The sequence below is a fragment of the Clytia hemisphaerica genome, unplaced genomic scaffold (genome assembly GCF_902728285.1).
Source record: "Clytia hemisphaerica strain Z4C2 unplaced genomic scaffold, Clytia hemisphaerica genome assembly, whole genome shotgun sequence".
Lineage (NCBI taxonomy): Eukaryota > Metazoa > Cnidaria > Hydrozoa > Leptothecata > Clytiidae > Clytia > Clytia hemisphaerica.
Genome location: NW_027103694.1, coordinates 182,597 through 326,775, shown reverse-complemented (window position 1 = coordinate 326,775; position 144,179 = coordinate 182,597). Strand labels below are relative to the sequence as shown.

General features: G+C 35.1%; 7 protein-coding genes and 1 long non-coding RNA gene across 12 annotated transcripts in view; 2 read left to right on the top strand and 6 right to left on the bottom strand.

Annotated features, from left to right (window-relative positions):
* The window catches only part of LOC136803868 (uncharacterized), an 11,734-nt gene extending 4,553 nt beyond the window's left edge, over positions 1 to 7,181 (bottom strand). The window contains exons 1-12 of one of the 2 annotated variants that reach the window (XM_067060590.1): positions 7,066 to 7,181; positions 6,556 to 6,821; positions 6,024 to 6,098; positions 4,795 to 4,833; positions 4,490 to 4,627; positions 3,508 to 3,576; positions 3,280 to 3,327; positions 2,973 to 3,017; positions 2,682 to 2,750; positions 2,427 to 2,528; positions 1,068 to 1,151; positions 450 to 512 (exon numbers count right to left, since the gene is read on the bottom strand). In XM_067060590.1, the coding sequence (XP_066916691.1) occupies positions 450 to 512; positions 1,068 to 1,151; positions 2,427 to 2,528; positions 2,682 to 2,750; positions 2,973 to 3,017; positions 3,280 to 3,327; positions 3,508 to 3,576; positions 4,490 to 4,627; positions 4,795 to 4,833; positions 6,024 to 6,098; positions 6,556 to 6,821; positions 7,066 to 7,127 (1,060 nt within the window). In that variant the 5' untranslated portion in view covers positions 7,128 to 7,181. The remainder of the gene's footprint in view (positions 1 to 449; positions 513 to 1,067; positions 1,152 to 2,426; positions 2,529 to 2,681; positions 2,751 to 2,972; positions 3,018 to 3,279; positions 3,328 to 3,507; positions 3,577 to 4,489; positions 4,628 to 4,794; positions 4,834 to 6,023; positions 6,099 to 6,555; positions 6,822 to 7,065) is intronic. The other variant, XM_067060591.1, reaches the window with a different exon arrangement.
* A 27,816-nt stretch (positions 7,182 to 34,997) lies between these two features.
* LOC136803874 (WD repeat-containing protein 62-like) lies at positions 34,998 to 82,952 on the bottom strand. The gene is made up of 42 exons (XM_067060596.1): positions 82,873 to 82,952; positions 82,138 to 82,261; positions 81,084 to 81,175; positions 80,498 to 80,560; positions 74,173 to 74,230; positions 72,244 to 72,339; positions 70,883 to 70,960; positions 70,222 to 70,260; positions 69,262 to 69,360; positions 68,329 to 68,514; positions 67,708 to 67,778; positions 67,412 to 67,501; positions 66,848 to 66,920; positions 66,284 to 66,397; positions 64,054 to 64,156; positions 63,600 to 63,643; positions 63,044 to 63,207; positions 61,809 to 61,900; positions 61,363 to 61,488; positions 60,594 to 60,664; positions 54,537 to 54,619; positions 51,738 to 51,776; positions 50,720 to 50,795; positions 49,363 to 49,474; positions 48,817 to 48,880; positions 48,056 to 48,095; positions 46,434 to 46,495; positions 45,900 to 45,973; positions 45,019 to 45,092; positions 44,772 to 44,840; positions 43,623 to 43,700; positions 43,418 to 43,447; positions 43,082 to 43,137; positions 42,366 to 42,423; positions 42,065 to 42,095; positions 41,414 to 41,696; positions 39,410 to 39,464; positions 38,749 to 38,934; positions 37,193 to 38,182; positions 36,742 to 36,859; positions 36,230 to 36,306; positions 34,998 to 35,722 (listed from the first exon to the last, which is right to left on the bottom strand). The coding sequence occupies exons 1-42, from the start codon at positions 82,896 to 82,898 to the stop codon at positions 35,402 to 35,404; spliced, it is 4,785 nt and encodes a 1,594-aa protein (XP_066916697.1). The 5' UTR covers positions 82,899 to 82,952; the 3' UTR covers positions 34,998 to 35,401.
* Positions 56,371 to 57,718, bottom strand: LOC136803903 (melanopsin-B-like). The gene has a single exon (XM_067060628.1). It carries the CDS (start codon positions 57,516 to 57,518, stop codon positions 56,568 to 56,570), a length of 951 nt encoding a protein of 316 aa, XP_066916729.1. The 5' UTR covers positions 57,519 to 57,718; the 3' UTR covers positions 56,371 to 56,567.
* Positions 82,953 to 94,889: 11,937 nt separating the features above from the next.
* On the bottom strand, positions 94,890 to 135,685 carry LOC136803878 (transcriptional adapter 2-beta-like). 3 transcript variants are annotated; one of them, XM_067060601.1, is made up of 20 exons: positions 135,615 to 135,672; positions 121,878 to 121,985; positions 117,504 to 117,595; positions 116,845 to 116,904; positions 109,980 to 110,074; positions 109,369 to 109,409; positions 108,847 to 108,897; positions 108,308 to 108,358; positions 107,389 to 107,492; positions 101,970 to 102,042; positions 101,461 to 101,524; positions 99,407 to 99,453; positions 99,042 to 99,072; positions 98,773 to 98,852; positions 98,009 to 98,080; positions 97,336 to 97,400; positions 96,794 to 96,840; positions 96,415 to 96,455; positions 95,860 to 95,942; positions 94,890 to 95,220 (listed from the first exon to the last, which is right to left on the bottom strand). In XM_067060601.1, exons 2-20 carry the CDS (start codon positions 121,921 to 121,923, stop codon positions 95,038 to 95,040), a joined length of 1,326 nt encoding a protein of 441 aa, XP_066916702.1. In that variant the 5' UTR covers positions 121,924 to 121,985; positions 135,615 to 135,672; the 3' UTR covers positions 94,890 to 95,037. The 3 variants fall into 3 exon arrangements, with proteins under 3 accessions (XP_066916702.1, XP_066916703.1, XP_066916701.1); XM_067060602.1 differs by having other exon boundaries at positions 121,890 to 121,985; XM_067060600.1 differs by lacking the exon at positions 121,878 to 121,985 and having other exon boundaries at positions 135,615 to 135,685.
* On the top strand, positions 103,069 to 107,050 carry LOC136803881 (uncharacterized). Its single transcript, XM_067060605.1, has 5 exons — positions 103,069 to 103,147; positions 104,410 to 104,607; positions 105,233 to 105,331; positions 105,707 to 105,869; positions 106,865 to 107,050. Exons 1-5 carry the CDS (start codon positions 103,145 to 103,147, stop codon positions 106,978 to 106,980), a joined length of 579 nt encoding a protein of 192 aa, XP_066916706.1. The 5' UTR covers positions 103,069 to 103,144; the 3' UTR covers positions 106,981 to 107,050.
* Positions 112,432 to 113,965, bottom strand: LOC136803879 (homeobox protein SIX1-like). Its single transcript, XM_067060603.1, has 2 exons — positions 113,211 to 113,965; positions 112,432 to 113,038 (listed from the first exon to the last, which is right to left on the bottom strand). The coding sequence occupies exons 1-2, from the start codon at positions 113,954 to 113,956 to the stop codon at positions 112,507 to 112,509; spliced, it is 1,278 nt and encodes a 425-aa protein (XP_066916704.1). The 5' UTR covers positions 113,957 to 113,965; the 3' UTR covers positions 112,432 to 112,506.
* On the top strand, positions 128,763 to 131,935 carry LOC136803867 (uncharacterized). Of its 2 annotated transcripts, XR_010846216.1 has the most exons (4): positions 128,763 to 128,865; positions 130,380 to 130,444; positions 131,225 to 131,274; positions 131,780 to 131,935. It is a non-coding gene; the product is annotated as an uncharacterized lncRNA (long non-coding RNA). The 2 variants fall into 2 exon arrangements; XR_010846215.1 differs by lacking the exon at positions 128,763 to 128,865 and having other exon boundaries at positions 129,570 to 130,444.
* Positions 135,686 to 136,754: 1,069 nt separating the features above from the next.
* On the bottom strand, positions 136,755 to 143,706 carry LOC136803866 (uncharacterized). The gene is made up of 4 exons (XM_067060589.1): positions 143,457 to 143,706; positions 140,347 to 140,586; positions 139,812 to 139,938; positions 136,755 to 139,093 (listed from the first exon to the last, which is right to left on the bottom strand). Exons 1-4 carry the CDS (start codon positions 143,652 to 143,654, stop codon positions 137,319 to 137,321), a joined length of 2,340 nt encoding a protein of 779 aa, XP_066916690.1. The 5' UTR covers positions 143,655 to 143,706; the 3' UTR covers positions 136,755 to 137,318.
* Positions 143,707 to 144,179: the final 473 nt, after the last annotated feature.

Sequence of the window (144,179 nt, the reverse complement as noted above, 5' to 3'; positions counted from 1 at the left end):
GAAATTTCTGAAAATGGGTTCTCACACGGTTCTTATGTTGAAATTCTATTAATTTCTTACTAAAAGTTACAATTTAAATATCTCGACTAAATTGGAAAATATTTAGGTAAAAATATTTAGGTTTTGCTCAGGACGATATGACGATTACACATGCCAAATATCTCAAACCATCTGATTATCCCTTTAAAAGAGTAAGAGCAGCAAATTGATGAAACAAAAAATGAAGCGCTTGCTTATGTTGAAATTTTCTTCATTTTTACATGAATTCATAAACATGTAGCTCAACAAAAACTCATCATTCGTATCAGTCACAACACTGATGACGTTTTTATAAGAACGAAAAGCTTTTGCTGGATATTAAATTTAAAATTTGAAATGATTTTATTTTGATATTAACACCAACACAAATAATGAGCAGTGAAAAAATGGAAAACCAAAGTAAAGGTTACCTGTCGATGTGGATGCGTCTGAGCCCTCACGAAGCCTGAACTGGTAATTCGGATGACAGTTTTCTAAAGAAATAAAAATCAGAAAGTTAACTACTACTTCACTTGTTTTTTACAAATGTATTCATGATATGCACCACTGCAATGACTCCACGAAGAAGTCAGTGGCGCATATCATGAACAGTAATCAGCCATACGTCAATAATAATCTTATCAGTGCGTGTTAAAATGATAAAACAACATGCTTTCTTAACTTGTGTTTCAAAGTTTCACAAACGAACAAAAGAAGATAACATCCCACACCAGTATATGAATCTATATTTCTTCCTTCGGCACTTCAATGAATACTTAGTAAGGTCAATAAATTACTTATGTATAGAATGAAATTGATGGAGAACTCCAAATATGCACTTTAAATTTATTTCAAATACACTTTTTTTATAAGAACAAACTATGTAAGAACATAAGGCTTCGATGGCAAAAATGTTAAGAACAAGTTAAGAACATGTTAAGAACATGTTAGGCTTAAAAGTCAAAAAGTTAAAAACATCAAAAGGTTCCAAAAATTATGGATGTTCTTATAAAAAAACGTGTAATGTGAAATGTATATAATCATTATACCATCGTTAACTTCACATCCTTGATGACGTTGTTGGTGTTCTTGTTGATTCCTCAACTTCTCAGCCAGTATATCCTCATAAAAGTCTAAGAGAAGAAATATGACAATAGAATAAGAGGAAAGAATGTTTACTGGTAATTCATCATATGCACCATTGCAATAGCGAGATTATGTATCTGGAATTCTCTACGGCTACGGTTAAAGTGGCGAGGGAATTAGCGAGTAAGGCAAGTAATGGCGGGTGAAAGCAAGTTCGATATTTGACGTACGGTATCATGTCGACTTTGCTTAGATGGTGTTTTGGTGTTTTTCCCGTACAGAGCAAAGTAGACAACAACATGTCGCCTTTGATAACGACCCGTATGGGCAGCCCCGCAACCGTAGCCGTAGAATATCTCCGAAACATAATCTCGCTAATGTCTTCCACGGACCCAACAGCTGATTGGTTAAAAGTGACGTATCGACTGATTTTACGTCACTTTAAACAAATCAGCTGTTTGGTCTGTGGAAGACATTAAAATAGTGCATATCAGGAATACACCTAATCATGAGGATACTTAGACTAGTAAACTAGTCGTTGAAAACAGACCCATCTACAAAAAAAATCAAGCTCCAAATAAAAAGAATCGAAGAAGTCAGGTTGCGTGTCTTTTTTAAATTTCAACGACTAGAAGCTTCTTCCCTCAAAAAACGTTGTTTAATTTTACAACCTTTTTTAGGTTTTTGAGAATCCATCCAACTTTTTTGACTAAATAATATTTCATAGTAACATTAAATATGGGAACATATAAATAAATGAGCATTTCCAAAAATACAATAAACAGAAAGAAAAATAAATGCAATCCCGCACGGGTCAGACATACAGAAATCTGTATGTCTCTCCTTACGAATTTAGGTGAAGAAAAAAAGGCGTTGGAAGAAGCTTCTAGTCGGTTATTTTCCTTTTATCTCATGCGCGCTGAATATTTAATTAGTGTTTACATTATTTGATTGACAGTTTTATTATAAGTAATAACCGACTAGTTTACTAGTCTAGAGGATACTGGATCAGAGTTTACCAGGTAAGATTGACGTCAAATTTCTATGCCCAGGAGAAAATCAAAGCAGCGACTTCAAACATTAGACGTCATTCCTTTTAGATGCACTCTGACATGGCTCTCCTCATGCTCATTTCGTTTCGGAGTGAAACGCAACCATAGCATGTAAATGTGGTCTTAAAAGTAATTCAGAGAAACATGGCAAATTTGATTGGACTTTTGGATTTTACTTCTTCGTTAAAGCACTGTATAGTTTAGATATCAAAAGGAAATTATTAAAGCCTAATTTTTGAAATGGCTAAAAGACATGATGTGTTATCTTACCGTCGTTTGTAGTTGGTCTGTTTTGTGACGATGGTGGTGGTGGCAGGATCGACGGTGGCGGAATGGGCGCGAAATCTCTTGGAAAGTCACGTAAAAATTCACCTGTTGTTAAAAATTCAAAATTCAAAGAAATCATAGAGTACATCATAGGTTTTGTCTACTGAGAAAGCCGACATGACATTTTCCTCTACTTTATAATACGAACAAAAGGCACTATGAACTTATCAGTTCAAACTTGACGTAAGTAAGGATTACCAGTAGTCATGTTTTGCATATTTGGTGGTGGTGAATGTGGACGATAGTGGTGCTGGTGTTGATAGTCATCTATATAAACAAATACATAGTAAGCATCTAATAACATGGTTCAAATTCAAATAACTATCTTGATTAACACAAGTCTTTAACATTTGCGAATCGGACAATTCGAACTTACTCAAACAGAGTTCAAATAAATTTTTCAAATTTTCAAAGAGGTTTTAAAACACAACATTCGAAATTTACCTGTAATACATGTAGTAATAAAGACGTGTTGGACAAATGACTTACTTGTCATTGAATGATGACCTGAATAACGATTGTTGTATTCTAAATCTGTAAATGGAAAAGGATCATTATAATCTGAAACTCTCATTTTTACCAAATTTAAGTCTGACCTTCCAAATGGCTCTTTCTTTGAAAGTTTAGTTAGCCCAAAGTTTATAGTCACTCCTCCTTAGATACTGCATTTGAAATGTTGACACTTTTTGAACTTTTTCGTTTCGACAATTTATTTTACCCATAGTGGAATAATGAACTCATCATATTCTTTTAAGTTTCAAGTAATTCAAGAAAAAATAACAGCATAAAGTCTTACGATCGTTGGTGCTTGCACGGCTCCTTGGATTACTTGTGCCGTCTAGATCTATGAGGAAAATGGTAAACAACACTCATATCTTTGTACAGCATGGAATTCCAAGTGTAGGTTGCAAAAAATATTTCTCTACTCGTACTTACACCTAGCCTATCATTCCTTCAAATCAAGCAGAGAGCTTAAATTTGACGACAAACTTGAAGAAAAAAATTGAAAAAAAACACAACTTACATCCATCCAGTGATGAGCTTGTACGATTGGATATTGAGCCTGACACAATAGACATGTTTGTCTCCTCATCTAAAAATGATTAGAGGAAGATGATAAACTCAATTTTACAAAAGTCTTTCTTACAAAAAGTTCACCTTCAAAAGTTCAAAAGTCACTTAAATTGTACATCTCATTGAGTTTAAAGCCCGAAGGGCTAGAGTAGAATCTCTAACGTTTCTCAAGCAAGGAAAAGTGAAGCCTTAAAAAATGCGCCGTATTTTTGAAGACAGATTAAATCTAGCAATTCCTTTGTTTACGATTGATATCTTTTTCAAAATTTGGTGGTAAATTTTAGTTTCAATCTGTCATTTGTGTAAAAACCAGGTGAGCCTCTCAAGACCGCGCAACTTTGGTAGGATTTGTTGGCTTCAAATCCTACCAAGGAGATTCGATTCTAGCCCTTCGAGCTTATACTTCATTGGTACATCTGTTGAATCAATTTTTAAAAATATTGTGTAGTTCAAAAACATGAAAGAAAATTCAAGTATTCAGTTCAGAGCAGTCTAACTTTTTGTATATTTATTAATTTCTGATCTACAGTGTATAATTTTCAAAATCTGAAGATATGCAATGCAATCATTGAAGAGTTAAACCAGGTTAAACAACAAAATTTGTAAAATACATTATTTAAGGGATAATCTGATATTGATACTTAAAATATATGACCCAGAGAAAAACGTTTAAATTTGTTGATACAGATAATTTCCTAAGTTGAGATATTTGATTTTGAAATTTCTGTAAACGAGCCTTACTTAATAAAAAGTCTTTTTGCTGAATTTCTATCACTTTCAAAAAAATTTCTGAATTTCAAAATCAAATATCTGGATTGGCTCTAAGGGTTGGGTCTTTCAGGCTGGGAGGCGAAGGAGCAGCTGGACGAGTGCGCTTGGCAGTCACCTCTCTCTCTTTCTTAGCTTTTGAAAGTAATCGGATTTCCACACACCTGTATCAGGGTCTTCAGCTAGCAATGTTGAAGTTGTTGAAGGGTTTGAAGCGGTGTATGATGGGTATGAAGATGATGGGTACGAAGACGGTGGGTACGAAGAGGGAGGGTAGGATGATGGTGGCGGATGGTAATGTGCTAAAATTCAAGAATAATTTGGGATGGTTTCGAGTGTATTACAATAGAATTCTCGTAGGAATTCCTCGGGGGAATTCTATTGTAATACACTCGAAACAATCCCACAATGCATCACTTTTTTAGAAAAATAAGGTCTATTTATCCTGAATAAGTGAGAAAACACTTACAGTTATGGTAAGAGTGCTCCAAAATTCTACTGTTGGTATCTAAAATAAAAAGAAAATTGGTGAATATTTTGTACCACTTGATAATATAAGACATGATATTGGGTTGTTCCATAAAAAACCAATACAGGGGGCGGACAAATCCTTTCAAGTCAAATCATTTTTTTTAATGTGTGGATACCCCTGGAATAACGTAAAATTTGGAAGAAAAAAAACCCACTTGGAAAAATTCCTTTTATGCCTTAAAGTGAGGGTGGATTAAAAATTGGTCTCATACCCCTGGAAAGTTTAAGTAACTTTTATCCCCCCCCAAAAAAGAAATGAAAAAACTAATTTAGACTCCCTGGAAATTCTTTGTGGGTTATCCCCCGGAAATGTTCGTCCATCCCCCTGTACATATATAAAATGGAATGGCCCATTATTAAATGTACATGATAATAACTTTTCAATTAGTTTTTATTAGTTTGCTTAACTAAAATCCTATGTCCATCCTGTCCATCTCACAATTAAAATTGAATATTATGTTGAAAAAGATGGGTGGCATGATTGACAAGAGATTCTCCAAGCAAAGATAGGCAGGCATACTTTCCCAAAAAAAAAGGAATTTCAGTATTATTAAGGAATCACACCCACCCCCCTTAGATATAGATATAGAAAGTTCTTATGATAGGAAATTTTTTATGTATTTACAAGAGCTTGGCTCATACTTTTGCCTTGTATCTGTAATGCCAATATGTCTCTTGAATGTTGTTGTTTTGCTTTATGCTTTTTTGTTTCTGTTCTTTTCTGGAAGATTTCTTTTGAGTTTTGTTTTTGAAAAGCAATCGAATGTCATTAATTAAACAAGGTCGTTAATTACAACATTAAAAAACAAAGCAAATGAAAAGATAAAAAAGGAAAACCTGGTTACAATTTGTGAATTGGAAAATGTAGATTTCATTTCAATTGCTTTTATTTTAAAATAAGTCAGTAATTATAGACCATGTTCAACAATCAAAATAAATAGATGGAAGGACTATACTTGTGTAGTGAGAGCTAGGAAAGCAAAAGTAATTGATGAAACACAGATATTACTAATAAAATTTACATGCTTTTGTAAAAAAATAACAACTCTTTTTTATATACTAAATTATATAACTCTTTTTATATATTAAATTATTAAATATAAGTACACCAATTAAGTTACACCTGTGACAGAATGACAGATAAGATATAGTGTCATAACGACATACCACTAAAGCTGTCGTTCTCTATTGGTTCCTTGGTTAGTGAACCAGCAGAAGATATGGAAGTTGGTCTTTCAATTACTGAAAAGAAAAAATAAATTTCAAGTTTTCATCTCACCTTCAGTTTTGGGTGGATATAATATCTGAGTTGCCTCTTATAAAAGAAATTCATTTCAAATTGTTCATTCAAGAAATATTAAAACCATATAGTAAAGTAAGTATATTCATCTGGTGGCTGTCAGCGGAGCCGGGAGTGAGGGAGTCTATCCCCTTTTCTATTTGCGCTAGACCTGGGAGATCGAATACTGAGGTGGAGCGCCACATCTAATCTCAGCTCCCAGTAACTTACCGCCTAAATCAGATTACCCAATCTAAGCTACTCATCCGCTGAGTTGGCGGTGACCGCGGATCGAACCCACAACCTTTAGATTGTAAGGCGAATGCTCTACCGACTGAGCTACCCGGTCACTTAAACCATATGCTTGCTATAAATATAAGGGAAAATGTGTAGCATAATAACACAAAAACTAAATTTTACCTGTGAATTCATGCTCCTGCAGAATCCTTATTGCGTCATGGCGCTCAATTTCTTTAAGTTTGCCCATCAGATCAGTCACTGTCTTGGATCCTGGACCAGTTACCCAGAGGTTGATCAGTTCCTCTGTTGGATTTTGTTTTGAGTCAATGTTTTTTACTTGCCGATGTGTCATCCCCATTTTCCCAGCAAGTGAACGATAATCCTTCCTTAACAGTCTGGGATTCAGACAGCAGCTAATCTCTTCAATAATATCATGTGGCAGGTCACTGAAACAGAACATTGAAATTGAAAATTGACGATTTAGTATCATTATAACAAAGATTACACATTTGAATAAACAGGCGTGAAAGCAGCAAGTTAGTTTTAAAATTAATCCTATGATATGGGCACTTCTTCTAGGAATGGGTCCAGTAAAATTCAAATTTTGAACAAATATCTTTCATTTTTATAGTAATTTTTCTCAGCTGATTGAAAATTATAAAATATTGTATTATGAGCCAGACATCTTACCTCACATGGGTTGGCTTGAACCGTGGCTTTGAGTCACCATCAGCAAATTCAACGAAAGCCATTTTTATTTATTGTTAGATTCTATGTAATACTTATCTCATTATTTAAATACGTTTGATCTAGAAAATAAGGGAATTTCCATAAACATTTGGGCATGTGCAAAAATTGTTAAAACCTCACTTTGTACATTATATATTAGTTTTAAAGTAGAAGGGATGGAAGTTGAGCCACCACCTAAATTCAATTTATCAAAAGTGTTAGATTAGGAAGGATTAGTGCCGAGACTGCCACAAAAAAAAAGTATTAATTGTCTATAACATGTCACAATCAGACTAGAACACTGACCTATCTTAAACTATAGACAAACTATGATTGACTTTTTTCTAATTGAAATTGATTTGTGAGTGACCCTTTAAAGGAAAGGTGTTCTGGCAAAATTCTGTAACCTGAAGTGATAATTATCCCCACCCTCAGATGGCCGTCTTTTTCACCCACACAGAGGCCTTCAAACTTTCTTATCAAGGGTCGTCTCAATATTGTTGTTGGATTAAATTTGCCCAAGTTTGGTTAAGTTTGATGAATAAAACAAACCAATCGAACTAAGGTCTCTTAAAAAAAAGATTAAGTTCAACTTTTTTAGCCCAGCCTCTCCCGTACTTGATACAATCCATAACTTTTCCAATCAATGACTAATCTGGACTAATCGATAACCAATCGACTGATAAGATATCAATTGATTTGATAATAGATTAGACCATAAGAAGATCTTGAGTATTGATTGCTCATCAATTGGTTTTTTTCATTAAATTACTCCAGTCATTCGAGCCTAAAATTATCTCCCCTGTGCTGTATTACAGCAATAAAACCCTAATACTTTATAGTGCATTGTGCAGCTATTGCTTGTTAATTCTTGAAATATTATCATGCCAATTCAAATAAAACTTATATAGTTAATATCTAATTTCCCACTGGTTTTACTTGCATCCTCTGAAGTATGGAGGTATCATAATTTAAAAGCTGGTAGCAATAGACTGTCGCATTAACATAAAGGAGTATTGTGATCAATCAATTATCTTAGGGTCAATTCACCTTTTCACTTTTCTATCTACCATCTTGGATAATATGCAAAAAAACAGAAATGTAAAAGCTGTGTTTGGTTTTAGTTGGAAAATATGCAAAACATATGCATGTTTACACAAAGATTATAAAGCCAAAGAAGTATCTTAAGAAACTTTAAAGTACCTTAAGAAACTTTTAAAGATATATAGCCTTTTCTGTTTTGTTTTAACATCATTTAAAAAAATTCCACGAAGACGCTAATTGAAAGTAGTAATTATGATGTCACATATTCTTTCCCTTGCAAGAAAATATTAAAACCCCTGTTTTGATATACAAGGTCAAGCACAACACGTTGCCGCTGTAAATCAGGGGGTTCAGATCAATGTTTTGATTTGATCACTTTGCAGTGCTATTCCCAGGAGAAATATTTACTGTCAGCCGAATAAGGATTATTCTTGTACCTTTGCTGGTGATTTTCAGCTTGAATCCTTGTCTAATATTATGGTTTTTTGAAGTACTTGTTCCAAGAGATTAGCTAATATAATTATTTCTAGTTTTTAAGAGAAACAAATTTAAACTTTCTTCTACAAGATTTACAATCTAGTTTTTATATTCATAAAAAGTAGATTGCTGACGTGTGGAAAGGAATTTCGACATGACTGATTCTTTTGTTTCGATAATATTAACATCAAAGCAGGAATTAATTTTCTTCTTGTTTCTTTCTTTCCTTTTTCTTTCTTATGACTATATGAGTTCACGCTTTCTCTCGCTAATTTCAAAGCGTGGTTAGCTCAATCGGTTAGATCGTTGTCTCATAAGCATGGGTCTCTGAGTTCAATTCCTATGGGTGTCCAATTTTTCAATTCTTCAATTTTCTTTTTTTAATTCTCTTTCTTTTATAATGAAGGTCAATCAAACAAGTAACTAGCATATGTTACCTCCGCTCTCTGTCTAAGGTTTAGATAAGCTATGATAGCATCACTTAATAAGAACTTTTAAAAGTTTTTTTTTCTTCAATCTTTTTTTTGCCACAAGCGATTATTCAAGGCTGAGATATAGAAGAACGGGTATAGGCGTTTGCGCCTGTGTCTGCTGACTGACAGTTTCAGTTTCAGTTTTGCTTTCACTTTCAGCCAGTGAGTGAGCGAGCAATTCTTTGTAAGAGAATTGTCAAGTAACTTCTTTCAGAATCATTGAACTTCTCGTTTTATACTTTAAAGGCAGAATAATAATTGATTTCCGGGTCAAAATGTTTGGCAATTGATCCAATCGTTTGCTTATCTTTCTTGTGTGGTTGTTATTTGAATTTTAGTATTCAATGCTTATAAAATACGGTTGTTATAAGAGTATTAAACTCCTCACTATCTAGGAGGGAACAGATCATAGATTCGAATTGAACGCGTAATTACTAATAGAAATTAACATTACATAACGCGTCGATATCTCTTCACTCTAATGAAAATGTGATACAAAATTAAAGTGATGAGAAAATCACAAAAAAATTCAAGAATTGAAAAAATTGGACATCCATTGGAATCGAAATCGGAGCCCCACACATATGAGACAGACGATCTAACCGCTTGAGCTAACCACGCTTTGAAATTAGTGAGAGAAAGCGTGAACTCATAGTCATAAGAAAGAAAAAGGAAAGAAAGAAACGAGAAGAAAATTGGATTCCCGCTTTGATGTTATTATCGAAACAAAAGGATCAGTCATGCCGAAATTCCTTTCCACACGTCAGCAATCTACTTTTTATAAATATAAAAACTAGATTGTAAGGAAGATTCTAAAAAATAATAGCTGTTTTCTTAGAAGACTACGTTAGATCCATGGCTCCGACTGGGGTTCTAGGTCCCCCCGCCAAATTTAGGCCCCCCCCTGAGAACAAGCCCCAGCCTGATAAAATTTTAGGTCCCACTAATATAGGGGAAAAATTTTATGGCATTCACAAAGCTCTATTTACATGTGTGTGCACTTTTAGAAAATGCAATAGAATGTCTTCATTTTTGCATTTTAAGGATCAGATCACACTTTGCATGAAAACATAAAGGTTTAGAGAAATTAAAAACCAACAGTAAAGAAAAATATTTAGGAAGTGTTATTTAGCCCCCAGAGTTACATAAACTAATACAGGTCCCCCCAAGATAGAGCTCCCCCCGCCTGTCAGGAAAAACAAGCAGCTCCCACCTCTTATATAGCAAATTTTAGGTGTAGCTCCCCCCGTTCAGGCGGGGGTGCGAGCCATGCAGATCCAATCCATTGATTGATTATCAATTGTATTGAGTGGGAGAGTGTGGTTTAGCTAGCTAAAATCGAACTCATACAATTTTACTCCTCTATATTTTGAAGAATTTGTGAAAGTAGGTAGCTATTTGATTAAAGTTCAACAAAACCAAACTTTAACCTAAAATTAAACATTAATCAGGCAAAAAAGTTGAATTAAGTTTGATTGATGTTGATGAAATTTGATTAAAAACAGTTTAACGTGTTGGATTAATTACATCTAAAACTGGTAAATGGCCAGTCAATCGAATGAATCGATAACACTGAATCAATTGAACACAATCAAACGCAATCGAATAATTACAATTCGATTGTTGAACGCAATCGGATCGTAATAGAATATTACCCAGAATTTGCCTTTGATTATGTTCGATTGTATTTCGATTATCTACGATTATGTTCGATTGATTCAATTGCATTCACTCGCTTTAATCGCTCTTGTGCTGTATTTATATATGCTCACTGTTATCTGATTTTCAGATGGCGTATGGGGGTGGTCGTGCACAATTTCAAAGCTCTAAAGGAGAAGGCCAATTCAATTTAATCGCAAAGTTGTCACATTATGTCTTGATAGCCTCATACTTACGGAACTTATCCTTAGTGGCAATCAAGTAAGAACAATAGAAAAAATCTTTATTTTGCTCTGTAGAAAAATCACAAAATAGAGACTCACTTAAATTCACAATCTGATTCTTTACACCCAAACGAAACTTCTGTTTTGTAAATCTTTCTTCCACTTCCCCATACGTAAAATGTAGAGTATATACATTCATTTTCCCCCCAACGAGGGAAAATGTTGTTAGTTAAGACCATGTGTTGTCCTCTCAAATTTTCCTAGCGTAATATATCTGCGTGATGTCATAATATTATTGTTCTCTTCTCAGATTATTACTGACGGGACTTCAATGCCTTATGTGATTGGACAATGGTTGACAATAGATTGTGACGAATACAACAATTGGATATGACCCGACAAATGAAAGCATTATATTATTATATTGGGTGGCTTGATAACATATTTGTAATTTCTTTATTTTTCTAATATATATATTGTTCTTTCATTTTAGAAGAAGAATTTAGTAGAAAATTTATAGGTTTTATACACAATTATTTTTAAATTTGATATTTCAATTCTACTTTAGCAAAAAAATCGTGAGTGGGTGGAAAGAATTAAAATGCCTTTGTTTTGAGCGCCTGCCTGCCAAAATCCCGGGAATTAGGGACTTCTTAAAACAGTCTAGACTTAGACTATTATAAACTATATCTAAACTATTTATCAAAGTGTTTTGTCAACTTGTCGGCAAAGGCGAAGATGGGTAAGACTAGCCTAGTTTCTAATTCTGATATAGGAGTTTAAGTCTAGACTGTTAAAGACAGGGGTTAGACATGAAAACAAAGAACTAAGTAGAATCGACTTGTTTAATTTTTATAATGAAAAATTATATTTAACAAATATATTGATAAGTTATAATTCTTTATAAGCAAAAATAACTTGTGCGAAAAAGAAGGTCTTCATTCATTGACCCCGTATTTTTTATCACATAATTTCCACGGGAAATCGAAAGTAATTTCATTTCGACTTGTGAGCTTGGTTGTTGGGAAGCTGCAAGGTAAACAAATCATAGTATTTTTTGTGAAAGAAAACTAACTTTTTGCTAGCCTGCTGTCCGTCGTAATCGAACATAATCTAAGCTCAATGATCAAACGTAATTGACAATCAATCGAACCGATCGAATGCTATTTGAAAGCAGTCATAATCAAAAATAACCCAGGAATCGGTAGTTTGATTGCATTTGACAATCAAATCGCAATAATTTGATCCCGTTCATTTATATTCTATGGATAGATTGTGACTTTCGTTCGAACTTGTCTTCAGCCAGATTTCTAGCTCCCCCCAACAAAGTATGGTCCCCCCAACAATTTAGCTCCCCCAAAAAAATTGCCTTGTGCTAGGTCCCCTAATACTTAGTCAGCAAGATAAGCTAAAAGAAAAACATTGTTTTCCCACCCCCGTAGAGAGAAGGCAACAAAAAATATATGCGGGTACAGTACTGAAAAATAATGTAAACTAAATGTTACTTGTATTATTATTTACGTTTACAAATCTTTTGCTTTTTACATTTGATTTAATAGTAAGATTAGCTAGATCTTTTGAAACTAGCTGAACAGCCCCCAAGTCTCAGTCAGATCATCAAGCCGCTCCCCCCCCAACCAGGCTAGCTCTAAAGCTCTAAAACAGCATCTAATAACATGAAAACCAGAATATGATTCTTCAATAGGAATCAAAACTATAGTGCACTTACAAACAGCAATTTGACAGATCTAACAAAATTAATAACCGCACTGTCATCATTGACAATAAAACAAACGATTTTCTGTCAAGAGCCTTGTAAACAATCCAACAACTTCCATCGAAATGATCTATCACAGCTCAGTCTACCATTTTTAGCGTGGTCCGAGGATTGAGCAGAGAACGCTTCGCGAGCTCCTGCACGGGTGAAAAACTTCAATCTGTCAATCATTTTCTCAAGCGAAGAGTACGGGAAGCGATTCTAGCTTTACGATAGTGCCGTGGATCATCAATGGATAGTATTCAATTATCATCATCCCTTTATTTTCATTCCTAGAACTTTTGCAAAAAAAAAGGAAAAATAGAAAAGTCGTATTTTTTATATACTGCTCTATTCACATACTGAATTTGAAAGATCTTCTATGTGGCATTTTTTGCAAACTTCAAAAAACTGATTATTGTCCCGCCTTTACAGGACTTTGGCTTAAGTGCTTGAGTGCATAGGGTACAAAGTCCAGACATGTGTTTCCCTTAATTTTTGTACGAAGAGTTAGGTCTATACTGCCAACAATCTAGCTCCCTCCAACTATTTTGGTAATTTTAGCCCCCAGGCTCTTTAAAGGCCAAACGCAAAATATTTCTTAGCCCCCCATAAAAAAAACAAAAAGTAAGGGGGGGGGCTGAAGCGATGTGAAGGTAGCTATTGTGACATGTTATGACAGAAAGTATGATTGATAAACTTAGTAGAATTATCAAAACAAATCTGATGTCAAAGAGATTTAAAACAGTAAGTGAAAATACCTTGCGCGAGTAAATCCGCACCTGTCAATCTTTTTTTAGACCTGCCAATCATTTTTTAGCAGTTAGTTTTCGTCTTTTTTCACTTGTGGTTCTGAAAAAAGTGTTTGTAAGATAATAGAAAAAGAAGAAAGTCGATTTTTATACCCCCCATTATTTTGAAAAGTATTTTTTTTTTACTTTGAAAAAACTTATATATACTGTTTAGAGGGGTGAAATAAGGGCAAAAAGTCGAAAAATTTCTTCGTCGCCCAACCATGGTGTAGTCCAGTAGAATTTAGGGTCAACCTAGAAAAAATTATTATAAAAGGTTTCTATATACCGTTGGAAAGATAATTTTATCAGCTTTCAAATGAGGGGTAGAGTCAATTTTTTTGTCATGGGGAAAAAAAGTTATGGACCAAAGAGTGAGAGGGGGTTTTCTAAGCAAAAAGCAGTGACCCATTAAAAAATGTCAATTTTAAAAGTTTTTAAACAGCTAATTTTGATGGTTCCATCTGATAGAGCTTGAAGAATAGATGTCCAAAATGGGGTCATTTGTAAAATTTGGTCAACCAGACCATGAGAAAATAGCCATAATGGCTGAAAAATCGTCATTTTTAATGCTGACGTCAACACTTAAGAAATTAATTTCAGCACTCAAAACCACTTTCAACGGATGCGTCTCGAAGAGTACTATCGAATACAGGTATAGTTTGTTGAGGTACCATTGCTAGATCTTGAGATATTTGCATTTCAAATTTTGCTGATTCAGCATATTTGAGCGATTTTGATGGTTTTTTGCCTAGTCATCAAAATTTGAAATGCAAATATCTCAAGATCTAGCCATGGTACCTAAACAAACTATACCTGTATTCGATAGTACTCTTCGAGACGCATCCGTTGAAAGTGGTTTTGAGTGCTGAAATTAATTTTTAAAGTGTTGACGTCAGCATTAAAAATGACGATTTTTCAGCCATTATGGCTATTTTCTCATGGTCTGGTTGACCAAATTTTACAAATGACCCCATTTTGGACATCTATTCTTCAAGCTCTATCAGATGGAACCATCAAAATTAGCTGTTTAAAAACTTTTAAAATTGATATTTTTTAATGGGTCACTGCTTTTTGCTTAGAAAACCCCCTCTCACTCTTTGGTCCATAACTTTTTTTCCCCATGACAAAAAAATTGACTCTACCCCTCATTTGAAAGCTGATAAAATTATCTTTCCAACGGTATATAGAAACCTTTTATAATAATTTTTTCTAGGTTGACCCTATTATGGACGAATTTCTACTGGACTAGTGGGCGACATATTTTTTTGGCCCCCTCAATTCGATGCGCACGCTGGGGACCATGTTATGCATTTATTTTAGTTTAAAGTTTTGGAATACTGGATTTTCAAGAGAAGAGAAAGTCACGACTTGTCGTGGCTTCTTCATAAAGACAAAAGACAGATCTGGACTTATTTTGTACTTTCCAGTCTCTTGTTCGTAGTTTTTCTGACTTTCTGGTTCTTTGTGAGTTGTTTTCTATTTTTTCTAACTTACTGAATGACTTACCGACAGATAGCCATTGGTGGGATTCGAACACACTAAATGCAAAGTTCCGATGTTTAGAAACCCAATGCTTTACCCACTGCGCCATGGATTCATGCCAGGAAAGCGTTTCTGATGGCTATTATATTGTACAAACTACAGACCAGACTGTATTAAGAGAAAATCACAAAAGAGAGACACCCAAACCACACCCATACCCAACCCTACCAGGTCGCCGGATACGAAAAATAGATACATGTCTTTCGTCTTTATGAAGAAGCCTTCACCTTCATGACTCTTGACTATTACCCGCTAACCAGCCTGATCCATTTTGAAATACTGTACTTGAGTCAAACTGCATTGAGATGACACTACTTAGAAAATTTTTGTTTCTTAAAATTATAACGGGAATTTTCAAAAATATCAATAAGAGCTCATAAAACCAGAAAAAATTTGGCAAATGCTGACAAACTAACACAAACTTCAACGCAACTTCTCAAAAACGACATTCTCATTCTAGCTAGCGCACCGCCTTATCCACTCGGCCACTCAAGTTATGGGCAGAGTTATACAATGATAAATAAAACAATAATTTTATTTGCTATGATCTGTATAATTTTATTTACCCTGTCAAGGTATTAACTTCTTAAACAAATGATTTTAGATTATTTCCAACATGCAGGAGCCGATCACTCCATCGAGATTTTCAGGGGATTTTCAGGACTCTTTAGTGGGACTGCAACAAACGGGCTGTAAACCCTGCTAGTGACTGTAAAATTAGAATCTGGGGGGTTTGTACACTCCCAATCTTCTTAAAGTCTCAAAAGACTGAAGAGAGGAGCTTTTTCGTGCATATAGTACCCATATACCCAGACCGTGTCAATCGAACGAATCGAACGCCGAATCAATCGAACGCAATTGAACGCAATCGAATAATTGCAATTCGATTGTCGAACGCAATCGAATTGCAATCGAATATTACCCAGGATTTACTTTTCGATTGCTTCGATTACGTTCGTTTGTATTCGATTACGTTCGATTGTATTCGATTACGTTCGATTGATTTAATTGTATTAGATTTTATTCGCTTTAGTACCGTAGGTCGGGGAAACTTCGGAATGAAGGAAACTTCGGACTAAAATCTTTAACAAGTGATTACTTCGCGAGGATTTAACATTTTATCGTACTTTTTTCTTTCACAGTTCAGAAATGAAGTACACTCGGCGATACATATCAAGCGACGGAACGCCGAAAGAAAAACGAAGAAGAAATTGAAGAAAACCACGATATTTTACCATCTTCCATTGTAAAGAGATTTGTTGGATATCTAAAGCGGCGACCTCATAATTTTATTTACGTGATGAAAAGAGGAGACATTGAATGTCACGTTAAAAGTTATTTGGGCTAAAAATATGCATTCCTCAATCTTCAATAGCTCTTCAAAGTTGCTCCATAAATTCGCCGAGAAAGTCACTGCGAGAATAGCTTTACCGTCAGCCGAGAAAGATCTTCTCTAAACGAATCCCAAGAGAAACATAATGTGATTTCGAAGCAATTATAAGAACTTTGCTCTGACGTCACCAGACATTGATGATAAACGTGCAGATAATTTGGTGCTTTATTAGTATAAAGTAAGGTAAAGGGAAAACCCTTTTTTATTAGAAGTCGATGATGGTGGATTTTCTTCATTAGAACATTAGAATATGTCAAACAATTCATGGAAAATGCTTGCTTGTAAGTCACCATCTGATCCACATAATATGTTGGATGCAAATTCTAATGATTTAAATCTAAGATTATGTAACTAATTAAAGAGCCTCCGGTACACTTGAAGACGCGTTTGTCATGCTCTTTCCATGTTGGTGTGACAGTAGTGTATGTATTTTAGGCGTACAAACTTTCGCGAGCAGAAACTTTCGCGAATCGTTGGATATAAATGAGAACTTTTGAATGAAAATTGCCTTAAAATGGAAAAATATACCTTAAATCCGATAAAGACTGTTGCTCTTCGACTATAACAGGTATTAAACTATAAAATGATGTCGAAAATTTGATATTTATTACGATTTTGAGGTTCTATAGATTTCCAATTCTTTTGAGAAATTTTCACGAGCATAAACTGTTGAGATTAGTTTATATTCTTCTTTCTTTTCATTTAGATCTAATGTATTACAAACAATATATTTAGATGTGGCCTTAGCCATCATTGAAACTAATTCGTTTCCTTCAATCACTTTCTACATGGCGCTGTCACAGTCAGATCAAGACTGGGAAAAATACCTGCGGGATGCTGGAATCCCAGAAGAAGCTGCACACCAGTATGCAAAGAGCTTCACAGAGAATCGAATGACATTCGAGATATTGCCCTCCATGGACAGGTCATTTCTTAGAGACCTGGGCATTACAGTTATTGGGGATATAATGAAGATTCTCCAACACGTCAGTAGTAGCAGTACCCCAGACTCGACTACGTATGCTACAACTAATCCGACTCCTTCGGTCAAACCAACCGCCTCACATAAATCCGCAAAACTACCTTCCATTACGTCTGACATGACCCATCCGCAGTTTCGCAAATTCAAAATCGATTGGGCTGTTTACAAACAAATCGTAGGGATCCCGACAAACCAGATTGCATCAATGATTTACAACGCATGTGACGATGCTACCCAAACAAACATCATCAACAACCATCCAAACTTTCTAACATTCAATGAGAACGATTTCCTGAATGCCATTGAAACCATTGTTACGAAAAAGTCGAATCCAACCGTCCACAGAATGCAATTTTCATCACTATTGCAGCATGAAAATGAACAACTAAGGGACTATTTAGTTCGTTTAAAGTCATCAGCACAAGACTGCGAATTTTCATGTCCGCAATGTCATCATGATCTGTCACCTTCGTACATCAGAGACCAATTGATCCGGGGCTTACATAACGAGGTTCTACAAGTCGACATCCTTGCTAAGGCCACCACCCTCAACAGTATGGACGATGTTGTCAAGCATGCAGAAGCCTTCGAAACGGCCCTCCAAGATCATGCCAGCTTACAAGATGCATCCGATGCAATGGCAGTTCGAACATCGCAATATCAACGCCAAAAGCTTCCAACCAGACAAGCTCCGTGTTCCGGTTGTGGCAGCCTCACCCACGGATCAAAAGATCGGTCATCCAAGTGTCCAGCATGGGGGAAGACATGCCACAATTGCAAATTATCAAATCATTTTTCAAAAGTGTGTCGGAAACCAAAATCAGAAACAGCTGAAGCACTATTGGCCCATGTCACCTATGACGAAAAAAGCAAAGCGTTCCGTCCAACCGCAGAGATCACTGAAATAAATGCGAAACTTACGCCAACCTCCAATACGACCAAACCGACACCAATGTCAATGAAAATCTTTCCTGATAGTGGAGCTAGCATCTGTTTAGCTGGACCCCAACATTTGAATAAACTCAAACTAAACAAACAATTGTTGACCCCATGCAACAAACTAGTTCGAGCCGTTGGCGGATCCACATTACGTTGTTCTGGCTGGCTACCTATGACTTTCACAATAGACAATCACACTACTACTCAACCGCTATACATTTGTGAAAAAGTTGACAGAATTTATGTCAGTCGTAAAGGGTGTACAGAATTGAACATTCTACCAGAGACATTTCCATATCCTATGTCAGCAACCGTTTCCTCCGTTGACACCCTGCCAAGTAATCTACCTAAACGTCCAGAAAAATTACCTTTTGAACCCACAGTGGGAAATGTTCCAAAACTCAAACATTACCTATTAGAACAATTTTCCAAATCTACGTTCAACAGAGACGGACCATTTCCATCCATGGATACAAAACCTGCCCACATCCATATTCAACCTAATGCGAAGCCGCATGTTCGTCATAACCCCATCCCAGTGCCTTTCCACCTTAAGGAAGCAGTCAAGAAGAGTCTGGACGACGACGTCAAGAGAGGCATCATAGCACCTGTACCGATCGGAACACCAGTCGAGTGGTGCACCACCATGGTCACAGCCAGAAAGAAAAACGGCAATATTAGACGAACAGTTGACCTCCAACAACTCAACATACAGTGTAAACGCGAAACTCACCATTGTCCCTCCCCGTTCCAACTCGCATGTCAAGTACCTCCCAATACCAAGAAGACTGTCTTGGATGCAGTTGACGGATATCATTCTGTACCAATTGATGAAGAGAGCCAACATCTCACGACTTTTATAACTGAATGGGGACGATACAGATATCTTCGTATGCCCCAAGGTTTTATAGCATCTGGTGATGCCTACACCAGTCGTTATGATGACATTATTAAAGATGTACAACAAAAGGTGAAATGTGTGGATGATACTCTGTTATACGACTCGTCAATCACGGAATCCTTCTACCATGCATGGGATTACCTTCAACTTTGTGGGGAGAAAGGAATCGTCCTCAATGCTGAAAAGTTTCAATTTTGTCAAGACACAGTTGATTTTGCCGGACTTAAAATTACACCAAATGGAATTGCACCCTCTGAGTCAATACTGAACGCTATAAAAAACTTTCCCACACCTAAAAACATTACTGACGCTCGCTCATGGTTTGGGTTAGTCAACCAAGTCGCTTGGGCCTACTCTATTGGTCCAGTAATGCTTCCATTCAGGGAACTTGTGAAACACAAATCGAAATTTTATTGGGATGAGACTTTGAACAAACTTTTTATTGAATCAAAGCAATTGTTAATCGCAAGTGTTAGTGAAGGTATTCGTTCGTTTGACTATAAGCGTACAACTTGTTTACAAACTGATTGGAGCAAGGGCGGTTATGGGTATTTACTACTACAACAGCATTGTAAATGTGATACAAAGAATGCACCTGTATGCTGTCCAGACGGATGGAAGCTCATCTATGCAGGCTCAACATTCACATCTGACTCCGAGAGCCGATACAGTCCACCAGAAGGAGAAGCACTTGCCGTTGCCTGGTCACTCGATCACGCCAAGATGTTCGTCCTCGGCTGCAACAACCTGATCATCACAACAGACCATAAACCATTGCTGGGTATTTTCAACGATCGGGACCTCAGCTCAGTAAAGAATCCTCGCATTCAAAAGCTAAAGAGCCATTCCCTCAGATTCAGATTCACCATCCAGTATTGTCCTGGAAAATGGATGCGTGGACCCGATGCCATGTCCAGGAACCCTGTCAGCATAGCTTCCATCGACTCATACAAGGAGACCATGAGAGTATTGCGTCAAACGACAACTAGTGCTACCATGACAGAAGATGATCGAAATCCAGACATCGATTCAGAAGTCAATGCCATTTCCGCCATCAATATGTGCCAAACAACTGACCATGTTCAACTTCTTACTCTCGATCAGATACGTCAACATGGATCAACTGATACTGACTACTCATCACTGCTACAAACCATCCAGGACGGCTTCCCAACAGCCCGTGAAAGCCTACCTGCCAATCTACGACCATTCTGGGAAGTTAGAAATCGTCTATCGCATTGGAATGGTCTCATAATGTTAGACAAACCCCTCGTGATACCCAGGAACCTCCGTCATCAGATCCTTCAAGCGCTTCATTCCGCCCATCAAGGATGCACAGGTATGCAGGCTTGAGTCAACGATTGTATCTATTGGCCGGGAATCAACAAAGATATCCACCGAATCCGTGATTGCTGTAAAACTTGTATCAGTCACTCACCCAGTCAGCCCAAGGAACCGATCATCCAAAGCCCTCCACCGCAATATCCATTCCAAATGATCACCGGTGATTATTTCATTGTCGCAAGTCACCACTATCTGACGATCATTGATAAATATAGCGGCTGGAACTGCCTATATCATTTTGGACCCAATGAAGCCACCAGTGCCACCCTGATATCCACTTGTCGCACCCTCTTCACTAACTACGGCGTTCCAGAAGAATTCAGTTCAGATGGAGGACCTCAGTTAACCGCAAACAAGTTCAAACAATTCTTATCAGATTGGGGAGTCAAACACCGTCTATCATCGGCAGAGTACCCCCAGTCTAATGGCAGAGCAGAACTAGGGGTGAAAGCTGCAAAAAGAATTCTACTCGATAACTTATCACCAAATGGCACAATCGACAACAACAAGGTTTCTCGAGCAATCTTACAATACAGAAATACTCCTCTACCAGATCTCAAACTCAGTCCTGCCCAAATCCTATTTCACCGCCAGCTGCGTGACCACATACCTACACACCCATCCCACTATCAGCTTCACTCATCATGGGTGATAGACGCAAGACAACGGGAAGAAGCATTCTCCAAACGAAACCATGTCATCAGTGAGAAGTACAACAGACACGCCAAAACATTACCGTCCCTATCGGTTGGAACTGCTGTCGTCATCCAAAACCGTAGTAAGAAGCATCAACGCCGATGGATCCGCTCTGGGATGATTGTAGAAACACTCCCTAACAGACAATACAGAGTCAGAACCAATGGCTCAGGGAGGGTGACACTGCAAAATCGTCGCTTCCTTCGACCAGCAACATTTGTATCACCAACAGCACTACCCACACCCACCAATCTGCCTCCAGCCTCACCATTAGAGACCACTCCTCCAACTATTCCTCATCCAACAGTTCCTATGCCCGCTCAGCCTCAGCCAGCACAACCAACACAAGCAACGGTTACCAGATCGTCATCAAATATCCTACGACGATTAGCATCTCATAACGCGCCTGGCCTCTTGGAACAACAACCACTTGCTCCCCGCCGATAGGGGAAAGAGCCATTGAACTGTATATAAAGAAACGTTGAACTGTATATATAAAAAGAAACCGAACACTATCTACAGTGACCATGACCTCTCTGGGAAGGGGAGATGTTGAGATTAGTTTATATTCTTCTTTCTTTTCATTTAGATCTAATGTATTACAAACAATATATTTAGATGTGGCCTTAGCCATCATTGAAACTAATTCGTTTCCTTCAATCACTTTCTACATAAACTTGGCCTGTTCAGAATTTTCAAAGACATTTACTTTCACCAAAAAGGCCAAAATTTGCAAAAGTCGCGAAAAATTCTGCTGGCGAAAGTTTGTGCAGAAAAGAAATTTCTCTTTCAGGCCATTCGCGAAAGTTTATGTAGACGAAAAGTTTTTGACGAAATAGAAAATCTATCCTATTAATAAGCCATTATTTGTTTAAAAATTTTGAAATTATCGATTCGTGAAAGTTTGTCGTAAACTTTGCGCTATTTCGGCCTCGCGAAACTTTGTGCTCGTTTGTACGCCTAAAGTGATCAGTGATTTCGCCAGATCCAGGTGCCGAATTTCTCCAATATGAATATAATCAATTTATTGTGGCTTTGATGTGAAAACCACCCCTAAGTTATTATCATTCAGCCCATTAACAATAGCTGAAATAGGTTAAACATTTTTATCATCTCGGTAGTCAAGACAGGGGTGTTTCCACTTAAACATTTTGTATTGAATGGTTGTGATAGAACCTGTTTACCTGTTCCTTTTTTTACTAATGTTAATGAATGTGTCCCCGGTGAAAAAAATACTGCAAATTGACAATCGAAATATCATTAGCAAAAAGGCCGCTTTGATGATATGACAGCCGATGGTTCTTACAGCTGGCTTACAAATCATTTTGACTCAAGAAACCTCTGTATCACTATGTTACTGGAGGGTTATAGGCGGTTTTAGACCATGTCGAACTTATCAGAGGAAGATATTTGTAATTGTAAATTCATTGTCTTTTAACGAGCGTTGCACTCCTTCGTATGCTTCCGACATACTTGCTTTATCGTCTTAAATCCGTATGTGGGTGTATATAGTCGATACATTCATGATACATTTTCGGCTGTATTAACAAACTAAATTTCGTTATCGTAACATTTAAAGACGATAAGTTCAAAAATTTCAAACCCGTCAAATGGTATGTGCTTATTACACCCCTGTGTCACAGATCATCCAGCCCCACTGGAAAATTTGGCAAAAATATCAATGGGAATTTTTATCCCCTCTGTTGGAAAAAATTCCACCAGGGCCACTGTGAGATAGGGGTGTCTTATTTAAAGTAAGGTAAGACATATACAGCGGCAATGAAGCAGAATTAGATACAGTATTATGTTTCTAGTCTACCATTGAAGTTCTTACTTAGTCTTTGCTTAGTCGGTAGGTATTTTGTATTTATTTCTTTTCATCTCTTTTTAATATAATCTATAAAACCTGCATCGACGAACTTGTGAACCGCCCGTAGTCCCACTGGTAACAAAACATTAAATTAGTATTTAATTCGTGATTTAGAGTATGGCGTTTCGTTCCGATTTCTTTCACCACTAAAACATAGGCAAGCATTGTGTAGTATATTGGGTTACTTTTAACCACGATCTTGATCGCGCTAACTTCCTCGCACGTCCACCTGGTCCATCGTCGAATAATTATCTAAATCAAAATTGTAGTCTACTGTTGAATAGAAAGTCAATTTTTTATCTCTTGATAAATTGGAAACCTCATCAAAGACCGGGTTTTATTTATTCCGCTGGCTGTGTAGAAAAAAGCTGTGGCCTCCTAGTATAGTCAAGTTGAATATGAAAGTCAACAGTAACTTAAGTTATTTAAAGCGCTATTTTAGCAAACATTAAATTTTACTTGACTTGTATAAAACACCCATTTGTCCACAGCCGATGGCTTTTTGCTCATTTGATCCCGATTTCATTGAAACTACTAAAGTGCATGTATACGTAATACGGGAATGTATAATGTAATACGGGAATCAAAACTAAATTCTCATATTGCGAAAAATAAAACTTGAAATAGTTTTTTCACCATGAACATTTAGCTCTCTTGCTTATATTTCTATAACACCCATGTTTCACAAAGCCCCGGTGGAACTTCACTCAAAACAACACATAAAAAATAGGGTTGAAATTTTTATCAAAATATCTGTTGGGGTCGTTTTGAAGTGCTTCAATTTCCTAATGAGGTTGAAATTGAAAAGATGTTTCCCCACCGGATACGAAATCTCGGCCCAATTTTTCAAGTCGAGCGGGACTCGACACAGGGGTGTTTTAAAAAGACCGTTGTTACTTTATTTGAAAGTCGGAAAAGTTTATGGGCTTCCGAAAAAAATAATACTTAGAACTTAGCATCCGAAAGTCCTGCGAAAAATAAGAAAAATATCTAATGAAATATAACGATATGATAGTAACCATAAGGAAACGAGACAGTCTAATCAAAAAAGTTCTTATAAAACGTGTTTGTTTCACCAATTCACTCTCTCTGAGGAAGTCCCTCTAGCGTCCACAAAAAATTACGTGCAAAAACTAATGATTGGTTGATGAGTTTTATTATTCACACTTCCATCGCACGCCCAGAAAATTAATTGACCAATTAAGCGCAATCCGTATCTTTATGTCGTTAATTTCTCGGCTCACACAAATTTGTCTCTTGGTATTTTTTAGCACTTCAAATTAAATGTTTTTGTTTTGAAATGGCGCAGCATCCAGTCATGATGGTAGATCGTTGGAGTGACGGCAAATCATTCCGAAGTTTAACATTTTACGAAGTTGACCTTTCTGAAATTAAGATGGTGTTTCTTTCATAATGACCTGGCTGATTTACTTGTAACGTTTGTTTTCTGAAAGACAATAACACAAATGTTATGTACAGTAAGTTTGGTTGATCTTTTTTTCATATTCCAGGAGAAATAAAGAAAAAACTTGAAAATCTGTCCGAAGTTTCCCGACCTACGGTATGGTACTTAAGCGCTCGGCCGTCCACGCTAAAAAGCTCTAACAGAGTGATCCAATTTAATTTAATCGCAATCAAACTCATTGAACATAATCGTAATCGAACGAAATCGAAGATTATATAATCCAATGTAATTAACAATCAATCGAACCAATCGAACATAGTCAACTATCAAATCGAACCAATCTAACCTTACTCGAACGCAATCGAACACAATCGAATATTACCCAGGAATCGGCCGTTCGAGATTCGATTACGTTCGACAATCGAATCACAATTATTCGATCACGTTCGATTATGTTCGATTGGTTCGATTGCGATTTTTGTTCGAAGTTGTTCGATTGACACCGTCTGGATATACAGCAGACAGAATTCACAGAGTGTACACGCACAGGCGATGAAACACGATCACGCGAAATGGGGGTCAAGCGGTTCCCGTGAGCAATTTCGTTATTTATCAAAAAGTATTTTTGTAGATACCCTCCGGGTGTAGATGCCAAATCTGGTCGCAGAATTCTACTGGCTGTTAAACAATTGTTGAAATCACGTGATATTATTGTTTTGATTGGAAAAGTGCGCAAATCTGATTGGCTAAGGCGGCAATCACAAATATATTCGTTTCGCGTCGCCCGACCGACTCTCGAAAATTGAGTAGAATTGAGTCGGTGAGTCGGTAAATTTGTTGGACTTTTTCTGTCTATGATGTTTCCTTCGTTTAAAACTTTTATTATTGCCAGTTTTTTGCGAGCGATTTCTAGCTAGCGCATTCGCGGCATTTTGACTTTGTTTATAATTATATACAGTGTTCAAGGGTCATAATTTGAAACCACCCATAACACGCGATTGTTTTAGCTGCTGGCTGGCAGTCTCCTTCAAGAATACACTCCAAAAATGGATGATGGAGGTCCAACGAGAAGAAGAAAACCCGAAAATTTCTACGACCGACCGACCGACCGACTCACTTTTTAGACCCAACGTCAACGAGGACGCGAAATGAAGATATTTGTGATTGCCGCCTAACCTTATAAACAGCTTTATTGGCACGGAATTTTAAACCAATGTAAACAAATTAAAACTGGGTCAAAAATACTCTCAATGCGTAGCTTCTGATGGGGTTTTTGCTTATGTGGTGTAAGTTTAAATATAGAGTATGGATCTCCAGACTAAGAAGGAGCTACAAAAGAATTCCCCCAGTCAGAAAAACTCCCTAGAACTGCTACACTGAAAATATATTTGTGAACAATTAATCTAAAGCTTTACACGTCAAAATAAAAAAGAACAAAAACTTATGTTGAGAGTTGTGTCAATTTAGTGCAGTTTTATGGGTTCTTCATAGCCACCATGTCAGATGACAGTGTTCTTCTGGTTCTTCTTCTTTACTTTCTTCTTTCTCAAGTAAAAACTTCACGAAACATGCGTAGGAAAAATCAAAGGTCGATAATTCATAATGGACGAATGCCCCACTGACGTCAAAATCAAAACAAAGTTTTTTTTTTGTTCTTTCAAAATTTACATATATATTCTTCAAATTTGATTGAAATATGAATGATTTCTGGTTTTAATGTATGTAAAAGTCTAATTTTTTTGAATAAATCATTGGAAACTTTGAAGTAAAATCAATGATTAAAATTTTCTATAAAAACAACATAGTACACTGCTTGTTACGATTTAACTGACTTTGTGTTTTGGGCGGCAATCCAGGGCGCATTTTTCTATAGCTTAGCGAAACGCCAAACAAAGTTTTAACAAAATCAATCCGCCGATATGGTCGCATCTCGAATAAATTTTTGAAAAATACTCTCTTTTTTATTTATAACTTATAAGCATAATGTTTATAAGCACTTAAGCTCAATTCGAATTAAAAATTTGAAATTTTATGACCCAAAAAATATCAACAAATCAAAGTCTAAGCACGTAAATAAGCCTATTTTTCCGACCCTTAAGAGGGACTGAAATTTGATTTTCTGATTTTTCCGACCGTCCTTAGCGGGACTTTGGAATTCCAAAAAAGGTACCCTTAAGGGCGGCACATACCGTACCCTCTATTTGCCTAAGTACCCCCCCCCGGATACCCGCTAACCATAGACCTAGAGCCTCGACCCGAAAAAGAGTGTATCATGCCACAAGCAGCGTATAATTAGGGCGGCGTTTCGGAGGAAAATTTCATTTGGACGACTAACGCGAAAAAAAAGTGCTTGCAGTCGGGTCAGTTTATCACGCATTTTTTAGAATAGATTGCAATAATGTCAACAAAATATAATATAAAATCACGAACAAAAGAGCCAGCAATAACTTTATTCCGATAGTAGACTAGAGAACTTGCCTGGTCTTGCCCTACCATTTTAATTACTAAATTACCGTTTGGGAATTGAATTATTTAGTCTTTTTGTTTCAAAAAAATTAAATATTATTCAACTTAATTATCTTAGACATCTGCCTTTCTTCATTCATGAATGATCGCTGATGCTTTTCATCCATTGGAATAAGTGTTGGAATTAGAATTTTTACTTTTAAAGGGACATAACAGTAGTAAAATGTAAACATTGCACGAACCACGTGTCATTAAAGAGAACAATTAAAATCACGTGTCCAAAAAAAACTTGTAAAACAATTGAAACAATCAAAATTAGGCATATTTGGTTTGACTTTTTATTTTGATATGTGACATTTGTTTTGATTTTGTATCCCGCTGCATACGGTGCAATTTACAAATTTTGTCAGTACTGTTATGTCCCTTTAAGCATTTATGCTATAAAGGTTCGAAAAAATGCTTTTACATCTGGACCCAACCACACAAGATTTTGTAACAGGTGGCCTCGGTAACCGGTGAAGTTTATAAACAACCCGAATACCAAATGTCTGTACCTCAAAGAACGCAACCATCTTTATTGTAGATTTTTTTTCGGCGGATTGAGTGTGAGTTAAGTGAAAATATGCTCAAAACCACCGACCTTAGAATTATTTATACTATTATATTCTCTTATCCCACTAAGTTAATATTCTCTAATTCCCACTAAGAGTTATATCCCACTAACGTTATCCGCATATCTATAGCGATTGTACAGCACTTATAGCTAATCCGCTATTTCTTCATTTGCAAGAAACACCTGATCACGAAAACAAAACGTGGAAAAAATTAAAATCAGTCAAACCCCAACCTAATATCAATAATCTGAAAATAACCAACACCTTCAGAATCAAAGTGTGCAGACACTTCGCTCTGTTTTTTTTTTACGAACAGATATTTCATTTCTAGAGAAGTAAGTACACAGAAAATTAATAAATAAATCAAGATAATGAACATAAGTTTCTGACATTGTCAAAATACCTCAAAAACCTACGATATTTCAACAGTTTGAATTTTTCAAAACAAAGCACGGTGGTGCAACAACTAACAAATGATAAAAAAAAGCTTGACAAATTACATTAAAACGTACTACGATGATATGTTAACCGTAAACAAAATTTGAAAGATTGTCATAATACTCTAATAGTTATTACTAGTTATTACTGTATAACGCTCATATTATGCTCAAAAAATATGTCAACCTCAATTTAATGTTCTTCAATCCAACAAAAAGAGCTGTGTCATCAAGCTTTTGAACAATTAGCTATTAACCAAAAGATCTCTCTATATAGAATTGTATAACGGGACTATGAGCTTATCAAAACAAACCAAAAACCACTCAATATTTTAAATATAACTGCAAGTGTAAACATAGCTTTTACGATCTTATGAGGATGATGTCATCCTTTTTACGTGGGTTTGATAGCGTTTGATATGTCTTTTTCGCGGTTTGACCCACCCCTCCACTATTTTGATGGGAGCTAATTAACTTGTAATTTTTGTCTGGCTGGGGCATCTGAATATAGACAGTCTGTAAGTAATATTAAAGCCACTTATAGACTTAAACACGGTAGTCATGCAAAAGCCTGAATTGCCGAAATAAATTAGGGAATAGACACTGCGCGTCCTGCTTTTCTTGTTTTCAAATCAAAGAGTTTTGAAATTTATAACTTGAAATACTACATTGGTACTTGGCATGGCTTATGATATTTTACTATTACTAGTATTAGGCGAATCGTCAGCTTTTCACATTTTTACGAGGACTTACCAGATTCATCTGGTGGTTTCCTTCTTTTCGAATCACGTATGACAAATTTGTCAAAAAACCACGTGAACCTCAGAAATAATCAACTTGATTTCCAACATATGAGATTCGCTTTTAGCGGTATTATTGACATTTTACTTCGATGCAGAAGCCAACAACATTTACAAATACAATGTGTCCATCAAGCATTCCATGCGAAAGCAGCTGTCCTTTCACTCCCACGCTTTCTCCAAAACCACTCACTAGCTTCTGTAAACTGAAACGAACCATAAACAATGAAAAGTTGAGATAGAGAGAGAGCTCTCAATTCACCAACCTGTTTTTATAAGAGATTATAGAGAAAACATTACACTCACTTGGCCTATATAGCTCTTTACACTTGAGCAGGTTCAAACGTACAAGGGGTGAGATGAGAGTTAGCCACTGAAATTATATCTGCCATTGTTTTCGATACATTTTTTGGCAAGAAATTTAATCCAGCCTTAGATATCACATGGCAAAAAATTGGCACAAGACACCTTGTGTGTTTAACATACCATACTAGACTTAAACTCTTTTTTTGTAAGAACCGCAGTAAATCTTTGATGTACCTTGGCTGTTCTTATTTTTTTGGCACTTTGATCCTCAAATTGTTATGTTCTTATCCTGTTCTTATTTTATAGGTTGAAATTGATCTATTTTAGGACTTATACCAAATCTTTACTACTTTAACCCCTAAATTGCTTGAAATTGAGTAATTCCAGGCTGAGCTAATTTGTTCTTATTCTTGGGGGATTTTGACCCTCACTGTTGCAATTTGTTCTTATATAATAAAAAGAGCGTATTTAAGCGACCGTAGATATTTGGAACTCCAGTTTGCCATGTTTAAAGGTTTTGTTTTTAAATAAGAGTGATATAGTTTGCTTACTCATCAATTTTAATTTACAAGCTTTTTTGTTTTTTTTTGTTTATATCAGCATAATATAATAATAGGCAGACACTGTCCTGATATGAAATATGTGTCTGATATGAAACAGGAACACTTATGTAAAAATAAAACTTTTAAGAACACTTCTCTATCAGCGATTTTTATGTAACCTAATGGAAATTTGTCAATAAGTTTCTTACGTGCACCGTAGTAAACCTTTAAAGGCGCATAAAAATTTACTATCTGCAGAAGATAGCCAATTCTATAACTGGAATTCTTTTTTCTCGCCGGATAGTCAAAATTCTTTTGTCAAGATTTTTTTTCTGGTACCAAGCTGTTGAAAAAGGGACATCCTTGCAATTTTCTTGTTTTTCAGCGATGCGCAGTCCTTACGAAATCGACATTATTCTTCAGATCGTTTGTTTTCAGTCTGGTGGGCACAAAACAACCACGATCTGATTTCAGGTTATTACTTTTATATGAATGGATAACACTTAAAGTGCATACAGACTCCAGAATTAAAACAAAGATTAGTGCACACTTAAGGCGAGTGGACTAAAGCTAAAGCATTGTAAGAAAAACTTACTTGGAAGTTCAAGAATTAATAGTCCTTTTAACAGGCATGATTAGCAAGATTAGTTACCAAAAGATAAAAGATTTCCGTTTTCTCTGACACTGATTTCGAGATTAGATATTTTACTTCAATGGTTCAATAGCAGCGATATACGATACAATATCCAACCCCGTTCAGTGGTTTGCATAAAAAATTTCTCAGACATTCCAGATTGGACATTTTGGCTAGTTGGCAGCGAAAAGTTATCATGAGTTTCACCAGTGCGAGGGATTGCGTTTACCATCTCATTTTCTTTAACTACACACTTAAGTTTCTGGTTTTAAAATTTCCGAACATAAACTTTTATTTGATTTAAGTTCATTTTTAAATCGTCATTTCCGAGATATAAGTCCAAATATAACACCACAAAGGAAATTTGAAATTTGAGTGCGCATGTTTGTAAGATAAGATCACGTAATGAGGTGATAAAAGATGGCGGCTTGATAACGGTTTTGCACAAATTGTTGACGTGATGATGATCGATGCTTGATAGGCCACATTTGGACAAAGACAGATAAAAAAGGGTTTTAAAGATTGCTGTGCTTTTCCTTAAACGGCATTCTGTGGGTTTTCAACATCGATATGAACAATGAATGTGTCAATCATAAAATGATTTCTGCAACCGATGACCTTATACCATTAAGAGTGTCTAAATAACGTTCATTTAACGTCCATAACAGACGTCCATACATGGTTCAATGAAAGTTTTTAAAACGTTGTGCCTACCATACGGAAGTAACGATTGTTTAGCATTTGCAGCTCTATCCATTGTAATACAGTTCACGCTCTCTAATTCGATGTTCTACTATTCGATACGCTCCATTATTCGATAATATTGAAAGCTACTGTCAACAAGAAACTCTCATAAACGACGCTCTTTTATTCGATACCCTCCTTTATTCGATGGAAATCTGATTCCCCTTGAAATTCGAATTAGAACTGTACTAGCCTCCTAAAATTCATGTTGCACTTTTTTGGCCCACCCGGTAAAATTGGGAAGCACCGGTCTTCTTCTTTATTATGATCGAAATAACACAATATTTGTAAGCACACAGCCCGCTTATTAAAGCCGGACGCTTGGTACCAATTCTAAGCTTACTTCTTGTACATGAAAGTCAAAGCTTTCTAAGGGTTAGGAATAAATTCGAGCGTATATCCATCTACGTATTGAAACCCGTCATAGCAGATTCTTCTGTCAACGGAAATTCGTATAGTTACATACATGAGTGCCAAGTCATGACGTGATGGGAGCTCCTGCTAAGAAGCTTAATGAAAGTTTGCAAAATAAGAGTGGAGATACACATGAAAATGATGATTTACACGTTTTTTTTTAAGAAACACGCTTTTAAGAAACAAGAGACTCAGAATGACTAAAAACTAAGAAACATCTAAGAAACATGCTGAGGCTGAGAATGAGAAAATAACATTTTTTAATTCGTTTTTTAAGAACCTTCCAATCAAAACAAATTGCATGAAAATAGGCTGATTATGTCAAAAAGTTTAAAAACATGTAAGAAACATTTAAGGCTCAGCAAAAGGCCAATTTCTTCAGAAACATCGAGGCTGCTTGGTAAAACTAGTTTCTTAAAAACAAAGTTTAAATATGGAAAACAGACAAATTGGATTAGCTAAAAGTGGTGAAAGATTAACGAGGAGTTTGGCGTAGTTAAATTATCGGGGGAGACGAATCACATTTCAATGGAGATTATTTCGTCATTTTTTCAAAGTGGTGATAACAGATGACTGTTGATAACGGTTTTCATCCAAATCTTTAAATTATGCTTAATAAAATCGTGCAATGGTAGATTAGTCATGATGTCCACGCATGGATAGGTTACTCCAATATAATTTCCACAAGATAAATACAAAAATCTTAAAAACAAAGAGAAATATTCCCTAACTGTCTCCTTTACGCAAATCCCAACGCTAATGCAAAAATTTGGATGAAAGGCGGGAGGCCTAGCAGTTTGCGTGAATAGGCTTTTTCACTTGCGTGAACGAATGGAGATCCTTAGAGATTATAGTTATTTTAAGTTTGGGAACTGAAATACAACTTATCTCAGGTGATAAACGTTAGCAAGTGTCAAAACTGCCTCTCTAATAAATTAAAAGACTTCAAACGTTGAAAAATGTTTTACCTCAATGATCTTAAAGTCTGGATCGCTACACTTAACGTATTCTAAGGCAACATTTTTTTCAGCAAGTGGTTTATATCAATGTCAAGGACTCTTAAAAAAGCATCTGTTTAATGAAATATCAAATTTGAAGCTTTGGAAATTCATGTTTTTAGAGGCAGTTCTTACGGTGAATGTTGATGCCAAAATCACTTAGCCAACTTCACAACTCTTTTGATATATAGCGACAAATAGGTAACTTATGTACGTCAAATAGATGATATTTAGTGAAAAAAGGCGGAGAAAATAAGCAATCAGTATAATAATGTGAAAAGTTTTGATCATGTTAAAGGAATGTTCACTTTCTTAAAACTTTATGTTTTCATTATAAACTATCTAAGAGTTGACTTACGTCACAACACTAGTGACTTGAAGTTTTGAAATATTTCTCTCGGGCGCTCTCGTGGTAACAAAATATTTTGTCAAGATGGGTGGCTAACAAATCAAGCAAACGCATGAATCGTGAAAATTATCGTGAAATTCTAAATGAAAAGTAATCAAAATGCTTACCTTACATCTTTACAATTGATACTGCATTACAACCTCATATTCATGAAAGGTCCAAGATCCAAGATTATTTCCACGAAAATTTTCTACTGTCCTTTTTATTAATCTAAAAAGCAAGGGAAGTAGAATATCAAATGTCATCAAATGTCAGGCTCGTGTATGCTTAAGTTCTTTAAGCATCCAGGCATAGCTTATGCTTATTATGAATATATGCTTATGAATCATGCTTATGATTCACTCGAGCCAAGTTTTTAGTGAAATTTCAGAAATTTTGTAAAAATTTATTCAGATTTTGGGAGCAGTGGAATGTAGCTAGCTGTGGAATGTAGCTAGCTGTGGAATGTAGCTAGCTGTGGAATGTCTTTTTTTACTTGACCTCTACCAAACCTTTTTAAACAGATAAAAAATGACAATTGAAAAATATTTCAGGCTGACATATATGCTTATGTTATGCGTAGGAGTTCTGCAAATCTGAGCCTTCATATGCTTATAAGCGTTATTACTTACGATCGTAGTTAGAAAATAGTATTATGCTATTATAAACCAGATTAATTTCATGTGCAAGCTGTCAGTAACCTTAAGCACCATAATGTTGAGATTGAAAAATTCCCTGATCTAAACATAGTAAATATACCATAGCTTTACGAAGAATTATTTTTTTCGAATAATTTTCACATGATAACAATCCACTCATTATTATCTTTTCAACGAGCATAAAATCACATTATTGACGAAATTATGGCTAATTTGAAGGGACTTTAACACAGACCCGGTGGAATTTCATCAGGCAGTGAGGGTAAAAACAACGGACCAAAACTTGATGGGGATTGATATTCCTATGTTTTTTATGACCGGGGATTTGAATTCCATTGTTTTCTAGCCAGAAAATTCAACGAGGTGGAAAAAATAGCACAAAATTTTGCAGTGAGGATTTATTTATCTGATTATTTTCAGCGGGGACAAAAATTAGAATATAATTTTCCACTGGGGACGATAATTTGGCCAATTTTTCCAGTGGGAAGGGTTCCCAGCGGGTCTGTGAGAAGGGGGTGTTTTAACAGCAAAGTTTGGGAATAGAAACATAACAACGAATTCTCGTACTTCAAAATAAATATAATTCTATAAAACCCGATTTTCTTTTCTTAATTTTCGGTACAATTTTTTTTTCGATGGACAAAAATACTATTCCTACAAAAATTATAACGTTCAAAAAAATATTTTCTGTTTTCATAATATTTTTCTCAATTTTATATATGTTTGTATATGTAAAATCTCTAAACGCGAAATAAACTAAAGTTTTTAATTTTCTCATTATAGCCACAGATGATGAATCAGCCTTCCTTTAGGATGCCAATTACAAGCAAACAAACCTCAGTTGTTAACAATGGAATTTTTAAATCCCTCTCGTTTATAGTAGGGGGGAATTTGTTCGTTTTTTTGAGGTCGCTCGATTTTTTTAGTCAAAGCACTTGTTATACTTAGTGATATATTGCGAGTATAGGTGATTTCTTTACCTAACTCGAGATATTAATCCTTAAAAACAGTGTTTTTCAGTGTTTTTCAACCAGAAACAGATGTTTTGTCCAGTTTTTGCGCTTTCGGAAGCTCAATACCTCGAGTTAGGTACTGAAATCACCTATACTCACAATATATCATTAATCTTAATTTTTTGAGAGCTTTCCAAAAATATACAACAGGTCTCCGTTTTCTCAAACCAAAATTTTCATTAATTTTTCACCCTATGGTTTTTGCCTGAGACCGTCGTATTTGTCCGAAAATCACACCAAAGTGTCCGAAAAAAAATTGGCACCCAAGTTATTTTGATTCCCCTATCCCTTAGCTTTCCAAAAATGTATAACAAGTGCTTTGACTAAAAAAATTCGAGCGATTTTACAAATTTCCCCCTACTATTACTTTTGGGAATATTTTCTGACACATCAAGTAAATATTGATCTATAAAACTCGAAAATGATGTGAATGTGACAAAATCTGAAAATGACTAGAAAAACTTTTCACAAAAGATGATTGAAATCAACACAAACAAAAAGAAGACAAAAAATTAAACAACAAAAAATTGATTAAAAATCTCTACAATCAACTTCATGCATATTCAAGTAACGGTACAATGCATAACAATGATCATTTCGTGGATTTTTTAACGTACAACTACTAAATTCGGTGGCTAACCAGCATCAAATAATTTTTGTTTAAACACTAGATCCCAGATCCCAAGTATGATAAAGTCGTCACCAGATTCTCGAAAATTAGAGCTAATTTGAATGCCATAATCATAGGCATGAATAAACTATTCACATGTATAAAATTTTTCATCACTCGGTCAGCGAATCTTTGGTCCTGATTTTAGAGCTTATCATGTCAACAAGAACATTCGAATACTTATCTAACATATTTATGACGTCAACACTAGTAGCTTGTTCCGAGACCTCTGGCGTCGTCTGCGTTTTTGCAATAGAATCCTGGAACTGTTTAAAAGTATCCGAATTAAGCACGTGTAAATTGTTTTTCGTGATGTCATCATATTGTTGAAGCCTTGAGGTGCGTTCAGTGAGTGTTTCTTGGAGGCTTTGGTACGTCTTGTTGATCACAGTAAGCAATTCTCTTTGTTGATCTGAAGTTGGCTGCTTCAGTAACTGAAATATAAGGAGAAGATGGTTAAATTAGGTCAAATCCTAAAAATTTCACAACTTAAGGGGGAAACATTTTGGCGAGAAGAAATTTTAACGATTTTGGCGAATTGCCTTAAAAATTCGCCAAAAGTAATTCCATCTGAATTTAGATTTTTTCAGTCACTTGCCAAATTTGAAAATTTTTCTTGATTAAGCAAAATAAATTTCGCCACATTGCACTAAAATTGGCGAATTAGCCCATACTCGCCAAAATTACCTTCTCTAAGTAATTGCGATGGTTTCTCAAATTTATTGGATCTAGTTTTTGCTCGACTAAGTCTAAAACATGATCAGCATTTCTTCTCGTAAGGTCATATTTTATAGACCATCATATAATGGCACTCGTCAGTACGTATTGGCTTGATTCCTGTGGTTGGAGAAGAGCTTGAGTTGAAACGTCAACAATTGATATAGCATGTGGGAAACCCCCGAGCAAATAATATCTTAAATGGTTAAAAAATCTTTACTTACTCTTTTCTCAATTTCAGAAGCATTTCTAAACGATTCAACCAACCGGTCCATACTTTGTTTACATTCTTCCAAAGTCACTGAAAGAAAACACAGAACGTAAATTCGTCTTAATGGAGGTCTTTAAAAGTTAAGCGTAATTCTGGAATCGGATTTTCCAGAAAAGATTAGAATATGAAAATTACCCCTGGACATTGTGACTTTTGACCCCCCAACCCGGACAGCAGACCCAAACCCCGGACAGGCATCAGTTGACCCCCTGGACATTCAAAATTACCCTAAAACAGAGCAAAATTACCCCCAAACAAAGAAAGTTTACACCCAGGACAAAGCAAGTTTTGTAGATTTTTTTTCACTACCCCCAGGACACTATATCCTCCACCCCCTATAGGAACGTGTTCTGGAAAGAGCCCATTTTATGGCCTCCATCTGTAATCTTTTCTATACTATTCTTTAGTTGGACTATGCCTCGCATGAAAATAATGTTGTTTGAAACTGAAATTGATATAACGTACCATTGCCGACATTATCACATGTTGCTTGTTCATGATCACTTTGCAAATGATCTTCATCTTGATGGTTTTCAGTTTCTTTGTGCGTGTCTTCATCTTTTTCTTCAATCTTTGAAGAATTCTAAAAGAAACAGTGGGAAATTTAAATTCTGATTTCTGATCGGTCACATTGTATGAAATTAAGTTATGGCGAGTTATTCAGGTGGCTAGCATGAGGATATCAATCTCCACGAGCAAACATAGCGAGTACCTCACTAACAACCAAATGACGGGAAATGTCATGTTGTTTCTTGAAAATTACGTGCATAAAAAATACGGGTGACGTAAACACAAAATTTCATGTCAAACTCCTTTACTATGTTTCCAGGAGGAAATGAAAAGTCCCCTGTTTTGGGGTTAAAAGAGAAAAACGAAATGCAAAAGGGTTACTTGTTACTCAATGGGAGTTACTTACCTGTTGTTCGCTAGTAGAGCTTGGTACGTCACGCTCTGGAGGCGAACAGCTGATCAATTTTCCGTGTGTTCCTATCAAACCCGTCTCATAAAGTCGTATCAATTCTTTAGTATCTCGTAACTCGTCTTCCTCAATATTCTCACGACTGCCGTTCAAACTGTTCTGTTGTTGCAAGTGTCGTACATTGTCGTTGATCTGTTGTGCGATACGTCGGACGCGTTCCGCTTCGCTTTCGCTCAGTAATTGTTCATCGATGTCAATTTCACGCTTACCGTCTTTGGTGGGCGTTGAAATAAGAGCGGCGACGGTCGTTTCAGAAATATGGGCGGTAACGGGCATTTCAGGAATTTGTGTTGGGCGTGTTGGTGATGTAACGACTGATTGTGTTTTAGTGATTGAATTAAAAACTGAATTCTCAATTGTACTTTCCTCTATTTCTGTATCGGAATGCGATTGGGAAGGCGTGCGTAATGAGTCCGCGCGGCTGATGCGAATCTCACTGCGCTTGTCTCGCACTGTGGTTGGTTCAATTACCATTGAGCGCGGACGCGAGCGATTTCTTCGTGCTCCTGATCGGCGGACAACATTTTCTGTACTCACACTAACGGGTGAGGATTCAGGAAAAGTCTTTCGTTCATTGGATAAAGGTGAAAGGGGAGCCGGGTTACGAAACAAATCAGTCACCGATTGCGATTGATGATTAGCGAGCGGTGAGCCGATTGGGGATTGTGGTTTCTGAGATGACCATGCATTAGTCGTCCGCCTGTTGTTCCACTTGCGATTATGATTGTTCATAGGTGTGCTACTACGTCGTGGATCAGATGTCAATAAATCGTTGATTGAACTTGTCGACGGGGTACTCGGAATCGTGTTTTTGAATTTCTCTTTAGAGTTTCTTAAGTCGTCGAGCTCTTGCGTGAAAGATAAGTTGACGCAACTTTTACTAATGTTCTTTGTTTTCTTTAGGTTATTGGTGATGACGTTGCGAGCCTTGAAAAACGTGAAAAAAAAGGTTTTGATATTACAGTGGAGTCTGTATAACTGGAACCTCTATAACTCGAATGTCTCCTAAATTCAAGAAAGTTTTATAATCCCTTCGGTTAAAAATGTCTTATAAACCTTACTCCAAAATTCAAATTTCCTTAACTCGAACAAATTTGTGTTCCTCGCGCGGGTTCGAGTTATAGAGACTCCACTAAAGTTAACCGAGTTATTGAAAAAAATACCCTATATCTATTATACTATTATGTGTTAGTCAATATTAAGTTACTTATTAACAAATAAAGTTTAAGGGTTTTATTTTTACATAAGTGTTCCCGTTTCATATCAGACACATATATTTCATATCGGGACACAAAAAATGTTTTTCTTTTCCTCCTTCTGACCAATCTTGCCCCACATCCGTGTCAATCCAATGTGAAAAAGCTTGTAAATTAAAAGTGACGAGTTAGCAAACAATATTACAAAACCTTTAACCAAAGAAAATTAGAGAAAAGGGAATTCGCGGATGTTACCATATTTGAAATATGGCTTGGTGCTTATTGTGTATACAATACCTTATTCTTTAGAGACATACACGCTGCAGCATCCATTGACGCTTTTCGATTGGCGGCTCGTTGGGCGGTTGAAAGGTTAGGTGCAGAGGCTTGAGTGGGCGGTGGGCGTTCATGAATTATGTTGTTGGTATTAGTAGATGTTGTTTGTGATGCTGATGAAGGGTGGTTACCGAGCTTAGCTTTAAGCTGCATATGGTGAGGTAGTGGAAATTAAGGTTTAGACTTAAGGGTGCAAATACACTTAGTGTTGATAAGAGCAAGGAAGATCTGTTACTAACATGTAATTAAGCAATGATTAGCTTAGTGTATAATTATGCAAGAAAAGTCTCGCCTGGAGTTAGTGCAAACCATGCATGAATATTTATTTCTTCATGCAAATATTGTACGCCACAGATTAACAGATTTTATCAAAATTTGTTGTACACCAAAGTATGAATAAGACGATTTAAATTCATGCTAGAAGGGGTCTCAATTCTTACAGCGATATTGAAGTGCAAGAGCTTAGGTAAACAAAATTATACAGTTGATGCTCTCTAATTCGATCTTCAAGGGGAATTGGATTTTCATCGAATAAGGGAGCCTATCTGTCAACTGTGATCTTACGTTAAATGGGCAAATGCAATAAATAAGTTTTATGACTGTTCAAAATTGAGTGACTTACATTTTCAAGTCGTTTTCTTTGCTCGTCTGCTGTTCCTGTTGAATTTGTACTCGACCTAAAAACGATAGAATTTTTGGTATAAAAAATTATGTGCCTTTTAACCGTTGAAAAAGCAAAAACTTTGATTAGAAAAACTTTAGGGTCAAAGTACCTCGTATTTAAAATCCTGGTATTTAACCTTTTAATAGACGAACGTTTACAGTAAAAATCATTTCAAATAATATGTGAATAGCCGGAGTAAGTAGAAGACAAACTTGAAACAAACTTCTATTTACCTACTATATAATAGTAAAACACGTTGATTTTACTTTTTTGTTCGTTACTACAATAAACTATATACAATCTAGTCAGGGTGCAGGATAAATAATAGTAATAATGATAATAATAAAGAATGTTTCAAGTGGCTGGCTCCGAAAAATCCTTGAGCTTTTAGACAGCTCAAGAATTGTTTCCATGAAGGGCCACTATGATCAGAACAAGAACAGTAACAAAAAGGAACGGGAAAATTGGATAAATAATTGAAGAAAAAATGTTTTCTGGCGCGACTCTTGGTCCAAACTAGGATAAAATGTATATGATACTCTGCCATCTCTCCCGATAGAAGATAGACAGAAATTCTTTGAATTTCTTACTCTAAAACTTTAAACCCAACTGATGCTTCACGAAGATGTTTTTATTAGTATTCAAAGCACTATTTATTCTCATACAAATCTCTCACAAAAATCATAACAACAAAAGAAAAAGGAAAGTAAGATAAGATTGTCGTGAAAATCACAGCAGATTATTTTTCAAACACTACTCCCCTTTTTTCTGTTGTTATTTTTGATCTGTATCTTTAGAAATTTTCTATTGCAAACTTTTTGATTCCTACACTGATGAAGGGATGCCTCAGATGGGCATAATGTCCCACGTCTACGTGGAATTCTCTGACCTTTGTGAATTGAAAAGCGTTGTTAGTTAATCCACTTTTTTTGGAGTTGCAAGAAAGGTTGAGCTGAAAATTCTTTAAGGGGTGAGAAAAATGAAAGAGAATGAAAAAGACTCTTTAAATTTGGGAAAATAATAAAATTCGTGTACTATAATTAATCAAAAGGCAAATTTTTTTCATTTTAGGATTTCTTCAATCTAACAAGGGTTGTAATTGTCAAAAAGAATCTGTTCAATAATAGCACATTCTTTTACAATTTTATCCAAATCATATTTCTTTTAGAACGGAAATGTTATTTCATATCTAAGTAAAGTATCTTAGTCACCGATCGTGAGAACGCTCAACTATTGATCATTGATCTTCACACGAACACGACGACACGCGTGTCGGGAATCACGGACAGTCATGGTCGTGAAATTACTTTCAAACAACCGTACGGTGTTGTGGTTGATGGTACGGATAAAGTTTACGTTTCGGATATTGAGCGCAATGCATTATTTGTACTGTAATATTTGGATGAAGATGACATGTACTGTTAGCAGTTGATTCTCTCTAATTCAATCTTCAAGGGAACAAACATTTTACAGTAAACTCTCGCTTATTCGAACTTCTATTATTCGAATCTTTCTATAACTTGTTTCCATTCCCTGTCAAGAAGAAACTCTTTCTATAAAGGTACTTTCTCTAGATCGAATTTGTATGTAGCTTGAACAAATATATTCCCCGCTCGAGTTCAAATCGGCGAGTGTTAATTGTATGTACGCGTATGAACGTATGAATCGATATCACCGTGTTTATTTTCGTTAGAAATTCTCTAATAACAAATGAGGCTGGACTTAAAAAGTTCTTGGTTTGCCGTCACCCGACGCTAGATTTTGGAGGTGGGTCGATCGGTCCGAAATTTTTTTTATTTTGGTCATTCATGGAATTTTCGTCTACATTTTGTAAATTTTGAAAAAAAATTTCTCTTCGTCGAAATAACAATAAAAGTCGACAAGTTTAGAGAAGAGTCGGTCGGCTTCTGTGGTTCTTACTTAGCACACTGGTTTGCGTTCGGAAAATAGCTGCATACATACCTTGTTGAAGAAGATTTTTGTGATCTTGATAGAAATTTGGCTGAAATACTCGCACGGTGTCCCGGTACAAATTTCTGTTGCAATGCATTCTGTGGCTCAACTGGTTCCGTACTAGAACTACTGCGAGATCTTGACGCGGATAAAATCTTGGCAGGTGTAGCCAACTCCTCGAAGTGTTCCATGAGAGGTGAGAAAGCTTCATCGTTATCACTTTCAACATCGGAACTTGATTGTCGGTCCATATCGCTCTCTTTTTCCGGGTCCGTTTCTGTGTCAACGTCTTCTATATGAGAAAAAAAAGGATAACTACGAGATTAAGGAAAGTCTAACTAATTTATGAAGCAGTACACCTTGTGTAACCACTGAAAAGGGCAATCTGATAGCTAACTTTTTGGTAGATACCAATTCATAAAATGGGCAAGTCATCAATTTTTGAGGTGCTGTACAGCTTATTTTTGCCAATTCGATCTTCAAGGGACCAAGAAATTTCTTCGAATTAGGGAAGATTCATATTGCAGAAAGAATTTAACACTACCTTCCAACTGAGGGGACCAATGTTTTAGTTCGAATTATAGAAACATTCGAGTTATGGAGGTTCGAAATAGAGAGAATTGACTATGTATTTACAAATGTTAACATTCAGCCAATTACCTGTTCCATTTAAATCAATCGTTTCACCATTCTAAAACAAATGAATAAAAAAGAGCTGATAAAAAGATGAAATGATCTACTGGGCCTTTGCTTTTCCGTGTCTCCTTTACAACTTTACCTCAAAATTAGACAAATTTTAGTGCGAAATCTAATAAAAGCTTGAAACTCTCAGATATTTGACAAAGGTTTGAAATTAACACACTAGAATTCGAAATGTTAAAACATTGCAGTTCGAAAACTTTAAGCCTCGTAAAAGAAACTTGGACAACCCACCGCCCGAATCTAATAAATCGTGACTTACTTGATTGAACGTCTTATTGGCTGATTGTGAACCACGTGATTCAGTGACGTAAAAAGTCCTGAAAATGGATTGAAATAACTATGATTATAAGGCATTGTTAGAACTTGAGACGTCGAGTCATAGAGATTTAAAGTTAAAAAGACACTACTAAATGATCAGTGTTTCAAACTGGCAATATTACAATCATGGTCGAAATCTATTGAGAATTAAGCTTATTTCCTCGGTTTTCGAAATTTGGAGTACGGGCGAGAAAGTCGATTTTGGGCCATCTCTCAAATTTAATCGGATATTTCAATTTGGCTCGGGTTTATAGACCTCTAGGCTATATTATGAGCCTTATTGGACCATTTTTGAACTTTTGGATCCTCTTAAGTCTCGAGTCTCATGTTAAAACTCTACCCTTCCAAACTACTTTAGAGCACTTACAAATCGATCGTGGTTTCAAAACTTCCCGATGGATTTCGCTTTTTTCTCAAATATTACGACCATGATTGTAGCTCGAGTTGAAACTCTCTTAATTTCCCTTTCAGTTCATAGACAGTCAAGTAGTAAAAAATCCATTGCCAAAAAAATCTATCCAAGCTATGCTTCTTGCGATGAAAGGATATCTAAGAGCTTAGTTTGTTTTCTCTTACATCAATCAATAAATCTGAAGGTCGATATATGCGCATAAAAGAATAAAAGGCCAAGACAAAACAGAACAAAGACGATGTTACTTTTCAGGATCCATCATTGCAGTGTCTTCTTCGATAGGAGGATAAATGACTTCTTCCTTTAAAAAAAAACCCATTTTGTTTCGATTTGCGATCAAGATAGAGTGACATTTTAAACTGATATCGAAAGTTATGGCCATTTTTCTATTCGTTGCAGATTATATTGAGACAGACTTTAGGCTCGGGAAAATATTAAAACTGTAATAGTTGGGAGGAATATCGAGCTGGCACACAACGTTTTTCGACGTTTATCTAACGTTCACAACGTCCATATAACGTTAGATGAACGTTGAAACAACGTTGTGTGCTAACTGGGTATCGATATAATTGTGGACATACCGGTTCGCCATCAATAGGGTTTTCACTGTGCTGAAAATGATGAAAAAAGAGATGAACTTTATCATTGTAAAAAAGTTTGATGGATGATAAAAAGCCTAGTTAATCGTGATGACATTACAAAAAACCAACAGCTTTGGGCTACAGCAAGAAGAAAAAAATCGAGGTCTTCTGGATTACCGATTTAAAAAAAGAGTAAGGTACATACCGCGGATGCGATAGAATCTTCAGAAAACTTTCGATGCGGGATTTCCAGAGCTTGCTCAGTGACAGGTCCAAGTCCACCCTTTTAAGAAGAAGTTTGTTATCGATTATAATTAGAGTTAGAATTTGTAGCAGAGCGAGTCTTCTTTATAAAACAAGGCCAAAAACAACAGTTGTTTCCAGACAGGTTTTAAGGTCCAGACTCATAAGAGCAGCAAAGTAAATGAGTGAAGAAATATTTTCTAGAGCTTCTTTTGAACGCTAAGATACAGGTTGTAGATGACTCTCTTTTGGTAAATTTACCAGTTTTTTCGGGGATTTACAATATTCACAATCACAATATTCCCATAACAGATTTCTAAATGTTTTTTTAGTTTTTTTTCTAGCCTTTTTTATGTAACGTAAAATATAACATCGTGAGAGCGATCATGTGTTTTAATACTTAAAAACACCTTCGAAAAACAAACAAGACGACTTTAAGTCGAAAATTTCGCCTCATATTCAGAACTGCATGGGAAAAACAAGTACCTTATCACACGAATATTACTAGTCATTTTATTAACACGAATGGAAAAATTTCCCGTTAATAAAAACCCCCTTAATTAAAACCAGCCTTGAAAATCCTTGAAAAAGGAAATAAAATTCGTGTTAATTTTATGCGTGTTGATTTCAAGGTTGTTGAATACTTGCCTAGTAAAATATTCGTGTAATAAGGTAGTTGAGGTGAAAGCTAATTCAAGATCTGCTACTACAAGGAAAAGTTTGAGAGTTTTTGGTCATAAATTTTAAAAACACCCCCTTCTCACAGACCGACTGGAAACCCTTCCCACTGAAAAAATCGGCAAAATTATCGTCCCCGGTGGCATGGGAAATTACCCTCCAATTTTGTCCCTGAAAATAATCAAATAAACTAATCCTCACTGCAAAATATTGTGCTATTTTCTCATTCCAGTGAATTTTCTGACAAAAGAAGGTAATTAATCCCCAGCAATAAAAAATATGGGAATATCAGTCCCGATCGAGTTTAAGTCGTGTTAATTCAAAAGCAACCTAAATTCTTCCTTCTCCGTATATCTTCTTCATTCTAAGATTGATATATATTGGGTCTGTGTTTAACAGAACAAAATATGTTCATCACATCATAATGCCTTACCTGTCCCCATCTGCCCATCGGTTGAGATTGACCTTTTGACTGTCCATTTCCATCTTGACCGTTGCCCATCTACAACGTTCAATAGAATCAAATTCAGAAATTTAAAGGTTTTGTTTGAGCAACCCAATCAGAAAACGGTTCAAAAAAGGCATTATTTTATTAGCCCTGATTCCTAAATTTAATGTACTCCGATAATTTTTGATACCTAATAATTCAACGTTGAAACGAAACGAAAGCAAAATCTTACCTGTTTTTGAGCCCATAATGGAAGTTGACCAACACTGAAGCGATAACCTGCCGGTGTTTTTCCATTAGATATGGCTATTGGAAAAGAAGTAATAATAATCTCTTTAAACGTAAAGATCTTTCCGACGAGTTCTCCAGGTAAATTGTATCAATTCATGATATGCACCACTGCAATGACTTCACGAAATTATACAACTTTTCTGTTTTTGTTCCACCCAATACGTCACTTTTTAATCTTAATTCATAGAAGTGTATTTCTCAGGTCTATTGACCTCTATGAAACAATCTTACATCTTTACAATTTATGGATCTTATCATTCCATTAGTTTGTCAATTCTATTATAGAGTTTTACAGTTACTGGGCCTCTGACCCACTCTTCTTACAATCATGATGTTATTTCCGTCGTAAATTTCTTTAAAAAGAGTTTAGTCCTAGGACTACCTCTCACTTTCCATATATGACTCTTCTCATTTTCTTTCGATGTTTTTTCTTTTGCTTTATGATGCCATTGCTTTATTATCTCGCGTTCTTTCCTTTTTTTCTATTGTTTAAGTGACGTATTGGGTGGAAAATTTATCGGAAGACTCCCCAGTGGTGCATATCATGAATTTAAAATTCACTTTGTGAAGCAAGGAAAGTGAATCGAATCACCATAATGCAAACCTATCTATTTCCATATTCTTCTATTCATGATATGCACCATTGCAATGTCTTCTAACATTACACCATGGACCCAACAGCTGATTGGTTGCAGGTGACGTATTGACTGATTTTACGTCACTTTCAACCAATTAGCTGTTGGTTTAATGGCGTGATGTTGAAGACATTGGAGTGGTGCATATCATGGATTCTCTTTTTCTATTAAAAAAAAAATTACGTACACTCTTCCAGATGAGAAGGATCGGTAGGGATGGAATCTGACCCGGAAACAACGAACGTCTTCCTTCTTGCATCTCTGTAAGGTAGATAACAGAAAAACATGTTTATTTACAAGATTTAGGGCTCAATATAAATTAGTACCGATTTTATCAGAGGACAGATTGAGTCGTTTATAATCCGTGTGATATAGGTTAGATGGCAATAAGATAATTGTTACGGAATAATAACGGTCTGAATTAGTCGTCTAGCATCCGGGGGGGGGGTACTCAAGCAAGTAGGCAAAATTTTAATATTTTTTCTCCTTTTTAGTTCCGCTAAGGGTCCGAGGGTCTAAAGTCGGGCGGTACATACCCGTCAGCTCGCAACCCTAGTACCCCCCCGGGTTTAGCATGCTGGACTAGTTAAAAGAATGCTGAATAATCAATGGAAAAAAAGCAATTTGGGAAACTCGGTGGTTAGCAAAAATTGTCTAATAACAAGATCTTAATTTTAAAATTTCCATTCATTGGTCAAATTAAAAAATCTGGAGTCCTTACTCTTCGTAATCATTTTCTTGTGGTAATGGTGCATTCAAATCTAGTATTCGATTGCGTATGTTCTGAAACAAAGGAAAATGATGGTTTTATTTTAAGACCAGATTCAGACGTTACGGTTTTGTATCGCTCCGGTATGGTATTTGTTATGGATAAGAAGTGTTTACTGATCGGTGTAACGAAACGGAACAGTTCCGTAACATGATGTGACTCGGTCAACTGCGAGTAAGGTGTAATGTTCAAAGTGGCCTACCTCATTAACGCATATAAAACAAGTGATACTTTTATGGACCTACCTGGTTATGCATTTAACACATATAATTGATATCTACGTGAGCGTGACCATTAAACAATCATTCAGAACACAAATAGTGACGATCTATCAAAATTAGTCGCATGTTTCTTATAAAAAAACGTTTAGAAACCAAAATTTCATGACTTCGTGAGCAAAAAAAACATTTATCTCATCAAAAAATTGAGTAATTTGGCTAAGAACATTGACATACGCTTATTAATAGTGATTCTTATAGATAAAGATGCGTTTTTTTAGCTGAAAAATTCGTTTTTTACAAAAAATCTGCTTGAGCCATCTTTTGCCTATTTTCATGCAAAAAATTATTTTAAGTTTGCCTTAGAATACTAGTTATCCAGTCACAACTTAACATCAGATTTAAAAAAAATTAATGATCCAATTTTTCACAAAGTCTAAAAAAACCGTTTTTTAGCCGTTTTTTGGCCCAAATTTGCCCAAAAACATTTTTTTTCGAAAATCGGGCTCCATCACATTCGAGGGTTTATAGTTATGCATCTTTGTGCAAAAAATCATAAAGAATGAAAGAGCCAATCTCGAGAAAAGCTAATACCTAAGTAATTGATAATGTGCTTATAAAAAATATCGAATTTGCCCAGTTTTTCTATAAAAATACGCAAAGCAGGCAAAATTTCATGTCTATGTCTAACACAAATATTCTTCAAAAGTAAGCCCTCATGAGCAAAAAAAAATATCTATCTCATAAAAAAATTGAGTAATTTGACTAAGAACATTGATCTATGCTTATTAATAGTGATTCTTATAGATAAACATGCGTTTTTTGAGCCAAAAAGATTTTTTTTGCAAAAATCTGCTTGAGCCATCTTTTACCTATGATGGTACCCTACTTTCATACAAAAAATTAGAAAAAACTAATGATCCAATTTTTCACAAAGTCCAAAAAACCCCTTTTTTAGCCGTTTTTTGGCCCAAATTTGCCCCAAAATTTTTTGTTTGAAAATCAGGCTCCGTCACATTTTGGCCACCACCATTTTGCACCTTTGTACCAAAAATCAAAAGATTGCTATTATTCAATCCTGAGAAAAGTTGGTAACAGACGAACGGACGAACGAACGGACGAACACAGGTTAATTTATAGGACCTCCACCCCACCGGGGTAGGTCCAAAAATAGCAAGTCAAGGGTCTAATAACCTCTTTGAAGTATTGTTCTGGTAGCACCATGAGAATTAAACGCTTTTAATTATTCCGTGAAAATTTATATTTTTGTGGTACAGTTCGACCAAATTGCCATCCCCCCTAAGGAGAAATATAGTAAGTTTTACTATTCAGTTCAGAACAATTCAAAAGTATTACCTCAGTTAATGCCGGCGGAAGATTCCATACGAAGATACACCTGCAAAAAGTACTTATATCATTATTTTCAATTCAGTAGTTTTTCTCATCATGTGCTCTACCACTTGCCAAGAAATCTAAGCTAGTTTGATTCAGTCACTAGGATAAATCTGATGTTAAGTTGTGACTGGATAACTAGTATTCTAAGGCAAACTTAAAATCCGTAAATATAAAAAATCTTTAAAGCGCCGAAAATGCTATATTGCCATTAGCCGTGTGTCCTAGCCTTGTGAATACGGGCTTAGTTGACTAGGCTACTCTACCACGTGCAATATTATCAAACTTCAAGCAATCTTTTTTTAGCGAAGAAGAGTTCCGCACTGGGTAGATATCTAGCAAACTATAGCTTGAACCAGGTAAAAAAGTAACATGTTTGGTTTGCTCCGAAAAAAGGTTAGTGAGTAAAGTGCGTAATAATAGGAGCAGCCCAAGAACAGTTAATATTCACATACCCGTTAGCCTATACTAGACGTCACCCGCGTTTTTTTTTACGCAATTAACGTCTATTCCACTTTGCGACTTTTTCGAATGTTTTGAGCCCGGGTTTTCAAGCTCTAATTTTTTGACGTCACTTTCAATTTTCGAGGCTCCTGCAGTAGCAAAGCAATCGAAATTGCGTCAAAACACTTGAAAGGCTTCTATTTTTCGAAAATCGTCAAAGTGGAACTCACTAAGAAACGAGATGAAAAATCCCGGTTTTTAGTGAGGTGCTCGCTACATACCCGTCTCCGGACACAGAAATTAAGTGTTTGCCGTCCGCCGTGAACTTCAAACCAGTTGCGATTTCTAACGTGGAAGAAAATATTTTAAATTAAATATTTTGTGTGAGGATATGTGGCCCTGTGGTGATTATTTAAAAGGTTATCAAATATTGTATGAAAAAAATCAAAACGAAAAAAAGGAAACTGCAAGAACCACAAAAAGGTGTGAGAATTTTTTGAAACCGATCTTTTTTTGCTTCGAATGAGGTACCCCTAATAATTACACTTTAATAAGAACAAATTTATAACAATGAGGCTCAAAATCACCAAAAAATAAGAGCAATTTAAGAACAATGCTGAGCCTGAAATTACTCAAATTTAACCAATTTAGGGGTTAAGTAACAGAAATTGGGTATAACGCCTAAAATTCCTCAATTACACCTTTTAAATAAGAACAGGATAAGAACAATTTGAGGCTCAAAGTGCCAAAAATAAGAACAACCGAGCCTCAGAAAAATTCTATTGGTTCTTATATATAAAAAATGTAAACAACACTAGTAGTTTTACCTGAATGTCCATGCATGCTAGCTTCACATTCACCATTGACAAAGTCGAAAATACCAATGGTTTTATCGGAGCAACTGATGGCTGCGTAAACACCACCACCGTCCAATTGAAACTGGAAAAAGCAGAAGATGAGAACAGGTAAATTTTCTAGAAAGCCTTCTATTAGTCAGACTGGAATCGTTCAATCTTTCGGATTATGGTAGTTTAGCATGCTATAAGACTGATTCAGACATAAGACAAGACAAGAATAATAAGGACGGGATAAATTCTATTCACACTGATATTATCTCATTACGATTATTGTATTATCATATAACACCAATATTACTAGAAGACACGGATTATAGATGACTGCAGTCTAGGATAATGATAGAATCACAGACCTTTACAAAACCTCAGGTAGTATGAGACCACGAAGCAGCCTAGGATAACGGAAACGTGTAATAGCGAGATCAATTTACATCCTTCCGTTTTCCTCATCATACACTACTTTTCTAAATTTTAGTCGTCTAGAATAACTGGAAAACTTCTTTTTCCAAACGGATTTTTTCCAAGTTATGTAATGGTAATGGAAAATTGACTGCTTTTAATAATAGAAATTTCAAGGGACCAGTAGTATGTCAGAAAGGCCGGAAAAATACGTCTAGCAACCAACAATAACAACAAATACTCTTTCATATCAAGACTTCATGAGCAAAAAATACATCTATCTCATCAAAAATTTGATTAATTTCGTTAGGAACATTGATCTAAGCTTATAAATAGTGATTCTTATGGATAAAGATTCAATTTTTGAGGGGAAAATTTTTTTTGTGAAAATCTGCTTCAGCCATCTTTTACCAAATGATGGTACCCTACTTTCGTGCAAAAAATGAGAAAAATGAGAAAAATTAGCCGTTTTTCGGCAAACCACAATATTACATAACTATAACTAACAATACCGAAATAACCCTAAAAACCTTACTTTCAGGTTGAAATCGTGAGAATTGATAGATGGGATATCAAAACTTGAAAAGATACTCAACCATTAATTTGAAACCTTAAAAAAGTAGTTTCCTGTTATTGAGTATTTCAGAATGAAGAAAAGAGCCTGTAGTGAAAGGAAAAGTTGAAAGCCTTGTCATGGCATCCCTAAAAGTGCCATTTTTCTGACTTGAAATTTGAAGAACACCAACTTCTATAGCTGTTAGTACTCAAAAGAAAAGACACTAACTGCAGAATACAAAAATCAAATATGACCCACTACGGAACTAAACGTTATGATATGTTTGGTACCAACCAACTGCTTGACGCCCCTTCCCTATAATATGTAAAACACGGATTAGATTTAGGTGAAGTAAAGTTGAGTTGAGGTTACCTTGATCAAGTTGCCTTCATCACTTAATGATCCTTTAAAACAAGTGGTTTGTTTTGCCTCTTGAACATTATACACCCTGTAAGAAGAAAGAGAAGGTATTTACGTATAAAAAGCACAACAGTCTTTCGAGGAGTTTTGCAACGCCAGAGAAAAGTCCAACTAATGTACCTAAACTTGGTATATCTCAATACCAAAACGGGGTAGTTTTACATGAAAACAGTGTCCATCGTGCGTGGTGTATAATCCCCCTTTAACGGTTTTATTTTTACAAAAGTATTCCTGTTTCATATCAGACACATGTCTCATATCAGGACGGTGTCTTTCTATTGTTGCATTGTGCTGAATAAACAAAAAATTGTCGTTCCCGCATTGAGTGCGAGTAGGCCTCCACTCTACGCAGGAGTATATGGTTCTCCTCCATAACGTATTTTATATTTCTCAATGTTCCGTGCGCGTGTATTGTCTTGTCCCTTATGAATTTGTATTGTGACGTCACTCAATTGGATTTTGTAGGCGTTTTAAAATGTTATTTCTCTGAATGTCGTTTTACTGAACTGTTGCATGTTGTTGTGAGTGCTGTGAGGGTGAAGTGAAAGAACTTTAGTATTTTAGTAAGTATTTTCTATGTTTGTGTACATGCTTAAGTTCTTTGTTGGGCTTGCGTCTTCTGTGTGTTTTCCAGTGCTTCGTTTTCAGTGTGCTTCGTTTAGGTTTTTGTTTGGGGGTTTGCGTCTTTTCTGTTTGCCAGCCTTTCGTTTCTTTTGGGTCTAACTTGGGATATTTTCAGTTTCTTATAACTAGTTTTTTTAGTTGGGCAAGTTTTCTAACTTCTAATTTTGTGCATTTGTTTTAGCGTCCCTGAAATATATGGTCAGAATATACTCATCGGGGTCAGTGATATATTCCTCACCGCTACTGGCGTTAGCAGTAACAATTGTTTAGTCATGTCTATCACCATCTATCACAAACTATTATGAGCTAACAAGTTTATTAGAAGACAGTTTAATGAAAAGTTTACCTCATATTTCTATCTTGACCAACTGTGGCTGCATATTTTCTACAATAAAAATCAATCAATCAATCAATCAACCAGAATAAATAAGAATGTACACTTTATAAGAATGTCCATGATGAAACATGTCCATGGTCAAAAAATTAAGAATAATGCTAAGAATATCACCATTATGGAATTTGTGATTTTTTTAAATGAAAAATAAAAGAAGAAAAAAGGATAAAAGAAAATTTCAAATTCACACCAGTATTCTAGAGGCTCAAGGAACTTAAACCAAGGTCAAGACAAATAAATTATGATGTCTTAATCCAAAGTTATGATTTCTTAACTCAAGAGAGTTGTCTATGTAACTTTAAAAAAAAAGTTATTTTTAATGGTCACTCAAGAGTTTTCGTGTTAGTATTTTTCCAGTAAGCGCCCTCTCCAAAAAGGACCACACCTTAATTTCGGAGTTTTCGAAATAACCGCCGTCCTCTTAGAAAGCGCCGCACTATTTCCAAACACCTTTCAGATCCGCGCTTATAGGAAGACAAAGGAAGAGAAATAAGTACCACACTTAAAATCACGAAAATAAAAAATACGGCAAAGTATTAAAAACATGCAACATGCAGTGATTTGATTAGACTATGCCTAAGACAAATTACTATCTAAGAAATAAGCCTAAAGCCAAAGAAAATTCGCAAACGGTTTTTTTTGCCGACAAGAGTTTGCCAGCCTTCGAAACTCTCCCGCCGATTTTCTTTTCCGTATACCACCATAACGCCATACCGCCGTATTTTCCCGCCTTTACTATCACTGTAACGGACGATAACATCGTCTATGATTTGATTCGAAACTTCGCTTTTGAAGACAAAAATATATGGGACCTTATAAACAAAACTTGATTGCTGTTAAAGTTGTTGCAAAAATTTTCCTTGTTGTGGAAATACCGGGTGGAAAATTTAGTTTCACTTTCCGTGAAAAGACAACTTTAGAGGAAAATACCATTTTCAGGACTCATTAGGGTAAAATCGGGATTTAAAAAAGGAAAGTTTTTTTGTTACGAAACTCAGGTTTCGCTTTCTTTTTTCTACGTAAAATTCTCATAAAGTTATCTAAATTGTTCCAAAATGATGCACTTTTTTAAAATATTTTTACCGCTGAAATGCTGTTTTGTTTAAATAAACAGCCGAACTTATTATATAATTTTAACGATCTGTTCAGAGAACAAAAAAGTTGAATATACACAACTTAAGCTTTGACTTAATCAATCGGATTGTCAAGTTTTAGCGTCGCTCTTTTCTCGAACAGAAACGGAAGGGAACGGCACTCAGTTTCAGTTTTGTGTTTTAAGAGATCCTATTTGAATTTCAACCAGCTTTAGTTACTTTAAGGGCAGAAATTTCCGCGGGCAGAAAGTTTAACGAAGTCAAAAAGTCGTGAAATTTAACGAATTTAAGTTTCGCGAATTATGGTTTTAGCTGAAATTTCACAAATAGAACTTTCGCGAATTCATATAAAATTTACCTTTTTTGGTAACAAAAACTCATAAAACACGCAAAATTTAGCAAACAGTGCAAAACTGAGTAGGAAAGTTTATTTTTCGCGTGGCAGAAACTTTCGCGAAAAAGGATCAAAAACGCGAAAAACGCGAAAGTTTCTGCTCTTAAAGTAGTCTGGAATAACTTTAGGTTATAATGCTACAAGAATATCTTCTTTTTCAATTTCAAGGCTCGTTATTGAGTAGCCCGGGGTCCATTTTTTGATAGACTGGGTGGCATGATTAAGTGACCCGGTGTTTTGGAAGGTAAAAATAGGATGAAGCAATGTTTTTTATTTGAGATTAAGGGATCAAAAATCTGTTATTCGTGTTGGTATCTAAATCTCGAATTTTGCTGTTTTCAGTTTAAAGAGGCCCTCCAAGCAGTTTGCGTGATGTCTTGATAGGTACTTTTTTCAAGCGTAATAACGTGATTTGGATTTTTTTTCTTCGTGATTGCGTGATCAGAGGTCAAAACGTGATCGTGATTTAAAATTTTTTTAGCCGTGATGCGTAATTTGGAATTTTTTAAAGGGATGCGTGATTATCCAAGTTTTTTTGCTGTTTTACGTGATCGTGATTGATGACAAAAAATTGCGCAATATCGTGATCAGAGTTACCGCTGGGGAGCCTCTTTAAAGGCGCGACCTCTCCAAATGCTCTTTTATATACTTCACTGGACTAGTTAAAAATCCTCAAAAAAAAGTTCAGTCAGAAGTAATTTCTAGTCTAGGTGATGGAATTCCTTGAAAAACTTCAAGTACGCGGATTCCTGTCTATAAAAGGAAATGGACGATATTTCAATAACAGCCGTTTTTCCTGCTTTACAAAAGTTACATAAAATAATGACAACCCGCAAATAAGAGAGAAAACGTTCGAATTCGTGGAAGCATCTCCTCATGCGAATCGAACGTTTGCTTCCATGTATTGGCGTAAGTTACGTAACCTAGTCAAACTGAAAACCTCTTTATCAGAATAGAAGACGGGGCTTCAGGTCGCGTCCACTGATCTTTATATATCCCTGGACCAAGTTACTCAATGCCGGCCAAGCAAAATATCATGATTAGAGTTTTTTGAAATTGGTACCCGCGAAGAGAGCGCTAGATCTTATTTCGCTTGTACACTAGTTATGCAGCGCCGTTTGTCGGTAGGCAAAATTTCAAACACTACAATGGCTTTTTTACGGGTACCAACTTTCAAAAAATTTCGATCAAAGATGGCGGATATAACTTGGTCAAGTGATATATAAAGGTCAGTGGTCGCGTCCCCCTTTAACGGCAACGTACCTGGTCGGCTCAATCCCCATATCGTAAAGAGTGGCTTTTCCTGGCACGATCGTATTCCTCACAAAGCAAACACCATTCTCATTCTGTAAAAAAAGAATACTATGATTATTCAGGATATCTATTCTTATAAGAGTTTGTGAAATTAAAGTTACCTTTCAAAACAATTTCTACTGGGATAAAAAATTGTCGAAAAAATAAGAATATGCTAAGAATATCACCATCATGCAGTATGGCAACAGAACCAACCTAAGAATGTCATTTTTAGAGAATTTTTAACTGTAAATTGCCAACTATCCCCCCATTTCACAAAAAATGCCATTTTATGCTTCAGGTGTGTATTACATGTAAAATTAGGTTGAATTTCGTTCCTATCCTAAGAATACCGTAAGAATATTTTTGAATGAATTCCCCCAAAAAGTTAAGAATATCTATAATAAAATGAAACCCACTAATTTTATAAAAAGAAGGGAAATCTTGAGGGAGAGGTCGGGGGCTCAAACATACCGACGTCAGTACGATCAAGACAAGATTTGACGTCAAATCACAGTAGGGCTGACAGTTAGTTGATCTTAAAGCAGCTGTATTTCTTTGTGTGTTTTAGTCAGAGAGTTGTTGTAGTACAATTTTTTGCTCAGAATTTCATGCTCTATCAGATGGTACCAATCATTTTTGTTTATTTTGACTTTTAGAAATAAACTATTTCTCTACCCCTTATTTTCCCTTGCTGTTTTGCCTATGGCGTCACTATTTTGGTGACAAAAAATTTTCCCGGGCCTTAAAAATTTGACTCTTCTCAAAAAATTCTAATTATATACTAAACTTTGAAATGGAACAGGTTTCGTTTAGTCCTATAAAAGTTGCCACGGGACCTGCGACTTGGCCCCTTACTATAAACGAAATGAAATTTTGTAATTTTAACAGTGATAATGAACAGCTTATTCCCGGTACCAAATGCAAATGATAAAATTTTAAAAGCAAAATCTTTCTTATTTATATTTCAAAGCCTATCGGATTCTAATACTTTACTCGCGTTGGGCAGATCTAGGATGTTCGCCTAATTAGGTCAGAATTTATATCCTAGTTAGGATATTTTAATGGCTTAATTTGGATAAATAAAACATCCAAACCTACATTTCTCTTCAACTTCTTCTGTTTCTCCATCTTGAAATAATTAAGATTTAGCTTTTCTGTGAAACTATGCATGCGCAGTACTAAAAAATATTTTCTCAACCCGCTCAGATTTTACAAAAAAAAACAGGTGGAACTTATTTGAATTGAATAAATAAGAATTTGACATTTCAAGCTAAATTTTTACGCGGATTTTGAAATCCAAGTCAAAATTGGAATTTTGTTGCTTCCATTTTTTCGTTTCTTTTTTTTTGGTTCTACCCCAATGGCGGTAAAATCTAAGGTTTTTAGCGGGAGGCTAGGAACCTTTAGTGTTTGTATATTTGTTCCGTTTAAAGCCTATCATTTATAAAAAAAGAAAAGAAAAAGATCTAGGGAGTGTAATACTAGACAATTCATTTATCTTACGTTTATATAAACGAGCGTTTTTTATCGATAAAATAAAAACTTTACTTGATAATTAAAAATGTATTTGATAAACTAAAGTCTGCTCCAAAAAATTGACAGTCCACATGTTATTCAAAACAAAAAAGATAATCTCGTTGATGATTTCAAGCCTCAAGGCTTAACTTTTTTTTCAAAAAATGAAGAAAAAAAAACTGCCAAAGTTTCGCAAAAGTATAAATTCACTTTCTTTGGTCCCATAGAAAAAATCGTTACTTCAAAAATAATCTACTTCAGATTATCTTTCCAATGGGGTATCTCTTCTAATTATATTCTTCTCCTTCGAGAGCAATGTACTTAAACTTACGGTCGCCTCTTTTTTAGGAACAGACTTAAGATGCATTAGGGTTAAACAATTCCACAAAGCATTTAAAAATGAGATGATCATGTAATTCATTACGTTTGACTGTGGATCCTGCTGATAAAGCGTTTTCCAAAGTTAAATATAAAATGAAGATTTCAAACCCACGTGTTCACTGGAGGTTCAAAGGGACGTCTGGAGTCTGTCTTTTGAGTATCCATTCGCCTTTGAGTTTTAAAGGAATCAAGCATGAAAAAGTCTTTGATTCCGATGTGAAAATAATAGTAGGCGTAGACGAGTGGATTAATCAAGACACATGATTTCGCCATCACAGGAGCCACTAAAACCAATAGTTCGTGTGGTGTCTTTTTGACGATCAAATAATAAAAAGCGATGCAAGCGAACGGAATCCAAGCGAAGAAAAAGACGGCCGACATTCCAAGAGTCATTTGGTCGAAACGCCGTATTTGACGGCGTCGTGGTGCCACTAAATGTGGTTGTGGGTATTCACTTTTCTTTGTAATCGAGTTCAAGTTCCTGGATAAAACAGATTGCGTGTATAGGAAAAGTCCACCGATCGAAAGAACAGCAACCCCGAACACCAATATAATGATCCCGTACAAATGGAGTTCTTGTGAGAGCGATAAGAAGGGGACACGTACGGGACAGTTCGGTACCAGGATGATTTTGCTTTGATAACTACCCCACCCAAAGATAGGAGCGGCTGTCCAAAACAAGGAATAAGCCCATATAACAGCAAGTATGTGATACTTCTTGTCATCCAGTTTCGAGATCAGAGGACCTGAACCAGTTATACGTATGGTTCTTTCGATGAAAAGTACCAGGAAATGATTGATAGATGCCACACCACATAAACCAAAACAGAAGGCAGCGGTGATACATAAATTGTCATTCTGTACAATTTCGTTGATAACCATTTGTAAGATATATCCAATCAAACATTGTAAGAGGTCTGTGACAGCCATGCTCAATAAAATTGCACTTTTCAGTGTCTTGAGCTGGCGCGCGCAATGGTAAACCATCAACCCGTTTGAGATAGACCCCAACGAAATCAAGATGATTAGAAATATAGTGTACGTTTGAATCATTTCGAGATTCCAGTCCTTTTATTCTAAAAGCTTATTCTTTGCAGATGTTTCGTGAGGCGAAAAATCCAAAAGTATGTTTAAAGTCTTATTCAACCGAAAGCTACTCCTTTTTAAACTGCATTTAAACCAATGAAACCTTTTTATAGGCCCGGTAGCATCCAATCGCCATCAAAATGCGAGAGAAATGATTTTCTCTTTTTGTTCTTCTTAAATGAGACTTTTATCACTGCAAAAGTTGAACGAAAAATATAACATATAATAGATGCAAGCATGAGAGAGAAAGAGAGAGAGAGAGAGAGGGAGGACCAGGGTAGTTACTAATATAGCAACAAGAAAGACAATGGAATGAAATGATGAAAGGATAGAAATGAACACGCAAATGTAAAGACGAAGAAAAACGATGAAAATAAGGATCATAAAACTTTACAACAATAACATGAGATTACATAACTTATACCTGGTTTTAAAGGAGTGCTTATGGATGAAGATAGATTGAATAAGAACTCGATTCAAAAACGACCAAACGTGTGGTCCAAAATTAGGCCTTCCAAATCGGACCCCTACAGTACAGATAAAAGCAAATTTGAGCCAAAAATCGACTGTTACGGTGCATTTAACTGAAAATCATTTTCAGACAAAATATGGTCAGATTTTCGAAATCTTACATCCTTAGAGTGCAATTTTTTCATCTTTGCTGATTTCAACCCTTACAGTGCACTTTGGGAAGCTTGGAAAATATACCCTTAAGGGCCACACGTGTGGTGGGTCATTTACCTTGAGTGCCCCCGGGCTTAAATTTAGGCAATTTGCTTATTTAACATTATGTAGAAAATTAAAATGTTTGTTTTTTTCCAGTGATGAACGCATTTTTTTAAATCATTTTATTTTTTATTTTTTTATTTCTTCCACATTTTGGCATTGACCAGAGTGGTTGATGACTGAATACACGTTTGTTTTATAAGAACGACCAAAATTTTTTTGAAGCTTTCGGATCTTCTTAACTTTTTAATTTTAAACCTAAAAATATTCTGAACATGTTCTTATTTTTTGACCACTTTTTGAGCATTTTTGTCCATTTTCCCAAGAAATTGGGTGTTTTAGAGTCTTCAAAGCCTTAAAATGTTCTTAACTTGTTCTTAACATTTTGGCTATCGAAGCCTTATGTTCTTATATAGTTTGTTCTTATATAAAAACGTGTACCTCTTTTGAAGATTGAAAAAAAGAAACGCGTTTTATTCATATTAAAATGATTTCGAGCTTTATCATTTTATTCAGATTTTCGGCTTGAGCAATACTTCTCTTGTAGTAGATTCAAAAACGAAAATAGCTTCAAAGATAGATAGATAGATAGATAGATAGATTCAAAAACGAAAATAGCCTTATTAACTAGATTACCTTATTAACAAAAATGCCCCAAAAAACAACAACAACAAGTCGATGATGTTGTTGTTGTTCGTTGTTGAAGGGAAAAGCAAGTTTATGTATTCGAGATAAATCGAGGGAAACGGTATAAAGCAAAATTGACAATGTCGCCAAAATCGCCGTCCACTTTGCTCTACGACAGTAAAAACATCAAAATACCGTCATCTGTTAAGGTGAGCAAAGGCGATGATATAGAGCCGTACATCAACTATCAACTATTGTTTTGCATCGATTTCACTTTACTGTCGCCCTCGATATCCTTCCTGCGATACATAAATCCGGTAAGAAATGCAGGAAATGCAGGAAATATAATGTAAGCGCAGGGTTTTGGCACTAGGGGAGGGTAAGTTGCCGGGTAGTTTGAAGAAACGAACGATAATTAAAGCCTTCTGACTGTAAATTCACATTGAAAGCAAATCTTGTCCACGAATTTACCTTCGGCTGTCTATAGTACAACGTGCTCAACTACACGAACCGTGTCTCGTGTTTACGGGTTGCTAAATAGTATATAAAAAATATTGATAGATAATGGATAGATAATCTAAACTTATGTTAATCTTGGTAAGGCTAATGCTTTACATGAAGCTTTTGTAATACATTACAAATAAAGAGCGTTTCGTATTAAGGGTTAAACTACAGTATAAAGAAGTACATCAACCAATCCCACGGCGAGAAAAGATTTTACCACCCTAAAGTCATCCTACTCATTGCTCATTGATATCTAACTTTCAGGTAAAAGCGACTTCATTCGCACTTCCTACACACTCAAATCCTTTTTAACAACCCAGAGAAAATCTCAGAAATGAAACCACTTTTCAAAATAAATGAAATTTTGAAGGATTTTTTAAAGAACAATTCTTTCTTTTAGGTCTTCTTAGGATATCGACAAGTCGGCTAATGCATCTCAATGAAGAAAGAAAATGAACCAGTTAACCGGTCCGAACACTTTACCGGGCGAGTCTGTGTTTTACTACGACAGAGACGGTAGGGTTCGAATTTGTCTACAACCCGACTGACTGACTGAGGACGACGGCAAATCAACACTTTTACCGTCCACGACTTCGCGAGTTAAAACTGCGGACTTTTCCAAACCTTAATCGCTTCAGTCACTCCGCCGTCCTCAAAAGTAAAAAATTTATTAGACAATGCAACTAATGTGAAATGTCCACAGCTTGTATTTAGAGAAACCAGCCTTGATCAAGTAAAAAATTATTTCGGACGACAAAAAGCCAGCGGTTTGTATACACCTTCCTTCCTTAACGCAATGCGGGCGCTGGGTTCGAGTGTAAATCATTCTACCCTGGCTAAACTTCTTCACAAGGATTGATAGATGTAACCACTGACCTTTATATATCCCTGGACCAAGTTACTTAATCCCGGCCAACCAAAAATACTTGATAGGAGTTTTTTTGAAATTGGTACCAACATTGCAATGGCTTCTTCTCGGGTAAATATCCCAAAAAAAACTCCGATCAAAGATATAAAAGTCAGTGGACGTAACACACAATACCATTATTATCGGACCTTTTCAAGCCCGGCCATCTTCAGCGTTATTTTTTCGGCAGTGGCGGATCAAGGGCCAGCGTTAACTTTATAGGGCCGGTATTAAAAAGAGTAACGTACAAACGCGTGGTGTTAAATAAAATATCTTACCGTTTGGGCGGTATGGAACATGACTACTTTATCCGCACCACAACTTAATAATTGTAAAATATTTTCATCATCTGCGTAAAAAAAGAGAAATATAGTGAATGGATAATCTCATAGAAATTGTATAGACATGTTTGCCAAATGGAAGCCACTTTTTAAAACACCTATTTGTATTTTTCACTAATTTTTGGATACACCTGGGGTTTCTGACTAATATTTGGATGAACCTGGAATTTTAACTATAGCAAGACCACAATACAAGACATACCTTTTTAATAGCTTAGCATATCCTGAATTTTATCTCCTAAACCCTAAGACCCCCTTATCGACCAATAATCTCTTTGGTACTACCTGACACTATGAATTTTTCCCTTTGAATGAGGTGACTATCACCCCTTGGTTTTCAACTCGCAATCGCAGTTGAAGCGAGCAGTATTGATATGGGACCCCAGCGGTTTGCGTGAATGCGCGAAAGTAAAATAAAATTGCGTAAATTGGAAAGCTTTGCGTGAACAAAAATTGCATGAATTGCGAAAAAACATTGCGTAAATGCGTGAATTTGGGGAAAAAAAATGATTGTGATTGAGCGTGATTGCTCCTGATACTATTTCGATACCTCGATCTTAAAATTAGGAATTTTTCCCCTTTGAATGAGGTTACTATTCCCCCTTGGGTTTCCACTCACAGAACAGCATTTATAGTATCTCTATCTAAGACCTATGGACTTTTACTCTTTGAATGAGGTTACTATCCCCTGTGTTTTTATACTTACAGTTGAACCGAACAGCTGTTATAGAGGAGGAATGATCATCGATCGTTTGTAAAAGCGTGTACTTCTTCATAACGTCAAAGATATGAATTAAACGATCTCGACTGGATGATGCCAATAATTTGTAACCTTATAAAAACAAGAAAAGACTTCTTTTATTCAAAGGTTGGAAGTTGGAAGGTTTCTAGTTGGCTCAAAAGTAAAACATTCGAACCCCAAAAGCTGGATGAGTAAGTTCAAAGCGGTCTGTCAACCTAACTCTAACGGAGTCATGGTCTTTAGAGTGCAAATGCACTTTGGTTCAAGTATGAATAATCAGAATCTGCTCGGATATTAGGCTTTTCCATAAATGGACATTAACACTCTCCATTATAATTTTTTAGCAATTTTCCCCTCCCTATCCGTTATCGAAGACAATACCGAGGTCAAGATATAGTTGAAAACCTTACCCGATTCTTCCGGAGAAAATTCTACACATAGAATTTCCGATTCGTGAGCTTCTATGCGAAACGTTTCATCAAAGAAATCCAAAGAGTAAATCCTATGAGATAAATGAAATGTAAGTAAGTCTGCGACCACAGTTGGAGGCAACCCGAAGGCTCTTCTTTTGGTAGCTATCTACCCGAAGGAAGAAGAGGGCACCACTGTTTCTCTACATTGCTCCACCTACCCTTGATCCTGAACATCAATTAAAGAATTTTATACAAAGTCTTTGGTATGTTCCGACCGGAATTTGAACCAAAGACTTTGTACACCGTAGCCGAATGTTTTTCTTTTGCCTTATGGTCGCATTATATTGTACAAACACATAAACTAAACCTGAAATTTTTGAGGTCCAGCAACCTGACTAATATGTATTCGCCATTTCTCTATAACTAATGCAAGTTTACAGCAAACCTAATTTGTAAATTATCGTCAAATAGTAGAGTCTCTTTAACAAGCTTGAAGGTCTTTGTTTCTAGAACCTTTTTCCTGGTCCCTTTAGGGAATCTTTTGACTTGATCATTACGACTCTATAGCTTGAACTCCCATAAATCAAACGATTATTGTCACCCGACGTTCGTGTTGTGGAGACTTGTGAAGAATTGCAGATTATCCTTACAAATTCTCGATTCAGTTTTCATTTTTCAGAGGAGTATTTATTGTGATAGCTCTCTGACATTCGAGACCAAAGTTTACTGATAAATGACATGGGGCAACAAGAAAAGGGGAGTTACTGCGAGGTGCGTAAATTATAATAACACTTCTAAATTGCATCAATTATTATCTAAAGATTTTGATCATAGGACTTTATACGGCATTCGCAAGTCTACTTTTTATTTTGGCAAAAGAAGAAAAAAAAAGACAAATCCTTTTACCACAAATTTTCTGTTCTTGTCTTTAGTAAAAAGACTTTCTGTGAAAATTGAAGTTTTTTGACTCAAAACACATCGTAATGGACTTGTTATTTCCTACAGTGTATGCGTATTTTCCTACTCACGAAAACAACATAATTTTCAGGAAAAGTTTCAATGAATGAAAAAAGTCTCTGGTCCTTCTTGTTTTTAAAGCAAACATCGGGGTAGTAAAATTTCTCGGAGAGTTTTTGCCTGCGGTTAAAAGCTTATCCCGCCAAATTTTAAGATTGCGGGGAATTGTTTTCTCGAATGACACTATTTGTTCCCATTAAAGAGTCCAAACCTACCTCAAATTTCCAGAGCGGTCACCAGTTGCCAGTATTTGACCATCAGGGCTGATTTGCATACAACGTACACCATTTTTCCCGTCAGTGTCTTTACCAAAAGGTGCCATGGATGTATCTTGGATGTTCGAAAGATCTTCATCAATGTAAACAATCTTCAATAGTTCCTTTTATAAAGAAAGATATCAGTTTTTAGAAAAACTACATCTTTCAACCCTAAAAAGCTGCAAAGGGAATGGGTTCAAATTTACCAAGATTGAGATGGTGCTGGATGTCGGTGTCTGTTACTTGAAGTGTTTGACCTTAATCGACTACCCTGGTTAAATCATGTGATTTCCACTTGATAATTAAAATTTTTCATATAGATTTCACACCGCAGGTACAAAGCTCAAATCGAAAAAAAAAAATACGATACAAACGGTTCAAGAACGATTTGAAAATAATATATTTATGACGAATAATTCAAAATATTACGTTCTTCTTAGCAGTAGAACGAGCACTTAATCTTTCAACGAATTGTATTCCCTTCAAAATGTATTCAAGCTCTTAATTGATTTACCTTACTGTACAAATTACGGGGGTACATCTTGACTTGTGTGTTCCCTAGTAAAAAAAACAATAGGATAGGATTTTTGACATTGTGACGTTTGAAAGACAGTAAGAGACTTAATTTGAGTCTGGAATATTTTGAGTCACCGTTTCAACATTGTGACATTTGAAAGACAGTAGAGTAAAAAACTTAATTTGAGCGCGGAATATTCTGATTCGAGTTCGTGTCATTAATAAAATTATTGCCTGGATCACTAATTTAAACAATAGTTTTCTTTTAGTAGAACTTTTTCCAGGAAATCGATCTATCGCTTATTAACATATTAATCTTGGACTTGAAGTCAACCGTTGAGCGTGGAGAGGGGAGCCAAAACAAAAATACTGCCTTAGACTTTAATCAAATTCAGAGACAAATAATTCATTGATAATAAAGCTCTTTTGAGATAATAATAAGGGGATTCAACCTGTCTCGATGTTCCAAATACGTATAGTATCATCGGATGAGCAAGTTAAGAAGGATCCATATGGTAAACAAGCAGAAGGGCTATCGTCGAAATAAGGATAAGTCTGAAAATATAAAAGTTTACACAGGTAAATGAAGAGTTATTTTTAACTACGATTTCTAATTCCAAGTTTCTTAGAACTCTGCTAAATAATATGTCAAGACGGAAGAAAAATGAACTTACTTCAAGTTGAAAGCAAGAAAAAACCTTATCGAAAGACAAAAATTTACTAGAAGGTAAAATTATGGCGAGTTTTCATTACCTTCTAGTAAAAAACATTATCTTGTTACCAAGGATTTATTATACACTGGATATACAAGTACCTGATTTTTGCTGATTTCTCATGTTCTAGCTATGTCCGCAGTAATGATATTATTGTTCACTCTCCTTCCCTCATTAAATGATTTTTCGACACATTTTAATTGCGTTTTATATCAAAAATCACTCATCCAATTCCCAAAAGAGACTTAAAACTTTCCTATGAGATTCAGATTCTTCCACTTAATTGCTAATCATAAGTCGTTATGACGTTTCAAGCTGTGAGAAAGATGCAAAAGACGTGTTGTGTATAAGAAATTGAATGTTGACACCAGAAATTTTCAAACTTTAACCTCAAAAAAACCACCTTGCCACCACGTGCCTCCAAAGGATTTTCATACCACAGTGGAACCAAGACACTCAAGTCTTATGTATGTTAATTTCAGCTGTTCTGGGGACAGTCTTGGATGATATTTCCAATTGAAAATTTTGTGTCATTATAAGCATTTTGTCTGAATTTCTTGTCTAATGATGTTTTTCTCACATTAGATTTCACAAATGTATCCAGCTCGAAATGCTAGCCTTACTTTCAAACTTTTTTTTCTGTAAATGTACAAAAAGAAAGAGCTAGAGAACTTTTAAAAAATAAGACTGATAAACATTTTCAAAAATCAGACATCTTCGAGCCGCCATGACAGTTGTCCTTTGCGGACAAAGCTAGAACATCCATTGTTTTCTGAAACAATGAAAATACAATGATCGCTCTCCATCGTTTTTTGAGTCGTTTATCCAGTGTATAATAAATCTTTGTTGTTACCAAGCTCATGATTACAAGGTGAATTTTCGTCACTTAACTCTTTTTCATTTGAGTGTCTTAATTCTTGCTGAGCCTGGATGTGTTTGAGTCTACCTAAAATGTTTTTATTGGGGTTCTTGCAATAAATTAATTTGACCTTTGGTAATAAAAAATTGGCCCTAAAGTGTATCTTATCTGCTCTAATTTAAATTTGGGTAGTAAAAGAATTATTGTAGTTATGAAATTCTCCTATGAATTCAGATCATTCTTATAGCAGATTTGGTAAATTTTTTCATTATCAGCTTGGCCAGGTTCTTGCGATGTTCTTTTTTTTTCTTCAAAATTTCAGCTTAAATTTTCTCGAAATTTATAACTATTCCTTACTTTAGATATTGTAATTCCATCTTATTTAAAGACGATGTTTTAACATACTGTGACCTCAATCAATTTCGACGAAACAAATTATCTAACGCCCTTCAAAATTTCATTGATTTTGACACGTATAACCTCGATACAAAGGACTATTTATGGGAAAAACGTATTTCAACTATTAACACGTAAGCTGAAATGCAAAATATTGTTGCCATTCAAGTTCGAGTTATGAAACTTTTTCTTGATGAAGTGAGCTTCATACTTCACAAGTGAAATTAACACGTACTGTAATTTTTTTTCTTCTAATTCGACGCCTTTTTAAAAAGATACCCTTCTTATATTTTTACCATATATTTTCGTACTTCAGTTTCAATTTATTTATCTTAAACTTATTTTTAATTTCGACCTTTTTTAAACCATGAGTTGAATTTTGGTATAGCCCGATCTATTATGAAAACACTAAAATTGGGACAACTATGGAGTTTAATTGACATTAAAACTAAATCAGTTTTTTAGTGGAAACAAACTATATAAAAACATAAGGCTTCGATGACCAAATTGAGAACAAGTTAAGAACATTCTAAGGCTTTGGGTCTCTAGAACACCGAATTTCATAGGAAAATGCACAAAATTACTCGAAAAATGGCGAAAATAAGAACACGTTAAGAACATTTTTAGGCTCGAAATTGTCGAAAAAAAAGCACATCCAGGCTCAGCCAGTTAAGGATGCTCTAATAAAAAAAACAACGTGTTTGAAATACAAACCTCCACGCCCCAAATACAAGCACTGTGGTAAAGAAATGACGCCACTTTGCCAACTTTTTTGATATTCTTCAAATCCCATACATACAAACTATGATCATTGTATATACTGGTCATCTAGAAAACATAATAAAGAATTATAATAGCACTGGTAGAGTGATAGATGTTTTTCCCAAGGGATATGCATTTTTATAAGAACCTGAGAATGATTTAATAAAAAGACTAAAAACAGTTTTCAGAAATTTCGAGCCTAATTCGAAAATCATGAGATTCAAGAGAATAAGAACAGACTTTGAGTATGTTGAGTTTTCAATTACGAACGGTTCTCATAATGAAATTGAAGGATTTGTTTTTAAATAAGAGTGATATCGTTTGCTTACTCATCATCTTTTAATTAACAAGCTTTTTCATATTGAATTGACACGGACGTGGAGCAAGATTGGTCAAAAAGAGGAAAGAGAAACAATTTTTTGTTTATTCAGCACAATACCAGACACGGTCCTGATATGAAACGGGAACACTTATGTAAAAGTGAACCTTTAAAACGGTGCAAGAAATAAGAAATACCTTGAAATGTTCTGAATCTAAAGTGATCGCCACAAGATCAGGACAACTCTTGTTCGAAACATGAACCAAATCGCTGAAGAAAAAAAACATATAAACAGCGAATAAGTTCCACTTATCCCTTATGTGGACGTAAGACATTTTAACGGGTTACCATTACGGTTCCGATCTGTTATGATACGAAATGAGGCCACCACTCTATTGGTTATAATTTAGGTGAGTTTTCAAATTAGCCAATAGAACTGAAGAACAGAACCGATTGTCTTTCTTTTCCTGGTGAGAAAAGAAGCTTTCGCCTGGATTACGTAGTATGAAATATAGCTCTAATCAATAGAGTATTTGTCGACAGTAGTGTTTCATCCCAACTGGTGCAAAAGACTTGAAAACAACGTCAAATGTTATACTGAGAGAATACAGTAGAGGCCAGACAGTTTGAGGCAAAAGGCTAAGAACTACATGCTTATATAACTTTGTGACTGCTCAGAGTAAAAAATGAAAGGTATGGATATTTCGAAAGTTAAAACTGTCTTTGACATAACGGGAAAACACTTTAGAAAATCGCCTTACGTGGGTTGAAGTCCTTCTGAAACGTTCACTCCGAGGTTATGTGGCCTTGGAAAGCTTGCCACGAATCTCAATGATGTAGGATCAAATACTCTATAAAAGTAATGAGAATAACAATTTCTTTTCTCCTTCCCGGCAAAAACTGATTCCAAAACTGCACTTAAACTCATACAATCGTTTCATAAAGAATAAAATCTTCAATGTTTTTCAGAAAACGAAAACGGTTCAGAAAATTGGGATGCCAATCTTTAACGAACGACGAATCGACTCATTTTAATCGATTTTTGAGTAAAACATACCTTATAAGACCGTTGGAACAACCACAAAAGATATAATTTTCTGTCACTTCTAAGCAATTTGCACTACCAGCCTGTAAGGAAATTTGGAAAAACAATATACAGCAGAGTCTTCATAACTCGAACATCTATAACTCGAATGTCTCCTTAATTAGAACAAGTTCACTGGTACCTCCTTGGACTGTCGGCTTACCCTTTATCCTTCCCTTAATTACTGAGCATCAAGCAGAGAGATATCAAGTGCCATTTTTGTACTAAGAAGGAAGCTTTTAGTATGATCCGGCCAGGAACTGAACTCAAGACCTTGTGCAACTTAGCACTCTAATGTTTTTTATAAGCATTGCACTTATAACCACATCTAGACTCAGATATGGCAAAAATCAAGCACACGCTAAGCATTATCTTGAGCCTAAATTTCCCGATTTTGGCTGTTTTTGGCTTAAATTTTACGGATTTTCGAAATTTTCCTAACATTTTCCTCAGGATATAAGCATTTTTCAGCGTTGTCAATCCCTCAATCTAAGCATCTCCGAGCCAGATTTTTGTACGTTTATAACAAGAACATGTACCTTTACGGTCACTAAGAACGAAAGTAGGACTTTATCGAACAATAAAAAAAATTACCTTCAGTTCGACCCATTTATCCATGATACGACGTTCATTGAACATACAGAGTAGACTGGACTTTGTGACGCAATACGTGAAGGCGGAATTCTTGCCACGCCCACATTTAACGTCTGTAAAGCAATTGTTTCGTTGGTCACCTAGGATACCAGCGCGTCCTGTGATGGGTGTGATCGGTGCATTGCCCTTATAGGTCGAGAAGAAAAACGCGGTTTATAAGAACGATTTTACAAGAACATGGAGCTGAAATTTGCAGAGAAACTTACGGATAAATAAACTCAAGAACAATTTGGACTTGAATTTCATATACTGATTCCTATAAGTAAAAGGCTATATCAAAAGGGAAATCTCATTTTCACGAAACTGAATAAGGAAGAAGATCGACTTGACCTTGCTATGAAAATAGCTTTTAAGCGGTTCAGTTATTCATCTAAAAGTTTTTTATGATTCCTAAATCGAAAATAAAAGATCTGTGCATTTTTATTCTAGAGGTGGATTATCGTTATTCTTGACATTTGCGATGAGAAAAACCTTTTTAAAGTTAAAAACTTCACGAGAGGAAACGATATTTCAAAAACCGACTCAATTTTAATTGTAAGTTTAAAATGATCAATTTTGGAATTGAAAATCAAATCAGTGCAATATAGTCCAAAAAAACACTCAAGGAGATTTAAAATCACGATTTTCAGTTTGTTAATTTATTAAAGTGCATTATGATCTTTTGAGTAAAGACACGATGATTTAAAACACAGAAAGCGTAACGTTCACTCAGCTTGCTCCATAAAATATACCCCTGAAAAAAGACGAGGGTAGCTCTCGGATGGGATTTTCATACTACGCATCCCACAAACATATCAGAGGTGACGCGTGCAGCCTAGTAACGCCTACCATTTTTTTCGCTTTTTCTTGTAAACAAAAGACTTTAAGACTTACTTTTGATGTAGCTTCCTGGTCTAGATACCAAAACTTGACATGACGGTTGCCAACGGTTACTAAGTAGTTCCCAGACTCTGAAAATGACACTGAACGCACCTTAGATGACAAATGAATGAAGAAATTAGATTGTTGTGGTAAATGAATATATTCCTTGATTTTCTATCAGTTCTTCCATTTTCCTTTTGCTTAAGAGTAAAACGAGCTAAATACAGTACAGGATACTTAAGTTTCCTTCAAAACGGTCAAATTCAATCTGCTATATCAACATACCAACCCTTACCGTATTTGGGGAGACTGGTAACAAAAATACAAGGAAAATTCTTCTCGACGACGGTATCGAAAACACGTGAGTAGGAGGGCTCTTGTGAAGAATGTAAGATACCCTTGCATTGAAGCGATAACTTAACGTCAATATAGTTAAAGGTTTTATTTTTTACTACATGAGTGTTTCCGTTTCATATCAGACACTTATTTCATATCAGGACAGTGTCTGTCTATTGATATATTATGCTGATATAAGCAAAAAATGTTTTTCTTTGTCTTTTTTTTTACCAATCTTGTTCCACATCTGTGTCAATCCAATGTGAAAAAGCTTGTGAATTAAAATTGATGAGTAGGTAAACGATATCACTCTTATTTAAAATCAAAACTTTTAAGTTTATTCAAATGTTAAAAATAGTTTGTACTCTACCACAGAGACTCGGGAAAATCCCTCTAGAGTTTTTGGCGAAAATTTGCCTGGTTTAGTTTAGTTGTAGCCTAAAAATGCCGTGCGCTGAGAAGAAATGTTCTTTGTAAAGTCATTACCAGTCCCCTACAAAAGCCGACCGAGCCGCCAAGGGTCGATACTGTTTCAAATTCCTCCCTGAATAAACAGTAACCAAATAGATACTGGTGTATCACTGGATAGAAGTATAGAATGAGCGAAAAAAGTATGAAGAGTCAAGTAATTCTTACCCGACATCCAGATTTATTGCAAGCAACAGTATGACCAAGCTAAGGAGAAAAAATGAAGCAAAAAAAGTCATTGAAAGTCTCCAGTAACATATGCCACGCCTCCTCAAATTCTTGTTATCGTAATCGATCCCAAAAGTATCAAGAATTTTTTTAAATATTTTTAAACACAATTTTAAGTGAGCCTTCACTATGGCACAATAATGTAAGGTTTGATATTTTTTGGTTAACACCGCGTTTCCATGACACTATCCACGAGTGAAGGAAAAGCAAAATGAAAGCAGTCAATTTAATTCCGACTATTCACCATGATACTGATACGCAATCATACATGTCCCGCCCTTCAACAAGGGGAAAGTGGTCTTTATACGCGCCCTTGAACTACCTAACAAAATTTAACTTCCATTTCACAACAAAATTATTTTTTCGTGAAATGTCACTGAAAGTTTGAGGTTTGGTTTGGAGGAAGTTTGCGCATTGGTTAACAATTGGCGACAATTGGTTATTAGATAAACCAAAGGAAACAGGTTGCAAAATAACGAGCAAAAAATCAACTTTTTTTTTACGATATTTTGATGTTTCAAAACATCGTCACGTTTCAATCAGTTAATATGGCTTTGAATGATAAAGAAAACTTAAAAGTTTAGTTTAGTAGAAGAATCACCTTCCAATTCCAAACGTTGACCAGCATATCATGTTGATCACCAATGGAAACCAATAGCTTATTGTTCGGTGAAAATTCCTGAAAGAAAGCAATTGGAGAGAAACGATATAAAGTTATAGTCGCAAGCACAGTAATTTTTCTTTTTGCCTTGAGCTTCTATAACTCGAAATTTTCTCAACTCGAACAAATTTGTACTCCCCGTGCGTGTTCGAGTTACTGAAACTCTACTGTAGTATCAAGTAGTAAATTTGCGACTGCAGTCGAGTGCGACCCCAAAGAATTTCTCTTCCTCCGGCTATCTACCTGAAGGTAGGGGTAGGGGTCACATCTTTCTTCCTGGATTTCTCGACACTCACCCTTGAACCTTTGCTTTAGTTGTTGAACATTAAGCAGAGTACACTCTCGGAATCTTTGGTATGACCCGGCTGACACAACCTTGCGCATCGTAGCCAGATAACGGATGGATTCAAGCACAAGCCCCAGTCATAAACGATTATATTCTGTATAAAGGTTTTCGAGCAAACATTCCATCACCCAATTCGATTTACCGGGAGTTTCTAAACATCGACCAGAAATGGCGACCACGACCAGCGACCACGACCGGCGACCAGATAAATTTGGGTCATCGAGTTTATCTGCTCTCTCCACCGTATAGAACATCCAAATCGAGTCCTGATGTGGCTTTCAAATGAACCACTGAGCACGTGGCTTAGAATTACTCTAGCTGAGAATACTAAAAGTGACCTTTGACGTTCTAGACAAAGTTACACTTTTTGACAAAAATATTGACAGGGCAATTAAGTATGATGCCTGTCAACTTTATTACACCAAATATTTTAATTGTACCGAATGATGCCTTTAGTATGAATAGATAGAAATTGTCATTAGGCAAAAGCTGGGAAGGCCAGTTTTAGAGATATGAATCTCATCAATTATTCTATTGTCCTTACATTGTCAAAATGACTTATTTTGACAAAATAATGATTTGATGTAAAATTAAAGCTCCTAAATAAATTCCAGCACCAAATTTTGCCACTAATTAACTGATGCCGAAAACAAAAGGATGAATTGACAATCTAGTCCCTCCCATTAGCGTTGAAATGGTGCTTACATCTTGCACGTGCTTTAATCACTGTAGGTGAGCTTTACTCTTCATTCGATAAATAAATTATCTAGATAAGACTCTACGGTGGAGAAACGAAAGCTCGAAACCAAATTTGTCGGGTCGTGGTCGTCGTGGTCGTGGTCGCCATTTCTGGTCGATGTTTAGAAACTCCCCGATTTACCAATTGAAAAATTCAGCTATCTTAGGATAGAAATAAAGCATGTTCAAAGTGGGTAGGAAACGAAAGTAAACTCACCACAGCATTTATACCAGACTTGTGACCTCTGAGCTCAGCGACTTGTGAAAGATTTTCATTCAAATCCCAAACTCGTACTGAAGGTTGTTGACCAGACTGATAAAAGTTTAAAAAAAAATAATAGAAAACCCGCCCGTTAAACGATGGTTATTAATCTCCGAGCAGATCCTAATTACTGCGCACGGAAAGTATTCGCTCTAGAGGTCATTGCTCCGTAAAAAGTTGGCGGACTAAACTTTAATGACTCTAATCCAGATTATTATCAAGCGTTAAAAAAAATCAAAATAAACAAAATAATCATAGAAGAGGTGATTGTTTTGTTGATACAGCAGACAAAGAATCTGCAACCCCTGATATGAACTTTTTGACTTTCTCAATGTTGCAACTAGGTTTTGTGAATATGGACGGAAACCTTAGGATTAGATGGTCATTTGAACCAAAAACCCTCTTACTGGCAAGACGGAAATGATATCTTTGTATCTCAACTGGACGGATATCCGTCTACAGACGGAAAAGTTGCAACACTGTTTTCTGAACGAAGTTTTATGTGGCAATTATTAAGCTTCCGTTTGTCTTATTTTTATGATCACAGAAACTACATCTGCGACAATTTCATAAGATTTTCTTAGTCGTAAAAATAGTTTTCTGAGCTAAAGGCTGATTCAAAGTGAGAGATAAAGACTGAAGATGTTGAACATGACCACTTCTCTAGTAAACTCGATATAATTAATGATCAAATGGTTCAAATTCGACCCTGATAATGACGTCATCAAAAAGGGCCATTTTTAGAGAAATCTTTGAAGAAAAAAACGTGAAAAAGAGCATTCACTTTGAAAGTGAGGTAAAAGATTTTCAGGTAGAGATTTTATTACATTGAAAAATATGTGCGCTCAAATTCTGCTAATCGAAAAATTTCGGATGAGCTGAGATTTCCTACAGATTGATAAAGAAATAGTTTTTAGTTATAGAATTGTTATAAAATACACGAAAGTTTCATAATGGTGGCAATGAGACCGAAAAATTTGAAATCGGCTATCGACTTGTCTTATCTGATATTCCGATGGCGGATTGGTGGCCACCCACGCTTAAACTCTAAGGGATCGGGCCAATTTCCCATTTGAGATGATTGGATGATTGATAGCCGGCCTTTGATGTGCCGCGTGCTCAGTCGGGTTCAACTACCCTCGTGCGTAAACCTAAAATTATTTGAGTGGACCTGTCCATCCCCGAAAACGAGGGCTGCATTTCAGGCCTCCCGCTGCAAAATCCTTGACGCAGTCTTGCGGAATTCCGTAAAGTAAACCTTCCAGATGTTGAAATTTTTTCCCGACCTTCAGAGCTTTAGCGTATCGGATGAAGATTTCTGCGACTGGGTGTCAGATAACGGCCTGTCTTGAACAGTTTGTTCATGGAAATCTTTTTATGCAGTTTTGTTCTATATCCGATAGCAAGTCACTGTACAAAATTTCAGATCATTTTGATAGCTGGTTCAGATTTTATGGCCATTTATTGATTTTGTCATTTTGGCGGAATGGGCGGTTACCGTTGAACAAACAGCCGCTGTGGCTGACATGGAATCTTCGATTTATTTAAAACTTAAAACTAGTTAAGTCAAGAATTTTAGAAAGTTTCGTTCAGCGGTTCAAAAGTTATAGGGAAAATGGGGGGATGGGCTGATAGGGTTAAATAATTTGTATTTTTTTGCTCATTGAGTTTGAAGCCCAAGGGGCGAGAGAGGAATCTTCAACCTTTCTTAAGGAAGAAAAAAAGTGAAGCCTTGCCCCTGAAGTTTGCCCCGTATTTAGAAATTTTGTTTGAAAAACACACGGGTCACGTGTTCTGAATAAGAAATAAGTGACTTCATTTCCCACCCTTGAGTTTCGGGTCTTACCTTACTTTCGGGGCTTTGAAATCAACGGTTTTACTTACTTCACCGGATACCAAATATCTTCCATCAGGCGAAAATGACACGCACGTGATCGTCTTTCTAATAAAAAAAAAACGGTTAAAAAACTTACAAGGAAGTTCCCAAATTATAGTGAATTTATCATTGGAAAATACTGAAATTCAACCAGATAATCACATATATCTTATATAAAACACTATATACGACACGATAGTTTATGACCAACATGTGTGCAGTTCCATGTAACTTTCAAAAAGCTTTTTGGAAAGCGCTAACCTAAAAAAAGAGCAGATTTTTCACTTTACGTCAAAGTTATAGAGGAAAAGGAAATATTTTAGGGGATTAAAAGAAAAGAAGATGAAATTGTAAAGTACAGACGATAGAACTACAACTGCTATCTTCTCAATAGAAAGTTTAGCCATAAATATAGATGTCCGAGATAACAGCTCGAAAAAATACTTCTTCTTCTATGTGAAGGAGTAGAAAATTAAAGAAAAATTCCTAAAGAGAAGTTGCGGGAAGTTTCAAGGATGGTAAAAAGGATATTTTTACTCAAAATTGTTAGCAAATTCTTCGAAAGAATTTAATTGTGCACTTGATAAGGCTGGACTTATAAAGCTAAAGCTATAAGAGCTATAAGCTTTAAGCCCTAGATTTTGAAAGTGGGCCGGACGGTAGACGATGCTATCGTCCGTTTAAAGTAAATGCGAGAAAGAGTTAGGGCGTCAGGGCGGTTAACGGGGAAAAAATGGCGGTAGAGTTTCGGAACACTGTAAACATCTCCGCCACTGCTTACTCCACCCGAATTTATCACGCCTCTCCTAAACTATTCCCTTTTTAGTGATCTTGTGTAGACGATAGGATTGTCTAGCCGGACGGTTGAAAAAAAGTTTTTCATTTTTGAAAGTTTGATTCACATTTGGATAATTTTTAGACGATTATTAAGCTTAAGATAGTACGAGGCAGACACAAAAGAGTTAAAGGAAAAAACATTTTCTTTAAAATGGCAATAACATTTTGTGGGTGGGTAAGTTTCGAGGTAGGGTCAGTCGGGTGATGCCAACATTATTGTAAGTCCAGCCTAAAAGCTCGTTTTTTATATGTACAACAATGAGTATTTATTGGAAAATTAGCACTATATTATAGCCGGTTTCACCTTTATTTCGCTTTATATTAATTAGAGGTATCAAGCGTATGGTCGAGAAAATGGTATTAGGTTTTTGAAAAACTACGACTTGGATTTAATTACTATATAAATTCAAATTAATTCTTAAGGAAAGAAAGTTCCTAATGGTTGTAATAACTCAACACATGCGACGTGTGGGTTTCAAAGATTTGATCAGAAAGGCAGTAGTATAACAAGTTAGTCCAGATTCTTTGAATTAGGCTCAAAAATTACATTCAAGTTTGAAAGAAGAAAGTCTCTCTTTAAACCTCACTTCGAGACGGAAAATATTGGTTTTATGGGTCATGCCATTGGGAAAGGCAGCCACCATGCGATAGACATACTTAATGTTTCGTGACTAAATGTTTACGTAGAGGGACTTAACCCTTAGGAGGCGAAAGACGTATGTATACGTTTTGAAAAGGTCATTTTACCGATACACAGTCTTTTGGTCATAACTCCTGACCACTTGAGGTTCAGAGAAAAAAAGCTACTATTTTTTGTAGCTTAAAGAAAGAGCTTTCCAACGATACCAAAGTTGATACCTGAATCGTTTGTCCTGGTCGAGAAATTGCCTTTGAAAGAATAAATTTCCAGAAAAAAATGATGAACTTTTTGGCCTTTTTCAAAAAAAGTTAGCAGCTTTAAAATGTTAATCTGAGACAAGAGAGCTTTTAACACTGAATATATTTTGATTTTGTAGAAAGGGCAAAATGGTTTCCTAGAATTTTGTACCGAAGGTAAAGATTTTGTTTTTCCCACATACTTTAAAAGATCAACAACGTCACTAAAATCTACATTGCACTACAGTACACGCTTTTTTTGTATGAGAATGCGGTGTAAATCCATTTCATCATGGATACTCTTAACTAACTTTTTGACGAAAATATCCTAAAATATTCTTACAACATATTCTTAGGTTAGGATCCTAATTCAGACTAGATTTAATATCTAGTAAATACGCGTCTCAAGCATAAGATGGCATTTTTGTGAAATGAGTGAGCCTTACTTGGGGGTAATTGACAATTTATAATTGAAAATGCTTTAAAAATGGCATTCTTAGCTTGAGTAGCAAAATTCCATATGGTGATATTCTTAGCATATTCTTAATTTTTTGGCCATTTTCAACATGGATATTCTTATAAAGTGTATTCTTATAAAAAAAAGCGTGTATGAAAAGTTTGACTCTTTGTTGAAAAGGTGACCTATAACTAATGAAGAAGAGGTGAATGAGTGTGCTTTGGCGGCCAAATCAACTTCTCAACTTTTATACTTCTTTGAATCTCAGCCACTCTCCTTTGTAGATGTTATTTTCTGTCTTTAGAGATATTGAGGTTAATTGTCTTTTTCATTATGGTACATTTTTGATAAATTCTGCCAAGAACTTAAAATTTGAAATCTGTAAAGAAGATATGCATTTATAAAAAGCAGAGAAGCAAAATTAAAGGTTCGAGAAGACAGAGATTCGAGTTTGAGAAGCTGAGATTCTAAGAAGGAGAGATGTACATCTGGGGAGCTGAGATACAGGGGTCGGGTGAAACGTCGCTTAGCCGTAAATGTACACTGATTCCTGATAGTACAATATAGATTTATCTACTTATTAAGCAGAAAACATTTTCAGTAGCCTAGAAATCTGAGCTAGTTTGATCCAGTCACCAGGATAAATTTGATGGTAAGTTGTGACTGAATAAAGGCAAACTTAAAAATCCGTAAATATAAAAAATCTTTAAAGCACCGAAAACACTATTGTGCAATTAGCCCTGTGTCCTAGCCTTGTGAATACGGGCTTAGTTAACTAGGCTACATTTTCAGGGGCTTTCAGTACGAAATGCAATACAACTTCCATTTACTATTCTTCAATTATTTTCTTAATATTGTAAAGTACTGTACTCTCGTGAAAAAAGAAAAGGAAGAAGAAAAAAAAACAGAATTATAAAGATAGAAAGTATGATATGAAGAAATAGACAAGAATGATAGGAGATGGAAATTAAAGCAAAAGAAATAGAAGAAGAAAAGCTAAAGATTCGGATCATCAGTGTATTAGCAGGAAAAAGCGTATAGTTATAGGAGAAACTTTCTTGAGAATAAAGTCAATATTGTTGCTCTCGAAAGTGAAGTATGGTATTGACAAAACTGGTGGTATTGCCTTAGTGATGTTTAGTTATAACATGAAATGAGAGAGATAGAACACGTATTTTGTTAAATATTTAAAGATAGAAGACAACCGTTGGATAGAGAAGATATGAAGTTATGAACGAAACAATTCGAGGAAAAGTTCTCCAGATATATCAAAATCATTGCGGGCCTCGTTTTCAAAAAGAATAAATTACTTTAAAATATCATTTACACATTTTTAATATGTATTCCCAAAAAGACCGTTATTAATTTTGATACAAAAGAAAACACTTATGTTGTCTGATGACGTTGAAGTATTATGGGATAACAACTTTGTGAAAGCAAGGTCCGTAATTATTTTATTTCATACATTCCGAAAAAAGTGATTTATGTTGATGGTTGGAGATTTTTTAGTTGCGTGCTTATTATTTATAGATGGATAGAGTCGATATTTTACGTAGATAGCCCAGTAATCTAGGACTTTTGGCCAGTCTTTCGATGTTTTGACAAGGTCCACGGGCAGCCGGCTCGGCTATCTATGAATTGAACGGAACATTGCAGGAAGGGGCGGGGACTCGAACGACGAATCCCTGGTTTGAGACGCTGACGCCTTTGACCACTTGGCCATCGCACTTTAATTGACCAGACTGTGTGCTCTAACTAATGAGAAATTGTAAAGAGGAGTCCTCATTTTTAGCGAATAATGAAACAGAATCTAGACTAGACCACCACTCTCGCTAGCTCTATACCGCTGTGATTAACTCTTATAAAAAGACAGCCCAAAAAGAACAACGTTTTATATGAAAAATAAAGAATTTTGATTAATTGATTGGAGTAAGAGGGAAAAGAAGAGGAGAAGGTGGAAGGAATAGGTTCCCTACAGTTGAACGAGAGCTTTTTTTATCTGTAATATCAAGAGATAAAAAACGAGAAATTGTTAAGTAGTACATTTCTTAGAACGATCTATTAGTGATATGGTGAACATTGTGCAGTGATTTTTCCCTTCATTGAACACATTTTTTTAATTTTTTTTTTAGGAAAACCAAAACTGAAGAGAGACAAACTTTACGAGTACAAAGAAAATTATCGTAGTAAATATATAAGGAAGAACTATTGATGAGAAAATGAAGATCAGGTTGACATCGTGTGTGCCGTTTCATCGAAAGAAAGCCACTCTCTCTTCAACACATCAAGAAACACTAAAAAGCGCTACCTCAGCGAGTAGTAATACGCTAGATATCGCTGTAAACATGCGCAATGAGATTCTATCCTTGCTGGCGAACAGCATGACATCTTTATCCAACGCGTCACACGAAGAGCTCTACATTTATATCAGCCCGTCTATGAATAGCTCAGAAACTAATCTCCATGTTGAAGGAGAATCGAATCAAAAGTTGTCAGAGAAACAAGGGGTCCTTAGTGAAAAACATGATTGAGCGATAAAAGTAATTTGGTTTTACTAATGACTGATCATTTGTGAATAACAGCACAATTGTGTGGTTAATTTTCAGTGTTTTGATCCTCGATAGCTCTTTCAGGGTTCCCAGCACTTAAGAGAAATATTTTTCCCTGACTTTTTCCAAAAAAAAGGCCCTTTTCCATGACTTTTAGATTGACCAAGGTGCCTTTTTCCCTGACCAGAGCAGAATATTGGGTCTTTTTCCCTGACCGTTCACCCCAACGGTATTTTGAAAAACACCATATTGAGATAAAAAAATAAAACTTAACACAATTTCAATACATATATTTTTTAAAAAGTGAGTCTATTAAAACTCCACTAAAACCAGGATACAAAAGGGGTACCGTCGTATGTATGTAAAGATGAACGTGCTATCATTTGAATGAAAACTTTCCTCTTTCCTCTTTCTAAAAAGATTTTCTTCAAAATTTGGCTTCTATCTAAAATCGGACTCTTAGAGTGCACTTTTTCAAAGGGCAAAAATTTTTGCAATTTTCCAAGAAAATGTGAAATTTTTCCTCCAAAATTGACCAATTTTGTGCCAATTTTACCAAAAAATTGGCCTTTAATCACAATTTCCTACCCTTACAGTCCAGTTCAGTGCAGTTTTGTAATTTCCTACCCTTCCTGAACTATGAAAAACCTACCCTTAAGGGCCGAACGTCTGGTAGGTCATTTACCTTGAGTGCCCCCCCCCCGGATCATTTTTCTACCACTAAAACGAAATAAAAGAAACTAATGAAGAGATAAGTAAAACAAAACTGTCAGAACTGTGGACTAAATAAATATCACAGAGCTTACAATACACCAATACTTACTGGCTGATAAAATACCTGCAAAAATGAAAGATGAAAAGGATAATATCATTCCAATTATCATTTGTAATTTGGAGTTGACTGATTTTGGAATTCCCTGACTTTCCCTGACTATTCCAAAAAAAGTTCCCTGACTTTTCCCTGACTTTCACTACTTTTTCTAAATTTTCCCTGACTTTTCCAGGTTTTCCCTGACTTTTTCCAAAAAAGCTACTTTTTCCAGGTTTTCCAGGTTTTCCCTGACCGCTGGGAACCCTGTCTTTAATAAATTTCAATTTCGGTTGATCAAGAACAAACACAGAAAGGAAACGAAATGTTTTGAAACGATTAACCACGCTTATGCTTATAATGTGTAATTTAATGGATCTTACTGGCGTTTCTTAGAGGCTCAACAGAAAAAGATGTTTTTGAACAAATTGTGTTCGAAGTTTTTTGAAATCGTAATTTCGCAAATTTTGGAAAGCAAAATAAAGTCGATTGGTGGAGCATTTTGCTTTGGGACTGACTAATTAAATATCAATAGCTCATTTACTTATGAGATGAAAAGATGGTCAATTATGAGGATATGCATTGGCTTTTGTACAAGAGTTTGGTATATGAGACGTAAAACTTTGTTGGTACTGCTATACAATATCCTAATGGAAATATTCTCCGTCTTTTTTTAATTAATAAATATTTTGATAGTTTTCATAATAATTTTGATTCAATTTCTTCATAATAAAGAAAAAGATACAGATTAGAATGTTCTCTATGAAACAGTGTCGAAATAAAATGGGAAAGAGGGTTGGACTTACTTGTCTGGGTTGAGAATGTGTTTTTGAATATTTGTCTTGGTGTTGTAAAGAACTATAACGCATCTGAAAACCAAAAGAAATGTCTTTAATGAGCGGATTTAAATATATATTTCTAAGAAAGTGAAATCTAATGAAGTAGCCAGTGCCAAACTATTCTCCCCTAAAAAAACGCAAAGTTGCATTTGTTGCAGTTAAGACACCATTTTGAGTCTGCGATGAAGCGTGTAGCTATTTTTAGCATTTTAAAACGTGATGTCATCTTTTTCGAATCAATGCGATGGTTTCTCCATATCTTTAAAGAGCGCTCTTTCGCCTGTGTGCAAGTTTTTCGAAATTTCTCTAGCCGAAACAGACCTACACACGGCAAGATTTTTCAAAAAGATAAGAGTCGCCCTTAGGAGGGGTGTTTCAAACTCCGTAGTGAAGGTTATGGCTGATGATAGAGAAAACGGTCACGGACAGCTAATTTTGTACCTATTTGAACTTACCTTCGATCCCAGGGGAACAACATAAAGAAGCTGAAGCAAATATGTGCAAAAGAGCTCAACCACAAATAAATAAGGTGCAGCAGGTTAAATTTCCTTACCCTGCGGGATATGCGATAATACCAGAAGTTGGATTGGAAGCTAATCCGTTAGTGTTTGTTGTGGTTAAGCCCAAGATGTGTTTCAGTGTCACCTACAAATAAAGACAGATTTACATAAATTGGCATACAGTTGACGCTCTCTAATTCGACGTTCGAAAGGTTTCCTTATTCGATGAAATTTAAAAACTCTTATAAACGACGCTCCCTTACTCGATAAGTTCCTTTATTCGATAAGTTCCCTTATTCAATGAAAATCCAATTCCCCTTGAAGATCGAATTAGAGAGCGTCAGCTGTATATCTCTGTCAATTCTTTATTCGGTGGTTGGCTTTATTCATGAAACCGGTAGTTTCAGCCGGACAATATTTCAGTCTTCTAAAAAACCGTATAGGCCCTTTATAACAACTTCTACTATTTTTTGTTCAACTTCAGTAGCGCAGACAACAGGGGCACAAAATTTGTGCAATAGAGCAGATTATTATACAATATTACTATCTCTATTCATAATATAAACATGAAGCGATTGCTTAAGTAAGAATTTTCGTCATCTTTCGTGACTTCATCAGCATTGGCTGCTTCTACATTTTACGTTTTCCATAATATAAAAAGATAATAGTGTCCCGTGCGCCATTCTTGTCTATGCTACTGTCTAGAACCTAAGTCGATATCGCTTAGTGCCTAACGAGGGAAAGAAGGCGGGGACGGATACAGAAAGTCAGTTGCTAAATCTTTCTCAGACAGAAGGAAGGATGCAGGAGGATATGAAAAAAGGAAGAAAACTCATTCCAATAGTCAAAGCTATAGCGATAATTATCATCAATTTCAGACCCATATAAAGCAACCAAAGGGAGAATATAAATTGTCGAAAGTATGTCTATTCATGATATTCATGACGTAATGTTTTCTACGGAAATACCCAGTAGTGGCAAATTTAAACTAGACAAAAGTTGTATAAAGTTTGCAACTACTGGCAAAAACCGGGGTTTTTCCGTAGAAACATTACGTCATGAATATCATGAATGCTATATGGTTAGAAAGAAAAAATATTTTCATACCTTGTCATTTAAGCCTCGTAAATCTTGACGACTCGCACTTTTGCGAATCAATTTTCGATTTGGCGTGATTTTATTTCCACTAGCCCCAGACTTCCGCATACTTAGTCTTCTTTTTATTATTATGCTGAAAATAAAGAAAAAAAATTAAAGATTTCACTGCAAACGAAAATATCTGTTTTGAAGAAAACTAAAGACGTGTAAGTATAAATATAAAGTTGCAGAGATAGAGTACGTGCTTTTTTCTGTATCAATAAAGTTTCTATTGCTGTCTTTTTGTATAACAATAAAATTAAGGACATCAGTTTTAGACGGCTTTTCTAAATTTGTCTGTAACTGTAGCAGTTTGACAGTCATCTTTCGGAACAATCCAAAGGTTTAAAGAAAGAACGTCTTCTTTTCAAGAATACTTTGAGGCAGACGTAACCTCATTACCATCACATCAAATGAGTCTGAAATGAATTCCTCCTGCTTTTCAACACCCGTTCTCTCGATAAAAGCGTATTCATATATTTGCACTTTCGAGGACGGTGGAGTGACTGAAGCGATTTGGAATAACCCGCACTTCTGACCAGCAAAATCAAGGACGGTTAAAAGTGCTGATTTACCGTCGTCCAGTCAGTCAGGATGTAGAAAAATCGAAAACTAACCGTCTCCATCGCAGAAAAACATAGATTATGAACTCGCTAAAAACGTCTCTGATATGCTTAAACAGACTGAAGAAAATTTCAAACTTACGGGAAATTCCTTTCTTCTGACTCCATTCTTCAGAAAAAATTGTATTCAAAAACACACTTCGTATAGAGCTACTTGTTGTAAACTGAAAATTGATGTTCTGATACAGAACCTCTTATATAATAATCTCTGAGTAAAATCTCGTGGCGCAGAGACAGTTACAAGCCAAGAGAGGTTTGAATGATTTCATTAAAAAGAGAATATAAAAAATACACGTTTTATTATACGAACAAACTATATAAGAACATAAGGCTTCGATGGCCAAAATGTTAAGAACAAGTTAAGAACATATTTAAGCTTTACAAGACTCTAAAATTGCCAATCTCTTAAGAAAATGGACAAGAATGCTCAAAAAATGGTGAAAATAAGAACATGTTAAGAATTTTTTTAGGCTTAAAACTCAAAAAGTTAAGAACATCCTATGGCTTCAAAAATTTTGGATGTTCTTATAAAAAAACATGTAAGTATTATGAAGATCAAAAAGACTACCATGATTATTACAATGTGTAGGAATTAAAAGATCTTATACGCTTTTAAGTCTTTATGGTTTTATAATGTTACGTGGTTACTTTAAGTGGTGACTTCAATGAAATTAATGGTATGACAAAGTTGTAGATTCTGAGGTCACGAGCCATTTTCGTTTTAATTCAATTATCACTTTATTATGGAAATCTGAAATGCCAGAAATATCACAGAAGTGCGAGGTTATTAGAAAATACCTTGTTACAACAAACTAAATAGTATAACTAATCCAATATTTAGCAGGAGAAAAACGAGTGCGATGATTTTGAACGCGGAAGGTATGGTTTTCGAAAATTACCTTATGGCCAGTCTCCACTTTCGCGCGACATGAGCGAAAACTTTTTGACGTTTTTGTAAGCTCATTGGTTGGTTGGAAAATGAAGCAATTCCATTGGTCGAAATTGACGTAACGGATGAAAAAATTTTTTTATGACGTAATCTTTTCTTCAGGCAAAAAAGGTAAAGAAAAAAACTGTCGCCCATTTCGCGCGAAAGTGGAGACCGGCCTTTATCTCGAACTTTTTTAAACGGTTGTAGTTAACGCAAGAATAACCAAAATTCGCAATATAATAAATTGAATTAACGATATACATATACACCATTACAAGGTCTTTTGACATTACATCACGGATCCAATAGCTAATTGGTTGTAAGTGACGTATAATCAGTCAATACGTCACTTTCAACCAATCAGCTGTTGGGTTCGTGGAAGACATTGCAGTGGTGCATTTCAAGAATAATTATATTTAATAAGATTTCCATGATCAAATTGTTCAGCTGAGAGTCCTTTCAATATGAGAATCGCTGAAAGAAAAATCGTGTATTCTCAGATTCTAGTTCAACTGAATAACATACTGGTATTTTAGCCACGTCCAAACCACCCACTTAAGAAAAGCAACACAAAAAATAATGAAACAATAAATGAAACTAGTAAAAACAGCAAGCAAAATATAATTTTGATATGGAACTTCATGAGAAATATGATCAGGATTTTTTTTCAAAAGACAAAGTTTATTAAACATTTCATTTCATTGGGATATTGATCATATTACCGAATCTTTTGAGAGCATTGAATTTTTTTTCTTTACAAAAACTTAAACTGACATATTTGTATAGTATACATATCATAATCCAAATAAAATTCGATAAAACTTGTGTTAGGTCAATCCTAACAAATTATAACTTGTTTGCCCTATATAAATGAAGCCTAATGCCTTTCTGTTCATAATATGATAGGTTAGACTAGAGTTTCTCAAACCATGTAATGCAAGGATCTCAGCTAATGTGAAGAGTGTCATACAGTTATAAGAGATAATATAATACACATCTGATCTTGGCTCGATAAGACCAACCTTTACTACTTACCAAGCAAAAATGCAAATCAGATCTAATAACACACTCAAAAAAAAATTTCAATAGCAAAAGCAAACTTAACGAATTCGAACTTGGTCGAATTTTTTTAATGCTTGTCTTATTTCCAATACTCGAAAAATACAAAAATAGAAAGCCTTGTAAAACATCAACTCCAACGCAAAAAGCACTGACAGTGAAAACAAAATACCGTTCACAATGAAATTAACAGCAGAAGTAACGATAACGGCTTTTAATAGTAGTATGGTGACACAACTAATTAATTAATAAGAGTATCCTTTTAATTGCACTTCTCAAAACAGACAAAGATATACACTGTTGCTGTTATGTTACACGTTGTGCATCTACGAACCGTTTTATTTCTTAAAACAATGTTACCACTGGCATCGAAGCAGGAGGATTGTTTTATTAGAATAATACTCTTTTTCAATTTAAAGAGTTCTTGCATCAATCTGGTCACACATTTACCTATGTTATTCCCCTCAACAAAACAGATGGATAGTAAAGGATACGTTTGTCCCTTGGATATTTACCTTATTGCAAACTTAACTTTTTTTTACTGAAATGAACTTAATAAGCATAGTCAAGATAAAGAAAAAAAACATCTTTCTTATAAAAAAAGAAACATGTAAGTCAAACTGTTTTAATTACAGTTTAATCACAACAGGAAGTAACCAGCTCGTTATAAACACACTGAACATTCACACTGTTCTCTAGATTTACAGAACAGATAAGGGCAGCTTGATCTTTTTGAGAATACTTTGAACATAATTGATAATGCTTTAATCTACAGTTGAAAAATCACCAAATCCCAGCGTATTTATTCAGAGGGAATGCAGGAAATTCTTCAAACTTTATATAATGGGAAACAAATGAAATAACTGTTTCAGCAGCTATATTCTGATGTCAAAATCTCACAAATTTTGTGATCCTTGTAAATCGTATCTGGATGCTTCATATACTAGGAAACTAGTAGACATTTAATATTAATTTACCCTAACAAATAATACTCACCAAAGTTTACTTTCTGCCTTTAATTGAGAAAAAGATCTTTAAAGCTCTCCAATAGAGTTTTTTTAAATAGCATTTTAATAAGTTTAAGTTTGGTTTTGCTTAATCTATCAGCCAAGAAGATTAGACATTCTGTCTGGACTTTACAGAAAAAAATACTGTTAAGATCTTCTAGATAGACAAAAAACAGAAAAGCCAATTCCAATAAATCTTTAAACAAAATGTCAAGTTGTGAGAGAATTTAGAATTAGAAAAGGTGAAAGAAAAGGGAAATATTTTTCAAACCAGCCCACCTTAACCAATAAATACTTTCCCCGACAGTTCTTTCATCAGGTTTAGACACTAAATATTCAATAAAGTTTGTTTTTCTATCTTTTTTTCAAATCATCAAAATCAAGCAATTTATGACACATCATTTGAAAACAAATCATTGCCAAAAAATATGACGTTTTATAGACATTTTTAGAAAGAATACATAACTTTAAAATCGAAATTTTTGCTAACTCGTCTTATACAGATTATATATATTATAGACAGGATATTATCTTACAAATCTCAAATGAAAATATAACATCAACAAATTGCATACATTTGCATAGTTTATACCAACTGGGGTCATGGGAACAACAAATACTCTTCGAACATCACAGAAAATAAGTACCCTCCTCAGATAAAGTAAATAGCAAACCATACGTATGTAAACTAATCGACCAGATCTAAATGATATAAAACACAAATGCCTTCAAATGTAAACTGTTTGTTAGTACAAATTTCTTGACACAAACAAAAACAAGAAACTAAATGAAATTTGTTTGTCCATTAATGAATCTGAAATACACAAATGTTTACACACACCATTAATTATCAGTAGGCCAGTCATTGTGTTAAGTGATATTAATTTATAAAAAGAGCAAGATTCTTTACTATTCTTTTCCATTCTTATACAATGAGATCTCATAAATTGTTGGTTAATTATTGCAAAGAACCTGTTTTTATAAAGACTTCAACTCCATTGATGGATTTTTCGTTCGCTCATTCCATTTCAAGCATGAGAAGGTATTTACAAGAAATCTTTTCACTGCTTGAAAAACATCAGTTATTAAGATAGAATTAGAAGAGAGAAGCTAAAATTAGGCAAATGATGAACCTAAGAATGCCATTTTCAGAGCATTCTTAAATGGAGATTGCCAATCATCCAGCATTAAAGGGCTTAGAAATTTTACAAAAAGTGCCAATTTTTATACTGACTCCCTTCAATAAGACGCGCGCGATCGCGCTCACAATTAGTAAAGCGCTCGCCAATCTTGTATGGTGAGCGAAAATTTGCGTGCGTCAATTATATTTTGATTCTATCAAGATTCTATAATGACAAGTAGAATTTAGAACAACCTGTCATACATTAATTTGATAGTGTAATCTCAACAGAAGTGATATTCATTTGATTTACTAAATTTACTTAGGGTGCTTTCTACAAAATCATGTGCTCTAAAATTGATTCACGTAAGCGATTTCGTAAAAAAATTCACGTACATTAACTTATTACATGCGTGTTTTGTCACTTTCTTGCTTTTTCCTTCCTGGAAAAGCTTTTTTAGGAGAACGTGCCAGTCTTTTGAATGTAACTAGGTGACATTTGTGTTGTAAAAGACAAATCAATTATGAGTAACTTGTTATTCAAAAGACTGTAGTAGTCTCCCAAAAAACTATAGAAAAGTCACAATCACTGATAAGAGATTTCTAATTTTTTGACCACCAAGACCACCCCGTTCAACGCACCATACTCTCCGGGTTGGCACACGATATCATCTCCAGGGTGCAAAAGAATTTTTTGATCTGTGGACCTAGACAGCGGTTCAGTTATTATCAGTCATGGTTTGGGTTGGAGCTCGAGAGTCACAATATCAGGTTGAATGGCTTCTTAGGGGCACTAGCACACTGTGTTTAAACTTAGGATCTAGTATAGCCTGGGTATCCAGACTCAAAATTTTAGAAAAAAAATCTTACCTCATCATACAAAGTTTCTAAAATTTTAGAGTCTGGTGCAACTAAAACAGTATGGTACAGTTTGAATGACACAGTCTGCGAGTGAACCCTTGTTGACAGAATCTCAAACCCAGGCAGACACACATAAATTACTGATCATAAAACCTCTTTTACAAACTCAAAAACCTTTCAAAACTACTTGAAAATTTTGCTCAGTGACTGGGCGCGTACTGACCAATTAATTAGATACACTCGCATATGCAGGGACAGATATCCCTGCAGAGGAGTTAGTTGGACCAGACCGTAAACCAGAAACATGATCTTAAAAAAACTAGACGGTGAAATAGTTCACGGTCTGGATATCCAGGCTAGATCTACATAGTTTAGGGATCCTTATAGGGGCAAGATTGGGAGCGTTTTTTATTAGGCCTGTAAGTTACACACTAAAGTGTATCCAGATATAATTGGCAGTGAAAACAAGAATGCCTGTAACTTTTGATAGTCAAATATAATTATGGAAAGTTTTTTTACATGCTTTAGGCAAGTACTTTTTTATTTTCTGGTTTACAGACATTCTCATAGATGATCTTTTGGACCAGAGGATGGAAATAATTAAAAATTGCTCTTTTCAAACTTTTAATGTTGGAGAAAATGCAAAAATACATCTTGAGAAAACTTACATACATACTAGAAAATCAAGGAACGTTTTTAGCAGGGAAATTGTGTTTAAAAGTGCCATTAAAGAAAGCACTGGACCCTTTTATTTGCCCTTTCTGCTTAAAATATAATTGTTTTAAAAAGTTTTCTTATAATGTCTCATTAGTACAGGGTCGGAAGAGCAGAAATAAATAAAATGTAAATTTCAATTTTATTTTTATTTTATTTTTACAAAAAAAACATTGGCAATTTCGTAAACAAGAAAATAAAAAAGTAACTGCCTTCAAAAGCGCTATATTTGAATAAGCCTGGGTATCCAGACTCAAAATTTCAGAAAAAAACACTCTTACCTCAACATACAAAGTTTCTAAAATTTTAGAGTCTGGTGCAACTAAAAAAGTTGGGTACAGTTTGTTTGATATTGCCTGTGAGTGAACCCTTGTTGACAGACTTTGTAAACCCAGACAAACATAAATAACCTAAAAATCTCTTTTACAAACTCAAAAAACTTTTAAAACTACTTTAAGCTACATCAAAACATCAGCCACATTTATAAAGGCTCTTTTCCAGCGGCCATTTTGTTTAGAAATGAACCTGCGTTTTCATTTTTATTTGTTTATCTTTTTTTGCAAGGTCAGCTTTTTCCATAAATTATGCGCGCGCATCAAAAAATATAAAAAACCCCGCGAAAATTCTGCTCAGTGACTGGGTGCGTACTGACCAATTAGAGACACTCGCATATGCAGGGACAGATATCCCTGCAGACAAGTTACTTGGACCAGAGACAAGATTATAAAAAACTAGACGATGAAATAGTTTACGGTCTGGATATCCAGGCTATATTTGAATGTATTTTTGGTTGAAAAATTTGCGATTTTTAGTGATTAAATATGCAATTGAAAAAACTTAGCTTTTTTTTCTACTTATGCTATATACAACGTTTATTTTTTTACCAGTGGTTGTTCAACCTTAGGTTAAGAAGGTTGTCAAATTTCAAAGCAAACAGAAAAGTCCTTCGGAAGATATGGGACCCAAAATACCTCTTGGTACAGCTTGGTAGCACTTTTCTGTGAAACTTCGAATCTCCAAATTTTTTATTTTATTACAATTGTATTTCCACAATTCGAGAATCAAAAGTTACAAACAGTCTTGTCTCCACTGCCAAATATCAAGATACAATTTAATTAAGTGTTCGTGAATGACCTTATTCTGCTGTGTTTTGGTGGCGCAAGCGGTTAGGCATTGGCTTTGTCAGTAAAGCCCTTATAGACTTTGTAACTAAATGAAATGCACCTAAGCTTAAGTCCCAAATAAGCAGGACAAAACTCAGTTTTTTAAAGTTTACAAAAAAACAATACTTACTGTAGTTGTAGATCTTTCAAATTCAGTTTGTGAATAGAGCAGTAAAAAAAAAAACTTTCGTATTTTTCCTTTTTTTTTGCAATCGTCCCAGAAATAAAAAATAAGGTTTAATGATAAAAATACTATCCACTGAAGGTCTGTGGCACTATTATAGTAAAGCGGGTGTTCTACCAGGGTGGCTTTTTTTCAACTCGGCTCAATCCTCAAAGTCAAACCCTGGAAAATGGTAGAACTTAGCTGCAGCAGATCATTTCAATGGAAGTTGTTGCAGTGTTTACAAGGTTCTTGATAGAAAATCCTTTGTTTGATTGTCAATGATGACAGTGTTGTTATTGATTTTGTTAGTTCTGACAAATTGATGTTTGTGACTTTACAGTTTTGATTTCCATTGAAGAACCATGTTTTCATGTTACAAGATGCTGTTTTTAGAGCTGTAGAGCTAGCCTGGCTGCATGCAGGATTGGAAAAATCTGTATCTTTCTCTATTGTGAAGAATCCATCCCCATGTACAAATTTTTGACACCCTACAAACACCACACTTGATATATTAAACATAATTATGCATGACATCATATTCATGACTAGGAGAATTTGTTTTTAATTTAACTTTATATTTTAATGGCCAGTCAGGTCATTAAATTGAGGGCTATGCATGTTAGCCTCCACTGATGCAAGTTACCCAATCTCACGGTATAGTTTCAATCTTCAGGAATTCCGAACTTCCTATTATTCTCAACTCTAAAGAAGGTTGTCAGGGTTAGATGAGGGATGTCAACACTAGACCAAAACATGATATACACTACTTTTACTTTACTCAATAAGGATTAGTTTTTACAAATTTTTCAAAACAAACAGCTTGGGACGGAAATACTGCATTTCAAGAAATGACACGAAAGATGCAAGAAATAAACAAAAGAAACCAATAAAAGATCAAAGAGAAAACTGTTAGTTAGTGGGAAAAATGATTGTTCGCTAATCTTGGTGCTTGGGGATTTACCAAATTGATTGTTTTAATTCAGTCTGAGAAATCCTCTTAATTGCGCACTTGACGCTTTAAAGCAAAAAATTACACAGTTAACATTTACGCCCGTGTCCAATTGTACACTTATGATCCCGACCCAGTTGAGATTGCTTGAGCAGATTAACGAGGGCTCAGATTTTTCAAAATGGGGCGAATACATGGTCAAACCGGCAAAAGTTTTTAACACAATCAATTTCTACGATAAATTTTGAGATGGTCCAAGGCTTTCTCTTGAATTGAATTGAATATATTTTGTAATTGCACGTGTATTTGCACGTTTAAATCTCGGATGACGTAAGCATGCAATTAAGAGGATTTCCCAGACTGTATTTTGTCCAATCAAAAAATTGCTTTGCAATTGTGTAAAAAGAAGTATCCAATCAAATGAAGGTAAACTGCTTTCATCCAATCAGAAAGAGGATTCTTTTAAAAAATAACACTCGCATCAAATTCCCGCTTCGTTTGAGAGCTAAAGATCAACCCTTAGAATCAACGCAACGATTGAAACAAATAGAGTTATATGTCTGCTCGTCATCCAAAAAGCAATAATCAGCAGTAAAAATTAGAGCCGGTCATTAACCTATAGCCGACAATCTCATTGGTTGAAATTTAAAAAGGACTTAACTTTACGAGAGCCAATGACAGTCAAGGGATTTCTCTCAATTGCGGTATACTGCAATAATCATCCAAATAGACCTTTTTTCAAAGAGGCAACCCTGTTGAATAATTATGTAGTCCAGCCATACAAACAATGATACAGCAATGCATAATTACTGTTTCAATGGGAGTATCATTGTTTTTCTGCTGGACTACATAATTATTCAACAGGGTGGCCTCTTTGAAAAAAGGTCTATTCAATGAAATGAAAGAAAATTTATTGGGCTCAAAATCTCTGGCTCGGTGGGCTGCTCAAATGGCGTGTTGTGTTGTTGTGTTAAATTAAATTTCATTCATTAAGTGTAAAAATGAACCCCCTAGAATAAGCCCTCTCCATCCAGCTCCATCACCCCCTCCTGTGCTCCTGTGTGGCTGCTTTCCAGTTTGCAGAGTATGGCAAGGCTGGGCTTGAGGAAAAATTCTGAAATACCAAGTTCCGCACTGGAAGATAGAGCGCACCTGATAAATTTTGGTCCGGACAAGGCAGGTGCACCTGTACCTCGGAAGAAATTGGCCCAAAAAGGCAAAAAATTGCTAATAAAATTAGCTGCACTTGAGGAGAAAATGAATACCTTAAATTTTGCACCTGCGCTCTGCTGCAACTGGAATTTCAAACTTGGAAACTATGCCCTGTGAAACTTTTTTACGGTTAAGGTGTTTCTAACCAACAGCTTTATACCTGCATACTGATAAATAGTTATTTCCAACATTGTGTTTTGTTCATTTCATTTTCATGTTCTGTTGATCTTGTGGAGAGAGTTATATCGGATCACCCAAAGTTACCTTCATTTTTTTATTTTTCATTTTTTTATTTTTTTATCCACGGATCGCTGATAGTCACCTTTCCGGGGGTTTTGTTGTTTGGAATTGATTAACTAACAGTTAGGTAGGGTCAGGGTTGCTAGTAACGGCTTGTCACTGTGCCGGGTGCATACTCGGCGCCTTGGGCCCCGCAGGGTTGCTAGTAACGGCTCGAATTTCAGTCAGGTTAAAAAAGTGGTACTTTTACCCATATTATAATAACATTACCCCCGTCTTTTGCCAGTTCGGTATAATATGTTATGAATTGCGTTAATTTGCTGTGCGGCGATGGCTCAATGGATAGAGCGCTGGCTTCCGAATCTGAAGGTCTTTCTTTGGTGGTGGTTCGAATCCCACTCGGTGCGAATAATAAGTTGGCCGAAATTGATGGACAAATGATTGACAGGTATGAAAACTCAGTCAGAAATGAGAAACTAAGTCTCAGAAACTCAGACAGTCAGAAAAGAGAAAGACAGGATCAGAGATAAGAAAATAAAATAAAAACATGAAGGTACTTTGGGTGATCCGATGTAACTCTTTCCTGATCTTGTGGAAGAAAAGCTAAACCGTAAAAGTTTTTACCGACCATGTACTTTACAATCTTTCATTCTGATTTTGGCCTGGGTCGTTTCTTTGGGCCGCGAAGCCGCGAACCATACACCTAGGACGGGTTGTCCCTATTATAGATGTAAAAGAAAATGTAACTGTCTATAAGAGTGCTGTCTAAATAACGTTCAAACGTAGCAACGCTACCATTTTAACCATTACGTACCGGCTGGTCCACCGGGGTGCTCACAGACCAGAACTTCCAAAGTTCCACTAAGGGTCGGAAAAGTCAGAAAATCAAATTTCAGTCCTACTGTACTAAGGGTCGGTAAAATAGGAAAATTTCAACTTTTTACCCTCTGAAAGATCGGCGAAATTTGGTCAAAATTCGTCAAATTTGTCCCCGCGCTAAGAAGGGTAGTAAAATTCCCAAAATTTTCCTTTGTTTTCTCCTTTTTAGTCCCGGTAAGAGTGCAAAGCTCGAAAGTCGGGCGCGGCACCCCCCCCCCCCCCCCCGTCAGCTCACAACCCTATTCCACCCCCCCGCCCGGGGGCCTAAATGACACATAACTTTAATCTCCCAGGTTTAAAACAAAGTGTGAACAACTAAATTCGAAACTCAAAAAATAAGAAGGCAAAAGGGATCGACGAAACAGTTTACTCCACTATTTTCAACGGAACAGAATTGCAGGAATTGCTCCGTTTTCTTGCACCGAAACATTCTAAAACCAATTTTAGTGCACTCTCGATATCCGTTACAGAAACTACACTCGAGAAACACGAAAATATAACGTCTAAACATGGTCGTAGTATGTGGCTGGAGGCGGATTTGAGGGATTAACATTTATCCAATGACTGGTTAATTTACAATCTAACACCAATAATCCCTTGCATTGCAAAACTTTTTGAGTATGCTGATAGATGTGACAATGGTGAGCGCTATCAGAAACCATGGCCTGCAGAAAAATGGTGGGCTAAGGGATTAGGTTCGAGTTTATCGATTCTTAAAATTGTAATATTTTCCCACTGAATTAAACCAGAGGAATGTAAAGAGATGGAAAAACAGCTTCTTGAAAACAATGGGAAAACGGCTCGTCATATAACAGTTCTCTTGCCCTTAAGGGAGTTTATGTCGAGTAAATAAGTTTCATTTGTTGTCACTATTAAAAAAATCTGCACAATTAGCGTGTTGTGGCAAAATTCTTTTGTTTCAAGCCTGATTATGTGCAAACTTTTAGGGCTTATATTTTGGGTACACCTCTCCTATACGAAAAGGTACCTATATCTTCTTGCTCAGAATTTCCTAGCGATTCTATTGATATAACCGCATCATGACCGCACCAAATTAGGGAAAGCTAGAGCTCGAGAAAATTATAACTTCATCTTGATTTTCCTCCACTTCTGACAGTTTTACTTTTTTTTACTTTTACTAGTCTTACTTTTAACCAATTTAATATCATTGCGTTAAGAATTTCTTTTACTATATATTGGTAAAAATATTTCTCCTTATTCTTAAAAATTGAACTAGTAATCGGCAAAAAAGGTAAAACAAATTTTCATTTTTATCGTCAAATCATGTAGAAACCGTCCGATTTGTATGGCGAGCCGTCTTTTCTGGACTTTCATTTAATGACCTAATCAACGTTTTTACAATAGAATTTTCAATAGAAGTGATCGTTGAACTTTGAGTTATCAGAAAAGCTGTTTTTCCATCTCTTTACATTCCTCTGATTAAACCACATTTGAGGTAAAAAAAAAAGACATTTTGTTTAGTTGAGCAAAAACAATACACATTTTGCAGACAATGTAAAATGTAAAAAAGGACGGGAAGGCTTTGTTTTATATCGATTATCTCCTGAAAAGTAGTAGGACTTCGCATAACAGAGTGTAATTTGCAGATATCAGGATTAAGTGCCTCGGTGCTTGGCTAGTGCCTCGGGGATTCAAAGTCACTTCAAATTACAAAAATTTGGAATATCTTTGAGAAAATGTTTTTTTCACTTCTGTCGAGTAAGTAAGTGCAAGGAGAAAGGTACCTTCGAATATAACCGGGAGTCTCCTGTACACAAATGGAATATCGAACAAATGATTTAGTGTTATAAGGTATTTGGCTATAATATGGATAAAAAAATTTACAAATTATTAAACAAAAATATAAATATATGAATTTTCATGAATAAAAAAATCGAGTGATTTAAGAAAAGAAAGCACTACACAATTTATATCGAAGATTATCTTTATTCACTTATCCAACCACATTGTATGAAGAACTCTTGTAGGGCGAGCCTTAACGAGGGCGTTAAATAGTGTGGCGGTTTCGTCTTGTGAGGTATTTTCATACGAGATGAGGCGTATTCGTTGAGCAGGTAAGATTTCAAAGTCATGTATCGCGAACAACGTAATTGGACAGTCGCACAAAGCTGAAAGAGGAAATTTTAAATAGACTACTATTCATGATATGCACCGTTGCAATGTCCTCTCATCACGAACTCATTTTTTGATTTTTTTTTCTGAAGTATATTATATATAAACCTCCATTTTAATTTTTTTATAGTCGATTGGTTGCAAGTGACGCATTGACTGATGTTACATCATCACTTACAACCAATCAGCTGTTGGGTCAATGGTATGATGTCGAAGACATTGCAGTGATGCATATCATGAATAGCACACTATTTCAAAATAACATAGATTGAAATACATTAAAATAGATTGAAATAAAATTATAATAATGGCATCTTTATTAATTTTCTTCACTTTACTACTCAAAGGGATAGCAAAAATAATAATTGAGAATCAACAGCTTAAAGTTTTGACTGGAAGCCCGTAGTCAATTCCTCCGAAAAGAATTATGCGTTCCTTTGTAGAATTTTTTAATTTATTCTTTTTTGTTTTTAGAATGTTATAAATTGAAATCCGATTTTGAATTTTTTTTTACTGTACTTGTGACCATGGTGCAAAAAAGACATCGAAACCTCAAAAATGAATAAAATAAAATTTTTAGTTTTCACATTTATCATGGAATTCGACAAATGAGAATCACTAATACTAATACTTACATGTTTTTCTTTATCGGACAGTAAATGGAAAGAAGTATCGGACGACATTTTCTCTTTGAATTCTTCAAATTCTTTCGTTGTTACTGAGAGAAAAAGGGAAACAAATAAAAAAATTGATAAGCCAAAAAAATATAACAACACATTACGACAAAATTTTAGGCAAGTTTGCAAAGGAGAAAGAAGAAAATCTCGAACAATCTTAGCCTAGCATGGCACACAACTAAAATTAAGACAAAATGGGGTATGGTAAGAAAACATGAAACGCAATATTTTTAATACAAACTATTACTATCATGTAGCAGCAACGGGCTGTTCCATGAAATTTGGGGGGTGGACGAAACCTTTTCAAGGTATAAAAAATTCTTATGCGGATAACCTCTGGAAAAATGCTAAATTTAGCCCTTTGAAATATTCTTTTCAGACCTTAAAATTGAGCTTGGACGCACGAACCTTTACCCCTTGAAAATTCTTCCCTGATCCCCCCCCCCATGGAAATATATTCGTCACCCCCTGGATATGGATATAAAAAGGAATGACCCAAAAATCGCAACTTACTGTCTATATCATCTTTCTTTCTCGAATCGTCCGATGAAAACCTAGATGGATACAAAAGAATATCATAAAACTATGCAATTAAAAACACCACAAATGTTCGATGAATCGCTTATAGGTAGTCGGTAGCCGAAAAACTCTTCAGAGTATTTTATTTGATCCATATGAATTTGGAATATCTCGTCATTTTCAATCAGAAGAAAAGGGCCGAGGAGCTCCTCTGAATTGAGATCTTTTTCGAGAAAACGTTGCATACGCGATCATAACAAGAAATATCTTTTGTAAAAGGAGAATGGAGTCTAGCGAGTACCTCAGCAATAACCAGTATTTTTCATTACGGCGCAAAAAAAGCCGTAGCCTCTAGTAGTAGATTCATACTTACTCTTTTTTACCAGATGTTTTCGTTGTACGAGGAGGTGATATAACTTGCTGTGAACAAGAAGAAAAAAATGCATTTCACATTAAGTCAAAATCATTAAAACAATTCTATGTCCTGTAAATCAAATTTATAAGAAGGTAACAATATTCCCCCACATATTCACACAAGAAGCAGCTCGTGTGTCAAAATTCAGGCAAAGTTTACCGGTGAAGTTTCCAGGATGCCCACACACAGAAACTCGTCCGGTACATACTTTAGATTCAAGATTACATGTAGTTTGGAGTATGGAAACCACCTCCACCGTTGTCTCTTTGTAATTCGATCTTCAAGGGGTTGAGGGATCAAGAGATCAAGGGATCAAGGGATCGAGAGATCAAAGGGATCAAAGGGATCAAGGGATCAAGAGATCAAGAGATCAAGGGATCAAGGGATCAAGGGATCGAATTAAAGAGGGATTCGAATTATAAGAGAGCATTTTGCGATGTTTTAGTTCGAGTTATTGAAAGATTCGAACAAAATTCTAAATTATCATCATCATCACTGACCATTCGCTTTCTGTTTTCTTTTTTCCGTTCCCGTTGTGTTTTCAAATCTTCATATTCTTGACAACCTGTAAAGAAACACAAATTCATACAAACACATTTATTGAAACAATTACTGACAGATTTAGGAGGAGTTTTCATCGCTTAAAGGTTTCGAAGATTATTAGTTGAGTACTTGTTTTTTCTTTTATAAGCATAACGTTTATAATCATATACAGGCTCAGTTTTTAGTTCCTAAACAATGGATCTATTGTTTGAGAACAATAGAATACTAAGCATAATGCGAGCCTGATATAGGGACAGACATTTGCTTATGAAAAAACATGTACCCATCATCCTTGCATCGGGGTTCTCAAAAATGCAATTAGGCTCCAAATGACACAAGTGAAATGGCTACAGGGCCATTCCAAGAAACTATTGAGCACGATTGTAGATAGTCTATGCCCGATTGAACCGCATCTATGGTCCATGGGTAGCGGCGCTCCTAGTTCACTACTAGCGGTATCCAGTCAAGAATGAGCATGACGTAATGTACCCCTTCTTCTGGAGGTCTTACAGTAGAGCCATTAGCGTTATTTTTGACATCGTTTATAAATTTTAGGAATTTGGGGCGCAAACTCACTGTCTTGCCACTTATTACACAGTGAACTTTCACCAAAGAAAACGTAAAACTCACCAGTTAACTTTTTGATGCCGTATCTCCGATACTTTGTCAATTCTTTTATTCGTGCTTTTAATTCTCTTTCTCCTAAGAAAATACCATCAAATTATGATGAGTTTTCTTCCTTGACTTAAGTGATCATTTCTTTTCACATGTAGAAACAGATCTGAACTAAATTTCCTAGAAGATATGATACGTAAATATCTTATTTAACGATTCTTCTCTCTTGATCAAAAAAGAAATTTCTTTTTCATTTCATTTCATTTTTCATTACATTTTTTGCGACCTTTAATCACCTGTTGTTATAATAATGTAAAATCGATCTAAGACCTCAATGTGTTCATCTATAGTTCAGAGCGGTTTCGATCCACCTAGCATCGAAAACTGCATGTCAAAGGGTTGTGAGTTATGGAAAAGTGACGTCAAATGTAGAAACTCTTTACACTGACATGGCCACAGATATATTTGACGTTATTCGAGTGTGATGAACTCGAACAAGACTCCTTGTAAATTTAGACCATGTTCAGACGTTACAGTTTCGTTCGCTTCGGTATGATTTCCGTTAATGATCGAGAGTGTTCATATTGGTTTCCAGATGTTTCGGAGCAAGAAAACGGGACAGTTCCGTTTCGATGAAAAAAGTGGAGCGAAACCGTTTCGATCTGTTTTGCTTTATAACGTCTTCTTTTTTGACGTTTCGAAATTCGATGTTCACGGAACCGTAACGTCCGAGCATGGTCTTAGATTAGATAATTGTGTTTCAAGATAACGTAACATACTGATTCTATTATTAACCAGTTCTTCCCATTGCTGAGGTTGAACGAATTGCGCAAAGGGTCTGATCTTATCTTTGAATTCCCTAAAAACGAACAGTAGAAATAATCAATGCTACTGGATACATAATTAACATTCTAAGAACAGTCCTAAAATATTAAACCTTAAAGTCTAGAAAAATGAAGAACAGCCAATGTTAAGCCAAATTTACTAGTTCTTTAAAAATAAGATGAAAATGGAGACAACACAAACGGTCTAACTAAAAAGACGATACCTGTCTTCTTTGCTCAGTTTCCTCCTTGAAGCTAAAGAAAAAAGCAAGAAAAATCATGTTTATTTCCAATTTGAATAAAATTTGAAATATTACAAGACAGTCAGATGTAAAGTGTTGAGAAAACGCAGTCAGTAAAATGATACATAACTTCAATCTAAAGAAACACATATAGTAGACTGCACGCATGATATGTTTTGGTATAGGGGATGCGCATCGTGTATAAAATTCCCGTCCGGAGAGTTACCCCCGTATCGAAAAACGAATGGGGAGTCACATCAGTCTTATCAAATTAGTAGTAGTGGCAATGAAAATACTATTCTCGGACGGGATTCGCGCAGCCTATATAGATAGAGACTTTGCTATACCTATTAACCGATGTTTACTTGTAATCAACCCATAATCACGAGCAATCCTAAAAAAAATAAGGTTCAAAGTTAAAAGAACGAACGCTTTGAATAGATCAGTATAGCTTAAGGGCTCTGACCATAGTGAATTTTTCATAATTGCCGTGTTTAAAATGTGTTTTCTGACTGTAAACTATGGCATGTTATACATTTTCTGTTAGACAAATTATTCCTGAATCTGAAAATTCAAAAATTGCATTGAAAGAATTTGATGAAGAAGAAAATGAAGACTTTTGCGAGGAAGAGTATTTCAACTTTGAAGAGCTTAGTTTCGGCGAAGAAAAACCATTTTGAAAAATTTTTCGCAGTAGATGGTGCTTTTATCGAACAATAAAAATTTTTGCGGAAAATTTTTGTAAATGCTTCTTTGTCTCGAAATCTTTAAAATAGTGGTTTTTCATCAATTTTTCATCCGGGTTTTGCTTAAAAAAACAGTCATAACTTTTGACACATCTTTTTAGAAAAATTTTCCGCAAAATTTAAAATAGTTAAATTCTTTGCGGACAGCGTAAAGAAATTTTGAAACAAAAAAGATAATTACCCATTAAAACTAAGCACTTTTTGTAAAAGAGGGTGATGCAACATATTATTAAACATCTTTTTAAAGTTCATAAAGCCGTGGTTACACTACATTAATATCTTTAAAATTTTTGAAATTTTTTAATCAAAAATACATTAAAGAAATTAACTATTTTCTTTAAAGTCTTTTCGAAATTTTGTATGTTGTATCAAATCTTCAATCGTTTTTCTCAACTCATTTTCTCACTCAACAAACGACATGAGTGAAAGGAGGAAGGCTGCAGCACGTATTGTGCTAATTCTTTTCTAACGGAAATTTGAGAGGAAATATTCGAAAATGTCGAGCTTAAAAGGTCTTGCTGGGTACGCAAGTAGTTAAAGTTGAGGAACGAAAAAAGTGTACAACAACATATTTGCTGAACTTCTTCGTCTACGTGACCAAGAAGAAAAGAAGAATTTTATATCTCAGGATGAACACAGAAACTCGTGGCTGATATCCATCAATCATGCAAAATCTTTCTCTTATCCTATCTTTCAACCCTATCTCATATTTAGCCATACTATTACACGTTTTTTTTTATTAGAACCCAGTTTATAAGAACATTTAGGCAGAAATTCGTCGAAAAATTAAGAACATCGTAAGAACATGCCCAGCCTCAGTTTGGAAAAAAATTACAAGAAACTACAATTTTTCTTCTTTTCAAGCAGTTTTAACCCAACTTAGGCATGGATTGTCTAAAATCGAGAGTCAAATATTGTCCAAATTGTACCAATTTTATATGCTCTTTATTTTGCATGATATTGTCGATTTAGAGTAGTCTGAAAAATTAAGAACCCATTTAAGAACATTTAAGGCTAAAAATTGCTAAAAAAATAAGCACATCCAGGCTCAGCCAAATTTTAAGTGTTCTAATAAAAAAAAAACGTGTACTACGGTTTGAAAATTCCAAACGCTAGAAAATCCATTCATCGAAAAAATGTACAGAACTATCATGTCGGTGCCTTTGATCTCGAGAGAAGTGAAGAAAAAAACTTTAAACTCTTTACCAAAAAAATGGTAAAGAATCGCAAGAAATGATTTTTTTTTCAAGAATTTATAGGTCTTTATTTTCTTTAAAAGAGGACTGTTACACTTGTAAATTATTTAATCATAAAGACTTGATTAAAAAATTTCAGAAATTTTGAAATAAATTAATGTAATGTACAATTAAATTCTTAATTACTCTTAAGGGATTCGATTAAAAAGCAATTTATAAAGGCAATTCTTTGTTAAAAGTGTTAAGGAACCTGAAATATAACTTTTATGTTTAAATACCAAAATCAATTTTTGGACTATGGTCAGAGCCCTTAATACATATATATAATCGAACAATAATATGAAAATCACGTTCGTATACTGTGAATAAGGGTGATATCAGTTTTCAAGATAGTTCAAGATTCACGAAGAATCATGAAAATTATGAACTGAAATGACTATTAAAAAATGAAAAGATTACTTTTTCCATCTGGAACGTTCATGAAGTACCCTCCAATACATGTCAGCTAATTGTAACTTCAAAGCTGAAACAGAAAAAAAAAAATCATAAACTTGAATGTTAGCATAGTATTATATTTTTTCTACAGACCGCTTGCTTAGCTATTTTATACTGTCCGGGTCATATTCAGTCGCCATAAAATGAAGAAGCTATTGCCAACACGGACAACACTTCTCCATATGAGATGGTGAGTTGGCCCAAAAAATTCAATGTTTTTCACATTGGGATAAAAGGCTTTCCTAGAGTACACTCCGCCATACAGATTTTTCAAAAATTTATTCTTTGAAGGTCATTGTTTCGTCATTTTTGTCTCTCCGAGTGCCATTTTTTCGCTAAAATTTAGTCTCTCTAAGGCTTTTAAAGGTCTATCCGTACATACCCAACATTGGGATAATGTCAAAAACCCTGGGCCTTAGACTAGGCTAGAGTAAAGACGAGCCTCTATGGGTATATGTAAAAGGATATGTTACCTGTTTCTAGTTCATCGTCATCACGACTACAAACGAGCGTTTTGATCAAGTTTTCTGCATCATTGTCATACTCCTGTCATGAATGAAAAAGAGAATATTAAAACATCCCATCCAAGAATTTTATTATAATGTTAACCCTAATGCAACAGAGGATTTGACTCGAGTTTATCAGTACATTACTTCATGCTCTCAAAATAATGTCGTCCGGCGTTGACTGGCAATCTACAGTCTATATGATATTTAGTATTTCGAGAAAATAGAGTTTCGCACACCCCCTGCTCACAAACCCGGTAGAATTTTTTCAGCATTTGGGGATAAAAATAACGGACTGAAACTCGATGAGCTTTGATATTCCCATATTTTCTATGCCTGAGGATTTCAATTCTTTTGTTTTCAATCCAGAAAATTCAGTGGGGATGGGAAAAATAGCATAATATTTTGAAGTGAGGCTTTGTTTATTTGATTACTTTCAGCAGGGACAAAAATTGGAGGATAAATTCCACCGGGGACGATATTTTGGCCAATTTTTCCAGTGTAAAGGGGTCCCAGTGGGTCTGTGAGTAGGGGGTGTTTTCGCATCATTTTGAGTCTTTCCATAAGGTTTCAGCTATATTGGAGCAGTCAAACTCACTGCTGTTAAAAATAGGACGTACACGTTTTTTTTTATAAGAACGTCAAAAATTTTCGAAGCCTTCGGATGTTCTTAGTTTTTTAGATTTGAAGCCTAAAAATGTTCTTAAAATGTTCTTATTTTCAGCATTTTTTGAGCATTTTGAGGTAATTTCTTAAGAAAATGCATGTTTTTAAGTCTCCAAAGCCTTAGAATGTTCTTAGAATGTTCTTAAATTTTTGGGCCTTGAAGCCTTATGTTCTTATATAGTTTGTTCTTATAAAAAAAAACGTGTAGGAAGATAAAATTTGAAACAACACCTTTTCATCTTTGTATTTGCTTAATCACGGGAGTTTATTTGAACACATTTTTTACCCAGAAAATTCTTCCGTGTAAAACTTGAAATATTCGTGAAAAACACGAACCCAAACCTCTTCTGTGCCAGGGCACTGGGAATGAAGTTAGTCGAAACTTCCAGTATAAATAAGGGAGGAGTACGGGGCAAAAGTATGTCTATTTGTGAAGAAACAGAAAGCAGACGTAACCAAGACAACCAAAAGAAGTAATGGTAAGATAAAGAAAATTTCATCTTTGACTGGACAGCCTTTAATGGGTCATTCCATTTTTTATCCATGCAGGGGGTGGAAGAATTTCCAGGGGGTATAACGGAGTATTTTTTCACTTCTCTAGGAGGTCAAAGTTTATTCTAAAACCTCTATGGGGTAAAAGACTGATTTTAGTTTGTACATCCTTACTTTTAAGGTAGAAAATGAATTTTTCCAAGGGTTCTTGTGCAAATTTAGCATTTTTCCAGGGAGTATCCACACATTTCTAAGAATCAATCTTTTTTTGCTATAAAAAGGTTCGTCCACCCCCCTGTATGGAAATTTAATGGAACAGCCTAATAAAGGATTCGACAGTCCGTAAAAACAAGCAGGGGAAAAGGGCGTGGGTAGCAGAAACATTTATTCCTCAAATAATCCTTCGATTTGGTAGTTTCAAAGGTCTCATTTGTTTATTTTGTTAAGAAGATGATCCTTAATATTTCTCACCAGTATAGATATTTTAAATTGAAAACTTTTTATGGTTAGCCATCAGCTTATTATTTCTCAACTAGCCGGTACCCGGCGTCGCACGCCGGTTAAGCTGTAGCTGAACGCACTAAAAGTCCTTTGGATGTTGGTTAGAAAGGTTAGAGATTGAACTTTAGCCCTTCGGGCTTTAAACTCAATGGTAACGACGGCTTGAATATTTTTATAAGAAAAAAGAAGTGAACTGATTTTTTCTTATGCTTTATATCGCCCTTTGAATGCTGTTGTTGTCCACAAACCTTTTTATGTTTTGATTTACTTTTGAAATATTCTTTTCTATGAAATGAAATTGTTTTGTTTTGAAAAGAATTCGAATGTCATTAATAAATACGATCGTTAAATACATTCGAAAACATTTAAAACAAAAGAAGAGAGAAAAAGGCAAGTCTGGGCAGAAGTTAAAATTACTAAATGTAGATGGGCCTTAAATTTCAAAACAAAGGCTTAATAAAGTCTAAACCAAGCTCTATCCGATCTTTTGCAAATGGCGCGAATCCAATAAAACAAATTTGTGGAGCAAGAGACTAAAAGTCATAATTTTAAAACACAAACAAAGCGAAAACGAAAGTAGAAAACACAGACAAACACACATACAGACTACCACTATTAATATATAGATGTGCCCCTACAATATGAAAATACTAGTTTTTTCGAAATAGCTTTTCTTCTCCATTCTATGAGCTCGTTTAACGAGAACAAGATACATAAAACGAACCTTATTCTTTCACTACACTTTCAGGCCTTCAAATTATTCTTCATCGTGGGAATGTCCCTGACAGCATTTGTGTTTGGTATTCCACAAAAAGGAGATGTTAACATTGAATTCAACGAAAATGGGAGAAAGTTGACCGAGAAAGTGATTTTCGATGACCAGAATGAAACTACGGAGTATGTGATCGAAGCAAAAGGAACGCGGGTTTTGGTCGACCATAGAACTGTGAGTCAGCACATACAATTTTTTTATAACAGCCCTCCCAGCCCTTGGATTACTTATCATTCCAGCTCATTATCTGAAAATGCTTCGGCCTCCCCTGATATTATATCATGTTTATGCTTATTGAGCCACGGGCTATCGATTGCCATGGTTAAATTATGTAAAGCTTTTACTTTACGAGATATTGTAAAGAAATTGGCTGATTTGAGGGCTCGAACCTTAGCAAACTGTTTGCTCATAAAATATATGTGTACTCTTGTGGACACAAAACATAATGAGGCCCACGCTTATTTCTTTTGAAAAATCTTAAAACATAGGACATTTTTATACTAAACTCTCTTCTTATTAACTCTTTGGTAGATATTTTTGAAAGCAATTTATTTTTCTACGTATCTTAATCACTTTTTTTGTAAGTTTTTAACAATGATAACAATAAATTTGGAAAGTTTTTCAACCAACCTGCATATTCGAGAGCCCTCTCTCAGTCTCTCAGGCAAAAATACTTTTTTATCTTTCCGCTAAAACTGAATTTCGAAAAAAACCATAAATCCAATACTTCTTCAAAAGCCATTATAGTTTTTCTATAGAAAAATATTGGTCATACAACCTCCACCTTCATTTTTTTTAGGGTTTAAGTGTGATGAAGATTACGGGTGAAAAGAAATGTTTCCTAATGAAAGATGAGTACGGAGACACCAATGCCAAGATCAGACACCGATTGAACAAAGTAAGTTCCACTGGTCGGATAGCTTAGTCGGTAGAGCTGTCACCTTTTACAATCCAAGGGTTGCTGGTTCGATCACCGGCTACCGTCAACTCGGCAAATGAGTAGCTTAGATTAAATAATCTGATCTAGGCGGTAAGTCACTGGGAGCTGAGAGTAAGTGTGGCGCTCTATTTCAACATTCGACCTCTCTCGTGTGTATATGGGCCCTTATGTTCTGCACACGTGCTTTAGCTGATGAAACGGTTTCAAACTTTCTGTTTTTAAAACTTTTTGAGAAGATTTCCCCGACAAAGTAAAAATTACAAACATAATTAAATTAAGTCTTTGTTAGCTTTTAAGAAAAGACATTTAATCTATTAATCTTTTAATTCACAGCTGGGTAGGAAAGTTCCTGACGATGTGAAAGACACTAAGAATTTCAAAGGAACTGGCTCTCTCATTCAACCAGGAAATATTCCTCTGACCATCCAACAATATTGTGGATCATTCCCAATCTACAGACTTTACGAAGAAGGACAAAATATACAGGACGAATCGAGTAAGTTGTACACGTTGACTACACGTTTTTTTCATAAGAACATTTTTTCAGATTTAAGCCAAAAAATGTTCTTAACATGTTCTTATTTTCGCCATTTTGTGGGTAATTTTGTGCGTTTTTCTAACAAATCGGGTGTTTTAGAGTCCCCAAAGCCTTAAAATGTTTTTAATTTGTTCTTAACATTTTGGCCATCGAAGCCTTATGTTCTTAATATAGTTTGTTCTTATAAAAAAACATGTATGGGATTTTCAAAGGAAAACCATGCATGCCTTGTTCATAATAGCTAGTTTATGTATCGGAGGATATCGAGGGCGACGGTAAGTGAAATCGATGCAGCACAAAGTCAATAGTTTAATGTACGGCTCTATATCGTCTTTGTTCGCCTAAACAGATGACGGTATTTTGGTGTTTTTATTGTCGTAGAGCAAAGTGGACAGCGATTTTGAAGACATTATCAACTGCTTTATACTGTCTCCATCGATTTATGTCGAGTACATAAACACGAATAAATAAACACGCTGATGTTTAATGTGGCCAGTTTTTATTCCGTTAGAGGTGAACTTCAAATTTGTTGCAAAATTACTCGAAATCCGTTAAAAATGGTGAATTATCCTAGGGGGAGGGGTCATGTGTAACTTATCAAAAATTTAGAATAGTATCAGGTTCTACCCAAAAATAGTAACCGTGCACCTACTTAACAGAAAATATTTTCGAGCAGCAAAATACAAAAGGTGTTTTCATTGAATGATTACCTTTTGACTCTCTCTCTAATTCGATGTTCGAGGGACCAAGAATTTTCTTCTGATAAGAGAAATATTCGAATAACGGAGAGTGTTTTCAAATGACCTTCCAGCTGAGCAGATCAATGGTTCAGTTCGAATTAGAGAGAGTTGAGTGTAATCCAGATGACAGTGTTGTTAACGGATACGGAATATAATGGAAAAAGCTCATAATTATTGTCATACTATAGAAAATTTTCAATTTTCATTTTTTAGGGCAAAAGAGGGGTTGCAACTACGTGACTCGATTCAGACTTGTCTGCGTGTGGACAAATACAGGTCGTCACTGCTATTGGAGGGCGTATGTTCTTTTGCAATGTTATGGCAAATAAACAACATACAAACGAGAGATGGCATTTAAAAAATCTCTGTATCTTTAAATATGACGAGCATTGAAATTCAGTTTTGTTTATTTTTTTGTCAATTTTCTTTCCATTGTCCGCCATTTCCCCGTACATTATCATAATTTCTTTATGTGCTTTACTCCATAATATAATTGAGTCTCCATAACTGGAACACCCTAATTCATTTCAAGTTATGGCGGAGATCGGTTTAAAAGGAATTGTTAACTCGAGAGACCAGTAAGCTTGATCGAGTTAAGGAGACATTCCAGCTATTGAGGTTCGAATTATGAAGACTGCACTGTATAAATCAAGACTGTCCCTTATATATAAGCGTAAAGAATCCAGTAAAATTCCCTAGCTTGAATAAATGACTAGAAAAACCAAATTGAAACATACCCGTTCAAAATCATCACGGAACATCATATAGCCAAGTTCTTGTTGCTCGGCAACCGGTAAATCAAGTGATTCCATTGGCTTCAATAGCGTTGGTGATAACTGACCTAAAGTGCGTTAAAACTTGGTTTATTATTCAAAATTAGTCTTCAATGATCCAAACTTTTGCTGCTTTTATAGTTTGATTTCATGTAAAATGAATAATCATATACACCTTTAAAATTGTTTACCCAATTTCAGCGAAAAATACCTTTCGCAAACAGCAAAATTCCTAAAATATTTAATCCTCGCCAATTTCGGCCAATGGCAGGCTAAATTGGCTCTTTTTGGACCTTAAAATTAGCTTTAAAACAAAAATTTTTATTCTATAAAATCATTCGCCAAATTCACGAGAATAAGTTTCCTATTCATGATATGCACCATTGCAATGTCTTCTAACATTACATCACAGACCAAACAGCTGATTGGTTGTAAGCGACATTAAATCAATCAATACGTCACTTACAACCAATCAGCTATTGGGTCCGTGATGTAATGTCAGAAGACATTGCAATGGTGCACATCATGAAAAAGTTATTCCAGCATCATTTGGAAAGAATCTTTCGACAGTGTTTCTTTAGTTGTCTAGAAGCTTGTAAAACATCTCATCTACGTTTATCTGGCGTCCAATCAACGTTAAACGAACGTTAAACAAACGTTAAAACAACGTTATGTACCAGCTGGGATAATCTCATAAAATATCGTCCATTCTGCGCATACCACGCTCTACTCTATAAGGCGAGCGCCAACCTAGGACAGATTCTCTCACGGAGCTATAGCCTTTAAAGTGAATACGTGCCATACGCAGAGTATCAGAATCTGCTCAGAGATTACAGCTGGGAACTTTCTGAATATTCTTTTTAATTCACTAAAGGGGACTCACCTTCAACTGAAGCATGATCAGGAATATGTGATACTGATTTCGGTAATGTGACTGTAAGAAAAGAATGAAATATCATTTTTTGTTCCCTTTTTTCTTTCTTTTCATTATTCTTTCAGTGGTCAAAGCTAGGTTTTTCGTCTGGGACGGATAATGGATTATATATAGCAAATTAGCCAATTATATACTTTTGGTGCATTATGTCGAATTTTGAGAAGAAAAAAAACCTTTTCATATACTTCACTGAAACAAAAATCCATCTGAGACTGAATAAATTTTAGCACTGTATTCTTTTCCATAAAGGTTTCTATTCTATCTTAAAAGTTACTATCACCAGTTATTCTAGCGAAAGTTATTTTCTAGGGGGAACACCCGAAAAAAGTCGGAATTTGACCGTTTTCTTTTACTAAAAATAGAAACTATGACTTACGCATATCGATACAAGGATGGGTGTAGAAAAAAATTAAATTTTCTTTTCTTTGATGTTTAACACTTATGGAAAGTTAGCGGAATGAAGAAAACTGAAAATCAAATTGAAATACCTTTTCCAATGTTTTTCTTCAAATAAACTTCTTCAAAGTGGTCTTGTGCTTCTGAAAAAGATATTTTTTGTAATCAAAAGCTCATAAATTCAATGTTAAATCTAAATACAATTTTATACCCCTTTAAATATTTTTCAATTAGGCGAGATCAAATTAATTTATTGTTTAACGGGTCCGACCGACCCTGTTTTTTCTAAAATAATGCCGAAAATTTGATATTTGTTATAACGATTTCGAGGTTTTATAGATTTCCAATTTTTTTTGAGAATTTTTCGCGAGTATAAACTTTCGCGAATTGCCCTGTTAAGAATTTTCATAGAAATTTCATCTACTTTCGCGAAAAAGGCCAAAATTCGCGAAATTCACGAAAGTTTCTGCTCGCGAAAATTTGCACGTCTAAAGTATTTTTAATTGAACAAGTTCAAAAAGTGTAAATTCATCCAAGAACTAATTAAATTTGTCTTGCCTATTGGCCATAAATTACAATGTGTTACTAATAATGTGGCAAATAAATTTAAGTACCTTGCGGTGATTTGGTTCCAACATGATCGGATATGTCGTCCCTGTTATCAAAATATTGATCAAAAAATATTTACGATCTAAAATTTTTTTCTTTCTAAATTCAAAATGGAGCTTGTAATTCTTCCAGAAAATCAGAAATAAAGGAAAAGTGATACTGTATGACAAACACAGGATGTGCTCGAAACTTTCGCGGAAGAAACTTTCAAGGCCATTTCACAGTCGCAAATCGCAATGGGAAATCAAGACAACTGCGCGCTAATAACGACTTTCTATTGGTCCAAATTAAGTTTTGATGAAAAATTTTGAAGATTTTTGCGTTTAGCCAACCGGAAGTAGTTACTAGAGGAGTAACCAGTCCTTATTACCCATGATTCATTTCGACTGTGAAATGGCCTATAGCGAGTTTATGTATTTGCACTTTTGAGGAAAGCCAGCAGTTCTGACCCGCGAAATCGAGAGCGGTAAAAGTCATCCTCAGTAAACCAGGATCTAGAGAATGATAAGCTAACCGTCTGTGTCACAGAAAAACATAGATACACGAACTCGACAGGATGATTTGGACCAATAAAGTTAAAACATAAGGAACCACAATTATTCAAATTGATAATTACCAGTTTCCAAGGCCGTGTTGTTCAATGGCATCTAATAATAACATTTCTTCATCAGCTGTCCATCCTTTGACGATCAAATAAAATGTACCGTTATCCTATAACGAAATGGAATCACCAAAAATGTGAAAATAACGAAACGACTTCACAATTACACTTGCTTTTTTTATAAGGACCATCCAAAATTTTTGAACCCTGCGGATATTCTTAACTTTTTAAGTTTTAAGCCTAAAAATGTTCTCAACATATTCTGTTTAAATTTCATAATTTTTGTGAGTACTTTTGTGCAATTTCCATGTCAATTAACTCTTAAAATGTTGTTCTTAACTTGTTCTTAAAATTTTGGTCATCAAGGTCAATTATGTTCTTAAATAGTTTATTCTTATAAAAAACGTGTACCCGAGGGTAAAGGAAGTGTTTTAGGTACTCAAAAAGTGACCTATCCGATAGAATAGACTAGAGAGTGGACTTCTTGATGAGCTTTGCTTTTTTGGTAATTTTTGGTGACGCTGAATCTAGTGAAGTAGACTAGAAGCAGTTGACGAGGTAGCCATTTCAATAGCCACCATTTCGAATGAAAAACACAAAACATTCCGATGAACAAAAATGTATGACAATTTTACAATCCACCTAGGCAAAAGCTCAAAATTGAGAGAAGTTTCTCCAGATTTTGTCATTGTTTTTTCATCGTGAACATTCTTAACTTTTTGAGAAATATCATCATAAAATTTTCTTAAATGTATTCCTTGAATAGGATTCAAACCCAACCAGCAATATTTAACATTTTTATTAAAGTCTTGAACATTACTTGGGGATTATTGTTAATTTACAGGAAAAAGGTTTAGGTGTTGTTGTCAGATATAGATATATGACGCTGATATTATTCGCATATTCTAAATGTTTTAGACAATTTCATCATTATGTACATTCTTATAGAGTAAATTCTTGCAAAAGACCTGTGTTTGTTAACCCTTGGAGTTTTTAGCCTGACTGGTTTTCATAAAGTTATTCTACAAAACTTGATAGTTAGTTAGACAACGGCTTTGGTATCTTTATACTCTTTCAAAAAAACATTCTATGTTTAGGCCACGCGTTAATCAGGTTTGAAGAGTTAAGACCATTTGATTTCACCCATCCCTTTAGAGTTTCAGCGCAGTAGGCAGAAAAGGATTTACGATCTGTTCTCAGGTTAGCAAAATAGGTAAAAGTTAAATGTTAAAGGAATACAGTAAATACAGATGAAACAATATTGATTGATAACTATTTTGCTATATCTAACAAGATAAAATATCAAATTACCATTGACCATCTTATAAAATAAAGTATTTTTTCATTAATCGTATAACGAACCACTGAATAAACACTGCTTTTTGGACACGAGTCAAATTAAGATCAATTCACGCTGAAACGTGAAGATCAAATATTGCTTTTAAGCGCTTACAACGCTTTTTTATAAGAACACGTAAATTTTTGTTACGGCTCGGTTTTTCTACACGTTTTGTTTTATAAGAACATCCCAAATTTTTGAAGCCTTGGGATGTTCTTAACTTTTTGAGTTTTAAGCCTAAAAATATTCTTAACGCCATTTTTTGAGCATTTTTGTCCATTATTTTAAGGAATCGGGTGCTTTAAAGTCCGGAAAGCCTTAAAATGTTCTTAACTTATTAACATTTTAGCCATCAAAGCCTTATGTTCTTATACAGTTTGTTCTTATTGAAAAAAAGGTTTATTATTGGCACCTTCAGTCTCAAATTGCTCTCTTATCATTAGGGCAAAAATGGAGGTATAATAGGATTCATACATATTTTTTTGATACATCGACCATTAAAATTCTTGAAACTCAGTAGTTCCAGTTCTTAGTTTTGTCAATTTTTTTAGCCTTATTGTTCTTATAAAAAAAAAAAGGTTCTTGACCAATACATACTTTAAAATTTTCCAAGGACTTAAATACAATGGCGTTTTCTTTATCCTGACTGTGTCTAATCTATTGAAATTACGTTTCACATTTTTATTTTGAATAAGTCCCTCTCAATCCAAGACCCATATTTAGTTACTGAGTCTTCCGAAAATGAAAATGGAGGATACGGGTAAACACCGCCCTTAAGAGTACACCCTCTAATGACGGGGAAAACTAAATTAGCCATGAAAAAGCCAATTTTTTACCTTTTATCTTCCATTTTTGACCCTAATATTCCCGATTTTTAAGACATGGGCGGTAACATACTTGGTGGGGTACGGGACGAGCGGCGGAGGGGGTACGACGTCTGATTTAAAGTGTAAGTCCGTCTCTTTATACCAACTTACGTACAACGTACAATAATAATGACAATTTTCAATTTAGTTTAAGTTTCATTTTTAATATTGTATTTTACAAATAAATTATGTTACAAGGATATATCTAGAATAATATTATTTTAAAACTCTTACAAGAACAACAAAACCTAAAGTCCTAAAAATGGAAATAAATTATATTTTAATAAATATGACAAGGATCGTTTTAAACGACATGCTTTCAAAAATCCATCTTAATTTAATGTAGGTCTTTGTTGCATTGTTCACAATGTCGATCAGAAATCGCACGATGCCGATAATCCAGAGGTGTTCTATAGAAGTCTGGTACCAAACGAGGTCTATCGACTAAAATTCGTTTTCTTGGCACAACAACGTAAGGCTGGATATGACCACGACTAAGTTTATGATATGATGACGTCAATGCTGGTGGCATTAGCCTGTATTCTGTACGTGGGAGATGATGAAGTGAGGCTAGATATGGATGATACGGTGTCGGAGTCATGAATAGTCTTCGCTTTGGTGATTTTGTATGGTGAAGCAGGTCCTCCGTCATTGCTGGTAAATGAGGAATAGGTTTGAACGGTGGTGTTGGTTTCTGATACTCCATTTTTATCATCGGTTTTAAAAGTTGTTGTGGAGAAGAACATCTTTTGGGGATCGTCGGAGAAGGAAGGTTATCTTCAAGTTTGATAGTGTGAGTATGATGATGATAATTGTCATCTAATTTGGTTCTGGTGATACTGGCATCTTCATTGATGCTGGTTTCGGTACTAAATATAATAAAAAGATACAAATTATAATTTTTGATACAAAAAGTTTTTTAAAATAGTTACCAAGACATAGGGAAGGCAGTTCTGTGAAATAAAAATTAATCAGAAATGTTCGACCACCTTAACGCAAAGATTTTAAAAGTATAAAATTCACAATATATCCGTCAATTACCTGTCTTTAGCTTCAGCTTTCTTTGCTCGAGCACGCTGTCGTTTATTCTTGAACCAGTTGCTGACTTGCGTTACACTCAGGTTAGCACGTTGAGCGATGCTATATTTCTCTTGGGCGGTCGGATAAGGCGTTCTTTTATACATGGCGTTCAAAATTTCACGAGCTTCTTCACGGAAACAATAAGACATGCATTCTCCGTCCCAGATGGTGTAAGGTAACGGGAATTTCCTGCGAATCCGATACTTTCCCACGCTACCGAGCGCGCGTCCTCGTGCACGTTCGGCTTCGATGTAGCGGGCGGTCCGCCATAGATATTGCAGTTGCCGGTGATACTTTTTGGCGAAAGGTCGTCTTTGTAGAAGCTCGTACAGCAATTCGAACTGTCCACTACGAAACGCTAAATAACTTTTAGCTATCAATATAATTTCCGCATTACGGGATTTCTCAGTAGCCGGAACAGCCCATATGAAACGTTCAAGGCGATCAAATTTACCAGCATTTATCAGATTTTCACAAACCAAAGTGACGTGTTGGTCATCTGTTGTGAAGAAAGTTGGACTGCAATGTCTATCAGTTGAAGGTGGCGTCTCGCCACCACTTGAATAACAACTGTCAGGGCGCTTCAACGTCGCTAGAGATGGCGGTGGCGTACAAGAGGGCGTGATTGATCTTGTAGGTGATTCCATTTCGACGTTTAGAATGAAAATGATTAGGGAATGATGCCACCAGAATCGTTTAAATAGCATACGACAATAATATAATACAATATAAATGGAAACATCGCACGCGCAAGAACTAACCAATACAATAGAAAAAAGCTCTTTGTTAAGGTACTTCTTTTATATAATTTATATCAATTCTTTTATTAAATGGATATTAAATGTTAATTCCCTTTAATTTGGTTGCCTGTACTAACATAGCAAGGCTTTGTATATAGCAAGTGATAGTAGCCGGCACACTTTGACTTGATTCCATTAAAGCCTCTTAATGTTATTATCAAAACACTGTTCAAATAGTAAACATTGGCCGTAAAAAGACATGCAATAATAATACGAAGAAATTAAATTATGATCAAATTTGACTTAAAATTTCAATTGGACACTCTCTATTTCTACAAGAACAATTTCATAAGAACAATAGACTGTACAATGCCACATATTATAAGAATAATTTAAGAACGGTCATAAGCCTGTTATTTTTTAAGTTTAAGGAAGAAGAGTTTAAGTAGGAAAACACACAAGAACTAAACTATCTGGAACTATCTATAGTTTGCCCTGAAATAAGAACAGGATAAGAACAGTTTGAGGCTTAAAATACTAAAAAATAAAATGCTGCAAACTCTCTATAATAACTCTTTGGTTCTTATAAAAAGTGTTGGAAGAGTGCCTGAGGGTGCTAGTTTTCTTTGAAGGCAATTTATGGGTGGTTTTTCGATTCTTCTATATTCCTCGTTGAAAGACTGGCTGTATTGATTCAGGCCTTCGCGAATTCATATAACATTTTTCAGTGTCTAAATATTATCGAATGTGCTATTAACACTTATTTGCGAGTTTATAATTCCATTCAATATCAAATTTAAATTCGAAAAATGTTATAAACAAATTATTTTATTAAGGTTATTGATTAAGGTATAAAAATTAATCAAAAATTGAATTAAAATATTCTAATTCAATAAAGCTCGAGCCTGAAGCGTGACTATAATCAATGAGTTAACCCAACAAAAAACAGAGGTATATATTTGTAGGGTTAATATTGATTTTTAAGAATTTTGTGTAAAAAGTCTGGTAAGTCAGACTGGAGACTGTGTGTTATTCAAGGATTTTTAACATCCTTTTGCTAAGTTTTAGTGAGATTTTAAACCTCGTTTTTTCTTAATGGTGCCCTCACAAGGGACAACATGTGAGAATCAGCTGATTGGGAAATTAATAGAAGTCCTCTAGGGAACACAATCTTTTTCATTTTTTTTAACATCTCGTTGTGAATACAAGACACTCTTTTTTACACCATGGACACATTTTCAAGGCGTGGCAAATAAATCTTTGTCTCTGTTCAATGATCAACTAAAACTTACGAACTGCACTATAGTAAGGCTCAGAAAATAACAAAGAGATAAAAAGGCATATTATTACCCCCCCCCACACTATACACTCTCTCTCTCTGGTGATGTGGCTTAGAATCGCAAGAGAATGGAAAAAATTCAGAACAATTTTGAGCGATTTTGGGCCTGAAATGTAGAATTTTCAGCAGAATAAGGTATGGATAGTTCATATTGGTCACAAGACTAAATCACCCCAATTTTGCTCTTCAAACAAGAAGGTCCAGTAGTTTGAAATGAGAGCATTCTTTAGCTTAAGAAAAAGTGATATAAATATATGTATAGATTTTCGACCAATGAGATATTAAAATACAGTATAGAAAAGAGAAAATCTTGAATATCTTAAAAAAAGAATGTTTAAAATCCGGCTGCGAAATCATCATCATAATCTAGCTAGCAAAGGTGGAGGAAATTTTTAAAGAACATTGTAAGGGTTAGGATCCCTAGAGACCCTTAGAAAGTCGAAAATTGACTTTGTAAGGGTCTCCAAGCCAAATTAGACTTATCCTTTTTCCATATACTACTTGTTAGGATCGACAAATACCGTCCAGACTATATTTGGAAATTGTTTTTTTTTAACTGCACTAAATATGTTACATTTTAAAGATTTGAGGCCAAAGAGTAGGCAAAGGTTTCGCTAATTTGTTAGGAGTTCTTATAAAATAATGATAAGGAAAACAAAGTTATCTGATAGGTAGAACAATCAGCTGTCTAGTGTTTGAGTGTGATATTCCTAATCAAACAATCAAATTCATTTAATTTAATCGCCTTTTATAAATTTGATAGACGATTTAAAGAAAAATTGGAATTTTAAAAAATTACGACGCGTAGTAACTTATCCGAAGTAAATTCGTTTCAACGTTGTTTCGTAATGCCATTTTTTTTGAATGAATCAAAACATATCATGAACCAGCAGAAATTAATTTGGTTATTGCTAAAATTTTCAGACTTTTGATTGACTGAACCGACTTTAAAGTTTTGTATGTACCATCAAAATTTAAGTTAAGTTTTCCTCTATAAAATAAAAAAAGAATCAACGAAAAACCTTTAATGGTACACAATTTCATAAAACTGTATATTTCTTGGCGCACCCGGTATACTATCTGTGGTTTTGGTCTGCGATCCAGACTATTAGTAGGCCCGATTTGTAACAAATTCCATAAAAATCGTGCAAATTTGGAACAAAGCACCAAATTTGGACCAGACATGCCTAATACCCTATGGATTGATATTAGAAGGGCTGCCTAGAAAGATTTTAAGGGTAGCCTCTATTTTTGGACCCATTATCGAAAAACTAGGCTTAAGCCCAAGGGCCCAATTTTATGGAAATTTCAAACTCATTTTAGGCCAAGACAATGATGTCTGGTCCAAATTCGGTGCTTTGTTCCAAATTTGCACGATAATTACACCAAATAGGCCTACTATATAAATTAGACACAAGATCAAACTATCGAGCAGGTAAAAGATTAATTTTTTTTATCAAACAGACTATCAGCACAGAGTGTATTACGAAACTGGTGAATGTCTTAACAAACTTACAATGAGGTGGTAATCATGACCTCGTTTGTGATTGCCCATCTCTGCACCCGATGCGAAACACTGTTGAAAAAATAAAAAAAGCCGCATTAGAAAGAAAAGAATTTTTCTCATTTTAAAGTATCCAAGTGTGGAATTTAGCTACTAATAACTACTACTAATAGCTACTCACGTGTAATAAGTCTCATATGAATACACTAGATAGAGCTACCCTGTCCCTGGCTGAAGCATCATTGATCAACCTGGATCAATGGCAATGGCTTAAGAAAAACAGGATGGCTCTATCAAGTATTTTATATAAGATATATTTGCATTTTTCCCTATTATAAATATGCAAGTGAAGAATTTAGCTATTCAGTTCAATTTCATCGATATTTTGAATATTTGAGCATCATTTTCTGAAGGCCGTGGACACCTTATCAAGACCGAAATTCATCAAGGTGCACTTCTTTAAGTTCAAGATTAGAACTTCCAAAATTTTCCTTGAATGAATGCAGCCTTGCTTGGCATACTTACTTGAAAACCTCAGACTATATACGGATATTCGGTCGAGTCAGATAATCTAAATTTTACAGACCAGGGGTTTAAAGCTTCTTTATTGATAGTAAAGGGGAAAAGAAATGAAAGATTGAGAAAACAAATGAAAATAAAAGAAATCGTACTTGAATACAAGCATCGAAGTCTGGACACTCAGCACACGACACCCTCAATCCAGAGCAATCTGCGTGGCAATAATTGCAATGGTACTTTGCTCCTGTAAAAAAATTAAAAAGATTTTAGACCTGCCAAAAATACATTACATTAGCACTATTATGAGAGAGCTCTATCAAGATTTAAACTCATTCTATCTTCATTTTCTGATCGATTTTCAACCTGATTATCAGAAGCATAACATATAAAGTATTTTTAATTCTCAATATTTCACTCACAACATTTTCGTCTTTATTTAAAAAGTAGAATCATTATCAAGAGCTATGTTGAATCTTTTCAATATCCTGAGGAGTCAGGAGGAGTATATAGAGGGTATAGAGGAACATTGACAGTATGTGGGACATGGTGATCGAAAGCAATTTTCTGGTCTTTTTTTCGAAATTTCGATGAATGATAACCTTCCCTTTGGGAATTTGCATATGATTTTTTTCAGTGGATTTGAAATTGTTCCTCGAGAATTTTTGCTCAGATATATAAAAAAGCCCAAATTTTTAAAACTTTATAAAGATTGAAATTGTTTTTTTTGTAATGAAAAACTTTTGTTTGTAGTATTGGAGTTAGTAATTTCCAAGAAACTCATATGGATGAATCTTTAATAAACCATTATAAACATTTGACTTTCTTTAATTTCTATAAGAAACCATGAATCATAAAATCTTTCCAAGCAGTTCCTAGCCTTCATTCTAGCAGCAAGTCAACAATCAACCTACAGGATAACTTGCACAAATATTTATAATACACGTTACAGTTAAATACGGTGATCAAATGGAAATAGTTATCAGAAAGTAAATTTAGAAAAAATCAAACCAGATATTTTTTCATATTCTTATAATTAAAGCAAAATGTACCAGTGTATTTACAGAACTCGTTTAGTTCCTGGATACTCAGATTATGACTTCCTTTTTATTGTAAACATTAATTATTACTCCCAGTCAAAAGAAGAATAAAGTCTAAATGAAAGAGGCGATAAATAACATCGAAAAGCTTGCTAATTCTCACATCCATAAGGAGCAGGTATAAAATGAAGCAGCTGGGGAAAATTGAGAACAGAAGCAGATGAAAAATTGTTAAAGGGATAACCTACAGCTTTAAAACTCGCCAAGATTATTATCCTTTCTTCTCATCAAGTCAAACGAACTGAAGTAAGACACGTTCAGTTCAACTTTTAAAACATTTGGACTTTGAGTTTATGGATTGATCTAATAAACTACAATCGAAAACCAGATCAAAGAAGCTAAATCCTTTTCCCTTTGTATCCAGTTCTGAAAAGGCTTGGTTTTGTTTTGGAAAATATTACAAAATGATTGGTACAATGTCATTGGGGCCATGGTTCAAATACAACATTTTGTTAACAATGATTTGTTGCTGTTTTGCGAACAGCACTACCACACCAGAACCAGACTATTACATCATTGGCTTGTTTTCAACATGCTCTTCAGAAGAAACTCGAAATTCAAACAAACCAAATGATTTACAGGATCAGAAGTTTTACAACAGAGCTTACCAAACTTTCTTAGCATTTGAAAGAACAAGTGCATATTACAATCAGTTATTTCTCAAACGTTATAATGTAACTGCTGAGACAATTTCTATTGATGTATGTGCAAGTCAAAATTTATTGGTTTCAGCATTCTTAGATCTGTATTTACGAGATGATTTGTTTCAAAGAGAAGCCTCGCCGACAGAACAAGAGGTACCAAAATACTTAGTCATATACAGCTTCATGACTGAACATTTAACATGGCTTGCAAAGAAAATATTTCAAGTGCCAAGAAGTAAAACGCCCTTTGTTATCTTAAATACCAAAGACAACAAAACTAGATTCCAGGAAGAACCATGGGGAGATTTGAGAAACTTAGAAAGGATCCATCAAGTAGGGACGGAGCATCAAATAGCATACAAAACCAAAGTCTTCTTTGATTATTCAGAATGGAAATCCATTGTTATTTTAACTCTATCACAAAGCAAAATCTATCAAAAAAGGACACAACTTTTTTATGAAGCTCTCCAACAATCAAAATCTACCTGTATTTACAGGATGGACAACGTTGCGACAAAAACAAAACTTGACAAAACAATCAGATTGCTTCAAAATCGAACAGATTTGAAAGCAATTTATGCAATGGGAAATAAAAAGGATACACTTCAATTTCTCAAGGCGCTTGATCAAAATGGTGTTTATAACCGTGTTCTGTTTTTAGATTCAGATTCAAAGAGCTGGTCAATACCAAGGAATTTAGCTAAAGGTTTGTTCTATATCAGTAATTTTGGTCTAACTAATGATATTAAAGACATTCCAAGAGATTACAACCATAGCTATTTGACAAAACCGGTATTGAAAATTGGATATTATCCTACTTGGGTTTCTCAAAAAAATGAAAGTAAGACCTCAACTCTCCAAAGGCTCCAAAATTATGAAGATATCACTTTAAAATATGCTGTATACGAAACCTTCAGCTACTTAAATCAGGTATATGAGCTTGAACTACTTAAAGCTTATAAATGGTTCACTATAAATAACATTGCAGGCTACCTAAATACTCGATTTCTAGTCAATCTTAAAATGTTTGCAGTAACCAACATGAAAAACCTATACCAAGAAGGAAAGACACTTTTGGATGGTTTATCCTGGTTATATGGTAGCGTCATATGGCCTGGAAACCTGAAAAAACCTCCTAAAATAGTATGCAGAAACCAGAGTAATATACCCCCTGGTTTTTATCAGGCATGTGGCACGGTACCATCAAACAAAACTCGATGGGATCATCAAGTAAGCTGGTTTCTCAGACAATGTGAAGAAGGTTTTTACAAGGATGCATATGGAGATTTCAATTGCAAAAAATGTCCTCAATACACGAAAGCAAATGCTCTACATACTGGCTGTTATAGCCCATATAAGAACTTCACACCTGTTAACTTTGATACAATTGAAGGAGTTATGCTTTTCATTTCTTTATTGGTTGGCATCTTAACTTCTTTCTCATACTTCACATGTTATGTTTGCCACAGGAATACCCCTGTTGCAAAGTCCTCGCAATTAAAACTGACACTTGGTCAACTTCTTCTACATTGTAATGTATTTATTTTGATAATATTAGGAAGTATCACCCCTACTAATGTATCGTGTTGGATACTGGGGTTGGTAGTAGGTCCATCAACTGTTCTCTTATTCAGCATCATATTGGTTAAAACGCAGACGGTCATTTGGATTTTCGAATCAAACACACGTATTTCAATGGGAGAAAAACGTAAACAAACAACAGTGCTTGTTATGATCGTCACTGCAATCACATCAGTATCTTTTTTGATAACCATGGTCTCTATGATGCAAAATGATTCAAGAACAATGATTCTTTATGACCATGAGCTTTTGACCAAGTTCCAATACTGCAATGTTGGAAATCAATTACACATCCAATTGATCTACACAATGTTCCTATCAATCATTTGCACTGTACAAGGAGTCCGTTCAAGGAGGTTACCAGAATCATTCAAAAGTACAAGATACATCATCTATGCCATGTACACAAATATTGTCATTCAAATTGTTTTCATAACTTTGTTCAATGTTCAACGCCAAGACAAACATCTCCAAACCTATATTTTAAATTTCACATTGGTTCTTTCCCACCTCTCAATTTTGCTGATCATGCACACACAGCGTATCATAAATTTGTTGGATCGTAAAGAGAATGATGTGACAGTTGTTCGACAACAAATTTCTTCATGCATGACAAAACAAAGTGCAAGTCTAGTACTTGGAAATCAACGAAACAAGTGACTTTTTGTAAAGTTTATTGCAACTTCAAATAAGAAGTATGCACATCTAATATGGGTACCACAAGTACTTTATCTTTAAAGAAGATGATATATGCAAAAGAATTAAACGATTTCTCCACATAATTTAGGAGAAAATGACTTATTTGTAAATAATTTATGAGTCTTTTAAATAATTTTGGACAGTTTTGGATACTTGATGAAGACAAGTGATTTGGTAAAATATATTTGATTTAAAAAATATTGTATTTGTAAAGTTTTTACTTAGGGTGGCAAAAAATGTGATGAAAATGATGTTATTTAATAGAAAAAACTACCAGGTGCACCAAAAAAAGTATTCAGTTTTGTAAAGTTATTGCGATCTTAAGGTTAAAGGTTTTTTGCTAATTCTTTTTTTATTCTATTATTCTATTAGGAAAGGCTAACTTTTATTATGTAAAACTTTAAAATCGGTTCATTCAATCAAAAGTTGAAAAAACTGAAAATTTTGACCTATCCAAAATGACCAAATTCATTATAAACAGTGAGAAAAACTAGTTAATAATTACCACTTATCTTACCACGATCGATTTTATTGATTTGTAGATTCTTCATCGATAGGCTGGCTTGTATTGATAAGCAAGTTCAATGAAATCTATCGTTGGAAAGTCTTTCCTCTATAAAGTTTTATTGTTAAAAAATTCTATCGATAAATTGTACTGCTAAAAATGATAAGGCTTTTTCAATGAAATTGGTCACAAGACGTTTGTAAAAATTACAAAGAAAAGTTAGAATGAAAGCAAATTGATCAAACTAAGCATTTGAGAGACGCTCGTGGAAATTTAATTACAAAGAAAGCGATTTGATAAAAGTATGCATAAGAGACGCTCGTGAAAATTTAATTTTATAAAAAAAGCAAGTTGACATTTGTTGACTTTTATTGTTAAAACTTACAAAGAAAAACAAGTTGATAAAAGTGTGCATTAGAAACTGTAGGTAAATTTATGAACAAAAAAACAATGCTTTAGAGAAGCAAAATGTTACAAACGGATCGGCAAAACAAAAGTTGTGGCTAAGAAACAGGGGTGTTAAAAACTTGGTTATCGTAACTCATGCAACCAAGTGCATCGCAACTTTTTGATAAGCATGATTTTGCATCCTAAAATGGATCAATTTTCAATTTTTAGTTTGTAAGTAATCCAAAAACGCATCGCGAATTGCGAAATGCAATACGCTAATTCGGTCCCTGCTAAGGGGGGGGGGGGGTCTTCTTACCTAAGGGGGGGGGGGTCTTCTTAGATAAGGGGGATCTTCCTTGAATTATGACTCTTGTACAATCGTTTCATTTATACTGATTTTTTTTTGTCACTTAAAAGTTTTAACTGTTGTGTTGTAAATAAAATACTTTGAGTTTCTTAGGATCAATTTCAATAGATCTTTCATAGACTTTGATGATCATATCATTCAAAAGTTACTTGAGTCTTTAGATGTTGCTGATGATAAGTTTGAGCATTAAAATACCAGCCTTCATTTTTAACAATTTTTTTTCTTCCTATTCTTGTTATAATTTTTGAAGGGGTGAAGCAAATTCTATGCTATAGCTCAAAATATAAGCATTTCCTCTTTGAAGAGATTTTAATTGATAGCACTTTTTGTTAAAAACACCACGTACCATACCTTAGTTCGTCTAATAATGTTGACATCCTTCTCATCTAAGAAGGGAGAGTTTGCACAAAAAAACAAAACAATAAAAAATGAAACTATTCCATGTTTCACTTTTTAGCACCTAATCTTCAAAAATGAAAATATTTATGACTGTAAATTCTTCTTCAATTAGAGGATTTCTTGCAGCACTGACAATCTAACTTCTGCATCAAATTCCCAATTTCTTCAGCTTAGAGAATTGAAAATGAGAAAAAGCCTACCTCTAAAGGATCACAGACTTTAAACATATTAAAGAGGCATTTTATAAAGTGACATTTTACAGCTGCCAGTCATGCAAAGCACTGAATGACCACGGTTGCCAAAAAAAGAAGGGCCGTATGAAATGAGGAATCTCGTTGTTGGAAATTTCATAAACAGTCCATGAAGGAGCACCCGGAAGCAATAACTAGAAGAGATAGACCACTTTTGTTTTTGTTGCAGATTTTGATATAAATTTCTCACATGGATTGTCTGTCAATGTATTGTGTCAAAAATGGTATTTTCTTAAATTTTGGTTGACACCATTTTATTGTCGGTAATATCTAATAATTTAAATACGCCAACCATTGGATGATGTCATTAAAAAATTCAAAAATGTTTTCATGAAATATTTCAGAATTAATAATCAATGCCTCCAGTCAAAATTTGGTGTTGATTGCATTAAATATATTTGAAGTTATCACCGCTTTTCAATACGTCCAACTTGAATCTTACCTATGACGTGTTTTTTCGATATCTTGAAATTAGCTTAATCTAAATTTTGACCCAGCACTTTCCGTAACCATCTCGTTTAAATGCTTCTTTTGAGCTATATGCGAGAATAAAGTAACAATGGGAAGAGGTGTGAAAATCGGGCAATAGGTCTTAGATAAGGAGGTTTAAGCTTGTGCCTGTGGCAGTAACAAAAACAGAATTTTTGAAAAAATCTTCCAACTTACACAACTCCAGTAAGGAAACTTTTTTTAGCATAAGTGTTTTTTCCAACTTCAATTCAGCTTTCTTTTGCAAAAGAAATTATCAAGATATGTCTTTTCATTCTTTCAAAATTTGAAAATGAGTACTCGCGGGTGCGCTTTTTCAAACTTCTTGTTCACAGCACGGGAAAGTTTTTACCAGGGGACACTAAAATCAAAAGTGTTTGGCACCAGATACAGATATTGGCCTGATTTTTTTGCATTTTCCCCGTGATATTTTAGCTTTCGAAGCGTACCATGTTGCCTGACTAGAGCAACCTTTTTCCTCTAAATTTACAATTTTTTTAAAACCAACTTTAATATTTCAAAAAGATATAAATGTTCTTTCTTTCCGCTAAGGGAAAGTTAATGGTATTGTACCCCGTCTATGGCTACGAAAAAACACTCTTGAATTTTGGTGCTGTGGGGATGTTACAAGATGGCGGGAGGTTTTTGTATAGAAATTTAAAAAAAAGGAGCTTCAGAATGGAATATCTGAAAAACTAGTAAGGTTGAAAGATAAGTGACCCCTCATTTTTTTCTGAGGATAAGGGCTGTCATTAAACTTGGTTTGACATTTTGCAAATGAGTCTGAAATTTCGACTGACCTCAGAAGTCACGATCTTTTGCGTGCATGAAAATAAAAAAAAATATTTCTTATTTTCCTTTCTTCATATCTTTACCATAATCCACTCAAACTGGTTCATTCTTTTTTTCAATCAGTAGAAAATTTATCAGAGAATACAATAGAGAATACAATAAAAAAAGAATGAAGTTCCAACAGTTTGCCTTAAAACGGTCGTCGCGCTTGAAGTGATTGTTTTTTCGTGCCAATTTTTTTTGGAGAAGACATACAAAAGAATAAGCTTTCTTTTGATACTGGTGTAGCAACTCCAGAAGATTTTCCAAATTCTATTTCAAAACCTTGAAATTTCTAATTCAAAACCTATTCTATCTTGTAGAGCTTTGAAAAGGAAAGAAAATGAGGAGTCATAGGCCTCCAGTTGATAAGTGGTTGTAAAGATATTCAAATTTTAGTGTCGAAAATTTGACTAAAAGTGTCAAAAAAAGGGTTAGGAAAATAGCTTGGAATAATTCGAAAAATGTGTCTAAAAAGAAAAAAAAAATTTCCAGTCATGCTTCTTTAATTTTGCATATCTCTTTTTTTAATGTAGCTAGAGACCTGAAATTTGGAGGGAGAATTCTTTGATGGTGTTAGAATATAATTATATAAAAATATTTGTAATTTAGTTGAAAAAAGAAGACATTGCATTGTTTTATTTTTGTAGCTTTTGTAGCTTTTTTAGCTTGGAAAAGGTTGAAATGAGTCAAAAAAAGTGGTAGGACCCATTTTCAAGGAGCCTCTGGAAATGAAGGAACAAAAGTTATAAGTAAAGAATAAGTTTTTCTGAAAGGAGAAACCCCAAATGAAAAGAAAATCCAATTCGACAGAAATAAATAAAAACTTTTTTTGGGACATTCCCATGCTAAAGAAGAAAAAAAGTGAAAAAAGCTACATGAAAATGAAAGAACTAGAATATTAGTGAATGTGATTTTTGAATTCCTCACCGGCTTTTTCTGATAAACATACAAAGTTTTAGTGTAACTGCCAAAATGCAGTTGTCTTAAATAGTTTTACGTTTATTTTTATCGTTTCCTTTGTACTTAGATTTATTATTTGATAGGACTTTTGTAGTGAAACTGTAAATGATTACTATATAATTTGTATTAGTTCCACGTGTATTGTCTATATTATGTGTCTAGGGAGTTGTGTATTGTATTGTATAGTGCCGTATTGTTTGTATATTTATGTGTTTGTCCCTTGAGGATTGTCTAGTAGGCTTCGCCATACGAGGCGTGCGAACGCACGCGCACGCCTCCGCACACGCCTAAAAGCCTTTTAGGTGTGGAATTTATCACATGCCATAAATCATGAAAATCTAGCCAAGCGTGTGATCAATCGCACGTGTACAAATTTATTCTAAAAATCTTTTTTCTGCTTGTTCAGTAAGTTATGAAGTAAGCAATCCGATAAAAGTGATCTCAGAAACACTTTTGAACATTACGAAGAAAGGAAGTTGACAAAAGTTAACTTTGAAACACTCTTGAAAGTTATGAAGTAAGCAATCTGATAAACGGGATCTTAGAAACACTCTTGAAAGTTATGAAGAAAGCGAGTCGATAAAAGTTAACTTTGAAACACCCTTGAAAGTTATGAAGTAAGCAAGCCGATAAAAGTGATCTTAAAAACACTCTTGAAAGTTACGTAGAAAGCGAGTTGATAAAAGTGATCTTAGAAACACTCTTGAAAGTTACGAAGAAAGCGAGTTGATAAAAGTGATCTTAGAAACACTCTTGAAAGGTACGAAGAAAGCGAGTTGATAAAAGTGATGTTAGAAACACTCTTGAAAGTTACGAAGAAAGTGAATTAATAAAAGTTAACTAAGAGACACCCTTGAAAGTTATGCAGTAAGCGAATTGATAAATTTAATTAATAAAAGTGATCTTAGAAATAAAGAAGGTTACGAAGAAAGCAAGATGACAAAAGCAATTTTAGAAACACCGAAACACCCTTAAAAGTTACAAAGAAAGCGGGTTGATAAAAGTGATCTTAGAAACAAGAAGAAAGTAACAAAGGCTCCAGGGCTGGCGTGACACGTGAATGAGCCTTTTTTCTGACGTGAATGCGTGAATTGGACTTTTTTAGCATGTGAATACGTGAATTGAGATATCAGTGTGAACGTGAAAATAAGATTTTTCCACCTGAATTCGTGAATCGAGATTTTTAGCGTGAACGTGAAAAGCAAATAATTGTCTGAAACACAAGGAAACTCTAAAAATATATCTAAGACCTCGATAACTAAATCTGTAAAGTTTTCTTGCTCGCTTTACTAGCATAGTCTTGGATTAAATCATTGTCATATTAAGTTATTGTCATTGTAAAGTCATTCAAAATAATCAAGACTTTATAACATTAAAATTCTCAAAGATTTCTAAAGAAATAGTTTCGCGATTTTTTTGAGGGTGTATTTTTTCATTTTTAATGACAATTTTTGTGATGCTGCATCCAACGAGATTTGGAAAAAATGGATTAACGGGGGAAATTTTTCCCACTTGGAGCTCTCCCACATTTTTGTGAGGCGAAGTTTGGCCAGGCCCAATTGATAGTTTGGTTCGTGTCCTTCGATCGACTCTAAATTTTTGAGAAAAAGTGTTTCACTTTGAGTTAGAAAAATCACGAAATCAAAACAATTTTACCTCCTTTTCACATGATAACAACTATCTCTGCGATTCTTTTTTAACTGAGTGCTTTGATTCTTCTATAAACAACATCCACTTCGTACAGAAAATGTCCCGGTGTAACCCGTATTTAAAAACAAGTATGAGGCACCTAAAAGCAGAGAGTCACAGCTGTATTCCTTTAAGCACACGCCGTGAACGCCCTAATCTCCACTTAGAATTATCTTGCGATCGCGACGCATGCCTTTATGGATCCGGGCTTTAGGCTATTTAACGAATCACGGCATGGCCCGAACATGTTTGGGCCATGCTCGGGCCACAAAAAAGTATTATTGAATCGGCCTAAACATTTTTGTTCGGACCATGTTCGGGCCATGTATTTACAATTGATACGGATTTGCTCGGGCCATCATAGGAATAGTAGAATTTAATTTTATTTACCTTTCCTGCTTTATCATCATCCATTGTTAAATATTTTCATTAGACAAATTCAAAGTTCCAAATACCAGTTTGATTCACAAAGTTGTACAACAGTACAAAAAACAATCCAGAAAAATTCTGCTTCGAATAGGAGAAGACCACGAGAAAAGGGAACGGGATAAAGAATAAAAAGAAGACCATATTATGTAAGATTCAAATCATTCTTTTTAATAATTTTCCTAACTTAATTGGAAAATAGATGATTAACAATATATATTTGAATAAAGATGAAGATTTTTAAATTTGTTTGCTAAAATAAGGAATTTAAAATATAAATATGGGTCCCGAAATTACACGCGCGATCGTAGCAAGTTTTTGAAAATCTGGCCCAAACATGGTCCGAAACTGCGCGGGCCCGCGCGGGCCATTTTTAAAAAGTATTAATCAAGAGGCCCAAACATGTTATTTTTTATTTCTTTACATTTGCGGTTGGGGATTCCAGGAGATTTCGCTGATTAGTCAGAGCGCGACGAGCATTTTTTTCCCCGAAAGTTTTTCCTATCCGTCATTCCGTGATTCAGGGGGTATAGGGAGGTAGGGTCATGGTTGCTAGTAACGGCTTGTCACTGTCATGGCTTGGCAGCAGGTTTTAGGTGCCCCCTAAGAATTCAGGTGACCCCTAAGATTTAGGTTACCCCTGGTTGCCAAATATTTTAGGTGACCCCTAACCCGAAAATCCTTTTCAAACAATCAAACAAATACAACAGTTAGTTTAGCCAACGATGTAAAAATAATAGATAACCAACTACCTCTACACAGCGCGAAACATAGCTGAATACGGGAGTATGTCGATTTCTGTTTAGATACGCATCCGTGAGTATACAGTGCCGTATACAAATAAAACGTATATGGAGTATAAATTTTCCCGTAAACATATCATTAGGATTTATATTCCCGGTTACGTTATATTCTTTTCGGATAACCCATTATAAGTATACTGTGTTCGGATATCATTTTATACTCTATGGGTGTCGCTACACTCACGCCCGTTCAGAGAAAAAACATCCGCCCTTGCTGGGTTCCAGCTCCTTTTTTGATTTTATCAAACGCACAAAAACAACAAAACAGTCTTCTTGAATTTGGCGGCAAGCAAGATGGCGGAAAGTTCCCATTGAGCTTAAGATTTGAAGTAACACGAAGGACTTTATTGTCAAGAATAACAGAATTAACTCCAAGCTAAGTATATTTTATTATTCTAAAACTTACTCTCGGGTACCTAATAGCCGTCCCCCCCCGCTAATTAATTTTTCGAAAATTTTCCACCCAGGACATTCTTATTCCAACCCCCCGCTTATTAATTTTTGGGAAAATGTTTTTGAAAGTCCCCTTTTTTGTCTTAATTCTGCTGTATTAGCCTTATTTTCAAACATTTTCCACCCAGGACATTTTTATTCCAACCCCCCCGCTTATTAAATTTTGAAATTTTTTCCAACCCCCCTGCTTATTCCAACCCCCCCGGCTATTAGGTACCCGAGAGTAAACTTCTATTGTTTTTTTGAGATTGAAGACATTTATTAAAAAATGATAAGAAAGATTTAAGGCAGAAAAAAGGTACTATACTGTTTGAAATTTTTTATGGCTTAGTTTTGATGCATTTTTTTTCAAGGACGGTGTTGATATTATTTCATTGCTGTACATTATATGCTGCATTGTATAGTAAAGAGAAAAGCAAGCTTGAATTACAGATTTTGAACATAATTTAGAATAACTGTAGCTAGGATTCTGTTTTATGGCTGTGTTGTGTTTGTATTCTCTTCATTTTGGTTTTACTCATATTTTGATTTCGTCCATATTATAGTAAAAATCTTTTGATGTATGTAAATCTTTAAACAAATATTTCCAGTTATGGTAAATGCAAAAACTAAATTTGAGTAGATTTTTTGATGGATCATTATTTCTCCCTTAGATCTTTTTGAAACACTGTAATATCTGGTATATGTGTAGTCATCAAGCATGCCAAACACATATCAGCATTAGCCATTCAATAGAGTGTCAAAATGTGGATATTACTTTGTTTTAAAACTAAGGGACTAGCTATGATTGTAATCTTTGGAACAATACAAAATCTTTGAAGTTCTTTTGAATCAGATGTGCATGTTGTTAGTCATTTTAATGCCAAAACAACATCAACAGTCAAAACATTCTAAACCATGTTTAAACTGTAGAAATTATGATTCAATTGGACTTTTTTTGTTTTCTTTTTTGTAATTACTTTCAAAGCTTAATTTTCTTAAAAATATTGGAAAGCATAATGCTAAAAAGCTGTTTCAAAAAAACCTTGTGTACTATAACTTCTGAATAACATTTTTGTAAACAAAATAATTTCGTTTGAGATAGATTATTCTGCAAAGTTTTTTTGTGCGTGAAAGTTATTTGACAAGGTGTTGAGATTTTCTCTATTAGGCAAGTTAAATTTTTTAGATAAATCTTTAATTATAAGTGCAAGTTTATGCTAATCGGTAACCAGTCAGTTAGCCATGGCCAGATATATTTTGGATTGTATTTCCATTATCCTGTTTAGCCTGAATGTCTTGGTTGTAAACTGTTTTTGATCTTTCTTCTATTAACTCTGCCTAAATCCTTGTTGTAAGGCCATGACCAAAAAATCTGTAGCTTCACCCAACAATTGAATTAGCACTTTTTGTTATTTAATGCTAATAATTATAAAGTGTTTATATTTATTTTTTATTTTAGCACTAAAGTGATGTTGCGTGTACATGGACATTGTTTAAATTTCAAGGAAATTAACCCTAAACTAAGTAAGTCATTATTATGTCGCAACATGGTCTTACTCAGTATTTTGACTCTCAAAATTTTATTTTACTTCCTCTCCAATGAAGAAAGTGTTCAGTAAAAGACTACTTTAAAACAATAGAAATTCTTTCCCCGTTGGTTTTTTGATGGAAATGTTCATCCCCACTGTGAGAAGAAGTTCCACCGGCGCTGCAAGACAGGGGTGTTATTAATAAAAACAAAGCTTGAGTTAAAAGAAGAGTTCAAGAGTTAAAATACCTGGACTTTTTCATCAGTGAAATATTTTTCCCTAAAATGTCTATCAAAAAAAAATTTTGAATCACCTCTAGATATGATTCTCAATAAGTTCGCTCAGTCTGTAAATGTAACTTTTCAAATTGGTGGCCCCTCCCAAATGTTTTCATCAAAAGTTTCAAAAGACACCCCTGTCTCACTGCCTCTTTGGAACTTTTGCTTTCAGTGGGGATAAAAACTGTTATCAAGATCCCAATGGGAATAGAAATTATATTGTTCCAAGGTTAAAAGATCCAGTGGGGATGGTTTTTGAATGCAACTTTTAAACATTGAATTTAGAATGGGGATGAAATGAAAGTCAATTTTTATAGTGGACTGGAATCTCAGGGTAATTTTCCATCGGGGACGAAGAGAATTTGACCTATTATTAGAACACATACCGTCTGGTCCCTCAAGTGTAAGGTTTTACTTATGATGTAAAGTACGATTTAGCTGGTGAAGAACTTATGATGTCACTTAAACTATAAGATTTTGTTTTTGTTCCTTTTTAGGAGTTACAAATCCTTTTGTTTGCACAAGTGAAACCAACTGGTTAGCCGAGGTAAGAATAAATATTTTTGAGTTAACTTTGATTACTTGCGTATAAGCCTATTATTCCTTTCCCCATGTAATAACTATATTGAGAAATGTACAATTTTAGATTGTTTTTCATAAGGCAAAAGGATCTAATATGGTCACACTTTGTTTCACTTTTCAAAGATATTTAACCATATGAACACTTGAGCTGATTTGTAACTCTCAAATAGCGCTCCGCAACGCATACGTCATAATAATTACTTTTAAATTTTTTACATTTGTACGAGTTGCAATGCTGCTCAATTAAAGATACATGCAAAGTCTTACATATCTTTTGTCAAATGAGGCAATTAATGTGCAAAAGAAACGCAAAAGGATTGGAGCTCGTACAAACACATCAAGAAGAGTAATGATTATGTCAAAAGTGTGCGCTATATAAACCTTAAAAGATGCTTGCCCTATTTCCCATTCAAGCTACCAAATTGACAGAATTTTGGAACTCCTTCTGAAAATTTTATTTTGTCTTTCAGCTATAACTTGGAACCTTGACGTAAAGAAATTATCAAACGGCTGAACAAGACAACATTTTGGCTGGTGATGAATAAAGATTCAGACGCCAGCGACTTTAATTAATATAAGCATAATGATCAAATGATTGATAAATATATACTGTATTGTGTCACAGACCCGTTGGTACTTCTACATACTGTAAAAATCAGACAAATTGTACCCGGTTAGAGAACCCACCCGGTGATCTATAATGAAGGTTTTTTTAGCCTTGGGATGTTGTTAACTTTTTTTCTTTTAAAATCCTAAGAATATTTTTAATTTCATCTTTTAACGGGTATTTTATCCATTTTCAGAGAAATTGGGTCTAAAATGTTCTTTCATTTTAACAAACTATAACTATATAGCTATAACTCTCTAACTTCAGCCTCTCCACTGTTCTTAAATTGTTCTTATTTTTTGGCATTTTTCAGCCTCATTGTTCTTATGAAAAAAAGTGTTAGTTTTTCACCGGATCACTGATACAGGGTTGTTAAAATTTTGTATTGTTGATTAGTTGTTTGATCTGTTCGAGGATACTTTTAACACAATCAATAAATTATTACCTCTATTTTTATCTATTAAACATTTCAGATTTGTTAAATATTTTTTTGTACCCTCTGCTTGGTCTATTATGTTACAAAAAAAACAACTTCATTACAATATTTTTGTCTTTAATCGTTTTATTTTTCTTCCTCGATTCCTCCTATGGTTTTCGTAATTACAGTGCTCTTTTTGGCAAACAAGATTCTCTCGTCTCCTTCAGTACTTAATGAAAGGTTATCAAAAATATCTATACAGCAAATTTTGAAAAGTTGAAAAGGTTTGTGTGCTAATAAAAAATCGCTTCCTCTTTTGTTTTTGTATACTGGAGTATAATACAGAAAAATGAAAAACCCTTAAAACCCTATCATTCTCCCGTTTTCATATACAAGGGGTATGATGTAATATATTGGTAGTACACGGCTTCCCTTATTCACGTTGCATACGTATCAGGAATATACAGATATATACGGAATAAACAGTGCGTCTCAAACCGCGATATTTCGAGAGCACGGAAGCGCGTCAAAACACCAGCTTTTTTAGAGTTTTGTCTCGTTTACCCAAACGCTGCAATCCTGCGTAGGCTTTGGGCTCAAGACTAGAACCCCCAGTACGAGACATTGGCCTGACCGAAAAAAAATCATCATCATCAATTTTGTTAATTGTCAGAGTCGTTTACTCACTGGAAATACGCAACTTTCTGAAGTTTCGTTTTTTTTCGGTTGTGCTTCATTTTAAAAATAATGAAGATGAAAAGTTACCATCAATCCCGCGAGTAAAAGAAAGTACTCCGACTAGTCTACGAAAAGTGCGCTCGCGCGGCGAATAGAATATCTCGCAAATTAATATATGCATAAAACTGACGAAATCCTTTCTTTTTTATGCTTAGGTGACGTCACCATCGATTCTGACTCGACAATGGAGAACCAAATTTGGCAATGTATAATTATTACGAGCGGCCGAGAAAGTTTGTGTGACGCAAAAATTGCGCGATAAACGAAGCCCTAGAAGAACGCCCACTGAAAATTGAAACCAGGAATTTATTGAATATTTCACTAATGAAGTATCAAACTTTTTGTTTTTTGTAATTATTATAAATTCATAATTTTTAAATACTATTTTTTGAATGTCAAAGGACAATTAAAGTGAATTTAAGCTGATTGGGTGGATATTGGGCGGACGGGCGTTTTGCACGTGCCGAGATTGGAAATTAAATGAGAGTAAAAGACGGGGGCGTCTTAGTATGTAATATTAATTCATTATTCTTTTATTTTTATTTTCCGCGAATGAAAAATGAATTTTTGCTTTTTGAATTAAGGAAATATAGTATAATATATTGTATTTGATTGTCAATGCCAAAAGATACTTACGAATAATCTGCTGTGTTGCTTCGCTATTTACCCCCGGATTGTTTTAGTAGGCACTTCGGTCACGTAAATAAAAACACGTGTATATGTTGAAGCCGACTGTGGACTGACCGCAATTGCAATTACATAAATTATTGTGGAAGGGAACGCTTGAGACGAATGTTTGGGAAATCAAAAAGACAACTTTTGTGAGAATGTTGAGTTGTGTTTATATGGCTGTTTGTGACGCACTGATAAAATATACGGTCAATATGAAAGATACATCATACGTAACCGATATACTATACTCCACGGATATGAATTCAGGGGTATATAACAATATGCGGAGTCTCACTTTGGAGTATGTGGTAACACGGATATTATAATATGCGGGATCAAGATTGCAAAATATATTACAGTATATTTTATTTATGCGGTAAAATGTAATAAAAAAATCGTACCGGATATCGACCCCTTTCACGCTGTGCTGGAAGGCACTACTCCCAAGAGAACAACCATTGTTTTCCTATTGAAATGAGCACTCCTTTAAAAAGCTCTGTGTGCAGTGCGTGTTATGCTTTTAGCTAGATTTTGACACACTTTTTGACATCCACTGATAAATTGATAGAAAATTTGAATTGTTATTTACTGCAAATTTTGGAATTGTTTTCAAAAGATAACAAATAGACAAATTGACTACGGATCGGCCTGATTAGCGACTCCAGAAGTCATGCAATTTTTTTTGACGTTAAACCAAATGTTTCATTTTTCCGTGAACTTTGAACCCTTCAAACTTTTTTTCTATGTATGCTAAAGTGTTCCGGTTTTTACTAAATGAAAGCCTGTGATCTTAGCTTTCCAGCGGTATATAACACTATGGACAGGGGCTAGACGGCAAATTGGTAAAATACCGAACGTTTTGCAACATTTTGAAAATTGTTTGCCGACGGGAGAAAAAAAAATTGCAATTATTGATGAACAAATGTATCTGGAAACGGAGGAAAATGTATTTGAAGGCTGAAACTTTGTATGTTTATCAGAAAAAGGGTGAGGAATTCAAAAATCACATTCGCTAATTTTAATTCTTTCATTTTCATGTAGTTTTTTTCACATTTTTGCTTCTTTTGCAATGGGAATGTCTCCAGAAAAAGTATTATTTCTGCCGAAATGGATTTTCTTTTCATTTGGGGTTTCTCCTTTCAGAAAAAGTTATTCTTTACTCATAAGTTTTTGTTCCTCCATTTCCAGAGGCCCCTTGAAAATGGGTCCTACCACCTTTTTTGACTCATTTCAACCTTTTCCAAGCTACTTTTCTTCAAAAACAAAAATAAAACAATGCAATGTCTTCTTTTTTCAAAAAAATATATATCTTTCGTTATTTTGATAAATATACTAAATATTTTACAAATATGTTTTTATATAATAATATTATAACACCATCAAAGAATTCTCCCTCCAAATTTCAGGTCTCTAGCTACACTAGAAAAAGAGATATGCAAAATTGAAGAAGCATGACTGGAAAAGTTCTTTTTTTTCTTTTTTGACACATTTTTCGAATTTTTCCAAGCTATTTTCCTAACCTTTTTTTTGACATTTTTAGTCAAATTTTTGACACTAAAATTTGAATATCTTTACAGCCACTTATCCTCTGGAGGCCTATGACCCCTCATTTTCTTTCTTTTTCAAAACTCTACAAGATAGGATAGGTTTTGAAAAAAGAATCAAAATTTGAAAAATCTTCTGGAGTAGCTAGCCTGATACCACTTAATCTTCGTCTGGATAAATAAATGCTCATAAAATGCTGTTATCTGAAAAATATATGTGTGATTTGAAGTGCGATATCTCACGAATGAAAAGTGGTAGGTAGGTAGGTAACCAAACCCATTTTTGCATATAATAAATGATTAAAACTGTAAATAAAAATACTCACCATCGGTCGCGCTTGAGTTTCCGGCAGCCATCTTTGTTGTGAGGGTTCCACTCATTGCCTCTAGCGTTCACTTTACATCCTAGATATTTTAATCCCAGGGCGTAAGTGGGCGTAACGAGACCCCCGGTGGGCGGAATTGCCGAGTTTTTTCCGAGTTAAAAAAAGAGTTACGAAAAAGAGTTATTCTAAGTTATGACGTCATTTTTGGAATCCATTGACGTCATTATTACATTCCATTGCTCGGTTTTTCTTTGCTTCCTTTAGCTTTCCGAGTTTATTTATCGTTTTTTAACTCGGAGTTTTTGCTTCCTTTATCTTTCCGAGTCCGAGTTATTTATTTTTGAATTTTCAACTCTAAATTTTTTTTCTTCCTCTCCTTTCTTTTTGAATTTTTGGAGGTAAATAATAGAAATCTGAACACAAAATAAACTAATTCTGAAAGTATTTGAATATTGTTGATATAAGAAACCTGGTTATGTTTTAGGACAACGGACAGGGCTATCTTTTGCAGCCGTGAGCCTTCAAGCTTTGACAACCTGGTTGCTAGGACAGCGAATACAATATTCGGAAGATCGTTAAGCTTCACGCAACACCTTGATCGAATCATATATTATTTTGAGTGCAACGACATTTTGAAAAAGCACTCTCACATATTAAATTAAATACGATAATCTCAAAGTTCGGTACACGACCCTGTGCAAGTTTTGATACTAATATGCACTTGGGCAAATACTTATGTATGATTGTATGTGCAGTGTATTATAACTCCCGTGTATGTACCTTTAAAACTTTTTTACACCTTTATTTACCGAAATTGGTGCTTTAAACGTCGAATTACGAGATCCATTTTCGAGCTAGTGAAGAAAACCATTTCTTTTGGACAATTTAATCGGGTGAAAGTGACGAATATAAAATTGTGGTCGGGGAGAAGTAACGAATTTGAAATTTTGGTCGGGGAAAAGTGACGAAATTTTTCTCCGACGAAAAAAAAAACGAATAAATAAAACTACGACATTATTTCCCCCGATAAAGTACGGCTTGTTTGTTTCCTTTGCAATTTAAATTGAAACACACTTTAAAATTTTCGGTTATCAGAGCCATTTGATTTTGGAGTAGAAATTAAAGAATGACACAGAAATGTTATATTACGAGTATTAGAGTGAGTATTGAAAATAACAAAATAACCGCGCTTTCATAAATCGATATGCTATTTACATTATATTTTAGAAAAAAAGTGATCAGAAACTCTCGACAATAATTTTGATAAAAGAAAGCTATCTGGACACAAAAACTAATAAAATTTACGATATAAAACGTTAAAAATTTAATAAAAGACGCATTACTAAGATGCAATCGAACAGTGGCGTACGAGAAGGAAAAGCCCTTTTATATGCTTCACAGAGTAACTAATTTTTACGGGGAATTTTCGCGTTTATAGGTGAAGATTACTTCCACGAAATGCAATCTTTACTAAAAATCCTTAAAAACCCTTAGAAATATGAAAGAACTTTAGCCCGTGAAAATTAGGTCCTTTAAGGTATCTTAATCTGTAAACAACATGTACATCAGGCATACAAAAAAACGCATACGTCAAAAATTTTGTGTAGAAGATTTCCTTAGTACCAAAAGTTCCAACTTAGAGATAAAAATAATAAATGAAATAAATTATTACTCGAAATCTTAAATAAAACCTGTTCATCATTTTCACAGCTCTCTCATTTGTTGCATATCAACGTCATTATTTTGCGTGATCAAGATAATCGTTTCTTGAGCTTGTTGTCGATCAGCATGAACAACATTTTCATTCGTTTGTGAATTATCTGGTGTGTTTAACTGTGTCCCTGTATTATCAATCGGGTTGGGCCCTGCTAGTGTTTCTAAGTGTTGTTCAGCTGGCATTTGCTGTAGATCAAGAGTATTGGAGACGTTCGTGTATTGCATTTGCTGTACAGTTTCATTCGTTGTCAAATGATGATGAACGTTTTCTGTGGCTGCCATGTGATGCTGAATGGTCTCAGTGGGTGTTAAATGGTGTTGTACAGCATCTCTAGCTGCCATTGCGTGATGCATACTTTCCGTAGCGTTTAGATGATGTTGTACAGTTTCTCCTGATGCTAACTGTATGGATAAATCGACTTGTTGTGAAGCAGATTGTAAATTGCTGGCGATGTCAGAGCCTTCGATGCTGGAACCGATTGCTTGAATCACCTGTGAGTTGCTTTCGTTATCTGTCTGAACTTGGAGATGGGCAGGGACTTGATCATCTCCTCCCTCAGCTTTTAGATAAAGAGCCGTCAATGCAGATACGGCAGATCCAGTTGTTTGATCTGATTGCTGAACAACTTTTCCAGACGAGGCAAGAATCTTAGATAGAATCTCATCGCTTTGTTGCTGAGCGTTTGGAACACCTACGACAACGGATTGATTATGAACCATACTGCCACCACCAGCACTGGCAGGGATGACCATAGTCTGATGGTGATGGTGCATGGGCTGGGATTGATTGTCAGATGGATTTTCTTCATCGTCCGATTTACCACTGTCGTCTTCTGATATCGTATCATCGAACTTTTCGTCGTCAAACTCCTCACCAGCAATTTTAGCAGTGGGATCATATTTGTCTGAATCAGGATCGTGAAATTCTGCATGAGCAAGGTATCGGGCTCTTGATTTTAAAAATTTCTTACAGGTTTTGCATCTATGATATTTCTTTGCTTTACGATAGTGATCACGCAATGCTTTCTTATTTGGAAATCGGTCATGGCAAATTTCACACTTGTGTTTCAGATCCTTATCCTCCGAGTGAGCTTGTACATGCTTTTTGAAGTTTCGTTTGCATTTCAGCATTTTTTGACAGACAGGGCACTTGTATTTTTTCTCTTTGTTATGTGTGAGCTTGTGAGCCCTCCATGAGGAACCATCAGCAAAGAGTCTCCCACATTCGTTACATTGGTACGGTTTTTGTCCTGTGTGCAAGAATAAATGGCGCTGAAGGTATTCATTCAAAACGAATGCTTTTCCACATTGGTTGCATACCCATGGTTTGTCAGTACTATGTGTAGCTTCATGCCTGGCTAAGCCACCTTTCTCGATAAACATCTTCCCACACTTATTACACTGGTACGATTTTTGTCCAATATGGATGAGAATATGACGCTTAAGATGAGCGTTTTGACTGAATGCTTTGTCACAAAGCTGGCATTTGAAAGGTTTTTCACGTGTGTGAACAAGCATGTGACGTGTCAATGAAGTGTTCCTGTCAAATGCTTTTTGACAAACCGTACAAATGTATTTCCGCTCTAAAGGATAAGCACGTCGCGATTTCTTGTCACCTGTGATTGAAGTCGTTCCAACTGTGATCAGTCTATTTTGGTATGTATGATCCACTTTATTCTGTGGCATTTGGAATTCCAAGATGACATCATTACTTTCGCCAACATTTCCAGTGGTCACTGCAGATAGGACAGCTCCATTGACAACTGAAATAATGAAGAGTTACTTAAATGTTAATGAAAAAATACTGTAAAATATATAATACTGTTTTATTTCAGACAAGGCAAAGCCTGAATTTGACTTCAAATGCTTGTAAAATGTATTGTTGCAGAATTTAAAGTAGATTTAAAAAATGCAATAATAAGCGAAGTTTTGTATCAAGAAGTTATGACCTCTATTATGAGTTAACTCAAAGAACACAGCAAGCTAGCGCATTTAAAAGATAATCATCCTTTGAAAATAGAATTACTAACATACTGTCATCAACCCCCCAAGAAATCTGAAGGGCACCTAGGCCAGGTTAGGTGGGTAATATTTTGCAATTTTTTGGGGTTACCTATTCATTCGGGGTACCTAGCTGTTTTGATGGAGACTATGGGGGCTGTGTATAATTGTCCAAATTGAATACTTCAAAATATTTCAAACTATTGATTTTTTTACCCCAGCGCCCAGTTTCCCATCCAATTTTGATTCTTGTTTTTATTCCACCTCATCTTTAGCTATATTTTTCAAATGTGACTGTTTTGATTTACAGTCGCCATCTTTTTAGCATAATAACAAACCACCTCAAAAATCATTAAGATTTTAGGAATAACAAAAGAACAGAAAGTGTCAATTCAAAAAAATGTGCACCTTTTTGGGTGCATTATGCTTCAATGGGGGCACCTGAAAAGTGGGTCGTAACCATGACTAACTGCCAATTACCTGTTGCTTGGTCACCAGAAACTGTGGTTATTTTTGTGCCTTCTCCCTGTCCTTGAGTGGTTGAGAGTTGAACAGTTGCTGTTCCTGCGACATTTCCTGCAGATGGCTGTTGAACTGCAACTACAGCCTGAAAAATAAAAACATAAATTTTCAAACCAACTCCCTCTCCCTACTTCTCTAAAGTTGCGATTATTTGTTGTTGCTGTAGTGCTATAGATATCAACACCTCTCAACATCGCTTGACAAGTAACACTTAGTAATAGTCTCCCAGTTTTTTTAATAACTTTTTACTCAATCTCTCATCAGATTTAACTCTTAACCACACCACCATACAGCTCTTAATAAAATTTATGTGAGACCTTAGTGGAAAGAAAATACATTGTTACCAATCATTGCCTTGTTAAGTCACTCAAAATTACTTCAAAAATGGTGAGAAAAAAAACACCTATCAATAACAATTTCAAAGCTTTTTGAAGGACTAATGACAAATTTATTTTTTTCATCAGTGAAAAACGAAACATCTGCGGAAGTTTACCTTTTGTGCATCAGTTCTGTTATCTGTTTGATTGACAACCACAGATTTGTTACGAGTAAGGTCTGTTGATTCTGTTGTATTAACAGCTGTAATTCCACCTGTATCAATGACAGCTTGGTTTATGTTTTGGTAGAAGTGTTCTCTCCAATATCCATCAATAAGATGAGGAAGATGTTGAATGCTTTCCTCTGCTTCCCATGTGTATTTGACCCATTTGACTTTGTAGAATAGTTGCCCATCCTAAGAATGAATTAGTTACTTTGATCATTAACTGGATCGGTTGTTGAAAACTAGATTGCGGGTTTTTCGTGTGTTTGGCAAAGGTTTGGTACATGATCAACGGTTAGGGTTTTTCAAATTGGTATAGCTTTTTCTTACCAAGTATTTTGAAGAGGTCAAGCTACACTGATGATGCTACCCCTTTACAGCCACTTGTTACAAATAAACACCCCTCCTGGAGGCATTTTTTCTAACCCTTCCTGTTATTCCCAGCTCCAAAGAATGGTGTCAGAATGAAATGAGGGATGTTTCATAAGACCAACTAACATGAACGCTGACGAAACGTAAATTTGGCTTTTGATGACGTTAAAGTACTTACTTACTTACTTACCCAGAATTTTTTGCCAACACAAATAAATCTGAATTAGAAAGGCTGTAACAGTACCTAGGAATTGACCATTTGATTGAGATGCAATTGCGTTTGACAATCGAAAAGCAATCATTCAATAGTGTTCAATTACATTTCATTTATTCGATTGTGATTTTTGTTTATCAGTACACCTTTCCCATAATTCTCAAAAAAAGTGTGTGCATTATTTTGTTGCTCTCCATTGTTTGGTCTCTGGAGGTAAACCAACTTGTATTTGCTTACTAGGGGTTTCCTTAGGGAAAGTCAATTTTTGGAGCTTTTCTTAAATTTCGCTGAACAAAATCCTCTCAAATTTTAGTGTGTTCATTCTATTCATGATATTATAAGACCCTGAAAATATTTTTGCCAAAAAGCCAATATCAATAAATCTGATTATTGGCGACCACTTATCGATTAACAATCAAATTCGAGTATCAAAATTTCAAAAAAAATGTGAGTATTTGATCACTTTCTTAACAATCCTTCGAAGACTTGTTCGAGCACTTTGATTGTTATTGATTAATTTCAATAACTTCAATAATCAATTGATTACTTCGATAACCAATTACTATCATATATCTTTAAAAAAAACAAAAAACATTGACTTAAAACCACTGAAACAAAGCAGAAAAAGAAACGCCAACCATAAGATTGACCCCCTTATTTCCCGGCCATTTCCCCGCCATGTTATGTGCTTTTGCCCTGGGTTTCCTCAAGTAACTCATATCGCGCATTCTAATAGACCTTTTCGCCTTTGCGTCCGCCATATTGAATTGTATGCAAAAATTATGGTTGCCGAATTGCCGTGGTGAAATTCCCTTAGAAAGTATGCAAAACATATGCAAAAAGAAAGTATTAAATAAAAACTTACATGCATAATTGGCATTATATTAAAGTGTAATCTTGTAGAAGAAAGATTAAATTTGCTTCTCTTCAAAACTAAAAACAATTATATTCACTCATCTCTTAGAACAAGCACGTCAAAAGACCATAACATTAGACAGAATCTCAAACTGAAAAATCACCCGCGAAGGTAAAAAACAATCCTTATTCGGCTGACGGCAAATTATTCTCCTGGGAATAGAGCCGCCAAATGATCAAATCAAAACATTGATAAAGTGTGACGTCATAATTACTGCTTTCAGTTTGCGTGTTTTGAAAGTTTGATGTGTGTACTCCGTCTTCGTGGAATTTCTTAATGGCATGAAAACAGAATATGCAATGTCTCTAAGAACAAATTCCTAAAAGGCTTTTGTTGTTCTGCAAATATTTCCTTTTGGATTAAGAAATTCCATCTTTTATTGTTCTAATGATTATAATATTTATTTATAAGATGCTTTGTTGTCTTTTTAATCTTTGTGTAAACTTGCATATGTTTTGCATACATTCCAACTAAATCCAACCACGGCATTTGCGTTCCTGTATTTTTGCATACAATTCAATATGGCGGACGCAAAGGCGAAAAGGTCTATTGGTCGGAGAAAACGAAAGTGGTGAATTGCGTGTTTTAATTGGGCGGGATAAACTCAATTTCAGATTATTTTGACGAACTGCTACAGGAAACATATTATATAAAATCGAAGGTATATAATCGAAAAGTAATTGAAATGATTGAACAAATTGAAAATGGTCGTAGAAAATGCCATACTCTGGAGTCGAGTGAGTATCCGATGGATTACTTCGATCACAATCAAAGAGATCTCTATAAAAAGTTAGAAGCTGAAAATCCACTTTCCCTATCCCCTTGTAGGCAAAACGTTCATTACCTCCTAAACACAACAGTGGAAGGAGCGCACATTTTCCCACAGGTCATTTCTGAGAAGTTTGAATTATGGGAATGCTGTCTGTACCGGAATCAATCAATATCCAATCCATTGATTGGTTTTTGATTATATAAAGTGGAGAGTCTAGGATATACTGTAGGCTGAAAAAACTGATGACCAGTTATAAAACTGATGAGTTCTCCCCTAACTAAAGAATCGAGCCAGAAAAAACTGAAGATCAGCTAATTTAAAAACAAATCACTGACTGACAATGTTTATGATTATGGTGGAAATTCAATATCAGTACATCATTAAATTATAATTTCTCTCTTAAAGTTTTTCTGACCTAAAATTATATTCCAAGCAACATGGGAAAAAAGTGGCATTGAAATGAAAAGTACATACTAGTAGTAGTTATCAAAAGAGGTTTATAAACAAGCAGTGGTTTCATATCAAGTACCAAAGTACCTTCTCTTTATAGGTTAGAAGCTACAAAAGACCAAAAAGTGACTTACCTAGTTTTATATCTTGATTTATGTTAGATATGCTATATACTCTTTTTACGACAAGAGATAAACACTTTTCAAAGGGCAATATGTTTAGCTGTTCATTGCAAAGAAGAAGATAGTGTTTTGAAAAATTTATAATTATTTTATCCTAATTTTAGGTGTGGGGGAGACACAAACATAATAAAGAGGGTGAGGGGTGAGGGTTTTTACCTTCTTCTCCGCAGCAACTATTTTTTCGATTTCAACGCTTTCACCTTCTGATATTTCGAATGTATGCTTTGTTGGAGGAGCTAATGGTGGTGGTGCTTGTCGAAGGTTTTGTGCCATAAACTGGCTGATGTTCATAACATCAGCATTTTCCGGTTGTAAGTACGTAGGAGAACCTTTGTGGAATAAAAACTCCGCCATCTTGTTCCACTCCGTTTGCAAAATTCTCACTCTACATAAACATCGCAAACTTTCCTTGTGGGGGAGTGGGGAGTGGTGAACTGAAAGGAAATCTCCACCGCTCATTGGTCAAAAAATCAGCGCCCATTCCCAGGCTACCCTGCGCGGTCGCGCGACATTTCTCAGAGTCTCATAGTTTTTTCTGACATTCCATCCGATGGTGGATTGGCGGCCGCCCTCGATAAAACTCTAAAACGTAAAAGGCGAAGGAGTATATAAAACTTTTTCGCTCGGGATGCCGGAACCCAACTGGCCGGGCGGGTCAAAACGACCCCTCGCAGTCACAGCCCCCGGTGGAACTTCTTATGTCACATGAAAATTTTTTATGAAAACCCAGTTGATATATAATACCCGTGTGACGCGTGAGTTACCACACCTCGAACAAATATTTCTCTTTTGAAAACTTGACCTCTGATACTTAACTCAGGCGGGGGAAGGGCGTACGGGGTTTGCGATTTCCGAAATACCGAATAATTTTGCTAAAAT

Coding starts and splice junctions, on each gene's coding strand:
- LOC136803903 (XM_067060628.1), bottom strand. CDS start 57,518: ATGATTCAAACGTACACTATATTTCTAATCATCTTGATTTCGTTGGGG.
- LOC136803874 (XM_067060596.1), bottom strand. CDS start 82,898: ATGGAGTCAGAAGAAAGGAATTTCCC. Junction 48,881..49,362: donor TAGCATGCATGGACATTCAG/GTAAAACTACTA, acceptor CTTCCACGTTAG/AAATCGCAACTGGTTTGAAG. Junction 41,697..42,064: donor GATTGATTTAAATGGAACAG/GTAATTGGCTGA, acceptor TTTCTCATATAG/AAGACGTTGACACAGAAACG.
- LOC136803881 (XM_067060605.1), top strand. Junction 104,608..105,232: donor TTTTGGTCGACCATAGAACT/GTGAGTCAGCAC, acceptor CATTTTTTTTAG/GGTTTAAGTGTGATGAAGAT. Junction 105,332..105,706: donor TCAGACACCGATTGAACAAA/GTAAGTTCCACT, acceptor TTTAATTCACAG/CTGGGTAGGAAAGTTCCTGA.
- LOC136803879 (XM_067060603.1), bottom strand. CDS start 113,956: ATGCTATTTAAACGATTCTGGTGGCATCATTCCCTAATCATTTTCATT. Junction 113,039..113,210: donor AAAGCTGAAGCTAAAGACAG/GTAATTGACGGA, acceptor TATTATATTTAG/TACCGAAACCAGCATCAATG.
- LOC136803878 (XM_067060600.1), bottom strand. CDS start 135,669: ATGAGTGGAACCCTCACAACAAAGATGGCTGCCGGAAACTCAAGCGCG. Junction 110,075..116,844: donor GTCATGATTACCACCTCATT/GTAAGTTTGTTA, acceptor ATTTCGTTATAG/GATAACGGTACATTTTATTT. Junction 95,943..96,414: donor AAAGAAAGATGATATAGACA/GTAAGTTGCGAT, acceptor TTTTTCTCTCAG/TAACAACGAAAGAATTTGAA.
- LOC136803866 (XM_067060589.1), bottom strand. CDS start 143,654: ATGGCGGAGTTTTTATTCCACAAAGGTTCTCCTACGTACTTACAACCG. Junction 139,939..140,346: donor ACAGAACTGATGCACAAAAG/GTAAACTTCCGC, acceptor TTTATTTTTCAG/GCTGTAGTTGCAGTTCAACA. Junction 139,094..139,811: donor TTCTGGTGACCAAGCAACAG/GTAATTGGCAGT, acceptor TCATTATTTCAG/TTGTCAATGGAGCTGTCCTA.